Source organism: Paroedura picta, chromosome 3, assembly GCF_049243985.1.
Source record: "Paroedura picta isolate Pp20150507F chromosome 3, Ppicta_v3.0, whole genome shotgun sequence".
Classification (NCBI taxonomy): Eukaryota; Metazoa; Chordata; class Lepidosauria; order Squamata; family Gekkonidae; genus Paroedura; species Paroedura picta.
In genome coordinates this window covers 173,759,067-173,893,715 of record NC_135371.1, presented here as the reverse complement: position 1 = coordinate 173,893,715, position 134,649 = coordinate 173,759,067, and the positions used below count along the sequence as shown (strand labels likewise).

The window sequence follows — 134,649 nt, the reverse complement described above, 5'->3', positions numbered from 1 at the left end:
TTGGGCCTCTTCCCCTCTGGGGTGGCCCTGCGGGTACACATGCCCCAAGAGGGGGGCTGGCGCAAGGCAGCAGCAGCATAGGTTCTTTGCTAACCTGCCCTGGCCTTTCTCCAAGGGACGGCACACACACACACACACACACGGGGCAACAGCCACAAGAGGAAGTTGGGAGATTCTCCCCTTGGGAAATGGACACACACAAATTCTGCATGGGGTTGGACTAGATGACCCTGGAGGTCCCTTCCAAGTCTGATTCTATGAAATGGAAGGACAGCCACAACAGGGCATCAGGAGTCACTTTGCAAGATGGGGCCGTTCTCCTTTGGGGAACCCTGCGCACACACACAAATTTGATGACAACCACAACAGTGTACCTGTTTATTCTATGATTGCTAGCTTGGTGTCGTGGTTAGGAGTGCGGACTTCTAATCTGGCAAGCCAGGTTTGATTCCCCGCTCCCCCACATGCAGCAAGCTGGGTGACCTTGGGCTCACCGCAGCACTGATAAAACTTCTGACCAAGAAGTCATATCCGGGCTCTCTCAACCCAACCTCCCTCACAGTGTGTCTGTTGTGGGGAGAGGAAAGGGAAGGCGACTGTAAGCCCCTTTGAGACTCCTTCGGGTAGAGAAAAGTGGCATCTAAGAACCAATTCTTCTTCAGTAATCTTAGGGCTCTCTCAGCCTCCCCTCCCTCACAGGGTGTCTGTGGTGGGGAGAGGAAAGGGAAGGCGATTGGAAGCCGCTTTGAGACTCCTTCGGGTAGAGAAAAGCGGCACATAAGAATCAACTCTTCTTCTTCTTCAGTAATCTCAGGGCTCTCTCAGCCTCCCCTCCCTCACAGGGTGTCTGTTGAGGGGAGAGGAAAGGGAAGGCAACTGTAATATATATTTATATACCACCACTCTCAAATGTCTTGCAGCGGTTTACAAAAATCCATAAATACAATCCTATTAAAAAACCATTAAAACATAATATCAGGATGGCAGATAATAAATATATAACCCACTCCCCTCAGGGCTCTCTTGGCCTCCCCTCTCTCACAGGGAGAGGAAAGGAAAGGCGAATGGAAGCCACCTTTGAGACTCCTTGTGGTAGTGAAAAGCAGCATATAAGGACCAACTCTTCTTCAGTAATCTCAGGGCTCTCTCAGCCTCCCCTCCCTTGTGGGGTGCCTGTTGTGGGGAGAGGAGTGGGAAGGGTGAATCAGACACTTGGCTCATCAAAGTCAGTGTTGTCAACTTGGGCTAGCAGCTGTTCTCCAGGGTGAGAGGCAGCAGTCTTTCCCATCCCCTCCTGCCTGGTCCTTCTAACTGGGGATGCCACTGGGGATTGAACCTGGGAGCTTCTGCCTGCCAAGCAGAAGCTCTGCCACTGAGCCAGGGTCTCAGGCCAAGGTCTTTCCCATCCCCTCCTGCCTGGTCCTTCTAACTGGAGATGCTGCTGGGGATTGAACCTGGGACCTTCTGCCTGCCAAGCAGAGGCTCTGCCTCTGAGCCAGGGTCTCAGGCCAAGGTCTTTCCCATCCCCTCCTGCCCGGTCCTTCTAACTGGAGATGCCGGGGATTGAACCTGGGACCTTCTGCCTGCCCAGCAGAGGCTCTGCCACTGAGCCAGGGTCTCAGGCTAAGGTCTTTCCCATCCCCTCTACCTGGTCCTTTTAACTGGAGATGCTGGGGATTGAACCTGGGGCCTTCTGCAGGCCATGCAGAGGCTCTGCCACTGAGCCACAGCTCCTATGTGGTTCACGATGAAGTGGCCTTTAGCCACAGTGATCCATGTGACAGTCACCTCTAGACTAGATTTCTGTAACTTGCTCTATGCAGGCCTGCCCGGAAACTACAGCTGGTCCAAAATGCAGCGTCTAGGATCCTCACAACAGCACTGTGGAGGTCTCACATCCGGCCCATTCTCCTCCAAATACAGTGGCTTCCAGTTGAATTCTGGATCAGGCTAAAGGTTCTGGTAATTACCTTCAAGGCCATACACGTTCAGGGCCCAGTGACCCTGAGGGACCGCCTTTATGCTTATGCCTCTCAAAGAGCTCTACGCTCTGCTACCACCAACTGGCTAATGATCCCTGGCCCTAAAGAAGCCTGCCTGGCCTCAACCAGGGCCAGAGTTTTCTCTGTCCTGGCCCCCACCTGAGGGAATGAGCTCGCATAAGAGCCAAAGCCCCTGACAGAGCTAAAACAGTTCTGCAGGGTCTGCATTTGATTGGGACCAGGCGTAACCAGCAACATCTGCAGGGCCCCTACCCCCTGCCCCTCCCAGAAATCCATCAATGCGTTCTACCCATGGACCTGTTTGCATTATAGTTACCATTGTTACAATTATCAGTGTTAATAGTTTAATGTTATGGTTATCTATATGTTATGGATTGTTTCTTGTATTATTTATACGCTTTATGTAAACCGCCATGAGCCTCCAGGGAGGGCGGCAAATAGGTGGTAGGTAGGTAGGTAGGTAGGTAGGTAGGTAGGTAGGTAGGTAGGAAAGAAAGAAAGAAAGAAAGAAAGAAAGAAAGAAAGAAAGAAAGAAAGAAAGAAAGAAAGAAAGAAAGAAAGAAAGAAAGAAAGAAAGAAAGAAAGAAAGAAAGAAAGAAAGAAAGAAAGATTGTTGGTTTTATTTTGGACCAACCTGAAATCTATCCATTTTCAAATTATCTGAATCTGGCCTCCAAAGAAGAGGACATTTCAAGGGCAGGAAAATATCCTCTGGAAAGTTTGTGCTGTCCAGGTAACGTTGCCCAGGTTGGCTGCCAGTAAACAGAATTAATTTCTAGTTTTTTTAAATATAAAGTTGACCACACTTTGCCTGTGTCCTCTGCCTTTTAAGGGACCCGAGTGTTGTCTCTACTGTCAGGCGTTTAATTTACCACTGTTTTTTTTCCTTTATATTCGCAAAGGAAGCTGACGTTGTTCTCACATTCTTTGTCTTGCCATAAGGACAGGATACCAGAAAGTACTTTGTCCAGTATTCTCATAGAATCATAGAGTTGGAAGGGGCCATACAGGCCATCTAGTCCAACCCCCTGCTCAATGCAGGATCATAGAATCATAGAATCATAGAGTTGGAAGGGCCCATACAGGCCATCTAGTCCAACCCCCTGCTCAACGCAGGATCATAGAATCATAGAATCATAGAGTTGGAAGGGGCCATACAGGCCATCTAGTCCAACCCCCTGCTCAATGCAGGATCATAGAATCATAGAATCATAGAGTTGGAAGGGGCCATACAGGCCATCTAGTCCAACCCCCTGCTCAATGCAGGATCATAGAATCATAGAATCATAGAGTTGGAAGGGCCCATACAGGCCATCTAGTCCAACCCCCTGCTCAACGCAGGATCAGCCCTAAGCATCCTAAAGCTTCCTAAAGCTCCTATTCTTTAGCATATCCTAAAACTGCAAGACTCAACAGACAGGCACAGACAAAAGGCCTCAACATCCTTAAACTTATTGTTCTTCTCCCCCATTTTTTTTAAACATCAAGTCTGACAAAATAACCTTGGAGAACTTGACTGTTTGCATCCTGTGTTGATCTATAAAAGGTATGAGAAGAAGAAAAAAAAACAGGACGGACGGACCTCAACCTGAAAATCAAGCCAGGAACCAACTAAAACATGAACAACCACTCATAACACAGTGTGCATAATTTTAGGATTGGAAACCACATACAAAAGTACCCTTACAAGCTCAAATCTTAGTATGCCATTTTAACCACTGAAGAAGGCCTTCGGGGTCAAAACGCACTGGGTCCTTTCGATATTATACATGTGTAACAATTACTGTGATTCTCTGGAAAATGGATGTGCAATTTCATCTTGTCACTGTACTCTGTGATTTGAGTTTTCAGTGGCACCTTTGCATGTCGTTTTTCAACCTAAGATTCTGTGCGCCGTGTAATAAATAGTCGTAATATGTTGTGGTTGCTAAGTCTTTGGGGTTTTTTGGCTAAATAAAAGGCATGACATGTATTTTATTTTTGGAATTTCTTTTGACCAACATTCTCACCTGGCACCATGACACATGCGTAGATGTTTTGTTCCCGAAATGTGGTCATGTCAGTGTGTTGCAGCAACCGTAAGCCGGTGACTTACGGTGACCCTAGAAGTTGGAAGGGACCTCCAGGGTCATCAAGTCCAACCCACTGCACAGTGTAGGAGCACAACTACTATCTGGTGCTTTCAAAAGCTGGTGTCGGGTGGCTCCTTAAAGTTTAAGAAAAGGACCACACCAAGTCCAACAAAGAAGAAGAAAATTGGTACTTGTAGCGAAATGCGTCAGGGTTCCACACATATTAAAGATTCGGCCCCTACATGCACCAGTTGGATTCCCCCCACCCCCCAAAAAAAAATGTTTCCTATTTTCTTCTTTTAAGAGAAGACAGTTTTTATTTCCGCAGAAAGATAGTTTCAGAGGGCAGCTGTGTTCGTCTGTAGTCAGAATAGTCCGATTTGAGCCCAGGAGAACCATAAAGACCAACAAGGTTTTCAGAATAGATTCAGGTGGGTAGCCGTGTTGGTCTGAAGTAGCTTAACAAAATCAAGAGTCCAGTAGCACCTTTAAGACCAACAAAGATTTATTCAAGGTGGGAGCTTTCGTTTCTGAGGAAGATGGCCTGCATTTGAAAGCTCACGCCTTGAATAAAGATTTGTTGGTCTTAAAGGTGCTCGTGGGCTCTGATTTTGTTAAGGTTTTGAGGGTATACAACGAAAGGAATTAATACCCTGTAAAATCTTATTGCCTCTCTACGATGCAGTCGGACTCAGAACCATTCCAGCATAAGTGTTCATAGATGCAAATCCGCTTTGTTCACCCTTTGTGGTGTTTGATGTAATGGTGCTGATTCACCCCCCATAGCACCATCCTTGCCTTTGAAGAGACTTCTCTCTTAATGGTGCCACACGGGTACCAAATGCTCCCAAAGCAAGCAGACGAGACCCGTTTCTAAGGATCTTCCAGGGTCTTCTAGGGTCTTCCAGCATGATCGCCACAGCAGCTAGGGCTCTCCGATGCTTGCAGGGCAATTTCACTTTCTCAGGCGGGACTTTCGGTGAGAGAAAGAGAAAAACAACAGAGGCAGTGAAAGTCTCGTGGGCTCAAGGGAGAGTTGCTTACCACAGATATTTATTATCACCCGGGTGGGAGTGCCTTCGGTAACAGTAAATGAGAAATGGCCCTCAGAAGAAAGAGAGATGCCAACGGATGTCCCCTTGCTCCTTCCCTCCCCAAAGTCGTCCCCACCTTTTTCGGAGGGTGACAGTGCCCTACGTCTAGGGCGTGGCTCTGAGGATGACGCAGGTGGCCACACCGATAAAATGAGGGGGGCTCAGGTGTGGTCGCTCAGAATGCTTCTTCGGGCTACGACACTTACCAAGGGATCGGACCAGCTGTGGGGGACCGTGTCAGCAAGATGAGGCCACCCAAACATACTGAGGTGAGGGGGCAGGAGGGTCTCACGCTCACCCATGAATCGGGAGCCAAGGGAAATGGGTGGGTGGGTGGGTAAGGAAAGGAGGAAGCAGTTCATTGTTCTGTTCTTAAGGCTACCATGACGGTTGTCCCTTGGACTGGGCCTTTCTGGACTGTCACAGATGTTTTGTGGTGCCAGGTTCGATTCTGCGCTCCCCCACATGCAGCCAGCTGGGTGACCTTGGGCTCGCCACGGCACTGATAAAACTGTTCTGACCGGGCAGTGATATCTGGGCTCTCTCGGCCTCACCCACCCCACAGGGTGTCTGTTGTGGGGAGAGGAAAGGGAAGGCGACTGTAAGCCGCTTTGAGCCTCCTTCGGGTAGGGAAAAGCGGCATATAAGAACCAGCTCTTCTTATTCTTCTTCATCTGGACTTGGGCATGCCAAAGGATTAAAGTTTAGGGTCTGTGTGTGTGTTCACGCAGAGCGATGGACCCAAATGTTAAGGGATAAGCTATGCAGAACCCACAAAGGTTCTAACAAAGGGTCAGAGGCTCCCTAGGATATGTGCGTTCACACATGCGGCTTTCATGCATGTCAGACATCTGGACACGGACCCTCGCGTTCATTGGATGGACCTTTCGGAAAAGGTTTCGCAGCTGCATGCAGGGGGCTGTTTGCGTTGCAATTAATCGCGTTTAATCTGGCCAGACCAAAGTGGCTTACCTCAGTGGGTGGTTTACTGGTTGAGACTGAGGGCACACTTTCTCCAGTTCGAGGTGGTTAACAAAAACGGCGAATGAAAACAACAACAAAGCTAATCTAAGTTTCAGCCGGCTTCTTAATAACGAAGCGTGTTTGTTTTATCTAAAATATATATTGCTTGACTGCTGATCTGCCATAGTCGTGTATAAAAACGACCATAACCGTTGAAAACACCCAAACCGGCAAGAACAGATTATCAAGAAGTCAGCCTAGCAAGTTGGTTTCCAAAATTTGGAAACAATGTTGATTTATTTCACTTTAAGTCTTTCTCACCCCTCCCCCAGACTGGCCAGGGAGTCTTTTTTTGGGGGGGAGGGGGCATCATCTGGGCATGGAATTGGGGTAACAGGGTGGGCAGGTAGTTGTGAATTTCCTGCATCTTGGAGGGGGTTATAATATATATAATATAAATATAATATTTATATACTGGCCACTGGCTCTGGTCACTCTAGGCCAGGGGTAGTCAAACTGCGGCCCTCCAGATATCCATGGACTACAATTCCCATGAGCCCCTGCCAGCGAATGCTGGCAGGGGCTCATGGGAATTGTAGTCCACGGACATCTGGAGGGCCACAGTTTGACTACCCCTGCTCTAGGCCCTGGGGATAACTTTGGAAATTTGAAGGCCTTCCCATTTTGCCTTTCCATGTGGAGACACCAGTCTCTACATTCGTCAGGAGAGCCAGTGTGAGGCAGTGGTTGTATGCCAGGCTAGGATTCGGGTGACCCAGGTGCGAATCCCAGCTCCGCCATGGAAAACCTTGGATCGATCGAAGACGCTCAGCCTAACCTACCTCACAGGGATGTTGTCGTGACGATAAAACAGAGGAGAGGAGTGAGGTGAGCCGCTTTGGGGTCCAGATTGGGGAGAAAAAGAAGGGTATAAATTTATTTACCAAAAATTTTAAATAATAAATTGTTTCCAGCATTTATACTCGGCTTTTCTGTCATCACGGACCATCGAGGCCAGCTCCTAAGAGATCTGGGAGGGAAATCTTGGTTAACCAGATACTATTGATGGCAAAGAATTGATTCCACAGATAAAGAGGGTTACCGGATCAACCTCCCCACCGCACCAGGCCAAGGTTTCATGACTCCTAACAGCTCTCGTAAATTTGGGGCAACCTACTCATGACACACAACTGCATGCAATAAATCCGCTAGGTTTTGTGGGTGTGTTTTTTAGCAAAAAAACCCCTGCACAATCCATACAATGTCCGCCTGTTGCTAATTTGAGCAGACAAACGTGGAGGAAGAAAGAGGGACGGTGTTTTGTGCTATCCCTGTCGGAGGTTTTTCTGCTGAAAATTGCCTTCCCCATACTGCTTTCCCCTCTTCAGTTGCATAATTAACTTTGTAAATATATATCCGGGGGAGGAAAAAGAAAAACACGGAGAGCCGTGTGGGGAGAGAGTGGGAGAAGAGCTGTCAAGGATCTCCACCAACCCCCTATTCTTCGGTTTGCGACTGCAGACTTCCAAGGTTGTGTGTCATTAAAAAAAAATTGTTTTTAAATAAAAAGAGACACTCCCATGTAGCATACAATTTGCCCCTAGCCCTGTGGACTATCAAACCTACAGTTCTCCATTTTATATTCTTTCTAAGCGTGTTCTGTTCTGAACTTTTCTGTTCTGAGAAATTCCTCATTGTGGAATCGTTTGTGAATGTAGAGAAATTTGGGCTGGTCATACTGCGCACACAAGAGGCAATGTGTGGTTTTTCCCTCACTGTCTCCACCGGTTGCAATTTTGGAGGTATTTTTCCAGGCTTAAAAAATATAATCGATAGTATATGCATCACAATAGTATTATACTAGTTTAGCAATATAGCTACCATCATTTTTATATAAATATTTTTTATGTTTTAAAAACAAGATAGCAGTATATATAAGGGGCTCAAAGAAAGAAGGAGGGGCTACTTAGCAAATCATCTATATCAAAAATAATTATCATAAACTCTTTCTTCATTATTGTCCTCAAAACATTCTATACAAAATAAAGTATTTCTTACTTCAGGTATTTTAAATTTAACATTTCAATTTATAATTTCACAACCAATGTTATTTACAGCTATAGTATTAAGTTCATTATTTATTTTATGTAGCCATTCATTTAATGTATAGACCGCCCCACACTGTGACTACATTTCTACATTTTCCCTATTTATTCTTTTCTAAAAATTTGCCATAATCTCCAATATACACAGTTTAAAAAAAAATAATCTATTGTTTTTCTCACATTGCAAATAAGAATATTCTAGTTCAAGACCTATTTTTCTTATGCCCTTGTATTCAAAACTTGTTTTCATTCTATTTCTGAAATATAGCACATTCATATGCGTCACAATGCATACCATAATATTTTTAAGATGGTAAAAGGGCACAAACGAGGAAAGAAAATGGTGCCGGAAAGGGGCAGGGAGATTTGGAAATCCATACTGCTCGGTTCACTCGGTGGGCAAACCTGCGTTGATTCTGACGTTTCTGGAAAGATTTACGCAAAATATGTTTACTAAATGTCAGCGCAAGCCAGCGGAAACCACAGAGTGATGCAAGCAGCATATATTGATTATAATATTGTCATGTGGATACTCTGTAAACTATGTTGGGAACTAGGGCAGAGCAAATATTTTATGCAGAATCTGCCTAGAATCATAGAATCATAGAGTTGGAAGGAACCTCATGGGTCATCTAGTCAACCCCCCTGCACTATGACACTCACAACCCTTAAGCCACCCCCTTGAGCCTTCACAGAATCAGCCTCTCCGTCAGATGGCTATCCAGCCTCCGTTTTAAAATTTCCAAAGATGGAGAACCCACCACCTCCCGAGGAAGCCTCTTCCACTGAGGAACCACTCTGACTGTCAGGGACTTCTTCCGGATGTTTAGATGGAATTTCTTTTGCATTCATTTCATCCCATTGGTTCTGGTCCCATTGGTTCTGGCTTGTTTTTGTTGTTTTTAGGTGTGAAGTCGTGTCTGACCCATTGCGACCCCATGGACAATGATCCTCCGGGCTTAGCTGTTGACTTTATGGCATATTTTTAATGTTTATAGTACAAGTCTATGAGATTTATAGCACATTTTTTTTATGAGATAGCACTTTCTTTAATTTTCCTTACTGATCAGGCAATGTGCAACAGTATCACACCATCTTATATATATATAAGATATATATATATATATATACACACATACACACACACACACACACAGAGGTGTGTGTATATATCTGGGGCCCACCTGGGCCTATTCTGTACACAAAAGATAATGCACTTTCAATGAACTTTAGAAGTAGATTTTCCTGTTCTGCACTGAAAAATCCAGCTGCCAAAGCACATTGAACGTGCATTATCCAGTGTGTGCAGAATGGGCCCAGTAGGGATGACAGGGCTGATTCTGGGGATCTCCCAGCATTACATCTCATCTCCGGACTAAATAGATGGCTTCCCCTGGAGAAAATGGCTGCTTTAGAGAGTGGACTCCATAACATTATACTCCACTGAGGTCCCACCACCCCAAATCCCACCCAATCCCGGCCCCACCCCCAAAGTCTCTAGGTATTTCCCACCAAGAGCTGTCCACATGTATATCTTCAGAGGTGTGCTGATCAGAGTCCACTTGCTCCTCCCCCTCTCACACCCTTGGGTGGATGGAAAATGCAGCCTGAATCGTTGTGACCCAGAGATTCCAAAGCTTGTCGCACATGCACCTATGGTGCTGGGAAGTGCAGCCAAGCCATTGCTGGTTTATGAAAACCCTTCATGTTTTCTCAGCAAGAGACGTTCAGAGGTGGTTGGTCCTTGCCTGCCTCTGCGTAGCAACCCTGGGACTTCCTTGGTGGCCTCCCCTCCAAATATATACCAGGGCCAAGTCTGCCTAGTTGCTGAGAGCTGATGAGAACAGCCAAACCTGGGCTGTCCCAGTCAGGGCAAGAGACTGCAGAGGTTTCATGTTGCCTGCCTCTACGTGACAACCATGGACTTCCTTGGTGGACTCTTATTCTTCAGTAATCTCAAGGCTCTCTCAGCCTCCCCTCCCTCACAGGGTGTCTGTTGTGGGGAGAGGAAAGGGAAGGCGACTGTAAGCCGCTTTGAGCCTCCTTCGGGTAGAGAAAAGCGGCATCTAAGAACCAACTCTTCTTCTTCTTCAGTAATCTCAGGGCTCTCTCATCCTCACCTCCCTCACAGGGTGTCTGTTGTGGGGAGAGGAAAGGGAAGGTGACTGTAAGCCACTTTGAGACTCCTTCAGGTAGAGAAAAGCGGCATATAAGAACCAACTCTTCTTCTTCTTTGGTGGCCTCCAATCTATACTAACCTGGGCTGACCCTGCTTAGCTTCTGAAGTATGACCAGTATGGACTAGCCTGGACCATCAGGGCACTCTTTCTGGTCTATTGACATTTTGGTACACTCCCCAGCTTTCTGTGTTTGCAGCTCTTAGTACGAATGTGTCTCCCAAATGGATGAATGTTTCACGCGTCTGATGAAGGGCGCTCTAACTCGCAAAAAGCTTATCCAGGAATACATATTTGTCTCAGTGGATCCCTGTTTTATTACCCTTTTCATGTCTCACTTCTAAATTCTCCTGGGCCCCTGGAGACTCACTTGAGAAATTAACTTTACGTTACTTGCCCTCTGCCTGACATAAAATGTGAGAAGCCAACATCAAGTTAATGCTGAACAAATTTATATTGTGCTGTTTGTGTTTAGCATTTATCAATAAATACAGCCGGGCTGAACAACAACACATTTTATGGAGGCAAAACTCCAGTGAACCATGGAGCCTTCAGGAAATTCTTCTTGCCATCCATGTACAACTCATGTTTGAGCAGAGTTGCCAACTCCAGCTTGGCAAATTTCTGGAGATTTGGGGGTGGAGCCCGGGGAGAGTGGGGTTTGGTGAGGGGTGACCTCAGGGCCATAGCATCTACCCTCCAAAGGGAACAGACCTTTGTCATCAGGGGATTTGTTGAAATATGTCTATGCTCACATAATTTTGAAGAGGAACCTCTAACAAATCTATACAAGGGAATTTCAAAGGGAGATGAGGAGGACACAGATTGCTGAATTACAAATGATAATGAGGCCCAAGACCATGCATCCTCCTGGACTGAATTGAGAACTAGGTTTCCTGTCTCATGACCAATGCTGGTTTCTCCATACCTACTACCTACTCCATACCTACTACCACTCTGATGCCTGACCATTTATTTATTGTATGGTATTTGTGTTATCTGCCCAGGAGTTTCAAAGAATGTCTGCCAGCCGGGCAGGAGATGTTTGGAGGTGGTTTGCCATTGCTGGCATCATGGCCCTGGTATTCCTTGGAGGTTGCCCTTTCAAGGGCTAACCAGGGCTGAGCCTGCGTAGCTTGTAAGATCTAACAGGATCAGGCTTGCCTGGGCTACAGGTCGGGTTACCCCTCTGAATATCATACCTAATTGAATCAGACTGGATTCCTTAATCTGTTATTGTCATTTGCTTGCGATTGTCATTCAGCATCTGAAATCACTCCAAGGTAAAAGGAAAGCTGGACTCACATTCTAGCTACATCTGACAAAATGAGCTGTGACTCCCAAAAGGTCCTCCCTTGCCACAAATTTTGTTCATCTTTAAGGTGCAAGAACCTAAAAATAAGTTGATCAGATTTCAACAATGGTAAAGCAGAACACCATTGACTGGGGGGCGGGGGGTTCTTGATTAAAATTTGGTCTATATGGAGCAACAAAAATTTTCATAGAACGCAAAAATAGTACTGTAATATATATTTTAAAATTTCAACATAGATACAATTTGCTAGGCGCCCCCAGATGTCCCTCCAAAAGTGGGACAATCTGGTCACCTTACCTAAAAAGGTCAATGCAAGGGAAATGGATTTAAGACTATACAGGGTAGAACACAATTTTAAAAAATATAGTACCAGTATTTATTAATCAAGTTGAAAACCCAAAGCTTTTAGCATAGCCTCAATAAAATCAATAGATACTAACATCTCCAATTGGCCAGACGTGATTGATTATGAGACAATTACTGGACAGTGAAAGTGCTTTTCCTGGCCTGTTTTTGAAATATCAGGGTCCTCAAATAGTTTTTATCTGGCTTTCTGGTCCACAGAATTGGCTAAAAGTTCATCATGTCCTGAATATATCCTTTTATGTAAAGGAGCCAACTGGCTATAACAATTATTATATTTATTGTATATTTTACGTTTGCTGGTTTTATTTGATGCCTGACCATCGATAAAGGCAGTAACGCTGAAGCGTATCTGGTCAGTGGAGGCATTAGTATGCCTGTAAGCATCTGATTGAGACTTGATTTGATTGAGACTATGCTAAATCCCGTGGGTTTTCAATTTGATTAATAAATTACCGCCATTTTGGGATTATGTAATATTAAGATGTTTTATTGGATTGCTGTTCTTATGAACTCTGATTTTATTGTTTTATTGTAAATGTTGTAAACCACCATGAGCCAGAATTTCTGGGAATGGAGGTATATAAATTAAAGTATAAATAAATAAACAAACAAACAAACAAACAAATAAATAAATGCTAAATTCTTATTTTTTAATTGTGTCCCGCCCTGTTAGGCTTGAATTCATTTCCCTTGTGTTTACCTTTTTAGGTTCTTAACTGTTGTTTTGGGAGTCTTTTGTTTTGGGAATCTCCTGGCTCTCCCCAAAAGGAACAGAAGCAAGGTGGGGAACAGTCGTAGAAAATCTTGGCAAATAAGGACGCAACATTCCAAAGGAATCAATTTTCTTCCTGTCCTTCTTCATCATCCAGCAGATATTTTCTGGGCAATAAAAAAAGCCGCCAGGAAGAAAATGGCTTCGTTTGAAACGGGGTGCAGATACCGTGGACTGCCAAATGACAAATCTGTAATTTCTAGATCTAACCAAGCCTGAACTCTCTCTAGAAACTAAATTTCACTAAAGCTGAGTCTATTGTACTTTGGTTACGTTATGAGAAGACCAGAGTCACTAGGAAAAGAAATCAGGCCAGGAAAAGTGAAAGGTAGCAGGAAAGGAAGAAGGCCCACCAGGAGACGCAAGGATTCGATCCATAAACCCACATATCTCAGCCTGCAAGACCTGGGCAAGTTTGTTAAGCATATAATGTTTTGAAGGCCATTCATTCATAGAATTGCCACAGGCCAGATGTGACTTGACAGCATTTAAAGCACACAGAAAGTATTTGCACTGTGGCCAAACATGGTCATTTTATGTATTGCATTTTATTTATTGCTGCAGGGTAATCTCTGCTCTGATGGGCCTTGTGGACGAGGCATATGCCGGAGTAATGGGGCATCCGGAAGAGGCCAAGTCATCCAACTTTGGTTATCCGAGTACTCGGAAAACAATCCTCTTCCTGAAACAGAAAATCTCCTTACCGGTAAGAGACAGCAGCCATGTTGCTTCCGTTGACCTTCCTTCACGGCTACTTTCATTTTGAGCTCAAGATTGTCCAGGGAGAGTGGGGAATAGCCCACTCTTCTTATTGGGTTTTAAAACAGCTTGAAACCAGTCGCCAGAACTTTTCAGAACCAAGAGGAATGCGCTGAAGAAGTGCGTGCCCTCATGATGCCCAGAATTAAACTGGATTCAAACAATGCTCTGTGCAGTCATGTCTTCAGGAGCAGGGCCAAGGGGTGGTAGAAAAGCAGGCCACATCTTCGTGCATGATTTCAGCAAACGTTTGATCGAGGCGGTGATGAACGGTTTCGTTTTCGAACTGAGAGGCAGCTTGGGGAGGGGGTGGGTGGATGTTGGCTGCCAAGGCATTTGGTGCTAAAGTTGCTGTCTCTTGAAAGGAAGAATAATGTGGCATGGCCCCTGGAAACAGAACCGTCTTGATCTAGAGACAGAGCCCAAGGAATCAGCCTGTGTTCAAAGTTAATGGACAGAGGTGGAGCTTGGTGGCTTGGAGCAGGGATGGGGAACATCCAGGTGAACTCAGCGCACCTAAAGCAGGGTCCCCAACAAAGTCCCGCTGGGTACCACTCAGCCAGGATCTCAGGTCAAGGTCTTTCCTATCACCTCCTGCCTGGTTCTTTCAACTGGAGATGCTGCTGGGGATGGAACCTGGGACCTTCTGAGTTCCAATCAGATATTCTGCCACTGAGCCAGGGTCTCAGGCCAAGGTCTTTCCCATCCCCTCCTGCCTGGTCCTTTTGACTGGTGATGCCGGGGATTGAACCTGGGGCCTTCTGCCTGCCAAGCAGAGGCTCTGCCACTGAGCCAGGGTCCCAGGCCAAGGTCTTTCCCATACCCTCCTGCCTGGTCCTTTTAGCTGGAGATGCCGCTGGGGATTGAACCTGGGACCTTTTGCAGGCCAAGCAGAGGCTGGAGATGAACTGGAATTCCAGGGGATCCCCAGGCCCCACCTGGAGATTGGCATCCCTAGGCCATATGCTGGAATCAGCAAGTTTCATTTTGAACCCTTGGTAATGCCTTACAGGACTGGCATGGGTATTTTCCCCCCTAGTATCTACTTAGTTAAAAAGAACATATCTCCTCTCTGTTTTTAAGGAAAAGCAGACCACAGAGGCTGTTGCTGGATTAATTAATACAAAGAAGAAGCTCTAGGAATTGCTGGACTATTCCTGCCTCAATTCTTGTTAGGAGGCTGATGGTATTTGGCCTTCCTTTTAACTGGAGAACTGCTGGTGCTCGGAAATGAAGCCAGTGGATCAAGACTCACCGTCTTTTGAAAAGCAATAAGGCTGAATTTCCTGACTGACTCCCTCAAACAAGTGATCACTATGACAAATCTCATTTTCGGGGCTCTCTAATATTTCAGCTGTGGTCATTGCTACTAACTAGGATTATTCTTAACCTTCCAACCCCAAAAGAGGACATTTTAATCATTAAAAAGAAAAAACCAGAGGAAAAACACCCCAAAAGATGCCATCTAGCAACCATAGTGGATCCCTTTTAGAACCCTTTTGAGGGGCAGATTAATTAAAATTAGACTGTGAGGTATTCTCTCGACAACAACGTTCCCCCATCGTGATTAAAAATAGCGATTAAAATTATTCAAATTGTGAGGTGTGCTTACAATATTATTTCCCGATAACGGTTGCAAATGGCTCAGACAGTGAGGTATTCTCTTTGCAGGAAACTTTCCCTCATAGGGATGAAAAATCATTCAGTTTGTGAGCTATTTCGTTGGCAACAATGTTTCCCCAAAGTGATTTAAAAAATAATGATTAAAATTATTCACATTGTGAGGTGTGTTTGGAATATTATTTCCCCATAACCGCCCAGAGCTGTAGGGAAGGACGGTATAAAAATCTAAACAAACAAATAAATAAAGATTGCAAATGGCTCAGATTGTCAGGTATTCTCTTTGCAAGAACCTTTCTCTCACAGGGATTACAAATTATTTGGATTGTGAGGTATTTCGTTGTCAACAATGTTTCTCCAAAGCGATTAAAAATAATTATTAAAAATTATTCAGATTGTGAGGTGTGTTTACGATATTATTTCCCCATAACCGCCCAGAGCCGTAGGGAAGGGCGATATAAAAACCCAAATAAATAAATAAATAACAACTGCAAATGGATCAGTTTGTGAGGCATTCTGTTTGCAAGAACCTTTCTCTCACAGAAATTAAAAATTATTCAGTTTGTGAGGTATTTCATTGGCAACAATGTTTCCCCAAAATGATTGCAAAATAATGATTAAAAATTATTCAGGTTGTGAGGTGTGTTTACAATATTATTTCCCCATATCATCCAGAGCCGTAGGGAAGGGCGATATAAAAAACCAAATAAATAAATAAATAAATAAATAAATAAATAAATAAATAAATAAATAAATAAATAAATAAATAAATAAATAAATAAATAAATAAATATTGCAAATGGATTGGTTTGTGAGGCATTCTCTTTGCAAGAACCTTTCTCTCACAGGGATTAAAAATTATTCAGTTTGTGAGGTATTCCATTGGCAACAATCTTTCCGTCTTGAAAAAATAATGATTAAAAATTATTCAAATTGTGAGGTGTGTTTACAATATTATTTCCCCCGTAATGATTACGAATTACTCAGTGTGGCAATTCTTTTTCTCTCAGGGATGAAACATTACTCAGCTTGTGAGGCATTCTGTGGGCAACAATGTTTTCCCCATAGCGATTAAAAAATTATTCAAACGGCGAGGTCTTTGGACAATAATATTTCTCCATAATGGTGAAAAATTATTCCAATTGTTCTTTTCTTCACCATCCCCTTCCCTCGCAGGGATTAAAAATGATTCCAGTTGGGAGCTATTCTCTTGCCTCATAATTGCCTGTCGATGGCGTAAATCCTAAAAAACATGCACCACCCCAGATATCTACATTTCTGCAGTTCAACATCAAAATCTCAGTTCCGTGGTATACCCTTTTTTTGTTCTCACAAAAGAGGAAAATCGTGTGATTTTTGTGCAAAAGGGCAAACTGAATTTTTGGGGGTTTAAATTTCATATTTTCCATTTAGTCAGAAAGGGGAGAGAGAGAGAGAGAGAAAAAACCCTTGCGGGTAAGCAAAATAGATGGCGCGGTAGCTTCCTACCGCTATATAAACACTGCCTTGTTTTTGAGGATTCGTCACTTTTTATCCATCGGTTGACCTCCTCTGATCTCAAAAGCCCCCAGGCGGTAAGTTCAGGTTACCAGATGTCCTCTTCTTGGAGGACATGTCCTTGTATTTTTTGGTGTCTGTCCTATTTGGCGTTCTTTAAAAAAAAAAAAACTGATGAAAATCTCCTCTTTTGAGGTTGGAAGCTTAATCTTAGCTCGTAACAATGGTCACCATTTAGTAAGAGGAGCTTTGAAAATGAGATTTATTGCAGTGATAGCTTATTTGATTCAACATAACTGTTTTTTGACTTGGAAAGGGGTGAAAAGCCATAAGCGGAGCAAAGAATGCTGATTCTTGTTCAAAATATCGGCCAACGTTCAAGTGTCAAGGTTATAAGGCAATGAGGTAGGAGTCTGGGTGGTTGCTAGATCTTGAGCATGAGTGAATACATGTCCAAATTTTGTCCGTTGTTCCTTAACGTTAATCGAGAGTCACCCATTTGGCCTACAGGTGCTGTGTCTCATAACTTCAGGTAATACATTCCAGTTGTCCAACCATGTTGTACAAACATGACTCTTGAGCTGCCATAAATACAAAAATTTCATGGGCTACAACCCACCTTCCCAAAATGCAGTTAGAAGCGGGCACTGGTTCATGAAAGCTTATTTTGGAATAAAATCGGGTTAGGTCTTTAAAGCACCACAAGAACGCTGTTGATTAACTTGAAAAGTTCGGATTCTCTGCAGAGGCCCACCTCTCTTCCTCCATCGCCGGAGTGACTTTGAATAGAGACCGCTGTTGAGATCTGTAATTTATTTTTTTCTGGGCGACGGGTTTTGATATTTGTGCTTTTGTTTCCCCTTGACTGTTTACGCACTGGGATCTTCACTGCCCCAGCTCCCGTGCAGGAGCACAAATTGGGGGCAGATGATGCGCATGGGGCCAAATGCTCTCCATGTGGGTGCAGGAAGAGGTGGGGCAACCTGCTATGACTAAAACTCCAGCTTGCAGCCCAGCATGAAACCTCCAGTGCGTAAATGGTCCTTGTGGCACATTTTACAATTAAACTGGTTCACGTTTTCATGATTAGCACCACACGCTAACGCATAGAAGGTTTTTAAACTATGGCTATGTATTTCCTACATAGCTGGTGGAAATCTAATTTGTAATTCTGGTGCGGTTGCTTACTCTTTCCTTTTAATGAATCTCTGAATATTGTGGAACTAGACATTCGTGGAACCCTGGGAAATACATGGATTGGTGGCATATAAATGTGAAATTGTGGGCTTTCCAGGTGGAAGAGAATGGACAGCTACCAGAATGCCTAAAACTTTTCAATACCTGATTATGATTAAGAAATGTGTTTATTATTCCCCTGATAGTTGTAGGAAAGCACACAGTTGTAAAATTCAGAATAAGCAAAATATGTCCTGGAACTTTAGAAGCGATTTGGTTTACTGTGGTTCTCCCTTTGCTTAAACTCTGAGAGACACACAAGGAATAATAGATTTTGAGGACAGCCCTGCTAATCGGCAGAAAAACAGCTAGATTCGAGCAGCGCCTTAAAGACCTAAGTTTTTCAGGGTTATAAACGTTGTCTCTCAGAAGTTTCTACCCTAAAATCTTGTTGGTTCTCTGGGTATTCCAGACAAGAAATCATGTTTTGGTTTCTACGAATTAACCAACCACTCTTGAATAAATCAAACACAGACTACCTAATATAAGGCTGTTTTAGGACAATACTAAAATTCGTGTTCCTCTATCAAATAAAACAGAGGGAAGAAAGCCACTAAAAAAGAGAATGTTTGTTTGCTTCCACATAGAACTGTCGCAATTTAGTGGCCATTGCACAGTATTTAGCCATCTTCTTTACGGTGACATTCCCTTCCCATAAGAGAAGCTTATTTTGTTTTCTTGCTCAGTAATGGCAAATGCATCCTTGAACAAAGGCGATGTTATCTTAGAGTGGAGTGACGCATGAAGTGAGCATCTAAAGGGCACATGTTCCCAATGACTCCCTACACGGACAAAGCCTCTCGGTTCTTGGAATTTTCTTGAAACGACCCTCCGAGATGTTGTTGCTCTCTAGGGTGTCCCAGACAAATTGTTTTTGGTATCGATTTTATTAGGTTTCAGCTAACACGTAACAGAATGTCAGAGTGATCACCAACTTTCTGGGGCAATTAACATGGAATAATTGTATGAATTGTTAGCTAGAACCGCAATTTGCTTGGAAATGTTGGGGAACATACTTTGTTTAGAACGCATGGCTTTCTCAGGGGTTTAGAAAGCATGGCTAAACCATATATTAGACTTGTTGCGAATTTGTGTCAGTTGGCCTGGAGCACATTGTTCATAACTGGGCGATCTGTAAGTGAACCATCATGTTTTAGTCACCTGGTCTGCCAAAATACTTTCATTGTTCGCGTTCCGTCAACTTGCTATTGACTTATAGCAATCACGGGAACATGGCTTTCAAGACAAAAGATGTTTGGGGTGGTTTGGCTTTGCCTGCCTCTGCAAAGCAACCTGGAATTCCTTGGAGGTCTCCTGACCATGTCTCGCTTTGGAGATCTGAAGACATGGAGCTAGCTGGGCTATCAATGCCAGGGCAGAGACAAATAGCGGTGGTCTTCCATGGCCCGCCTCTGCGTCCAGCTTCATTGGTGGTCTCCCATCAAAGCACAAACCAGGGCCAGCCCTCCTTCCTTCTCTTCTGAGATCTGATCAGCTAGGGCTACTGCGGCTGTTCAAAGTTGCTGTGAAAGCGGAATTTCTAACCCTGCGGAAGCGGTCTCATGTTCAGTACGGGGAAAGAACTCGGTACACCCTACCACCCTTTTCCGGAACGCTGTCAGAAAAATGCGTCAGTGTTCCGAAACTTGTTGCATTGTGTTCCCCTAACTTATGGGAACGTTTGACACGCCTGGAACCACCAAGCCCCACTGATACGAAGAAACAAGGTGACGCTGAAGCTGCCCTTCACCTGGAAAATCCTAGGGGTCTAGTGGGTGCTACTGGGCTCAAATCTAGCTGTTCCACTGCAGACCAGGACCCTCTGAAACCTCTCCCCAAGATTTAGGTTCAAATCTAGTAGCACCTTAGAAACTAACGTTTTTTTTTTTAGTATGAACTTTGAGGAATCAAAGCTCCCTTCATTAAATACCTTGAGAAAGTTTATACCTTGGATATCTTGTTCGATTCTAAGTTGAGACTGGACTGTGGATGCAAACCCTCTTATACCAGTACCCTGACCATCAAGGATGTGCTCACAATATAGACAAGTAAACAGATTTCAAGCACATTTAGCTGTCAGGCCTGCCTTTCCAAGAGACTGTAGTTCCCTCAGGACTCTTAACAGATCTCTAGCCATCTATTTTCCAAGTGTGACCCCACCTGCGGATAGCTAAATCCGCAGATTGGGGCTACGCTTATCCCTAACAGATTCTTCTGCAAATTTAGGGGACCTCCTAGGTTTGCAGACAAATCTGAAATGTTGACGAGAATTATCAGTTCCCCTGCATTGAATAAAACATTGCCTGTGCAAGTGCAGGCAACACACTTATAATGCAGCAACTGGAGAAGGGCCCAGCCCTTGCTACGGTAGCAGGAGTAGCTGTAGCAGCAATAAAACCTAGAAGCTGTTGGTGGGCCTGGCCACAGTGGTGGAGCCCCTCCGGGCTCAGAGCAGCTCCCAGAAACCACTGCCACTGTGGCCGAGCTCCAAGGGAATTGTGCCAGATGGTGATATGGGGAATAGCATTCCCCTCTCCCCCGTAATTATTACAATTCCCACAGAACTGCAGCTCCTAAGGCTCTTTGAGAGAAATCCTGCCTCGCAGACTGGTCTGCAAGTCGATGCACATTGTGGGCACGTTTTTAGTTGTGCCAGGTCCTGTTAGAAAGACCGACCAAAGAAAAGGCAGTGAAACTAGAGAATAAAGTTTAGATCTATGGTATTGTATCTGCAAGCAGCAGAACAAGGCCTGGATTTATTATTCCCTGATTTCCATTGCGTAGACTAAAATCGGAGAGCGGCTGAGATTGGGAATCTGCCACGGCAACTTCCGCTGTATCAGGCATTCAGTAGGATCTCATATTTTCTCGACCAGATTCTACTCATCTTCAGGACCATCTGTGGGGATGCCTAAAAGGAAATTCCTGACGGTGCCCAATCCGGATGGATACTCCGTTTTTCCCAAATACACGCAATCTCATTCAATTTCAGTGCTGATTCCCTGTTTCCCCAAACCTTGTTGAACCTGTAGTTGTGTTTGAGATGTTGAGGTCAGGGAGTGTGCACCTGGGGTTGCGAGCTCTGGGTTAAGAAGTACCTGGAGAGTTTGGGGATGGAGTGGGGAGTGGGTGGGATACAGGGCGGGGAGGAATAGAATGCTTCATAGAATGCTATGCAGTCCACCCTCTAAAACTGCTTTTTTCTCCAGGGAAAATGACCTGTTATTCTGGGGGATTCCCAGCTCCCACCTAGAGGCTGGCATTCTTATGTGCACCCCATCCCAAATGGCTGTAGATCCCCGGGGTGCCCAAATGTTTTGAGCATGGGGGCGCTTTTAGAACTCTGAGGTAGCACAATGGGCACTGCCACAAAATGGCTGCCCAAGGAGGTGGAACTAGCCTCAAAATGGCTGCCACAGGAGGTGGAACTAGCCTCAAAATGGCTGCCATAGGAGGTGGAACTAGCCTCAAAATGGCTGCCGCAGGAGGTGGAACTAGCCTCAAAATGGCTGCCACAGGAGGTGGAACTAGCCTCAAAATGGCTGCCACAGGAGGTGGAACTAGCCTCAAAATGGCTGCCATAGGAGGTGGAACTAGCCTCAAAATGCCTGCCGCAGGAGGTGGAACTAGCCTCAAAATGGCTGCCACAGGAGGTGGAACTAGCCTCAAAATGGCTGCCATAGGAGGTGGAACTAGCCTCAAAATGGCTGCCGCAGGAGGTGGAACTAGCCTCAAAATGGCTACCACAGCTTACCTTCAGTCACCCAGCAAAGATCCTTTAGCTGAGGTAGCAGCTACGGTCTCTCAACTCTCCAGTGGCCATTCAGAAATCTTGCTGGGCAGAAGCCCCACCTGGCTCCACCCACACTGAGGCCCCAGGTGTAACCCCTGGTGATTAAAGTATGTCAAATAAGATAGCACATTTGAGTTACTGAAAACTTAACATTACAACCTACCCCTTCAGCAGGCCTTAAAAGTTTTCATGCTCTTTTTTAAAAGACGTATTTAGATCCATACCAATCTGCAGGTGTACAGCTTATTAGAAAAAGTGAGCAGTGACTCCCAAAGGCTCCTTCCCTGCCATAGCTTTTGATAGTCTTTAAGGTGCTTCCGGACTCTGGCTCTCTGGTCCCTGAAGAAGGGAGCAGTGACCCCTGAAGGCCCTTCCTCCGCTACAAATGTTGGTCTTTAAGGTGCTACATGACTCTCGCCCTCGATTAGACGTGAAGAACATGCTGCACAGTGGGGAAGTACTTCCAAAACACTTTTTGTCAACCACAGGAGAAGCGTTTGTAATCTGCCCCCATCCAGAAAGTGATCAGTAAAATTTATGGTAAACAAGGGAGTACACAACAACCTTGTGAGGTACGGAGGTACAGAAGCACTGATGAATCGAAAAGAGGGGGGCCACCTTTTCATAACCAAGTGCCCTTTGATGGTATAGCCTGAAAGAAGGGTGGAATATTTCCACTGACCACACACATACGGATGAGCATATTTCTTGTTCATTATCGCCCCTGGTTCCGCCAGCTCCTCAAATTAATGGAAAGGAGAACAACAGAATTGTGATTTGTCGCATATGTGGCATTCTGAATAGAAAAATAAGTACAAAACAGTAATGAAACAGGCAGAGGCCTTGCTTTGATAAGATGGCTTTGTCCATAAGTAAATCAAAATAAACTTTTCTTTTATAGTCAGAGATATTAGTCCTTGCCTGCCATCTAGTGGGCAATTGTAGAAGAAACAGGAAGTGAGGGACTGAATAGTTAGAGATGCCAACAAACGTTTTGGTGGGGTTTTCAATTCCAAGTTTGGAAATTCCTGGAGATTTTTTTTTGGGGGGGGGGGTCGGTTTGAGCCCGGGGAAGAGGGGGTCTTGAGGGGGATCTTGGCAAAGTGTAATGTCACAATCCACCCTTCAATGTAGCCATTTCCTCCAAGTGAATTTATGGATGCCAACTTCCAGGTTGGACCTGGGTATGCACTAGAATTACAACTCATCTCCAGATGGCAGACATAAGTTCTTTTGGAGAAAATGGATTCCCCAGGATCCAACCTGAAATCTCTAGGGATTTCCCAACCTGCAGTTGGTAACCTGGGCTATAAGCAAGACATGCTTATGCAGCAACAGCTGGTGTCAAACCACTAAAAAAAAAAAAAGGACATAGCAGTCCTCACCTCTTTGTGGGTTGTGGTCTGTCGGTCAGTCCGTCCATCCACTTACCTTACCTGTTTTCTGTGTATCTGACAAAGTGTGCATGCACACAAAAGCTTATAGCCAAAATTTTATTTATGCTTTATTTATTTATGCTGTGATTTATACCCCGCCACTCTCAATAATGTCACCTTGTGGGGGCTTACAATATAAAATTACACTTTGTTGTCCTTAAAGGTTGCCCCTGGAATTAATGTATCTTGGATCTAAACAAAAATAGAGTCCAAGAACACCTTGAAGACCAACAAAAGATTTATTTAAGGCGGGAACTTTCGAGTGCCTGCACTCTGTGCAGACACTCGAAAGCTCCCACCTTGAACAAATCTTTGTTAGTCTTCAAGGTGCTCTTGGGCTCTATTTTTGTTGTGCTACTTTGGACCAACATGGCGACCCACTTGAACCTCTCTCATATCTATCTCTCATCTCTCCATCATATCTCTCTATTTATCTATCTTTATCATCAGCATAATCAATCAGCAATCAATCATCTATCAATCTATCATCATCAGCCTTCTCAACCAACATTGTGTGAGCGAGTGAGCACTGGGGTAGTTGCTGTAGTTTGCAGAAAATATAGACATTGAGCCTGCTGTGGACTATAATTCCCAGCAGGCCTTGCAGGAAAAAGAAACCCCCCCACCCTCTTCTCTTCCTCTTTGCACGGATCTACTTCTCGGGGGAGGAGACAGAAGGGCCAATGGACCAGATTGCCTACAACTCCCAGAAAGCTGTGCGGATTGCTCAGCTTAACCCCGTCCTCTTTGGCTGTTTTTCAACCTAAAGTCCTGCTGGGCGCGGTGGAGGCTCTCCAGTGGGATCCAGGCGTGGGCTTTTGGAGCCAGACGCTGCCCGACTCCTTCGCAGGAAATGGCCCTTTGTCCCGTTTTCTCTGCAAAAGCCAAAGATGCCTTTGTTTTGCAAAGAGAAAGAAAAGTAGTCATGAGTTCGAGTCCAGCCACCCTTCCCGTCTCTGGTCCAGCACGCGAAAGGAGCCTTAGTCTGTCTTTCTTCCGTCCTCCCACCCTCCCCCATTTTATCCTCACAACAGCCCTGCAAGCGAGACTGCAGCTGGCCCATGATTATGCCACCCAGCAAGCTTCCATGGCTCAAGTGGGGATTCGAACCCAGGACTCGGATGCTACTCTGATCCTCTTAACCACTGAACACACAGACTCAGACACCCCACATCACAGGCTTATCCATGCTGCTGAATCCAGAAAAATATCCAGCACGGAAGCTGCAGGAGAGCCGCACTTTTAACAGTGCATACGGTTGCCAGCCTCCAGGTGCAGCCTGGAGATATCAGGGAATTACAACGGATTTTTAGGCAACCCTGTTGAGCTCCCTCCCTCCCTTCCTCAGGCTCAGATTCCCACGAATTCCCTAACCTGGAGTTGGCAATCGTATGCACTGTTAAAAGTGCAACTCTAATGGATCACGATGTGGTTTAAGCCCAGAATGGAATTGTGACTTGAGACGGGTTCCTTATACTATTAACGTAAATATGTAATTCTTTATTTGCTTTATTTACACTCTGAGAGAATCGTGAAGGGTGGTGTCCTCTAATCTGGAGAACCGGGTTTGATTCCCCACTCCTTCACATACAGCCAGACGGGTGACCTTGGGCCAGTCACAGTCCTGTTAGAGCTGTTCTCTCAGAGCTCTCTCTGCCTCACAGGGTGTCTGGTGTGGGGAGAAGAAAGGAAAGGTGTTTGTAAGCTGCTTTGGACTCTTTCGGGTGATGAAAAGTGGGGTATCAACCCCCCCCCCCAGCTCTACCTTTTAACCAGCTTGTGCACCATTTCTGTGTTAATTACTCGGCCAGCAGGGGTCTCAGTTGCTCCCAGCATCCCACAATTAAGGATACATCTGCCCATCGATCTCCAGATCTGACATATTTATTTCCTTCACTCTCTTTCCCCCCTGGAATTAAACCCAAACAAATGGGAACCATATAAACTAAGTTTGTTATTCCTATTTACTCCTTGAATCTGTTAAGCATCCTCCCTATACTGTTCACCCTCTATCTATCTGCATAGACCGCTAATTTCCATTTCAGCATATCTGAAGAAGTCTGTGTGAACACGAAAACTTATACCTTGAATAAAACGTTGTTGGACTTGGGCGGGGCGGGGGAATAAGTTCACAGGTTCACCTGGCCTTTGGGGATGACGCCGTTGCAGAAACCATGCAGGTCCGTGAACCTGGCCATGTTTTTATTCCAGACGTCCCCAGTTCCCAATGCCTGGCGCCAAGCCGTCCCCCTCGGTCACACCCAAGAACTTCTTGCAGTTCAGCCCGAAAGGAGGCACACAGAACCGTCCGACAGTGGTGATCCATGCTGCGCCAGCCAAGCAAGCAGTAAGGAAATGCTTCTTGACGTACAGAGGGATTCAGTTGTGGGGTTTGCTGCCAGAGGAATATGCAGCTTGAAAAGGGGATTAGACAGATTCCTGGAGGACCAGTCTATCAGTGGCTACTAGCCACGGCGTCTAAAGGGAACCTCCATGTTCAGAGGCAGTAGCCCACTGAGGTCCCAAACCCTGATCTCCCCTGGCTCCACCCCCAAATTTTCAACCTGGAGTTGACAACCATAGACTCTACCATGGGCATCCTTCCTCTAGTCCAGGGGTAGTCAAACTGCGGCCCTCCAGATGTCCATGGACTACAATTCCCAGGAGCCCCTGCCAGCTGGCAGGGGCTCCTGGGAATTGTAGTCCATGGACATCTGGAGGGCCGCAGTTTGACTACCCCTGCTCTAGTCTGTCACTCATGTTTATGTCCCATAATTTCTCAATGAGGCTGAGGTAGGGTAGTCAGCTCTCGGTTGGGAAGTACCTGGAAGTTTTGGGGGGTGGAGCCTAAGGAGTTTGGAAAAGGGAGGGACCTCCATGAATACAATGCCCTAACATCCCCCCTCCCAAGCAGCCATTCCCCCCCAGGAGAACGATCTCTGTTGCCTGGAGATGAGTTGGAATCCCAGGAGATCTCCAGGCACCTCCTGGAGGCTGGCAACCCTAAGATCAGACCTGGGTGTGCCATCCTCTCATTTTAACTCCGCAACAACCTTGTGAGGTAGGGTAGCCCAAGAGTTAATCAAACTTCCCACCCATTCAGTATAGGGGCCATATCACTGCATGTTATTAGTGCCTTGTCCCTCCGGACCACCCAGCGTCCCTTTAATTTTGGCCCCTTAATCTCTCACCCCTCCCCTAACAACACATCTCACCAATTTCTTTGGATTCTCAGGTTCTTAAAGGGCTAGGCCAAGCTGCCTCTTGGGAGCTTCCAAAGAAACCAGAGGCCCAGCCTCTTGTTTGCAAAACGACCCCGTTGTCTTCTGCTCCTCTGCAGGTCCACCCACGGCTGTCGCCGAGCCCACCCAGGGCCACACCGACGAGCTCCCGGGAGAAATCAGACGAGGCAGTGCTGATCCAACAGGTCTTACCAGGACCCCCGACTACTCCGAGAGTCAAGGCAAGTACATGAACCCATATGAGGGGCCGAGAGACTTGCTAGGTCTCCTGCAGTGGCAGAGAAGAAGAAGAAGAAGAGTTGGTTCTTATATGCCGCTTTTCTCTACCCGAAGGAGGCTCAAAGCGGCTTCCAATCACCTTCCCTTTCCTCTCCCCACAACAGACACCCTGTGAGGGAGGGCAGGCTGAGAGAGCCCTGAGATTACTGAAGAATTGGTTCTTATATGCCGCTTTTCCCTACCCGAAGGAGGCTCAAAGCGGCTTACAGTCGCCTTCCCATTCCTCACCAAAAGGGATCTACGGAGGGGGAAATGGGTGGAGACCATGGGTGTGAATGTCATGATGTCACTTCCTGCTCAGATTTCAGACGGGAGGTCACCGTGGCCACAGTGCCTTAGGAATTTCCCATTAGGAGGAATCCACCACAGAGCTCTGAGAGATTAGTAGGATGTTGTGGTCACTGGGTCGCCCCTTCTAGGCATTCAACAGGAAGTGACAACATGAGGTTTGTCATGCACTTCCTCCCCAGGCTGTGCCCTTGAAATGACCCCAGGGATTGCCAGTGGAGATCTGGCCTGTACCAAGTTACATTTCCTGGTTCCACGGGAAAGTTGGATGCTGATGGGGGTCGGAGAAATGACTTGGGATGCAATTCCAAGGCCCTCCTTTGGCTCCCCTTTCTGTGGCTAGACAGGTTGCAGCCTTCTTAGTGGTGACACTAAAACTTCCAAGGCACATTCATCTGTTAGGAAGGTGGGATCACTGAAGGAATGCCTAATCAACCCAAAAAGCTGCTACCTTCTGGCAGAAGACGACAACAAAACAGGGCAGGTGAATCTCCTGGGGGAGAACGTTCCAGAGCTTTGGCACCATAACCAAAAAGACCCTTTTCCATGGGTTGTCACACACCTAATCTCAGAAACTAGGGGCACTCAAAGCAGGCCCTTTGAAGGTTTATGAAAGGAGGCCGGTGGAGGCCATACAGATTTCTTGCTTTTCTTTAACACCGCATCTCAGGTCTCCCTGACAGACAGCAGTCGACTATCACCTCTCCTCGTCCCCTTCCATGGGGCATTCCGACTACCAGATGTCGAGGCGACTGGCACAGGCCTCTGCCACCGTAAGTAGAGAGTGGAGTGTCCCCAGTTTTATCCTTTGGGACTTTTCACGTTCTCATTTTCCTTGTTTGCTCAAGGGGGTGTGTGTCTGTGTTTCTGTCCTGGGGTGTTTTCCTCCCCCTAGTGGTCGATTCGATTCTACATTGCAGCATGTCCGACATAAAAACCAGCAGTTTAAACCGGAAGGGATCTATGCCAGACAGCAGCTCTGTTTGCCTGAAATGAAGTGAAGCTGAAACAGAGATTTCTGGGTTGAAATACCAGGTGAAGGAAATCCACAGGGATCCCTGACAAGTAGTTCCCTACCTGGTTCTCTGTCTTGTCTCTCTCAGTTCCAGGGGCGAACGCCGAGAGATGGGACTGGAGTCACGAGGCTGCTCTCCAGGCGCCCCACTCCCACGAGAGATCGCCAGGGAAGAAATTACCCACTGGCTCCATGTCCTGCGTCCCCTCCTTTCTCGGTAGAAGGTAAATTGATCTTGTCTACTGACACCTTGGCTGAAAACATAGTTTCTCGCACCGCCCGCAACCCTGTTGGATGTCTTACGAAATTAAATTGCAAGTAAAAGAAGAAGAGCTGGTATTTCATACTCTGCCTTTTACTTCTTGAAGGAATCTCAAAGCAGCTTACAATCGCCTATACTTCCTCTCCCCACAACAGATACCTTGTGAGGTAGTTTGGGCTGAGAGAGCCCTGAGAGAACTGCTGTGTGAGAACAGCTCTGAGAGAACTTTGACTGGCCCAAGGTCACCCAGCTGGCCACAGGTGGAGGAGGAGTGGGAGAATCAAACCCAGCCCCCCAGCTTAGAGGCTGCCGCTCTTAGCCACAGCACCAAGCTGGCCCTCAAAACTCTATACCAGCTCTCAGAGTTCAGCAGCTCTCCCTAAGCTTTCACCCAAGCCTGTTTTCCTGCTGCTTCCTCTTTAGTCTAAGGTAGGGGTCTCCTTGCTTTTTGAGCCTGTGGGCACATTTGGAATTTTGAGAAGGCTGCAGGACTTTTCGGTCCTGGTCCCTACCTGGTGGAATGAGCTCCCGGAGGAGCTGTGGGCCCTAAGGGAGCTGACGGCATTCTGCAGGGCCTGCAGCATGGAGCTCTTCCGCCAGGTCTATGGTTGAGGCAGGTGTGCTAAGGAAGAGCTATATAACCCCCCTCAGGATTCAAGATACAGCTATGCGGATGGCGGCCATGGGTTTCCATCTGCCCCCTTTTCCTTCCTTCCTCCTGGAGATTTTATCGGGGGGGGGGGGGGGATGCATTTGAGCTGGTGTAGCTGTTTTTCCACCATATGCATTTCATTTTTATTTCTTTTGATTGTAAATTATATCTCTGGTTTTAAGGGGAGGTTTAATTGGGCTTTTTATACAGACTTTGTAACCCGCCATGAGCCATTGGGTGTGGCGAGTAAGAACTTGAATAAATAATAATAAAAAGCAAAATGGCTTCTGCAGGAGGCGGAGCCAGCCACAAAATGGCAACCCCCTCCTAATTTCAGCCCCACAGTGAATGATTTTGTGCTGTGGGGGCAGCTGCTGCCAAAGCAACATTTGAAAAAACCCGTGCAGCCATTCAAATCTCCGAGATTCAAACAGAAGCCCTGCTGGGCAAAAATGCCACCTGGCCACACCTGCTTCTTAAAAACACTTGGTGCGTCAATCCATCTCTGCGTGAGTTTGCTCTTTGCCTCTGTCGCTGAGCCTGTCTCTAAAAATAGAGGGCCTGGGTTTTATTAGGAGCTCTCCAAGGGAGGACGGAGACTAGGGCCTGCGGCGGTAGACGGATGGGGGCTTGCTGGGTTTTCTGCCCCCACCGTAGTTGACGGAGAAAGGCTCATGGACTGAATCAGGCCTCTTGTGTTCCCCAGGGTGCCATGCCGGGAGCTCGCCATGTGCCGTCTTGAGCAGCGGATGCAGGAAGAACTGGTGTACCGCTTGGAAGAGCAGGTAAAGATGAGGCAGCGGCCGTTGGGGACAGCTGCAGAGCTGACCCGCTCTACCCAGGTCGAGCCCCGCATGGGGAATTGGATGCAGGCCGAGCAGCTATCTGGAAGAGGTGTGCTGGTTTGCTTCCACTGTGGCATCAGGTATAAGCAGGGCAGCATTGCTAAGACCTGAGTCTTCCCCAGAGATCAACAGGCTGAAGGCTAAGGGGCATGTGATGCAGTGGAATGTGCTCCCCAAATGTGCAGGGGGTTGGACTAGATGACCCTGGAGGTCCCTTCCAACTCTATGATTTTACAGTTTTCTCTCTTACCTCTCCAGCTGGCTCAAGAGCAGCGCAGACTGTATGTTATGCGGGTGGAACAGGCCCACAAGCCCCTCACGCAGCACCCCTACGCCCCAGAAGCCATCCTGTCGGGTCAGAGCAACAGGACGAGAAGCGAGGCTCCCACCCAGGGCCACGTCTCCCACAGGCATGGAGCCCTCGCCTGCACCGGTGAGTGGGAAAGACTGCGGCAGGGCATGGAGGCCTGAGGCCTGTTTGCCTCCCTGGCCTAGGAAACAGGTCTCCCCCAGAGGTCCCCAGCCTTCTGGAACGTGCCTGAAAAGCTAACACATTTCCCTGGATGATCAGTCAAAATACTGGACAGTTCAGGTCAATACCAGGCACTTGGCAGCCTTACACAGATGGAAAGCCCGTGGGGTATAACAGTTTAGGGGGTTGGGCCTGGGAGGGGCCACGGATCAATGTCAGAGCTCTGCTTGGCAGGCAGGAGGTCCCAGGTTCAATCCCTGGCATCTCCAGTGAGAAGGACCAGGCAGGAGGGGAGAGGAAAGACCTTGGCCTGAGACCCTGGCTCAGTGGCAGAGCCTCTGCTTGGCAGGCAGAAAGTCCCAGGTTCAATCCCCGGCATCTCCAGTTAGAAGGAGGCAGGAGGGGATGGGGAAGACCTTGGCCTGAGACCCTGGCTCAGTGGCAGAGCCTCTGCTTGGCGGGCAGAAGGTCCCAGGTTCAATCCCCGGCATCTCCAGTGAGAAGGACCAGGCAGGAGGGGAGAGGAAAGACCTTGGCCTGAGACCCTGGCTCAGTGGCAGAGCCTCTGCTTGGCAGGCAGAAAGTCCCAGGTTCAATCCCCGGCATCTCCAGTTAGAAGGAGGCAGGAGGGGATGGGGAAGACCTTGGCCTGAGACCCTGGCTCAGTGGCAGAGCCTCTGCTTGGCGGGCAGAAGGTCCCAGGTTCAATCCCCGGCATCTCCAGTTAGAAGGAGGCAGGAGGGGATGGGGAAGACCTTGGCCTGAGACCCTGGCTCAGTGTCAGAGCCTCTGCTTGGCAGGCAGAAGGTCCCAGGTTCAATCCCCGGCATCTCCAGTGAAAAGGACCAGGCAGGAGGGAATGGGAAAGACCTAGGCCTGAGACCCTGGCTCAGTGGCAGAGCCTCTGCTTGGCAGGCAGGAGGTCCCAGGTTCAATCCCCGGCATCTCCAGTTAGAAGGACCAGGCAGGAGGGGATGGGAAAGACCTTGGCCTGAGACCCTGGCTCAGTGGCAGAGCCTCTGCTTGGCAGGCAGAAGGTCCCAGGTTAAATCCCTGGCATCTCCAGTGAAAAGGACCAGGCAGGAGGGGATGGGAAAGACCTTGGCCTGAGACCCTGGCTCAGTGGCAGCTTGGCAGGCAGGAGGTCCCAGGTTCAATCCCCGGCATCTCCTGTGAAAAGGACCAGGCAAGAGGGGATGGGAAAGACCTCAGCCTGAGACCCTGGCTCAGTGGCAGAGCCCCTGCTTGGCAGGCAGAAGGTCGCAGGTTCAATCCCCGGCATCTCCATTGACATTTCTCTGCCCTATTTTCTTGGCTACAGAGAGAAACTCAGGTGTAGAATGGGACCGGTTCAGCATGACCCGTCCACCATATACATATGCGACCCTCATTAGTTGGGTAAGTTACAGGAAAAGAGTGCATGGAGGCATTTGTGCTGGGAGTATATCCTGCCATGGTGGCTGAGGGGAACCCTCAGAGGCACTAATCCTCTGAGTCCCAGAACCAAGAGGCAACATCAGGGGAAAGCCTCGGACTCTATGCCGTTATTGGTTGTCCAGAGGGACTGGTTGGCCTCTGTGTGAGACAGGACTAGATGAACCCACCCTGGCCTGACCCAGCAGGGCTCTCCTGAGGGTCTTCTCAGGAGAAGGCCTCAGCCTCTCTGCCCTGTGGCTGGCCCTCCAGAGGAACTGGCTGGCCCCTGGGTGAGACGGGAGGTAGGACTGGAGGGACCCTCCCTGGCCTGACCCAGCAGGGCTCTTCTGAGGGTCTTCTCAGGGGAAGGCCTCGGCCTCTCTGCCCTGTGTCTGGCCCTGCAGAGGGACTGGCTGGCCCCTGGGTGAGACGGGAGGCTGGGCTGGAGGGACCCTCCCTGGCCTGACCCAGCAGGGCTCTTCTGAGGGTCTTCTCAGGGGAAGGCCTCGGCCTCTCTGCCCTGTGGCTGGCCCTGCAGAGGGACTGGCTGGCCCCTGGGTGAGACGGGAGGCTGGGCTGGAGGGACCCTCCCTGGCCTGACCCAGCAGGGCTCTTCTGAGGGTCTTCTCAGGGGAAGGCCTCGGCCTCTCTGCCCTGTGGCTGGCCCTGCAGAGGGACTGGCTGGCCCCTGGGTGAGACGGGAGGCTGGGCTGGAGGGACCCTCCCTGGCCTGACCCAGCAGGGCTCTTCTGAGGGTCTTCTCAGGGGAAGGCCTCGGCCTCTCTGCCCTGTGGCTGGCCCTGCAGAGGAACTGGCTGGCCCCTGGGTGAGACGGGAGGCTGGACTGGAGGGACCCTCCCTGGCCTGACCCAGCAGGGCTCTCCTGAGGGTCTTCTCAGGGGAAGGCCTCAGCCTCTCTTCCCTCTGGCTGGCCCTGCAGAGGGACTGGCTGGCCCCTGGGTGAGACGGGAGGCTGGACTGGAGGGACCCTCCCTGGCCTGACCCAGCAGGGCTCTCCTGATGTTCCTATGAAGGCCTCGGCCTCTCTGTCCTGTTTTTGGCCATCCGGAGGAACTGGCTGGCCACTGTGAGGCAGGATGCCGGATTAGGTGGACCCTTGATCTGATCCAGAAGGAATCTTCCAATGTTCTGATACCTCTCATTTACAGGCCATACTAGGATCGCCTAAGAAACAGCTGAGCTTGAGTGAGATTTATCGCTGGTTCAGCAGGAACTTCAGCTACTACAGCTGTAACGTGCCAACCTGGAAGGTAAGGAGATCTCCACTTTGGTCTATGCCAAGAAGTTAGGGTCAGAGGAGGCAGCAAAGCAGACAGAAGAGCAGGATCTGAGATCAAGGGGAAACGAAAACTGTAGGAGAGAGAAAGAAACAAGGAAGAGGCGAGGAGACACCTTGGCTGCTTTAAAGGTCCCATTTTTGGTGGCCAAACCCCCCCAAAAATTTTGACTCTAAAACAAACCCTCAACATATTTCCACAGCAAGACGTGGTTGGCCGTTGCCTGCCTCTGCGTGGAAACCCTAGAGTTATTGAATGGTCTCCCATCCAAATGCTAAGCAAGGATGACCCTTCTTAGCTTCTGAGATCTAATGAGGTCCGGCTAGCCTGCCCTATCCCAGTCAAAGCAGAGACGAACAGATGGGGTTTGCCATTGCCTACCTCTGCGTAGCAACCCCAGTCTTCCCTGCAAGCACAAACTAGGGTCTAGCCTGCTTAGCTTCCGAGACCCAACTAGATCAGCCCAGGTTTCTAGCCCGGGACTCCGTGCCCCCCAGTTTATTTATTCCTAGAACTGCAGAACAGAACAAAACAAGCAATCTGTCGAACGAGATGCTGGGGAGCCACGCCTCCTGGACAAATGGGTGGAGAACAGGAAGCAAGATTCAGCCAACTGCAGAGAGGCCTTCTAGCCAAGTGGTTGCAAGGCCAGCATGCACGGCTCCCTCGGTGTCTTTCTCTCCCCCCACAGAACGCCATCCGACACAACCTCAGCCTGCACAAATGCTTTGTGCGCGTGGAGAACGTGAAGGGTGCCGTGTGGACCGTGGACGAGGTGGAGTACCGGAAGAAACGGAGCCAGCAGCGCTCCAGTTACCCACACCTGCTCCTGGGCAGAGAGGAAGCAGAAAGGGCTTTGGTGCCATGGGAGGGAAGAGGCCAAGCAGGAGCGGAAAGGAATGGCCACTGGCACCCGGAGCCCTCCCTGTTCCCTCCGGGGCTCTTGAACTGCAGGGGCTGATTCTGCCTTGGCCCAGGGGAAAAGGGCTCTGCGCCTCCCCCAAACCCTTATTGGCTTTCCCCTTGTACACACACCACACCACGGGCATCTGACTCTCCCTTGACAACTAGGAAGGAGCCCTGGAAAAGGGGTCGGGTTTGGACATGGGGAAAGAAGGGCTTCAAAGGCTAACCTTGTTGGTGGAGATTCAGGCCCAGTAACACCTTAGAAACAAACTGGATTTTTCTTTTGGGGGTGTGTTTGTGAGATTTCAAGGAAGGGCACATCGACTCTTGAAAGCCTATGCTTGCAAATTCTTGTGGGTCTCTCCGGTGCCGCTGGATTCGAATCTAAGCAAAAACGAAGCAGGTTTATTCTCCTGTTGTGCAGTTTTGCATTTATGTTCCCCCTGGGTCCTTCCTACAGTTGCGCCCACTTCCTGGCATTGTGAAGTAACAAACCAGAGTCAGACCTTAGTCTGGTAGCACCGCAGAGATTTGGGGGGCAGAAGTTCTTTTTGAGAGCCGAAGCTCGCTCTGTTAGATAACCATGAGGCTGAACATCCATTCGTCCTTGTATCCAGGCCAAAAGGTTCTTACAAGGATTATATATGAAGCTAAGGATCTTCATTCTCATCTGTACCTGACAAAGGGCACTTAGACTCTCAAAAACCCCGGAAATCTTGTTGGTTTTACCTTGACCTAGAATCATAGAATCATGGGAGTTAGAAGGGACCTCCTGGGTCATCTAGTCCAACCCCTCACTCTATGCAAGACACTCACAACCCTCTCGCTCATCCATTGTCACCTGCCAGCCCTTGAACCTTCACGGAATCAGCCTCTCCAGCCTCTTTTTAAAAATCTCCAAAGATGGAGAACCCACCACCTCCCAAGGAAGCCTGTTCCACTGAGGAACCACTCTAACTGTCAGGAACTTCTTCCGGATGTTTAGACAGAATTTCTTTTGAATTCATTTCATCTTTCAAATTAATTTCACCTGAATCAAGGAGGAAAACACTTGAGAACAGTCACGCGGTCCAGTGAATCAGCCCAAGTAATTCTGCAAAAGGGGGCGTTTATTGTTTTGGAAGGGGGTGCTAAAGAGGCGTTGGCGTCAACCGATCAGGGGCGAAACCAATCCCGGGTTTTCTTAACGTACAATCTACGGCAGAAGGATGTCCTGGCGGGTCCATTCCCCCCACAAAACGTGCTGGGCTTTGAGGCCATTGCGTGAAGCTGGCAGAGGCCAGAAAGGGAAATTCTCGCTTGCTCCCCAGGCCACGGCAGGTTAAGAGGCACCGCAGAATCCGGACGGCAAAAGCCCCCCTGGCGAAAGGGCTGGGTGCGGGACGGAGCTCTTCAGGTCTCCCGGCTCCGGCTCACCAGCGCCGCGTTCTCCTGCTTCAGAGCCCGGTAGTCTCCCAGGATCCTTTCCAAGTTGCTCAGCGTCTTCTTGCTGGTTTCGCTCTCGATCTGGAAAGGAAGGAGGGCCAATGAGAAGGCAGACAGGGGTGTTTTGTTGTTGCTTACGCTCTACATCCTGAAGATGAAACTCAAATCCTGAAGATGAAACTGAAATACTTTGGCCACCTCCTGAGAAGGAAGGACTCCCTGGAGAAGAGCCTGATGCTGGGAGCGATCGAGGGCAAAAGAAGAAGGGGACGACAGAGAATGAGGTGGCTGGATGGAGTCACTGAAGCAGTCGGGGCAAACTTAAATGGACTCCGGGGAATGGTGGAGGACAGGAAGGCCTGGAGGATCATTGTCCGGGGGGTCGCGATGGGTTGGACACGACTTCGCACCTAACAAGAACAACAACAACGCTCTGCAAGGAGGCAGACAGGAGAGCTGCATTCCTCCTCCGGCTCCTTTTCTTGGAGGGGTTATTGTCCGCTATGGATTTTTTAATTGTTTTTAATTGTTGGAGTCTGTTGTGTATATTGACATGTCCGGTATGGTTTTGATGGGGTTTTAATTTCGGATGAATCTGTAACCTGCCACGAGTGGCAGGCAATAAGTCCAATAATAACAATAAATAATAATAATAAAAGAGAACTATACAAATGTAACGTTATTTTTTTCTTCCTAGCATAGTTTTCACTGGATTATTTCCTGCTGAACATAATGTACATTTTTACTTTTTGAAATATCGTGGTAAGAGCGGGGCTTTTTTTTGTACTAATGTGAAACTGGCCCAAGTCTGAGCCTATGCTGGACATAATGCTGTGATGATTTGTGTGTTTCTTTATATTCTCCCGCCTGTTGCTTCTTGGAGATCCCGGCATTTCTGCATTTCTTTCTTCTCTGCTATGAAGAGGCCAACATAGTCCAGAAACAAATGGTGGGCAGACAGCATCAAAGAATACTACCAACACGGTTCTTGGCAACAAACTGGTGCGTAAAATACAATACCAAAGACAGAGCTTAAAGCCTAAATCGTGGGTCCCCAACTTTTTTGAGCCCATGGGCATCTTTGGAAGCCCAGCAAAGTGCGATGGATGCAAGAACAGCCACAAAATGGCTACCACAGGAGGCAGAGAGTGCCACAAATGGCTACCGCAGGAGGCAGAGAGCACCTCAAAATGGCTACCGCAGAGGCAGAGAGTGCTACAGAATGGCTACTATAGGAGGCAGAGAGCACCTGAAAATGTCTACTGCAGGAGGCAGAGAGCGCCACAAAATGGCTACCGCAGAGGCAGAGAGTGCTACAGAATGGTTACTATAGGAGGCAGAGAGCACCGCAAAATGGCTACCACAGGAGACAGAGAGCGCCTCAAAATGGCTACCGCAGAGGCAGAGTGCCACAGAATGGCTACTATAGGAGGCAAAGAGCGCCACAAAATGGCTACCACAGAGGCAGAGAGCACCTGAAAATGGCTACCGCAGGAGGCAGAGATTGCCACAAAATGGCTACTGCAGAGGCAGAGAGTACTACAGAATGGCTACTATAGGAGGCAGAGAGCGCCACAAAATGGCTACCGCAGAGGCAGAGAGTGCTACAGAATGGCTACTATAGGAGGCAGAGAGCACCTGAAAATGTCTACTGCAGGAGGCAGAGAGCGCCACAAAATGGCTACCGCAGAGGCAGAGAGTGCTACAGAATGGTTACTATAGGAGGCAGAGAGCACCGCAAAATGGCTACCACAGGAGACAGAGAGCGCCTCAAAATGGCTACCGCAGAGGCAGAGTGCCACAGAATGGCTACTATAGGACGCAGAGAGCGCCACAAAATGGCTACCACAGAGGCAGAGAGCACCTCAAAATGGCTACCGCAGGAGGCAGAGAGCGCCACAAATGTCTACCGCAGAGGCAGAGAGTGCCACAGAATGGCTACTATAGGAGGCAAAGAGCGCCACAAAATGGCTACCACAGAGGCAGAGAGCACCTGAAAATGGCTACCGCAGGAGGCAGAGATTGCCACAAAATGGCTACTGCAGAGGCAGAGAGTACTACAGAATGGCTACTATAGGAGGCAGAGAGCGCCACAAAATGGCTACCGCAGAGGCAGAGAGTGCTACAGAATGGCTACTATAGGAGGCAGAGAGCACCTGAAAATGTCTACTGCAGGAGGCAGAGAGCGCCACAAAATGGCTACCGCAGAGGCAGAGAGTGCTACAGAATGGTTACTATAGGAGGCAGAGAGCACCGCAAAATGGCTACCACAGGAGACAGAGAGCGCCTCAAAATGGCTACCGCAGAGGCAGAGTGCCACAGAATGGCTACTATAGGAGGCAGAGAGCGCCACAAAATGGCTACCACAGAGGCAGAGAGCACCTCAAAATGGCTACCGCAGGAGGCAGAGAGCGCCACAAATGTCTACCGCAGAGGCAGAGAGTGCCACAGAATGGCTACTATAGGAGGCAAAGAGCGCCACAAAATGGCTACCACAGAGGCAGAGAGCACCTGAAAATGGCTACCGCAGGAGGCAGAGATTGCCACAAAATGGCTACTGCAGAGGCAGAGAGTACTACAGAATGGCTACTATAGGAGGCAGAGAGCGCCTCAAAATGGCTACCGCAGAGGCAGAGTGCCACAGAATGGCTACTATAGGAGGCAGAGAGCGCCACAAAATGGCTACCACAGAGGCAGAGAGCACCTCAAAATGGCTACCGCAGGAGGCAGAGAGCGCCACAAATGTCTACCGCAGAGGCAGAGAGTGCTACAGAATGGCTACTATAGGAGGCAGAGAGCACCTCAAAATGGCTACCGCAGGAGGCAGGGAGCACCACAAAACGGCTACCGCAGAGGCAGAGAGTGCTACAGAATGGCTACTATAGGAGGCAGAGAGCACCTCAAAATGGCTACCGCAGGAGGCAGGGAGCACCACAAAATGGCTGCTGCAGCTTACTGTCATGTCTTCCCTTACTACATGCCATGTATTCAGCTAAAGAGCAGACCAAAGTCCTGGGCGCCTCTGGGCTCAATTCTTGTTTTCCAGTTCTTCCCTTTCTCCTCGCTTGGGTCTCAGCACACAGCATGGTCTGTACCTAGGAGACAGAAGGTGCCCTTCCTGATGTTCTCCCTTATTCTTCATGTTATGGCTCCAGTGAGTATTTGGCCACCTTTTGGTCCCGAGGTGCAGAAATGTAGATTTTGCTTTGTTCCGACCATTGAAGATAAAAGCCCTTCCGCCTGTCCTGGGAAGAGCAAAGGGCGGGAAATCGATGCATTGGAGGGGGCAGGGGGGAGTCTATACGTGGCCTCAGACTGGCCAAGCCAGTAGCTCTTAGCAATAATATCTTTCAAGGTGCTCCTGATGTCCCCTCTCCGACACAATAAACAGCTCGGAATCCTTTTCTATGAAGAACGTCTCAGCTGTTTTGTCTCCTAGGAGAGTGTCGCCTTGGTTCGTGACACTTACCTTCAATCACGCAACAAAACAGTTTCTAAAAACAGGCACAGCCAATCAAACCTCCGATGGCCAATCAGAAAGCTTGCTGAACAAAAGCCCTACCTATTTTCTAAAAACGCTTGGTGGGCACCAGAAAAGGTGTTGGAAGGAAAGCTAGAGATCTTGTTGGTCTTTAAGGCGGTACTGGGATGAATCCTGCTGTCTCCCCGAATTTATTTTTTCCATTTGACCAGGGCAAATCACTACAGATTGCTCATTGGCAGGAAATGCTGCTGACCAAGAAGCGGCCAAGCTCATGAATGCATATGTCCATGCACACACGAGAACATGAGAAGAACCCTACAGGATGAGGCCAGTGGTTTCTCTTGGCCAGGGGTGGACAGATTGTGGCTCTCCAGGTGTGCATGGACTACAATTCCCATGAGCCCCTGCCAGCTGGACACCTGGAGGGCCACAGTTTGACTGGCACAAGCTGGCACTGGCACATGCTGGCATGAGCTCATAGGAATCGTAGTCCATGGACATCTGAAGAGCCACAATTTGACTACCCCTGCTCTAGTCTAACATGCTGTCTCACACAGGAGCCAGCCAGTTCCTGTGGAGCAGTGGTTCCCATCCTTTTTGAGGCTGGGGACCGGCAGGGCAACTGCCTGCCCGCGCATGCCGTGCACGCGCGCTCGCGCATTGCGCATGCGTGGCTGGGCCTCGCATGCGCACACGCGCAATACGCTGCCGAAATAGCGCATAGTGGCACTTTCGTGCATGCGTGCATGATTTCGGCCACGCACGGTGCATGCATGGCCCGGCCACGCATGCACAATGCGCAGACGCGGCCCTGATTCCCTCTACCCCCCCTTCCCGCAGTAAGAAGCTTCCCGGGCCGCAAGCTTGCGGCCCGGCGCCAAGGCCTCCGCGGCCCGCGGTTTGGGGACCACTGCTGTGGAGGACCCACAACAAAGCAGAGAGGCTGAGGCCTTCATAAGAACAGCAGAAGAGCCCTGCTGGGTCAGACCAGTGAAGGTCTAGTCCAGTCTCCCGTCTCACACAGAGACCAACCAGTTCCTCCACAGGGCAGAAAGACCGAGGCTTTCATAAGAAGAGCCCTGCTGGATCAGACCAAAAGTACATCAACTTTTTGCATGCAGCCTCACAGAGACTAACTTTATAAAGTTAACCCCCTCTCCTAAAAAAAAAGATGCTGCATGGGCTCACCTGCTCCTCCAGGTCCCGGATCTCCCGCAAGATGGTGCCTGTGTCTTCAATTGTTTGGATGAGCTGGCTGCAGCTCTGGGGGAAAAGGAGACATTGTCACCCTGCACTGTCACATCACTGTCTCTAGAACGTTCTGCCAACCCCCAAGTGAGAAAGCCGAGAGGCCAAAGCCCAAAATGAAGTGTCCTTTAATCGGGGTTGCTAGCAGAAGTTACACCTGCGTATTGAGTGGTTTTCACAATGCCAGAACGCAATCCGGTTTAAGTCACGTTTTCAAAGACAATTTTTCTTCAGTGGCAGGAATTTTTCAATGAATTTTCAAAACTTGACCTTTTCCTTCCAAACATTATTTGGGGGAGAATCACAGAGGAGGTTTCAGTGAACACTCATCCCCGGATAACATTTGGAAGAAGTGTCTCTGTCCGTTCTTTCTGCTCTGGCTTCTTGGCTTTCCCCCTTTCCTGGCAGATCGTTCCAGTTTGTTGCAACCAGCAGTTGAGGCCTGGCTAATTCCAACTCTTCAGGGGATAGAAAAAGGCTGGTTTGGAGGATGGATTCTAAGGGAGCTTGCCTCCCCTCCCCAAGCCTCGCCCTCCTGCCCCAGAGGGACGGACCAGAACCAATGGGATGAAATTAATTCAAAAGAAATTCCGTCTCAACATCCGGAAGAAGTCCCTGACAGTCAGAGCGGTTCCTCAGTGGAACAGGCTTCCTCGGCAGGTGGTGGGTTCTCCATCTTTGGAGATGTTTAAACAGAGGCTGGAGAGCCATCTGACGGAGAGGCTGATTCTGTGAAGGCTTAAGGGGGTGGCAGGTGACAGTGGATGAGCGAGAGGGTTGTGGGTGTCCTGCATAGTGCAGGGGGCTGGACTAGAGGACCCAGGAGGTCCCTTCCCTGTTATTCTGTGATTCTATTCTATTCCTCACCAATCTCCAGGAATTTCCCAATCCAGAGTTGGCAACTGATTTCTCACCTCATGTAAGGCTGCCAGGTACTTATATGCTTTCCTCACGGCCTCGTCTCGCTTGGCGTCCTGTGGAGGGAAACGTGGAAAGAACGGGTGGGAAATTCAGCAGGCCCCAGCAGGCCTGCTCTCCCATCCACCCCCCGCTGCCAACTCCAGAGCCCCACCTTAAAAACCAGCTCATCGGTGACGGCGAACGTCCGGTCCAGCTTCCCAGTCAGGCTGTTGATCTCCTTTTGGAGTTCCTTCGTGTCAGACAGGATCTTGAGAGGGCAGAGGAGAGAGAGGGGAATTCAAAACTACGCAAACTGGGAACACCAGGAAAGCCCTTTGTTGCACGGAGCATCAATCAATCAATCAATCAATCAATCAATCAATCAATCAATCAATCAATCAACCAATCAATCAATCAATCAATCAATCAATCATTTTACAGTAATTTAGACCAAAATTCCAGATGCACTACTATACAATTGCAGTTTATAAAAAGGGAAGGTAATACATAAAAAACGGTTAAAAATGCATCAGTAGTAAACCTTAGTAAGTTTTAAACCATAAAAGTCAACATTTAAGAAGCGTTAATACCGATGACTATATTACTAAAACTAAAACAAAATGAGACATGAAAGCAGTAAGACTATTAAAACTGTTAAAATATAAAACAAAAAACAATACCATAAATAAAAAAACCAATAAAGCCTACTAACCAAAAAACATAAGAGATTCTGTGGACCTGTCAGCCAAGTTATAATGGGTATACATCAGTGACCCAATCTTTCCAAGTTCTGAAAGCTCCAGCCTTTGACTCCCGCCCACCCCACGCTCTGGGGCTGCCAAGTGACAGACACATTCTGCATGACGGCTTGAGTGCTGGCCTGGAAAGACGGCCCCCTCCTCCCCAAATGGGGGTCCCGCTCACCTTGGTGATCTCCTCTTTCTGCTTCCGGATGTTGCTGACGATCTCCAGAATGCGCTGGGTGTAGGCAGAGCGAGAGACGTCCTTGGGGAGGGACGCCAACTCCAGCATCTGCAGGCAAGGAGGGCGAACGGGAGCGGAGAAGGCAGCTAGCCAAGGGCCCCAGGGCTCTAGGCACCCCCAAGTTATTCCCCGTGGGGCAGGCGGCTCTCTGCAGAGGAAGCTAGAAGCCACGGGGCCCTCGGTCCACACCTTCATCTAATCCAGGGGTAGTCAAACTGCGGCCCTCCAGATGTCCATGGACTACAATGCCCATGAGCCCCTGCCTGCTGGCAGGGGCTCATGGGAATTGTAGTCCATGGACATCTGGAGGGCCGCAGTTTGACTACCCCTGCTCTAATCTCTGAATTAATCCTTTGAGGATTAAAAAAAAGAGTCTGTGTAACTTGCTCAGCCCTTAAGGAAGGACGGACATCCTTCCCAGAGATCTGGGTTCTCAGTGGAATGAAAACTGTGCAAAAAGAGATCCCCCCCCCTCGCCCTACCCTGTCACTGTTCAGTGCATGTACATATGAGCACCTGCCCCGAGAAACTAGCCTAGCCATCTTCCACCTGGTTTTGGAGTTCTTCTCAGGGTCCTGGGCTCCCTTGCAGGAGGCTGGCTGCTTGCGCAACAAGCCAGGCTAAAAAAGGCCTACGCTAAGAGTGAATCAATTATGGTGAAGGGACCTTGTCTTGTATATATGGGAGACAGGTTTCTAGAACATTCGACCACTCAGAATTTTTTTTTCTTGTATGCATTAGTCCGGTGGTTCTCAACCTACCTGATGGCGTGGCTCCCTTTGGGTCACCAGGCCACTGCGGTGGTGACGGCGGCCTCAGCGACCCAAAGGGGGTCGTAGGGTTGTGTGCTCCGGCGTTCTGGCAATCATGGAAGCCCGAGGAGGCCAGCTTTGCAGGGGGGGCGCCGCTGGCGTGCCAGCCAGCCAGCACGCGCACGCAGGCACAGAGTGCTGGCAGCTGGCACCGCCCCCCCTACACTGCCCTGGCTGCCTTGGGCTTCCGTGATTGCCAAAGCGTCCGCGCACAACTCTCACGCCATTAAGAAGGCAGAAGCGCGGCAGTGGCAACCCGTGGGGAAAAGGTCAATCGCCCCCTCTAGGGGTCACGACCCCCAGGTTGAGAACCGTTGCATTAGTCCAAGCGCATACAACGGAACGGATAACGCGATTTCTTTTCCTTTCCCTTGATGAAAGTCAGACTTCCTAGCAATTCACGACGGCAGAAAGTGTATTCCGTCACTTCAGGCACCAGGGTCCCCCGTAAAGCCTTTGGGCTCCCCTTCTCACATTTTCCGGCCCTCCCCCTCGAGAACGGCCGCACTGACCAGCTGCTTGTAAAGGTCATCTTTGCGCCTGGCCTCGTCCATGGCCGATCGGATCCGCTCGTGCAGTTCACGGATCTCCGAGAGCCGTCGCGATGATTCCAACTGCAGGGAGAAACGGGGTGGGGTGGGGGGGTGGGTGTCACCGCTGCTCGGCCCCCTGCCCCGAGGAGGACACCCCCCCCGCCTGTGCTTCCCCCCACCTCACCTCCTTGGAGTCGTGCAGGGCCTTGAGGTCCCGAAACTCCTGGATGAGCGGCACTCGGTGCTTCTCCCACTGGGCGGCCAGTTGGATGATCCGCTGTGCGCTACTCTCCACCACCACCTAGGGGAGGCAAGCGGGATTTTTGGGCTGCGCAACTCTGCTCTGGCCTCTAGGGGTGCTGTGCCCGGTTCTCTCTGGAGTGGCGCTACAGCATTTCTCAACCTCTTGACGCCGTATTGAATGGACCGCTTGAAGGAGCCAAACACGCGTGGACAGAACACGCCTGACCCTCCAGCAACAGGAACACGTAAGACAAGGAAAATGAGAATACGGAAAAGCCCACTGTCGGGACCTTCGACATCTGCCTCTTTCTGGACACATTCACCACCTTGCCCATCTCCTCCTATCCCTCCCATGCACAAAAGCTAGATATGGCTTTCACAAAGCGGTCCATGCCCCCATCCTCACATATGAAGGAGACCAAGAGCTGGGGTTTGTACCCTGCTTTTCACTACCCGAAGGAGCCCCAAAGCGGCTTACAAACCCCCTTCCCTTCCTCTCCCGTGAGATAGCTGGGGTAGAGAGGGCTGTGAGAGAACTGTTCCATGAGAGGAGCTCCAAGAGAATTGTGATTGGCCCAAGGTCATGAGCTGGCTGCATGTGGAAGGGGAGCGGGAAATCAAATCCAATTCTCCAGATTAGACGCCGTTGCTCTTTAACCACCATGCTGGCTCTCCCTGCTCCTCCAATAATAAACAAAAAGGCTACACAGAATCCAGCGGTAGAAATAAAAGAAGAAGAAGAAGAGTTGGTTCTTATATGCACGTAGGGGAGAGAAGACAGCGTTAGAAGTCAGAAAAGAAAACATGAAGCTCAGCATAACGTCTGCAGTTTGGTCCCCGGAAATTTGCCCCAAAAGGAGTAGAAGGAAGAAGAAGAAGAGTTGGTTCTTATATGCCACTCTTCTCTACCCGAAGGAGGCTCAACATGGCTTACATTCGGCTTCCCTTTCCTCTCCCCACAACAGACACCCTGTGAGGGAGGGGAGGCTGAGAGAGCCCTGAGATTACTGAAGAAGAAGAGTTGGTTCTTATATGCCACCTTTCTCTAGCTGAAGGAGTCTCAATGCATTTTATAATCGCCTTCCCTTTCCTCTCCCCACACCAGACACCCTGCGAGGGAGGGGAGGCTGGGAGAGCCCTGATATTCCTGCTTGGTCAGAACAGCTCCATCAGTGCCCTGGTGAGCCCAAGGTCACCCAGCTGGCTGCATGTGGGGGAGCGGGGAATCAAAACCGGCTTGCCAGGTTAGAAGTCTGTATTCCTAACTGCTACACCAAGCTGGTTTCATTGGGGCTGCCACTGAAAAGACCCTTAAGAACATATGAGAAGCCCTGTTGGATCAGGTCAATGACCCATCCAGTCCAACACTCTGCATCACACAGCGGTCAAAACCCAGGGGCCATCAGGGGCTCCACCAAGCCCAAGGTCTCCCAGCTGGCTGCATGTGGGGGAGTGCGGAATCAAACCTGTCTCACCAGATTAGAAGTCTGCACTCCTAACCACTACACCAAGATTGCCCAGATTGTGTCTTTTTCTATTTCTCCCTTCACACACACCCAGCTTCTTCTCACCTAGATTCTCAACCATTTCCCCCTCCCGAGCCATCCCGTGCCACCCCCACCGTGTACCTGTAGCTTGGCCATGTTGTTTTCCGCATCCGGCAGCAGCTCCACGGTCCGGCCCTTCACGCGCAGGGTCTGCTCCAGTTCCGTCGCACCCAGCTGCTGTTGCCGCACCTCTCCCTCCACCTGTGAGCAGCCAGAGACTCCCTCAGGGCACATCCAGAGGCACCCTGGTTCATTCACAGGGCACTATCAGGAAACCCCAGGGGGCCACCCATCGGTTGGGTGCGAGAAAATTACAAGAAAGATAAACAAGCATCTTCGTGCTCCACTTGCCTCTCCCCCAGCTTGTTCTGGCTGCAGGAAATAAACCCCTCCCCAGCCTTGTGCTCCATCAATGCCGGCTGCAGCTTCACCCGACAGCCACCCCCCATAAAGCGGGAAGGAGACCAAAACTTGGGAGAATGCAAATGCAAGAAGGGCAACGTGTTTCAAATATGGAAAAAGGAAGGCTGTAGATACGGGTTCAAAATCAACCAGTATTCGGCAAGATTTACAGTGGGAAAAAATGGAAGCGCCGACTATACCCGGATGTGCTGCTCCCGCCCTCACCTGTGTGAGAGTCAGTCCCAGGGTGGCCATCTGACCCTCCAGCTCCTCGATCTGCCCTATAAGGTGGCCCAGTTCACTTTCCAAAGCCTTCACTTCAGCCGCTTGCCTTTCCTGTAATTCCTGGAGGGTTTTTTGGGGGGTGGGGAAGGGGGAGCGGGAAAGAAAGAGGCGGAAAACACAGAACGGAAGAATCAGGTGATGTGCTGAGGGACCACCATCCAAAGATCTGGAAACGGCCCCTTTTGAAATTCCCCACCAAATGTGCATTTGCATCATGGAAAGTGATGGTGTGCGATGAAGACACGTTTCCCGGATAAAAGGCCAGAGTTGAGCAGCACTGAGAGGCAGCGTGGTGTGGTGGTAAGAACAGTGGCCTCTAATCTGGAGAGACAGGTTTGATTCCCCATTTCTCCCCCACGTGCAGCCAGCTGGGTGACCTTGGGCCAGTCACAGTTCTCTCAGAGTTCTCTCAGCTCCACCTACCTCACAGGGTGTGAGGAGAGAAAGGGCAGGCGACTTTAAGCTGCTTTGAGACTCCTTTGGGTAGAGAAAAGCAGGCTACAAAAACACCTGCTCCTCTTCTTAATTCGAAATCCAGGGGATTGCTGGGGTTGTTTTCGTCACAAGCTTTAAAAGGAAGTTCGGGACTCAACAGACTGTGCGAGAGGTCAGAGACCAAAGCTGCAGGGGGTGAATCATTACCTTTCTATCTAGCAGGGATGGAGCGAAGCCAGCTACCTTCGGCTTGGAAACAGCACCCTGCTTTCTGGCAGCCGCAATTCAAGCTGCTGGTTGTATTTATTATTATATTATTATTGCAAAACTGGGTACCCATAGGTTGGGTGCGAGAAAATTACAAAACATAGATTTGACTATAGATAGATATCTTCCTTCCAAAGTACACTAAATCCCTCCTTTCAAAATCACAGTAGTGATTCTCATAGAATCCTAGAGTTGGAAGGGGCCATACAGGCCATCTAGTCCAACCCCCTGCTCAACGCAGGATCAGCCCTAAGCATCCTAAAGCATCCAATAAAAGTGTGTATCCAGCCTTTGCTTGAAGACTGCCAGTGAGGGGGAGTTCACCACCTCCTTAGGCAGCCTATTCCACTGCTGAACTACACAAAGGGATTCCAAACGGAGATTAGAGACTGCTGCATCGCAACTGATAATGAAAGGTCAAGGCCATGCGTCCTCCTGGACTTAATCGAGACATCGGTTTCCTGTCTCATGACCAATGTGGATTTCTCCATGCTTGCAACTGTCTACTGACAACCTGCACTGGTTGTCAGTAGAATTCTGGATGAAGTTCAATGGAGCTAACCTCTCCCAGTATTGACCCCAAAGAGCTCTGCAAATACCAACCTGTTGGCGATTCCGGGCCCCAGGGAAGTGCAACTGGCCTCGATCTTTTTAAGCTAAATGTGGAAACTGAGATATTTGGGAAGACTCAGAGGTTAATCTGGAGCACTTCTGAGCATCATATGCGTGTGCCATGTAAACGCATGCATGGTTATTTGTTGCTAAAAGAGGCAGAATGATGTCAAACAAGGGGACATACACTGATTTGAGGACTTGGAGACAGTCGCTCACCTGTTCAGAGGTTCGGGAGATTGGCAGCGTCTGTATTTGGGTTGTCGGCCCCACCTCCTGCCGGGAAACCAGAGAGTCAGGGTGGATCCATTTGATATTTTGCACCTTTCTAAGTGCCCCCAAGGAATTTCCACAAACTTGGTGTTTGAACTGGGGATGGCTGAGCAGCCCAAACAACTCAGACTGAAAATAATTTCATTGGACAGCTGTGTTGGCCTGGGTCTCAGGTCAAGGTCTTTCCCATCCCCTCCTGCCTGGTCCTTTTAACTGGAGATGCCGGGGATTGAACCTGGGACCTTCTGCCTGCCAAGCAGAGGCTCTGCCACTGAGCCAGGGTCTCAGGTCAAGGTCTTTCCCATCCCCTCCTGCCTGGTCCTTCTATAACTGGAGATGCCGGGGATTGAACCTGGGACCTTCTGCCTGCCAAGCAGAGGCTCTGCCACTGAGCCAGGGTCTCAGGTCAAGGTCTTTCCCATCCCCTCCTGCCTGGTCCTTCTAACTGGAGATGCCGGGGATTGAACCTGGGACCTTCTGCCTGCCAAGCAGAGGGTCTGCCACTGAGCCAGGGTCTCAGGTCAAGGTCTTTCCCATCCCCTCCTGCCTGGTCCTTCTAACTGGAGATGCCGGGGATTGAACCTGGGACCTTCTGCCTGCCAAGCAGAGGGTCTGCCACTGAGCCAGGGTCTCAGGTCAAGGTCTTTCCCATCCCCTCCTGCCTGGTCCTTCTATAACTGGAGATGCCGGGGATTGAACCTGGGACCTTCTGCCTGCCAAGCAGAGGCTCTGCCACTGAGCCAGGGTCTCAGGTCAAGGTCTTTCCCATCCCCTCCTGCCTGGTCCTTCTAACTGGAGATGCCGGGGATTGAACCTGGGACCTTCTGCCTGCCAAGCAGAGGGTCTGCCACTGAGCCAGGGTCTCAGGTCAAGGTCTTTCCCATCCCCTCCTGCCTGGTCCTTCTAACTGGAGATGCCGGGGATTGAACCTGGGACCTTCTGCCTGCCAAGCAGAGGCTCTGCCACTGAGCCACATTTTGCCTAGACGAAGGATCTTTTCTGGCAATTCCCCTTCAATGGAAGAGCTGTACCCAACTCCCCTTAGACCAAAGCTCTCTGCCCGCCCTGAGTAGCTTCTCACCTGCTTGTAGGCCAAGCGTTGCGTGTGGGTGAAGCGAGAGCCTTTGGCCAGGGTTCCCGTGTGCTCTTGGCCAGCACCGAAAGTCCCCAGGAGCTGAGTCAGGTCCCGGGATGTTCCCCCCTGTGGGGCAGGCCCCGCCTGGGGACACGCTTGCCGTAACTGGTCCAAGAGGCGACGCTGCATCCGCTGGTGCTTCCCTTGGCGGTATTCCTGGAGAGGGAAGGAAAGTCCATTCAAAGCATCTCCCTCTTTTGAGAGGCAGAGACCCGTTCCCCTGGAGGAAACAGCTGCTTGTAAGGGCAAAACAAACAGCAAAACAAATGAAGGCGAATTAATGTTTCCATGGCCGTCACTTCACCCTCCACTGTGCGGGGCTAACAGGACTCCCATCCGCCGCTAGTGCCCACCTCAGGAGTCATGCGGGATCCGAGGCCTTGGCTCTTCCACTCGTTCTCCCAGTCCTGGGCTGCACTCAGGTCGGCCAGGTTGTGCTCCAACAGGGACGGCGCGAGAGTGGCAGGGCGGGGCAGCTGGGCCGATACCGGGGGCAGGAACTCAACAAAGTAGTCTTTCCTTTCTGAAGAGAGAAGAGGAGGGCCAGGCTGGTGAGATCCACCTAGTCTGGGGAGCCAGCTCTGTCCCCTGCATTCCTGGCCGTCCCTGGGGGCTTTCAGACAGATCTGGGGTAGCAGAGTTTTACTCCGCCTCAGCCTGGCGTAAGCTGGCAAGCCGGGTTTGATTCCGCGCTCCCCCACATGCAGCCAGCTAGGTGACCTTGGGTTCGCCACAGCTCGGACAAAACTGTTCTGACCGAGCAGGAATCTCAGGGCTCTCTCAGCCTCACCCACCTCACAGGGTGTCTGTTATGGGGAGAGGAAAGGGAAGGCGACTGTAAGCCCCTTTTAGACTCCTTCAGGTAGAGAAAAGCGGCATATAAGAAGCAACTCTTCTTCTTCAGTGGAGTAAAACAGCTATTTTCTCCAGGGGAACTGAGCTCTGTCAACCTGGAGATCGGATGTAATCTAAACAAACTGATGTGGAAGGAAGAGGCCGAAGGTGACACCAGAGGCTGGGTGGGCTCCTGAAACGACCTCAAGGCAGAATGCTACCTTTGTTCTCAGAGCCGAACGAGGCATGGTGGCATCCTCATGGCTGCTCTACCACTGCAGTGTTAGAAAAGAGCCAGGGTCCAGGAGCGCCTGAAAGACTAACAAAATTTATGGTGGGGGGGGGGAGGTTTCGGGAGTCACTGCTCACTTTTCCAGACAGCAGCGACTCCTGACAGGTCCTCCCCTGCCACAAATTGTGTTCATATTTCAGGTGCTTCTGGCTCTTTGGCACCTGAATAAGTGAGCAGTGACTCCCGAAAGTTTCTCCCCTGTCTTCCAATTTGGTAAGTCCTTCAGGTGCTACTTGCATTTTTGCTCTTTTCTACTGCGATCGACAGACTAACATGGAGGCCCATCTCGAGCGAGCTCCATGGACTTCAGCCCGGTGTTCCGTTTTCCTTCCTGAGCCTGTTCCAGAGCTGAACAGCCATGAGGCAGGCAGGCATTTTGGCGCAGGAGAGGGCGGTGGGGTGGGAGAGAAGAACACCTCAGTCTGCTGCCCTCTCAGATCTCTCTCTGCTCTGGTTCAGCCTCACTTGGAGTCCTGTGTTCAGTTTTGGGCACCCCAGTTGAAGAGGGATGGAGACCAACTGGAGCGTGTCCAGAGGAAGGCAACAAAGAGGGTGAGGGGTTTGGAGACCAAGACGTAGGAGGAAAGGCTGGGGGAGCTTGGTCTGTTTAGCCTGGAGAGGAGACGACTGAGAGGAGATCTGAGAACCATCTTCAAGTATTTAAAAGGCTGCCATGTAGAGGATGGAGCAGAGTTGTTCTCTCTTGCCCCAGAGGGACAGACCAGAACGAATGGGATGAAATTAATGCAAAAGAAATTCCGTCTCAACCTCTGGAAGAAGTTCCTGAAAGTCAGAGCGATTTCTCAGTGGAACAGGCTTCCTCGGGAGGTGGTGGGTTCTCCACCTTTGGAGATTTTTAAACAGAGGCTGGAGAGCCATCTGACGGAGAGGCTGATTCTGTGAAGGCTTAAGGGGGTGGCAGGTGACAGTGGGTAAGCAAGAGGGTTGTGAGTGTCCTGCATAGTGCAGGGGGTTGGACTAGATGACCCAGGGGTCCCTTCCAACTCTAGGATTCTGTGATTCTATGATTCCTCTCTGCGCTGCTTCGGGCTTCAGTGACCGCCGAGGTGGCCAAACCTAGTTGGAGCACACACACCTACTCACCGTCTTACAAGATACTCAGAAACATGACAGCATTTTAGAGGCTTCTCAGAATCCCCGGTTCTTGTTTTCTATGGAGCAGAACTCACCTTGGGGCACCTTCCCAGTGGACGGTCCCGACTCCTGAGGCAGGACCAAATGCCGAGCTTGGAATTGCTTCAGGAGGCACACACCCTATCAAGGAAGGAGAGAAATGAGACCGAGCAAGCCTTCTGACAGTTGGGAAAAACCTGGGTAGAGGAACGACGAGAAGAGAGTTTCTAGAAGGATTGAAGAGTGGGATGCAGGGTGCATCGATCGTTAAAATATCATCATTTTTATTGTGGTTCGCAGCTTGTGAGCAAATGAGCCAAGGACAGGGGGAAATTAATCTCTCCCTCCTCTTTTACCATCGAGACACCGCTGTCTTCTGGCCATCCTACAGGGTTGTCCAGGCAACAGACTAACAGAGGAGGGCTTGGGAGGGTGGTGAGAAGGGGAGGGGTCCTAGGTGGGCAAGTCCACAGCTCTGCTTCCCAACCATAATCTGCATGATCATGCCCCTCCTGGGATTTATCAAAGCCTGAAGAACGCTTCAGGGGCTTCTCAATGGTGAAAAAGTTGAGAAAGGCTGCTGTACAACCATGAGGACTAGAAACCTAAAAACAAAAAGCTCCGATTCTCTGAAACCAAAAAACGCAGCAGTCGAACCTGCTAACAGTGGCCAGGACAAAGACAGGTAGGGTCACTGCCCCCATGAGAGAAGTGGGGAGGATACCGACCTGTAACATCTGCAGGCGGGGGGTGCGGCAGGTGGGGGGCACCCAAGGGATAGCCAGTTGCTCCTTGACGGTAGCAGCGATTGCTCTGTGAAGCGTCGTTGACTTGCCTGCAGGGACACAGGGTTGGAGCAGTTGGCATCACTTCGCACTCAGTCCCCGAGGCCCCGATCCAAGACTTGTTCCCTCCCCCCCAGGTTCCTCCATACCCACAGGCTGGCTGGCATCCTCCGAAGCATCTCGCGGGAGTTTCTCCACGAGGAACAGGAGAAGGCGCCGAATTTCGGGCTCGCTACTGTATAAGAAGGTCTGGTAGCCGATTTCCCCTTGGTACCCCAAGTCCTGGAGGATGGGAAAGGTGAGCCAAGAAGGGGGAGGGGGGTAGATACAGAAAGGCTTGGAACGAGGGTCCTCCACAGCTGGTATCCCCCCTCCCCCAAAAAAAGATTCCACGCAGGCTAGGGTGAACTTTTTTCTGATATGCTATGTTTCTTTAAAATGTTTAGATCATGCCTTTCTAGCCAAAAGGCATCTTACACTGAAGGTGCCAGCAACAAATTATTTTAAAAATCAGCCGTAAAAGCTGTCCCCAACATCGGTCAGAAATTGGACCAGGACAACACAGGAGATTACTGCAGGAAAGGCCGAGGATCACCAAAGCGCTTATAGACTGCAAGGGCTAAGCAGGTTTCCTACCAACTATGGCACCACAGCAAGTAGCCAGCATCACCCCAGGGCTCATGCCGCCGTTTGTTTATTTTATATTTTTAGACTGCCATTCTGGGAAGCTGTCTCAGGGTGGGGTACAGAATTATACAAACTACAAAGTTAAAACAGATGAAATTGAGGCTTAAAATTAATTTGAATAAATAACAGCCAAGCTCCTGTAGCAAGGATACAGGGTGGCTGTCCTCAACATGCCTCCTGCAGCCGCTGTTTTGTAGTTGGCTCCACCTCCCGCGGCTGCCATTTCATAATCGGCTCCACCTCCCACGGCCACCATTTCATAGTTGGCTCCACCTCCCATGGTGGCCATTTTGTGACTGTGTCAGAATTCCAGGGTGCCCACAGGCTCAGAAAAGGCTGGGGCCCCTGGCTATAGGAGGCTTTGCTCGGATCCAGTTGGCGCAGGGCAGGCCTTGGAGGCCCCTCACAGACTACCTCGCAGGGGCAGGAGTTTCCAGAGGCAAAAAGCCTTTTCCCAGCGAAGGCGTTCAGACGGTACTTACCTGAAAGGCCTGCGCCAGGCTCATGCCGATCCGGAAGCGCGCAGACATCCCGGGGGGCAGGATGTGGCTCAAGCCGGCCCCCACGGAAGGGTTAATGACCCGGAGGCATCGCACAACAGCCTCGACGATCAGCTCGGTGGTGAATTCTCGGATGCTCTCCACTTCGTCCGGGATGTCCCTGGGTGAGGGAGTTGGGAGGGAAGAGGGTGATAGGCATTAGACACCCCCCTGCAGACAAACCAACACGCTGTTTGCTGTAGCTTGTTATTTCTGATAGGCCCTTGTAACCGGTAAACATCATGATGCAGTGTACTAACCCATGAACCAGTCTCTACTAACATATGTGGTTTTGTAACTTTTTATTATTTATTAATTGATCCTTTAATTTATACCCAGCCGATCACGACAATGTCGCCTCGCGGCAGCTTATAAAACACGATCGCAAAGTCCCCATAAAACCCCTTAAAACAGTAAAATCCCCAAAAATACGATATCAGTACCAAACGATCAATAGTATGCATAATATCCAGATGGCGGTGTAACCGTAATGGGCCCAAAAACCCTACCCAGTTGCTCCAGCATGGCCGAGGGCATGGCCTCACGGGTATAACCCCAATACTAACCCGTAGGGCAACATAGGGCAGGGACCCACAGCTTCCATTTCATTGAGCCTGAGGAAGTGAGCGAGCACACCAAAGCTTAAATCTTGAATAAAACTTCATTGGTTTTTTAGTGCCACGGAACGCACATTTTGTTCCGTGTTACCAAACCGCAGCAGAGGCATGGCAAAGGGGGAACCTGTCGCTCCAAGGGGCAGAGATCACCACCTTCAAATTTGGGGGCGGCACAGTGGAGGAACAGAATTCACCCAAGGGAGCAGCCTGCTGCTGTAGTGTGTGTGTGTGTGTGTGTGTGTGTGTGTGTGTGTGTGTGTGTACTGCCAGTCTCTCTCAGTCTATCTAGGCTACCTCGCAGGAAGAAGGTGGGCCGACCCCTGGGATTCCCAACCGGAAAGATGAATAGGAGCTGAGAAGACAATCCAGCCCCCCCCACACATACCACTTCAGAGCTTTCATGGACCCCTCCATGAAAGCTCTGAAGTGGTATGTGTGGGGGGGGCTGGATTGTCTTCTCAGCTCCTATTCTTCTTTCCGGCCTACATCAGGCAGAGCCTGCATAGTAGTAGTAAAGGAGGGGGCAAAAGGAGGGCTAAGGGTGCGGGGAGTGATGTCACTTCCGGGAGCGTGGCAGGGAGATGTGGCCTGCTGACATCACTTCCGGGGCTCCTTGACGTCTAGAAAATCGTTTTAGGGGCTCCTCCTTGGTCAAAAGGTTGAAAAAGATGATGATCCTGCACAGATGATCCCGAGGCCCGAGCTCTCTCCTGGCCACAACAACCATCCAAAAACAAGAACTATAAAAATAGGGGAAGAATCAGTAATTCCTCAGTCTGTTCAATGAAATACATGTAGATATTCTCAGAGGGTAATGGCTACCTCGGCCGGCAGGACAACAGAGATTCCCATCAAGGAGCACTGTGGAGACCAACAAGGTCTTTGTGGTATAAACCTGAAAGTCCAAAGCCAGGGGTAGTCAAACTGCGGCCCTCCAGATGTCCACGGACTACAATTCCCAGGAGCCCCTGCCAGCATTTGCTGGCAGGGGCTCCTGGGAATTGTAGTCCATGGACATCTGGAGGGCCGCAGTTTGACTACCCCTGGTCCAAGCTGCCGGAAAGGATACCCCTCAACATCTGTATCTAACAAAGGGAGCTCACACACTTGGAAAGTCAAAACACCAAAACGTTGTGGGCTCCCACCCATCGACTTTCTTCCACCAGCTGCGTTTGTGCAGCGCGTTCTCCGACCCACTGATACGGGCCCTGCAGCAGGAGGCCACCTGTTTCCCACCCGCCGGTTGAGATGACACCTTCACACACACAAACATACGCAACACACAACATCGGGATGGCCTTACGTCCCCGAGAGGCGGAGGGAATGGATGAGGATTCTGTCCACCTCCTCCATGACGCCGTGACATCGAGGGAAGATGTGAATTCCTACAACAGAGAGGCGGGGAAGAGATAAACAGGGCCGTGGGTTCAAGTGACGTAGAGGCCAAGTCCTGCACCTCAGAAGCCCCCTTGGATGTGAACATTGATGTTGTAATTCTCCCTCACGCCCACTCCGCCGACAGTAGCTGACCCTCAGTGGGGTCCAAGGCCACAGAGACCCCCTCCCAAGCAGCCCTTTTCTCCAGGGGAACTGAGCTCTGCAGTCTGGAGAGGACATGGAATTCCAGGGGATCCCCAGGCCCCACCTGGAGGCTGGCATCCCTAACCATCAGAGAAGCCCTGTTGCATCATGCCAATGGCCCATGCAGTCCAACCCTCTGTCTCATACAGTGGCCATCAGGAGGTCCCCCAGCAGGGCCAGAACTCAGAAGCCCTCCCACTGTTGCCCCCCAAGCACCAAGAAGACAGAGCATCACTGCCCAAGGCAATCTGTTCCATCTGTACATTGTGACCCATAGCAACTGAAATTTATCCAAATGAATTAAATCATTCAAGACATATGCCGTTTCAAAAAAGGACCAGGCTCTGAGAAGCCAACACGAGGGACATGAAGCCCTCCCCTTTTTCTCTGTAAGCAACTTATGGGTACACTGAGCCTGAGCAGAGAGGAGCCAAACTGGCTCTCCAGATGTGTACAGACTACAATTCCCATGAGCCTCTGCCAGCAGCTACTGGCAGAGGCTCATGGGAATTGTAGTCCGTACACATCTGGAGAGCCGTAGTTTGGTTACCCTTGCATTTGTCTGTTATGGTCCACAGCCATTAGCAGAATCCTCTTTTCAAAAGTCATGTTTACCTCTGGATCTTGCGGTAGTGAATTCCACAAGCTAGCTTAGGATAGCGTCAGTCCTGACTCTACTGCCTATCAACTGTGTTGGACTCTCTCAAGTTCTAAAATTATGCGGGGGGGGGGGGATTGTGTGTGTGCCAATCTCCTGGTGGCAGCTGGAGAGCTCCCAGAATTAGAACTCTAGACAACAGGGATCAGTTTCCCCAGAGAAAACAGCAGCTCCCAAAGGTGGACACCATGGCATTATGCCCCACAGAGATCTCTTTGTCGGCTCCACCCCCAAATCTCTCGGTTGCCAGGCTCCAGGTGGGACCTGATGAGCCACTGAGATTACGTCTCATCTCCAGACATGGGGGATCAGTTCCCAAGGAGAAAGCAGCAGCTTCGGAGGGGGAGTTCTGGGGCGTTGTACCCCATGGAGGTCTCCTCCTTAAACGTCTTACGAGCCTCCAGGAATTTCCCATAGTTGGGTCATTTCTCTACTGGTCATCTACTGATTTCTGTCTCCAGCATGGTGTAGTGCAGGGGTAGTCAAACTGCGGCCCTCCAGATGTCCATGGACTACAATTCCCAGGAGCCCCTGCCAGTGTTCGCAGTTTGACTACCCCTGGTGTAGTGGTTAAGAGTGGCGGCTTCTAATCTGGTGAGCCAGGTTTGATTCCCTGCTCCTCCATGTGCAGCCAGCTGGGTGACCTTGGGCCAGTCACAATCCTAATAGTGCTGTTCTCACAGAGCAGTCCTGGCAGAGCTTTCAGCCTCTCCTCCCTCACAGGGTGTCTGTTGCAGGGAGAGGAAGGGAAGGCAACTGTAAGCCACTTTGAAAAACCAACTCTTCTTCTAATTTTTTGCCAGTCACCGAGGGCCCAGCTGGAGAATGGTGTGTGTGGGGGGACAATACAAATACAACCTCTAATTTTTGTTTGGCCAGTCACTTAGGGGCCAGCTAGAGAACGGCAAGAGGAAAGCCATTTAAATTAAATTAAATCCATAAGCAAGGAAACAAGCAGTAGTCCGCAAACCTTCCAAAGATGGGCGCGACACCTCTGCATATATGAGAAAAAGCGATCTGTAGAAGCACCAGGTTTTTGACAACTGCATTGTGGGTGGGCCACCCTTGCAAGGGGGCACCAGCCAAAACACCCACCCACCCCTTTGCAACGGAGCGACGTGATCCAGGGCAGTCCTGGCGTTGCAAAAGCTTGCTGCGAATGCCCAGCCCTGCAGCGAACTAGGCAGGGAAGAGGAAGAGAAGCCACCCAGCAACGGGGTATGCATTGCACAACTGTAGGTAGCCATAAGAACCAGGGAGGGAGGAAGGAAGGGCGTTTGCAATTCCTTTGCAAGGAAGGAGAAATTTTAATTTAAACAAACAACAGAAATTAATGCAAAAGCTGCCTGAGGTCGCGAGGACCTGACCGGAGAAAAGGAGCCACCGGTACTCACCTTTCCCCCTAAGCTGTGCAGGGCCAGGCTGTCAATCACGAGACCCGCCCGCAGAGCACGACGGGAAACGTAGTTCAGCGCACGCCACCCCCCTTCGCCCTGGATAACGGGACGGGCAGTCACGCCGCGACGTCGGCCGGACGCAAAGCATGCTGGGGATTGCAGTCGTCACCTCACGCTCCTGGAAGGAGGGAGCTGAGTGAGTTGGGGCGCAAAGCATCCTGGGGAGGGTAGTATTTCCCGCGCGCTCGGGAAAGGAGGGCGGAGGAGGAGAGGCGGGAGGCGCGTAATGTGGCGCGACGGTCTCCTAGCAACGCAAACGCCCTCGGATGTGAGGCCTAAATGCGGCCTAGGCGGATGAGGCGCGCATTTTCTGGCTTAGGGGAGAAAATAAAACCACCGCCAGGCCTTTTAATTAAAATCTCCCCAGGGTGCCTGGCGGGAAAGGAAAGGGTTTTCCCGCCAATGCAAGACGAGGAACCTCTTCCCAAATCGCCTCGTGGCCCAGAAGGTGCCAACTCCAGGTGGGACCTGGAGGTCTGGCACGAACCCTGGTTTCCACAAGGGGTTGCCAACCTCCAGGTGGTAAAACAAACAAATACACATATGCACACACACCCCAGGTAAGCAATTGCCAAAATGCAAGGAAACACTTGTGTAAAAGGCTACCAATAATGTCCTCAGTGTTATTCGCCACGGGAATAAGAATGCAGACGCTCAAAGGCCGGTAAGTTGTTTCTCGTGAAGGCTGGCTGGAATGACTTCCGGCTTTTGTTCGTTTTCAGAATGGCCAAGAACCCTAAAACAGTACAAAGCAGTAGAGCATAAGACATAAGTATGCAAATGATATAAATATATCAACATAACCTTGAATTGGTGAACTCACTGAATAAAGTGTGTCTGATTAAGCCTCTTACGGCCTTTTCTGGAACCTTCTACAGTCTCTTGCTCTAAAAATATAACAATGGAAATAAACAATATATGTACACTGCCCTGAGATGACACAGTATAATGAATGAATGAATGAATGAATGAATGAATGAATGAATGAATGAATGCCTTTGATGTTATTCGTTCAGTCGTGTCCGAAACTTGGCAATTCTATAGGAAAGTTTTGGCCATACGTTTCTGTCTCTGACTGCTTCTTTTAGTTGGTTCATGGTCATCCCTGTATTAGCTTTGATCGTGTGGAGCCAGCGGAATGAATGCCTTTAAGGAAAAGTAATTTCGACACTTTGAAAACTGGGTCCTCAGAGGAAGGTATATTTTACCAAGTAAAACTTTCTCTTATGTAAGCATGCTTTTTGAATGTTAATATGCTCTGTAATGTTATGGCGCTTTGTCTTTTGTACAGAATTATTTTTAGAAGATATATTGTGTGTTTAATTTCATTGTTATATTTTTAGACTACAAGACCATTGAAGGTCCCAGAAAAAGCCTTAAGAGGCTTATTGGGACGCCTGATGAGGTTGTGTTTCTTCTGACAGAATAAGAAACCGTATTCGGTGAGCACACCAATTCAGGGTTATGTTGATATATATATTTATATAACTTGTATACTTATGTCTTGGTCATAGTTGATAGAAAGGTGGATTTCAAAGTAGAACTCGCTGAGGTCCCTCTCCTACCTAAACATCCTTTTCCAACTCCACCCCCCCCCCATCTCCAGGCATAGCCCAACCCTGAATTGGCAACCCAGTCTCCAGACCACAGAGATTGGGTTTCCAGGTTTCCCCACTGGCCACTGGCCAGATGGGGCTAGGGGGTTAGGAACCTCCTGAAGATCTGGGAGCGAAGCTTGGGTGATGGACCAGAGTGAAACTAAAATCTATTTCAGCTTAGAGACGTGTTAAGTTGCCAGTAAAAATATATATAATGAACAAGCAGGCAAAGAGTAGCACACAAACATAAAAATGCATCAGTTAGTATGTCAAAAGGGCACAGTATCTGCTTCACGCTAGCCGAGACTAAAGCTTGAATCCAGTGGCTCCTTTATGACCCACAAAGTTTTAATCAAGTTATAAGCCTTCATGTGCCTGCACATGTCATTTGTTGAAGAGTGAATGCATGCGAAAGCTTGTTTAATAAAACTTTGTTAGTCTTAAAGGTGCCACTGGACTTGATTTTTGTTTTGCTGCTTCACTTGTAAGCTAGCCAAGACTATAACTATCATGAATAAGAATCTACAGCTTGTAGACTCTATCATGCACACAGGCAAAATAAGGTGAACCAAACTGTGGAAGCAGGCCAATCTTGCCCAGTAACCAGTGATGTCTCTTATAACTATAGTGTGATGAATGATGTCCCATACTTGAAATACCAACAGGTGGAGACTGTGTAACCAAAAGATGATATGTGCATGTTTCAGAAAGTGATAAGAGTTGATTCCATATTTCCTTGGGTGGATCCCTCTGGCTATTTGGCAGAGGGTCACTTGCAACAAATAAAAGTTTTCCTTTGCTTGGAAGGAATCTCTCCGTTGTGTCTTGGCTGGAGTAGGACACACCACATAAATGGCCCATTTGTGCAACATGGGGAAGACAGGTAAAATGCCCCAGTGTCCACCTTCCAGAGCAGCCCTTTCCTCTTGGTGAACTGATCTTTTTAGTTTGGGGAGGAGCTGGAATGCCAGGGGGCTGGCATCCTTGAACCTCAGCGGGATCTATTTTCTTTAGGCATTTTATATGGCAGCAGTCACATTTCGGATCATTTTTTCCAAACAAGAATCCCAAATCTCAATTGTTATGTAGTCATTAGGGTAGATGTACAATCATGTTTTTCTCAATCAGATGGCAATAGTTAGGACATGGAGATTCCCTGGATTTGCAGCTCATCTCCAGGCCACAAAAATCACTTTCTTGGACCCCACTGAGGATCAGGGATGCCAGCCTCCAGGTGGGGCCTGGGGATCCCCCGGAATTCCAGCTCCTCTCCACACTGCAGAGATCAGTTCTCCTGGAGGAAAGGACTGCTTGGGAGGGGGGACTCTGTGGCCTTGGACCCCACTGAAGTCTCCACCCTCCTTAGACTCCATCCCCAAATCCCAGGAGTTCTGCATCCTGGATCTGGTAACCTTACTCCCTCTTCCGCCACTGGTGGCCCGGGGGGGGGGGGGACTGGAACCCGAGTTGGCAAATCAACATGGGTGATGTGGTTCCATCCTGAAATGCATCGGAAGAAGCAATCAAATATGCAAGGGAATGAGGGAAGAGATCGAGCCAGGGTAGTGGCAGGGTTGATCCTACTAGCAGGCCATGGGGAGAGTGTGCTGAGGTTCCATCCAGCTATCCTTGGCTAGCAATGGGTTGGCAACGCCAGGTTGGTAAATTTGGGAGTGGAGCCCGGGGAGGGCAGGGAATGAGAAGGGGAGACCTCAGTGGAGCACAATGCCAAAAACCCACCCTTCAAAGCAACCATTTTTCCTCCAGGGGAACTCATCTCCGTCATCTTGAGATCAGTTGTAACTGTGGAAGAAGAGTGCCCACCTAGAGATGGTCAACCCTGCTTCCACCCTTCTCTAAGTGATATTCATGGCCTTTTCCTAAATGTGAGTAATTTAAGGGGGGAAAGGATTTTTTTTGAGCTTGAAGTGTAATAATTATATGTACATTTGCATCTGTAATTGCAAATTAGTCTACCCAATTCGTGTGGAATTTTTGTCCTTTCCCCATCTTTTGCCTCCTTTGGTGAGGGTTCTCGTCCTCTTTCTTGTCCTTCCTAGACGGCCTCCCCCAGCCTCTGTGTCCCCCGTTGCACTCAAACCATTGACCACACTGCCCTTTCCTGGGCCTGGCCGGCCTGGCCGGCTGGGATGTCCCCAGCGCTTCACATTCAGTGACCTAACCAGCTGTGAGCTCCCGCCTCCCTGCCTCCCTGCGCTGCCCTTTAAAGTAGGCAATCTGCCTTAATCCTCAACCGAGTGAGGGAACGAAGCAGGGAAAGCGGCGGAGAGAGAGAGGGAGCGTCAAACGGACACAGATTCCTCGCGGAGGGACCCCCGGGGTGGAAGCGACAGTGCAGCAGAGCGGGACAGGAAAGGGGGCTGGCAGGGCTCCCGGCCTCTGCCCTTCCATGAGAGCCCTTGGGATTCATTTGACCCTACCTCCAGGTCACGGGAGAGAAGCCGGCAGCATGAGGGGTCCCCCTTGCGAGGTGGCAAAAGACTTGGGCTGAAGGAGCGCTTAGTGCCTTCCGGAGATTCACGCCACCCTCCTGCAACTGTCCTGCGACATGGAGTGCAATGGAAGACGTGAGTGACCCCACGTTCATGCGCACGGGCGCACCGGCAGGGGCAAACCGTTGGGAGATGAAAGCTTTGGGAAATCTTCGGGGCTCGTTCAGGGGAAAGCGGGGGAATTAGAACATTGCAAGCCAGGGGCACTGAGGCAAGTCCAGTGGTGGAGGGTGTGAGTTGGGGAGAAGTGATAACAGAGTGCAGCTATTCAGAGATCGGCGGACAAAACTGAGCATGATGGGCTCTTAAGAGGCAGCCATGGAATGTCGGGTTGCCAGCCTCCAGGTGGGACCTGGGGGTCTCCAGGAATTACAGCACACCTCCAGGCAATAGAGATCAGTTCCCCTGGAGAAAAGGGATGCTTGGGAAGGGGGACTGCGGTATCGTACCCCACTGAGGTCCCTGTTCTCCCGAGGCTTGAACCCCCTAATTTCCAGGAGTTTCTCAACCTGGATCTGACAACCCTACCCTGCTGGTGGCCAGAGGAACCTGGCAACCTCTAATGGGATGCCATTGAGTCTGTCTCTGAAAATATGTTGGGAGACAGGACAGGAGGGTTTGGGACACATTAGAATTGGAATGGGAACCAGTCCTAGATAGACAGGTATGAATTTGCTGCTAAAGGCAATCTGGGTGCATTTGGGGGCTTCCTGCAAAGGGGCCTGGGTCAGCTGTAAAGGGCTGAGCCTGCACTAGCCGTGTAAGTGGGGCTTAACTTTGGCCTAAGTTCACAAAGAACTCAGCCTGGTCTCCGTCTTGTGACAATCTCTCTCTCTCTCCAGAAAACACTCTGTCCTATTTTTACGCTAACCAGCTTCTGTCTCGTTCGGGGCCCAGCCAGTGGCGTTTTAGGAGCGTTATTTGCCGTCAAGTCACTTGCGACTTATGGCAGCTCTGCAGATCAGTGACCTCCAAGTTAACAGCCTTGCTTGGGTCTTGCAGCTTGATGGCCGGGGTCTCCTGGATTCCCTCCGTCTCTATTGAGCTTTCCTCTTTTCCTGCTGCCTTCCACTTTTCTTGTCAGCATTGTCATGTCCAGTGAGTCTTGTCTCTTCACAACGTGACCCAAAAGCAGAGTTTTCGGGGAGGGCAACCTCTGTCGCCCCTGTTCCGGACTGAGAAATGGAAGCATCAGCTAGTGGCTAAACCGGACTTTTCGTTCCCTGCCCCATAGCGGCCGGCAGTCCCGAGACACCGCCCCGCTCAGCAGCCGAGGCTTTTGTGGAGGCGACGGGCCAGGCCCTGGCGTGGACGCTCACCAACGGGGGCACGGATACGCTGGGCTCGACAGGCAGCGGCGGGCAGAGGAAGCGTCTCCAGCACAACAAACACAAGACCCAGGGCACCAACGTGGTCCACCGTTCTCCACGAGCCCTCTTCTGCCTCCGGTTGAACAACCCCATTCGCCAGGCTGCCATCAGCATCGTGGAGTGGAAGCACCCTTGCCTTTGACCAATTGGGAGAGGGCTAGCCGGGGGTGGGGAGGGCAGTTTTCCACCTTCGTCAACTTGGGCGGGGGGGGGGGGGAGAGGGAGAAGGAGAATCCAACATGGTTCCTTAACGGTGCCTCCCAGGCCCTTTGACATTCTCATTCTCATGACCATCTTTGCTAACTGCGTGGCCTTAGGGGTCTATATCCCTTTCCCAGAAGACGACTCCAACGTTGCCAACCACAACTTGGTAAGTGCCTTCCTGAAAGCTGTGGAAGGGTCGAGCGGGGAAGGGGGTCGAGCGCCATGGTGGAATGTTATTCTTTGAACGCATGATAGTCCCAAGCTCAGCTGCTGGCATCTCCAGTTCAAAAGACCTTGGACAACAGAGGAAGGAGAAAATAGCAGCCTGAGGTCTTGGAGGCCTGCTCCAGTCAAACTAGATCAGCGAGAACTCAGGGCCAGCGATGCTCAGTGACTTGGGAGCCACATATGGCTCTTTGACAGGTCACCAGTGGCTCTTTTGACCACTGTTCCTCAACGTGACACCTGCCTCAGGTTTCAGTGTTTAGAGAGGCATGTGGTTAGCAGTTGGTTCTCTGAGGAGCAGGCCTCACGTCAGGGATGGAAATAAACAGCTAACAGTAGTTGCAAATATGAGAGTGCTGGGGACTAGACGACTTGGCGATCTGACTCGGAAAAAGACTCTCAACATGGCCCCATTGGTGGATACTCAAATCTGGAGATTGGGGCTACGGCCAGACAAGGCAGGTCTGAGAAATGCTCGAGGTTTGCAGAAGAATCTGAAACACGCACACATGCATATGCACGTGTGAGCTAAAAGCACCTATAAAGAAACGAATGCCCTCCTTGCTAGGCCTTCACAGCAGTACTTCCTGCCTTCAGTCCTTGGTTTCTGTCACTGAAAGTCAGGGTGGGCGGGCAGAGCCCTTTCCAGGGTTCGTTAGTCCTTTAGAGAAGGACCGATAGTCCCATGGGAGGAATGGGAAGGCGACTGTAAGCCGCTTTGAGCCTCCTTCGGGCAGGGAAAAGCAGCATATAAGAACCAACTTTTCTTCTTCTTCAGTAATCTCAGGGCTCTCTCAGCCTCCCCTCCCTCAAAGGATGTCTGTTGTGGGGAGAGGAAAGGGAAGGCGACTGTAAGCCGCTTGGTGACTCCTTCAGGTAGAGAAAAGCAGCATATAAGAACCAACTCTTCTTCTTCTAATCTCAAGGCTCTCTCAGCCTTCTCTCCCTTGCAGGGTGTCTGTGGTGGGGAGAGGAATGGGAAGGCGATTGGAAGCCGCTTTGAGCCTCCTTTGGGCAGGGAAAAGCGGCATATAAGAACCAACTCTTCTTCTTCTTCTTCTTCATGACCCCACAAAACATGGCTGCAATCCACTGCATTCCATTTCCTTTCCGAAAAACCCAGGAGCCCTGTCTCACAGCCACTGCTACTTCTAGGCTGGCGGGTTCTCTGCTCCAGCCTCCTTCTCACTTAGGGATTCCATCTTCACCTCTTGATTTCTGCCAAAAGAAACGCGTTAATGCTAATTAAATCTATTATCTCTTAATAACCAGTAAGCCGCCACCTGACTGGGGACGGATGAGGCAACCGTCCCCCATCCCCAGCAAGCCCGTTTGCCTCCGGTGACTCAAAGTAGGGTCTTGCGAACGGTTCCCCTCCAGATCTGGAAGTCATCGGCTGATTGCGGGTGGGGTCAGAGCTATATTTTGATCTCAGCTTCCCAGGAGTAAATCCAGAATAATCCCTTGACTCAAACTGGACGTTGGCCAGTTTTGGATCCCTGCTCTCCCTTCCAGGGTAAAACCAGACACACTTGACCCCAGAGAGGTCAGGGACAGACCTGGATCTCGTGTCTCTCTTGTGCTTACTCTTAGCATCCAGCGCAAACTTTGAAACGTGCAGAGTTCATACACTGCACAAACCTTGGTGTGTGTGTGTGTGTGTGGGGGGGGAGAGTTGTGTTTAATGCCTTATACAGGATTTATGGGGGGGTTTATTCAAAGCATAGGAGATGGGGGTGGTCCAGGATTTCTGGGTGGGGTGGTTATTCGCAGCATAGGAGGTGGTGTGGCCAGGGAAATTCCTGTAAATGTGGTGGCAAGGTTTGGGGGAGGGGAGGAACCTCAGAGGGGTGTAATACCTTAGTGTCCTCCCTCCAAAGCAGCCATTTTCACCAGGAGAACTGATCTGTGTTGTGTGAAGATCAGGTGTAATCCCAGGAGATCCCCAGGCCCCACCAGGAGGTGAGAAAAACCTGAGGAGAGAATAGGCAGGCTTAGAAGGAAGGAAAAGGGAAATCAATTCACTGATTTTAGCCGTCTTAGAAGGATGTAAACCTGTTTTAGGATTGTGCTTTTCCCAGCTCTTCAAAGAGTATGGACGCTCTGCCACTGAGGATGCCTGAGTTTTGCATGCAGAGTCTATAAGTCTTTCCTTATCTCTCTCTCTCTGTGTATGTGTACCTATCAGTACACGCCATTGCGCATGTACGCACACTTGTTTCCCAGCATGCTTATGTGTGCGTCGCTATGCAAGCGGCTGGGGTGCGTGTCCGTGTTCGACTCCCAGCTGTTTGCCCTGTTGGCGTTTCTGGTTGCGTGTCGCTCCTGTTTTGTATGCCGGCTCCATAAGCGGCTCATGCCGGTTTTGAATGGAGAGGGTGCTAATCCAGAGAAATCCTGGCCTGTTCCCTTTCTAGGGAGTTTCTAGACACTGTCTCCGTAGTTTCAGAGGTAGCCGTGTTGGTCCTCAGTCAAACCGTTAGATTTGAGTCACCTTAGACATCAACAAGATTTCCAGGCTGCATGCTTTCGAGAGTTGAAGCTTTCTCTGTCAGCCTGACAAAGGCATTTTGACTCTCAAAAGTTTATCCTCCGAAATTCTTGCTGGTTCTTAAGGTGCGCCGGGGCTGAATTTGCACAGAGCTTTTATTCCAGTCCCAGGTCGATCTACACTGAATGCAATTTCCATTTTGATTTTGGGCGATTTAAATTTTCCCTCTGCAACAAGCATGCTTGATCTGTAGTGACCCTAGCTTTATCCTGCAATATCCTGGAGTGGATATAACCCTTAGTATTTGAAAAATTGGCATGAGGGAAGTGTGCAGCTCTCTGCTTGTCCCGAGCTAACTTGTTGCCTCGAGCATGCAGTGCTGTAGAAAAGCCCTGATTGGCCAGGCCGTCAGTTCAAAGGCTTCCTCATTCCCAGACTGTCAGGTTTCCCTTAAAGGGGAAGCCCTAACTTTTCTCGGCAGAAGCTCCAGAAGCCCTAACTTCTCTTGGAAGGGATTTGCCTCTGGGATTTATTCCCCCTCCTCTGCTGTCTCCAATCCCCCCCCCCATTCAAGAAAAGAAAGAAAGAGGCTCCTGCTGCGCTTGGCTCCCCCCATTCTGAGCTTCCCCAATCAAGCGCAAAACACTTTCAATGGGCAGAGGGGGGGATAGAGGAAGATCCGAGTTTAAATCAATCTGAACTCAGCAAGATCCACAATGGAATAAACAAAATAAGTGCAGATTCAGCCCTGGACTTGGATATAGCTCTGTCTCCTTAGTGATTCGTTTTCCAGAATGGGACGTGTTGACCTTTCGTATGAAGACCTTTGGAATTGCTTCGATTCTGGAGCACTGATGACAAGTTATGGATTCAAATCCAGAGCAAAGGGGAGTGCTACCCAGGGGAGAAAAAAGCAAAATCCTGGGGACATCTGCCCTTCTTCCTTCCGGCTCTGCAGGAGCAAGTGGAGTACGTCTTCCTCATCATATTCACGGTGGAGACTTTCCTCAAGATCCTCGCCTACGGGCTGGTCATGCACCCCAGTGCCTACATCCGCAATGGCTGGAACCTTCTTGACTTTGTCATCGTCGTTGTGGGGTGAGTTTTTAATGTTGCACAAGTAGTGGGTATAAATCCCTTGGAAAGCTTACTTGTTTTTTACTTATATTTTCCCAGGGTGAAGCTGGGGTGTGGGGGGGGGGGGCAAAAGGGATGGATAAGGACAGGAGTCCCCAAAACTTTTTGAGATGTAGGTACCTCACTGGCAGTCTTCAAGCAAAGGTTGGAGACACACTTTTCTTGGATGCTTTAGGATGCTTAGGGCTGATCCTGCGTTGAGCAGGGGGTTGGACTAGGTGGCCTGTATGGCCCCTTCCCACTCTATGATTCTGTGATTCTATGAACAGGGGGTTGGCCTGTGTGGCCCCTTCCCACTCTATGATTCTATGATTCTACCTTTGGAATCCTAAAGGTAGCAGAGGCATCCACAAACTGGCTGTTCTAGGAGTGGAATTAGGCACAAAGTGGCTTCCGCAGGTTACTTTCAGTGATGGTACTTGTGCTGTGGTAGCAGCTGCTGCCAAAGGAACGTCTCTTAAAATCGGCACAGCCAATCAAGTCTCCAGTGGCCAATAGAAAACCATGCTGGGTGAAAGCCCCACCTTGCCAGCTCTAAAGTGCTGATCCAGCAGGGCAGCTTGGCCCAGAATGAAACCTCCATGTTCAGAAAGAATGCATCTTTCGATACCAGCTGCTGAAATCATCCTGCCCCCCACCTGGTGGAACGAGCTCCCAGAGGAGATCAGTTCCACAAGGCCTGCAAAAGGGAGCTCTTCCACCAGGTATTCGGTTGAGGCTGACCTGAACTGCTGCTTCCCAAGGGACCTCCCCCTGAGCCTCCCTCCTATGGCACCCACCATAATTCCGCCCAGCCCACTGGGCTATCAGTAGAAGTTAATTGAATGTTTCCCACATTTTTCTACTATTCCGCGTTGCTTATTGTTTCACTTCATTCATTGTTGTTAAACTATGTTATATGTATGGTTTCTGTTCTGTTTTTATGTGAACTGCCCCGAGCCTTCGGGGAGGGTGGCATATAAATAGAATGAATGAATGAATGAATGAATGAATGAATGAATGAATGAATGAAAACAACAGCGAGAAGACCATCAACTGAACATTCTTACCAGATGTGCAAGAACTGCTGGAGTCACCTGGTTCGCCGCTGTTAGAAACAGGATTGCCAGACGAGATGTCCCGTTGGTATCTTACAGTCTTCCAAAACCTGTCCAACGCTTTGAGGGGAGGGAGAAGGGCCATGGGCCTGGGACCCAGGTCGCTTCGGCTTGTCCCTGGGTGGGTACCACACTTCTTGGGAGGACCGACGGCATCCTCTGATTTCCCCGCAGGCTGTTCAGCGTGATCTTGGAGCAATTTTCCCACAAGCCTGGGGACGCCCATCATATGAGCGGGAAGCCTGGTGGATTTGATGTCAAGGCTCTGAGGGCCTTCCGTGTGCTGCGACCCCTGCGCCTTGTCTCCGGCGTCCCCAGTAAGTTCCCTTCTCTCTTCAAAAAGAGGAGTCTGGGGAGAGACCTGAGCAGAGTCCAAGGCCACAGAGACCCCCTCCCAAGCAGCCCTTTTCTCCAGGGGAACTGATCTCTGCAGTCTGGAGAGGAGCTGGAATTCCAGGGGATCCCCAGGCCCCACCTGGAGGCTGGCATCCCTGACCCTGAGTGGGGTCCAGGGCCACAGAGTCCCCCCTCCCAAGCAGCCCTTTCCTCTAGGGGAATCGACCTCTGACACCTGGAGATCAAATGGATTAATGGTTATTTTGCACGCCCGCTTGGAGGTTGCTGATTCTATCATACACACTGGCTTTCTTTGAGAGAAGGACTAGATAGCAGAGCTGCTATCTAGCAGAGAGCCAGCTTGGTATGGTGGGTAAGAGCATCAGCTTCTGATCTGGTGAGCTGGGTTTGATTCCCCACTCCTCCTCCACATGCATCCATGTGATGTTCTCGCAGAGCAGTAATATCAGGGCTCTCTCAGCCTTACCTCCTTCACAGGGAGTCTGTGAGCATAAGGGAAGGTGGTTGTAATCCTCTTTATGACTCTTTCTGGTAGAGAAAAGTGGTGTATAAAACCCATCTTGGTATAGTGGTTGAAGCCAGCTTGGTGTAGTGGTTAGGAGTGCGGACTTCTAATCTGGCTAGCTGGGTTTGAATTTGAGCTCCCCCACATGCAGCCAGCTGGGTGACCTTGGGCTAGCCACAGCACTGAGAAAACTGCTCTCACCAAGCAGGAATATCAGGGCTCTCTCATCCTCACCTACCTCACAGGGTGTCTGTTGTGGGGAGAGGAAAGGGAAGGCGACTGTAAGCCGCTTTGAGACTCCTTTGGGTAGAGAAAAGCAACATATAAGAACCAGCTCTTCTTCTTCATCATCTCTTCTTTTGAACTGTGTTTTTTCAAAGCCAAGAGGATGATGGCTTTGATGAATATTCCAAAGTTTTGTGTTCCGATGTCACAAGATTTAATTCTTATGCTTTTGCAAAGGGCAGCCTTGAGTAACCATGTCCGGGACAGTGGGCCGTCTCTTCTATTTTACACGGGATCAGAATGAGCTCATGGTGAAGCAGGGTACATTAATAGGATCTGAGCAGGCCGTGACTAACCAGGGAAGAGATTGTGGGGTCAGGGCAGATAGCTCAGTGGAAATGTCAACTCTCGGATGGTGGTGGCAATGTGTGTGTGTGTTTTTTAAGGCACATTCCATTCTAGACAGCTAGAGAAAATCAGGCGGTATCATAAAGCCATCCTACCAATCTATGACGCAGTTGTAATTTTGGACACTGTGTCTGTTTGGGTCCCCATCTCAAAAAGCATCACGTAGAGTCGAAAAATGCGACCAAAGGCAATCAAAGGATTAAAGTTCATTCCTTGTGAGTAAAGGTTAACATTTTGGGCTTCGTAGCCTAGGAATAAAACATCTAAGAGGACACCATAGAGATTTGTCCTCCACCATCCGGGAGTTCAGGGAGAATATAACATCACATGCAGATAAAAATATCCTAGTACCCTCAGAAGGAACTTCAGAAGGCCAACTTGCCGAATTGTGATATAACGTTCTTATTGCGGGTTGATTCTGCATTTACTTTGTTTATTCCGTTGTGGATCATGCTGAATTTAGATTGATTTGAACTTGGGTCTTCCTCTACCCCCCAATTGAAACAAAAAGTGTTCTGCTCTCGATTGGGGAAGCTCAGAATGGGGGGGGGGGGAGCCAAGCACAGCAAGATCCTCTTTCTTTTCCTGAACGAGGCGGAGGTGGGGGGAGAGGATTGTAAACAGCAGAGGAGGGGGAAAAAACCAAGAGGCAAATCTGCTGAGAGAAGTTAGGGCGTCTGAAGCGCAGTCACTTTAAGACACGCTTTGCAACCGAGAACCAGGAAGTCTTTGAACTGACGCCCTGGCCAATCAGGGAAGACTGCTTTGCTATGAGGCACAGAGCAGGAAGTTAATTCACAAAAAGCAGAAATCTGCACACTTCCTGATGCTGGTTTTTCAAATATGGAGTTTTATATCCACTTCTGGATATCGCAGGGGAAACGTAGGATCACTCCGGATCAATCATGCTTGTTGCACTAGGAAAATTTAAAGCGCCCAAAATCAAAGTGGAAATTGAATTAAGTGCAGACGGCAGGGATCCATTCAAACTGGGACTGGGTAAAAAGCCCCATGCAGACAACACCAGGGACTGTTTTCTCAAATGCGCGTCATCCCTTTCTAGGTTGACATACCTTTGCAGAGCCGTCACAGCACTGCGCACAACCCAGCTGGGTTAAAAGCTCTACAGAAGCCCATTGCGTGACCTAAAATATCACAGTGCTTGGCACTCAGCTTTGTGGCATAGTGTGTTCTGCTGTATGGCACCTTGCCTGCCTAAAGCTGCATTGCATCATATAGAGCACAGACCACGCAGCATTAGTGTCACATCACGATTTATGCCGGCTTCCAATAGATGGCAGTCCAGAATTGATTTCTGTTATAGATGCTCCTGCCCATGAGTTAAGATCACAGGGAGAGGTTCTCCTGAGTGCCCCATCTATCAGAGAATCCTGTCTGGTGGGCATAAGACACAGGGCCTTTTTGGTGGCTACCCCGTGATTATGGAGCAACTGCCTGGCCCCCTTGCTCTCGCTCTTTAGGAGGCCGTTGAAGATGATTTTATATAGCAGCGGTCGGCAAGCTTCCGCTTGCCGCGGACCGCTGCGGAGTAGTGGGCGGAGAGGGCGGCCTGGGGGCCCGTGCACGTGCGGCAGCCCCAGCGCAAACGCGCATGTGTGGACTGCCGCGCACGCGCGTTTGCGCCCGGCAGGGGCGCAAACGCTCGTGCGCGGCAGTCCGCGCATGCGCGTTTGTGCCGCCGCCATGCCGGCGGCTGCGGCTTCCCCTCCCGGCCCCTCTGGGCCGCAAGCAAATCGGCTGCTAAAGCGGCCGATTAGCTTGCGGCTCGGCAAGCTTCTCTTCCCTCCCCTCACAGCGGCCTGGCGAGCTTCTCGTGTCGGGGGGGGAAGGAAGAAGGAGCCGCAGCCTGGCGCCGAGGCCTTCGCGGCCCGGCACCGGGCCGCAGCCCGCGGGTTGGAGACCACTGTTATATAGGACTGTGTTTGGTAACGTTTACTACTGGCCCTGCGTTGTGATTTGGAATTTTGTGGTTTATTTTGTCTCGTGTTTTATTCTGTGTGATTTATTTCCATTGTATATCACCTGCAGCTTCATGAAGAAGAAAGGCAGCTAATAAATGTGTTTGAGACCCTAATCCACCATTGGGTTGTCTATAGCAGGGGTAGTCAACCTGTGGTCCTCCAGAGAGAAAGGCAGGGGCATAATTGAAGTGAACCCATAAATAAAACCCAGAGCCAACTGAGGCGGCATCCCATGTTGAGTCCTTGCTCTCCTCCCTTCCCTTCCCCCCAGGCCTACACATTGTCTTGAACTCCATCATGAAAGCCATGGTGCCCCTCTTGCACATCGCGCTGCTGGTCCTCTTCGTCATCATAATCTACGCCATCATCGGCCTGGAGCTATTCATCGGGCGCATGCATAAGACCTGCTTCATCATTGGCTCAGGTAGGGTGGCTGGAGGGAGAGACGGAGCGGTCTTGTGGCTGCTTGTGTCCCGAAGGAATGGACTTTGGGTTGTGGGGCTGCCACACATCTGCCGTGTGTAGATGTGCTGTTGGGTACTGCTCCTTTCCATGGTGTGAGCCTAAACATCCAGGCCTCCTTAACAATCAGGAATCTCCGCAGTCAATGCGGATTTTGTTTGTTTATTTAAATCCTTTATTCTGCTTCTGTCTCGCACGGCCGGGCTCATAGCAACTTAACAAAACAAAAAGTGATAAGCCACAGCACCACAATAAAAGAGGAGCAGGAAGGGGAAGACGGAAGGGGGCTGAGCCGGTCGAAGGATTCAGGCCTTGGTGGAATATTCTCATCCGAGAAGCAGGTGTGATGATGTCACAGACCTGCCCCCACCCCCAATCTGTGAGGACAGATTATTGGCCTCACTTCTCTCGTTGTGAGTGGAGGCGTCTGCTTTTATAAAATCCTCTAGCAATGTGCAAAAATGCCTGAATAGGTGATATAAAACTAGAAGCCTCACTGATACACAGACATACGAAGCTGCTTTAGCGTTAATCGGATCATTGGACCATCGAAATCAGACCGGCAGTGGTTCTCTGGAATCTCAGGCAGTGGTCTTTGTCACCTACCTGGGCCTTTCAACTGGAGACGGCAGGGATTGAACCTGGGGCCCTTTGCATGCCGCTCTGCCGCTGAGCCACAGCCCTTACATACAAAGCTGCCATATACTGAATCAGGCCCTTGGTCCATCAGTACCGTCTTCTCAGACTGGCAGCAGCTCTCCAGGATCTCTGGCTGAGATCTTTGACATCACCTCTTTCTAGATCCTTAGGCAGGGCATGCCAGGGATTGAACCTGGGACCTTCTGCATACAAAGCAGGTATCACAGAGAAAAGCCATTTTTACACTTTTTAGAATGTCCCACCCCACTGGACAGACAGTAATGAAAGCTGGCCTTGCTACCTAGATTGGCCTAGCAGAATTCTCTTTCTTTCTTTCTTTCTTTCTTTCTTTCTTTCTTTCTTTCTTTCTTTCTTTCTTTCTTTCTTTCTTTCTTTCTTTCTTTCTTTCTTTCTTTCTTTCTTTCTTTCTTTCTTTCTTTCTTTCTTTCTTTCTTTCTTTCTTTCTTTCTCTGTCTGTCTGTCTGTCTGTCTGTCTGTCTGTCTGTCTTTCTCTTTCTCTCTTTCTCTCTTTCTCTCTTTCTCTTTCTCTTTCTCTTTCTCTTTCTCTTTCTCTCTCTCTCTCTCTCTCTCTCTCTCTCTCTCTCTCTCTCTCTCCCTCCCTCCCTCCCTCCCTCTCTTTCTGTCTTTCTGTCTCCCCCTTTCCCCCTTTGTTTCTACGTCGCTTTTATTCTAAAGCAGTTTACGAAACCTTGCCCCTCTTCTTCTGCGTCTTTTATACTCTCGCAGAACTGGAAGCCGAGGAAGACCCTTCCCCTTGCGCCTTCTCCGGGCACGGCCGGGAATGCACAGTGAACAACAGCGAGTGCCGCGGGAAGTGGGAAGGGCCCAACGGGGGCATCACCAACTTCGACAACTTCTTCTTCGCCATGCTGACCGTCTTCCAGTGCATCACCATGGAAGGCTGGACTGACGTGCTCTATTGGGTGAGCTGGCATCCCCTCTGCGTTGTGGGGATGAGGGAGAAGCACTGCTGGTATGTCCCCAAAGCAACCCCTCCCTGACCCCTTCCCTCTCGCCGCCCCAGATGCAGGACGCCATGGGTCACGAGCTGCCGTGGATTTACTTTGTCAGCCTCGTCATCTTCGGCTCCTTCTTTGTGCTCAACCTGGTCTTGGGTGTGCTGAGCGGGTAAGTTAGATTCCGGCTGCCCATAGGCCTGTGAATAGAGTTGCTAGCGTCCAGGTGGGATCGTAAAGCCTGAACAAAAGCTAACTATACGATACAGATGGGCTGTCTAATCCATGTCAAATGATTATTCTTGTCTGTGTTTCCATTTTTTAAAATTTATTGCAGCCTTCATAACAACCGCTTTCGAATGTGCTTTCATCAGTACCAAAGAGACCCCAAAAGGTCGGAAGTAGACTTCAAAAAGCAATCCTCAAAAGGGATGTCAGTAGAAACACCTACAAAGCCACTTGTAACACCTTCCATGAATCTGTTCCCCAGGGGGACCCTGCTTCCAATAAGGCCAAAACATAGGAAGAAACAAGCAGGGTCCGCCCCGGGGAGCAGACCCATTAAAAGTTGTGGTTGTTATCTGGTTGTTATCCGGATGACGCTTTGGATACATTTGAAAAAAGAACAAAAGCAAAAACTTCGGCCCTCCGGATGTCCATGGACTACAATTCCCAGGAGCCCCTGTCAGCATTCGCTCCTGGGAATCGTAGCCCATGGACATCTGAAGGGCCGCAGTTTGACTACCCCTGACCTGATTAGATTGCCCCTCTTTATTGTTCTCTATTTAGCCTTTGTTCAGGGATTTGGGGGTTTTATTGTACCTGGACTGAACAAGCGGCTTGAGTTTTTTGTAGCCTCCAGGAGGGGCCTGGGGAGCTCCTGGAATTACAGCTGATCGCCAGGGTATCAGCACCCTCTGGAGAAACAGCTTGTTTTGGAGTGGGGGGAACTCCATGGCATCGTACCCTGCTGACCTCCCTCCCCAAACCCTGTTCTCTCCAGGCCCCACCTCCCTGGATCTCCAGGTATTTCCCAACCCAGAGTTGGCAACCCCAGAGGAAATCCTCCATGAAGGAAAGATTCAAAAGGCCATCCTGAAATCCAGGCCTAGAGAGGCCACTGCAGCAGAAAACCCAATGAAATGAGGGGACATCATGATGTCTGCTTCGAAGAGTGAAATTGGTGGCATCATTCCCTATTAGGGTTGCCAACTCTGGCCTGTGAAATTCCTGGAGATTTGGGAGCAGCGTCTATAGAAGGGGGAAGCAAGGAAGGGATTTCATATGGAATCTGTGGGGTACTGCAGAATTTGCACTCTCAAGCTATTGGCTTCACCCGGGGAATTGGACTCTGCGCTCCAAAGATCAGTTGTAATTCCAAGAGATCTCCAGGTCCCACCTGGAGCTTGGCAACCATGCGCTCTGATGAGGTCCTTGCCCCCACCCCCAGGTTCCAACCCCCCAGCTCCGCCCCAAATCCCCAAGAATTTCCAATTCCGGTACCAGCCACTCCGGTGTAAATAAACTTGCGTTTCGGTGGTTGTGTAAGATTAGGGTTGTCAGCCCCGGGCTAGGAAATACCTGGAGATTTTGGGGGTGGGGCTTTGGTGAGGGGAGGGATCATGCCATAGACCCCACCTTCCAAAGCAGCCATTTTTCTTCCCAGAGGACCTGATCCCTGTCGCTTAGAAATCACTTGTAACCTCAGGAGTTCTCCATCCACCACCTGGAGGCCGGCAACCCTATGCCCAAACCTGACCCGGGACCTTGCGTTTTATAATCCAATGATCCATCCCAACATTTCAGCCTCCCCTTTCGGCTCTGTCTGTGCCCAGAGCTCTCTAGCTGTGCCCGACACAGACGGCCGACTGCGTCAAAGGCTGTCTTCCCAGCAGGAGGGCCTCGCATCTGAGGAGATTTCCGGGCCCTCTGCCGAGCAGTCGTGTGCAGGGCTAATCCGATCCCCTCCCTTCCCCGCAGAGAATTCTCCAAGGAGCGAGAGAAGGCCAAAGCCCGGGGCGACTTCCAAAAGCTACGGGAGAAGCAGCAAATGGAGGAGGACCTGAAGGGCTACCTGGACTGGATCACCCAGGCCGAAGACATCGAGCCCGACGAGGAAGGCGACGAGATGGACGACAAGCACACCCGTAAGGGCCCCTGCCGGCGCCCTTCCGTAGGACCCCACCCATCCCCAACTCCGTTCTGCCCCACAACCGTGCTCTGCCGTGGCAGGGGGACGTTAGAGACAGCAGCTCCCATCTGGGTCTCGCGGCAGATCCAGGCGAAGGGATTAGAGAGGAATCAATCCCAGCTGCGGCAGGACAAGATTAGCAGGAACCGCGAGGAAATCGCCAGCTCACGAAAGGTTCCCACTAAGCACGCGGGGCTCACATCTGAGTTGAGGCAGGCAGAAGAAGCCCAGCCCTTGGACGTGTGTGTGTGTGGGGGGGGCTGTTAGTTTGGGGTCAGGAACGGTGTTGGGGGGCCATGGTCCCTCTTGTGCCTTTTGCTCGCCATTTCCGTTCTTGCTTTTCCTCTCCCTTCCCCTCTCCGGCCTTCTGGTGACGGGAAGAGACACGGAGGTTGCGTTCTTCCCTCTGGCCGTGCCCAAAGCCAGCCAGTTAGTGGCGTCTTTGGACTTACGCCTGCCCTTCCCCACAGCTATCGTTCGTGCCAGGAGAAACCGGCACAGAGTTCCAAGGGGCCACCTCTGGCGCTGAGATAATTAGACTTGTTAGCCACTCGGGGGTCACTGAGTCATTGGCGATACTTGCTCAGGCAGCCATGCGTCAAGTGCAGCGGGCCTTCCCTGCTTAAGCCATGAGTCTGTTTTCGAGGGTCAGTGTGATGCAGGGGTTAAGAGTGGCAAAGCTTATTTGCAGGAGCAGGAGAAGAGTTGTTTTTTGCACCCTACTTTTCTCTACCTGATGGAGTCTCAGCGCTCCCCTTCCCTTTCTCTCCCCACGACAGCCAGCCTGTGAGGGAGGTGGGGCCAAGAGAGTTCTGAGAGAACTGGGTCACCCTACTGGCTGCATGTGCAGGAGGAGTAGGGAATTGGTTCTCCAGATTAGAGTCCACAACTGTATACCACTATAGCACACTGGCTCTTGGCAGGGTTGATTCCTCGGTCCTCCTCCACATGAAGCTTCCCAGGTGACCTTGCGCCCTCCACAATTTGTGACTCCTTAAGGTAGAGAAAAGCAGGGTAGAAAAAGTTCTTCTTCCCTCCCTGCTCCGCTCATTTATTTCATTTATACCACACACAAAACACCCTGCATCTTCTCTCCTCCATTTCACCCTCACAACAACGTGAGGCGAGTTAATCTGACAGCATGTGACCAGCCAAAAGTCACCCAGCAACCTTCCATGGTGAACTTGGGATTTGAACCTGGGCCTCCCTGGCCCTAGCCCCAGCCCTAACCACTGCACCACATCAGCCGTCCAATTTCAAACAAATTCCGGGAATCTCAGTCCTTAACCCACGGTTTCCAACATGGCGTCTTCTGACACCTTTCCCAGGTGTCCACCTTTTTAAGAAGTGGCCAGGATAAGGTAGGCTAGCAAGGCTTCTGATAGGCTGTGCAGATTTAAAAAACAGTAATTTGGAAGCTGCTGCTACCACAAGCACAAGGATCTTCACTGTTGGATTGACGGTAAGCCATGGCAGCTATTTTGTGACAGGCTCCGCCTCCAGCAGCAGCCATTTTGTGGCTGCACCCACTATGCTGTATCCTAATTCCAATGTCTGTTTTCCAGTTGCTGTTTTATTTTTTATTAATATCTATTATGCTGTACTGTCGGCAAGAGGGCATAATTTGCCGTCTTAAGTTTTTATCATTACGCTGTGATTCGCCATGAGCCAGCTGGTCTGGGAGTGGCGGTATAAAAATCCAATAATTAATAAATAAAGTGCCCACAGGCTTGAAAAGCTGGTAGAGCCCTTCTCCATCTCAGTAATAAAGACAGATTTGGGAATACCCAACATGGAGGCAAGCCAACAGGGACTTTTCCCTCAGGATTCAACCCTTCCCCTTTTCTCTGGCATCTTTGTCATGTAACTCATACCAGTTTTATTTTTTTTTTCTCCATCCATTTTCACTTGCCCGTGTTCTTTTCCTCCTTCCGGCCCTCCCTTCTATTCATCCTTTCCACCCCGGGACCTCCCTTATGCAAGGCGCGTCTGTGGCAGACCTGACGGGGAAGAAGAGAGGCAAGAAATGGTTCAAACACAACCACCACAGCATCGACCTTCACAGTAATTTCCTCGTTTTCCTCTTTTCTCGTTTCCTCGTTTCTGTCCTCTTGGAGGTCTAGGCAGCAAAAGAGAGTCCACGTTTCCGTTCCATGCCCACCTGTGCACTCAGAATCCCCGGGGATCTAACTGAACTCGCAAACGTAGCCTCTTGTTCTCGATTCTAGTTTGTTTTGGAACCACCGTCGTGTGTAGACAGGAAAAGGGTCGTTTTCAAGCTGGCGATGCAAAAACTTTATTCAAACAATGCAAACTGTTATAAGCAGAACGAGTTCCTAGGTACGGCAGCCTCGTTTTCGTTTTCACTTCATCAGTGGACTTATCAATATTAAAAGTCACTTAGGATGGTTACCTTGTTGGACCTTTGATATTAGTAGGCCCAAGATATATGTCTTAAAATATAAGATCGCTTGCTATAGACTAACTTTATTAGTGTCCTTGTAAAAAACAATTTAAAGAAATACTACACTATATCGATAAGTTCACTGATGAAGTGAAAACGAAAATGAGGCTGTTGTACCTAGGAACTCGTTCTGCTTATAACAGTTTATATTGTTTGAATAATGTTTTTGCCATCACCAGCTTGAAAACTACCTTTTTCTTGTCTACACATCTTCAGCTGACGTGTTGTCTCTGCTTCTGCTTATGACCATTGTATAGTTAATCTCTTGACCAGCGGAAATTTTAGCCTTTTGGCTTAGGTCCCGCTTGCTGCATATAACCTTCCTCCAAATAACAGGATCAGCCAATGGTCCACCTAGGTCTCTAATGTGATGCCCATGGGCACCAGGAAGCCCACCGACACCTTCCCTGGCACCCACCAAGCATTACTATTGGCCCATCAGGATCAGTATTGTCGACTCAGGCTGGCAGCTGCTCTTCAGGGTTCCAGGCAGAGGCCTTTCCCATCACCTCCTGCTAAGGTAAAGGTAAAGGTATCCCCTGTGCAAGCACCGAGTCATGTCTGACCCTTGGGGTGACGCCCTCTAGCGTTTTCATGGCAGACTCAATACGGGGTGGTTTGCCAGTGCCTTCCCCAGTCATTACCCTTTACCCCCCAGCAAGCTGGGTCCTCATTTTACCGACCTCGGAAGGATGGAAGGCTGAGTCAACCTTGAGCCGGCTGCTGGGATCGAACTCCCAGCCTTATGGGCAAAGCTTTCAGACGGCTGCCTCACCACTCTGCGCCACAAGAGGCTCATGGGAGGTCCTGCTAGGTCCTTTCTAATTGGCGATGCTAGGAACTGAACCTGGGATTGTAGAAGTCTGGAACCCACCATATTAGGGGCCATATTACATATCAGGGCCCATATTAACAATAAGATAGACATAGCAGTACAGACCACCATCTTGACTCAAGTGGTTACAGTGGATGAGCGAGAGGGTTGGGAGGGTCCCGCACAGGGCAGGGGGTTGGACTAGATGACCCAGGAGGTCCCTTTCAACTCTAGGATTCGATGATTATACATGTACGCTTGTGGACTCTTTTGTACGGGACGACTGTACTACCCGCACAGAAAAGCCCTCTTGCAACTTCAGTTTTGTATAGTTTCTGGAGTGCCAAGAAAGGGGGATTTCCGCTGACCTCCTTAAGCCGGCTGTTCCATAAGGCAGGAGCCACAACGTAGGAAGGATATGTACATACGGTTGTCCCGTTTGCCCAGTTGCAGTTTGGCACCTGCAGAATTCCTCATCCTTTTGTCCATCCGTGATCAAACTCCTAGAATCCTAGCGTGGGAAGGGGAAGGGGCCACGCAGGCCATCTACTAGTGTGCTGTCTGACTACCGTCTGCCAGGCGAAAGAAAAACGCAACAACTCGTGTTTCTCTCCCCAGCCAGTCTTGCTGCCAGCGAAACCGCATCTGTGAATACAGAGAACGTCGGGGACGAAGACCACCATCCTAACCACTGCTGCGATGTTTGCTTGTGAGTTTGCCTGACCGAAGCGACGAAGACACAGGAAGAGAAAGTGGGACAGTGCTGATATTGCCCACGAGTCGGGGTTCATGAGGCTGACTCCTGAACTCTTTCCGCACACATAGGATAATGCACTTTCAATGTGCTTTGGCAGTTGGATTTTCCTGTGCGGAACAGGAAAATCTGCTTCTAAAGTGCAATGAAAGTGCATTATCTGTTGTGTGCAGAATAGGCCCTGTAATGAGGCAACGAGAAATATATCCTTTCAACTCCTTTTTGGGTTGCCAGATACATGTAAGAAAATACTGGACGCACCAACACTTGATGCTACCTTCTTCCAGCGTGTTGTTGGTGCCAGGCGGAGCACCCCACCTAAACTCAAAGCAGCTGCCGCCAGCTTCACCCTTGGAATTGGCACTGCCCCCTCTAAGCCCAAAGGCGTGCTTTATGCTGTTTAGGCTTGGTAAGGTGGTCGGTTGATCCAGTTTGCCCTGGGCAAAGGGTCGTGGTGGAGGGCCTGCTAACGAGGGCCTCTTGGCCTGCTAGGCTGGGCCTGCTAATGAGGGCCTCTTGGCCTGCTAGGCTGGGCCTGCTAATGAGGGCCTCTTGGCCTGCTAGGCTGGGCCTGCTAATGAGGGCCTTTTGGTCTGCTAGGCTGGGCCTGCTAATGAGGGCCTCTTGGCCTGCTAGGCTGGGCCTGCTAATGAGGGCCTCTTGGCCTGCTAGGCTGGGCCTGCTAATGAGGGCCGCCTGGCCTGCTGACTGCCTGCTAAGGAGCTCTGTCCCGGACCTGCTAACGAGCTGGCCAGCCCCCGCCCACCCCACTTGATCTGGCTGCAAGCTGCGGCCCAAAGCCCCCTTAAGCTGCCTGGCCGGCATCCAGTGAAGGGGACCGTTTCAAGGCCCGTTCTTAGGGATGGGCTTTGTAGCTAGTATATATATATATATCTCTCTTCCAAAAACAAAAGGGAGTTAAAATGGGATCCAGATTAAATATGTGTGTGTGAATAAATAAATAAAATAATTTCATAGTATTTTATTACTAGAAGATGACAATGTAAATAAATAGATTGGAAGAAACAGGTACCATAAAGAAGCAATACCAAGAGGTTTTTGAAAGAATTTGTTTTCTGCCTCCACGCCATTTTCTTTCCTTTTTTTCACTTGCAGATTGTGGGAAAAGGCGTCCCACTTCTGCTGCTCACTTCAGACCACTCAGCAACCCATCTGAATTTCACCACTCTCCAGATCACAGAGATCTGTTTCCCTTGGGAAAATGGTGGCTTTCAGAGTTGGACTCTAAGGCATTGTAGGCACACCAAGCTCCCTCCCCTCCCCTCCCCTCCCCACACCCTGCCCTCCCCCAATTTCCATCCCGGAAATCTCAGGAGTTTCCCAATTGAGAGTGGGCAACCCAAGCTCCAGGGGGGATGTTTCTGCCTCTGAAGGTGAGAAACGATCAGCAGGTGGCTCTAGATGATAAAGATTTCACAATCGTATTATCTAAGGGAAACTGGGATGATTTTTCTCAGCCAGCACCGTACATTTTCCATTTACCGCAGCTGCAGCAATCGCAATATGCTGGGTCGTGCGAGGTAATCACATCAGGCAATTTGAACCCTGTAGGCTTCACTCTTCTCACTTCTTCCTCTCCTGTTGGTGTTCTTTTCGGGCAGTGAGATCAGCTTTCTAATCGTGCGAAGTCAGAGGGTTTGTCTCGAAAGCCAGCCTGGTGTCTTGGTTTAGGAGCAGAAGCTTCTAATCTGGAGAAGTGGGTTTGATTCCCCACTCCTCCTCATAAAGCCAGGCTCACCTACCTCGCGCGGTGTGGGGAGGGGAAGGGCAGGTGACTGGAAGTCACTTTGAGACTCCTTCTGGTAGAGAAAAGTGGGATACAACTCAGCAGCATCTCCAGTTAGAAGGACCAGGCAGGAGGGGATGGCAAAGACCTTGGCCTGAGACCCTGGCTCAGTGGCAGAGCCTCTGCTTGGCAGGCAGAAGGTCCCAGGATCAATCCCCATCATCTCCAGTTAAAAGGACCTGGCAGGAGGGGATGGGAAAGACCTTGACCTAAGACCCTGGCTCAGTGGCAGAGCCTCTGCTTGGCAGGCAGAAGGTCCCAGGTTCAATCCCCAGCATCTCCAGTTAGAAGGACCAGGCAGGAGGGGATGGGAAAGACCTTGGCCTGAGACCCTGGCTCAGTGGCAGAGCCTCTGCTTGGCAGGCAGAAGGTCCCAGGTTCAATCCCCAGCATCTCCAGTTAGAAGGACCAGGCAGGAGGGGATGGGAAAGACCTTGGCCTGAGACCCTGGCTCAGTGGCAGAGCCTCTGCTTGGCAGGCAGAAGGTCCCAGGTTCAATCCCCAGCATCTCCAGTTAGAAGGACCAGGCAGGAGGGGATGGGGAAGACCTTGGCCTGAGACCCTGGAGAGCCATTGCCTGTCTGAGTAGACAATACTGACTTTGATACAGCATAAAATAACTCCCTGTATAAAGATAAGAACCCTCTTCCAAGTTTGACAGCATATCTGTAAAGTGCGATATGCGGTCAATTGTCGACAGCGTTCCTTGTGAACGGCAGTCCCTGCACCACAGATAAGAGCGCTCAGCTTTCCAAGAGGGTGAGCGATCTCCGCAGTTGATGGCTTTGCATTGATCTCTCTCTTTTTCCACGTCTGCTCTTCCTCAGGGGCAAGTTCTGGAAGACGAAATCTGGGTGAGTCGTACGTCCTCCTTCCCATCTCCTAACAACCTGGCCAGGGCCAGCTGAGCGTCCTGGCGTTTTATCCACGGCTTCTCTTTCCCCGCTGCAGCCGTCGCCTGCGACGCCTGAACCGCCTTTTCCGGAAGAAGTGCCGCCTGGCCGTCAAATCCGTCACTTTCTACTGGATGGTCCTGCTCTTGGTCTTTCTCAACACCCTGACCATCGCCTCGGAGCATTACAACCAGCCCGACTGGCTCACGGAGATCCAAGGTGGGGGAGGCGGCTACAGTGTTGTTGTTGTTGTTGTTATTGATGATAATAACGATAACCATTATATTGTTGTAGGGCAGCCTTTCTCATCTTCATTACCCTTGAAGCCCCTGAAACATCCTTCAGGCTTCGAGAAACCCCAGAAGTAGCGCCATCGTGCAGAATAGGGCTGGGAAGCAGAGCTGTGGACACGCCCACCGGAGGCCCCTCCCCTTCCCACCCCCTCCAGGCCCAGCATTGGCCATTTTGGGAAGGGGAGGCAGGTCGACATGATCGTATATGGTCATTTCACCCAACAAATGTTTAGCAGATTTCAAAAATATATGACAATTAATTAACTCGCACCGATTTCAGATCCGATCATGGTCATCTTTAAATGTTTTCTCTGAGCCTTCGGGAGTGCCAGACGCCATTTCTTGGCTGAATGAGCATCCCAGGCCAAACGACCACGTCTGGTTCCTGGTTCTGGGGAGGAGGCTGGTAGGAGAATTCCTCGGCCCCCTGCCCCCTCCTTTTAAAAAATATTTCCCCCTTTTTAAAAATGCACCACAGCTACATAATAATACAGTCCCAGCCTGTAATAACACTCATTAATTGAAGTATCAGCATTCACAAAGTGCCATGCAGCTGCTGATTCTTATAATAAGGTTATCTCCATGAACTGCTTTAAATCACTTCAAGTAATTAATTACCCCTTGGGAACACTCATCGCTCGATCATCTTTACTCTCCAAATTGCTTACCACCCTACCACTTCAACTGCATTTCTTTCCTGAATGCAGCATCGCTCTGACATACAATATGCTTGATCTCTTCTGTATGTTTTTTTGGTTTTGCCTTGGTTCTGGCCCACTACTGCTTCGGTTTATCCCCTGATTTCCATGTGCATTTGGGGACCTTCAGATTTCACTTTGTCATTAATTCATTAATTCATTAATTCATTAATTCATTAATTCATTAATTCATTCATTCATTCATTCATTCATTCATTCATTCATTCATACTTTTATACCGCCTTTCCGTACAGCTCTGGGTGGTTTACATAAAACATTTTAGAACATTTACATAGAACAATGTCAGTATCAATATAACAATAACAATAACTTACCAACTCGAACAACATTTCAACAACAACAACTCTGACACTCCCTTGGTAGGTTCGATCTCTCAGTCTGAGGGGGGGGGGGCTGTATATGTTTTCCTCCTCTCGAGGTTCTTCTGACTCCTTGAAGACCGCTTTTGCCTCTGTATCAGCCTTTCTCAAGCTTTTTTACTGTTGAGAAACCCCTGAAACGTTCTTCAGGCTTTGAGAAACCTCAGAAGTGGTGCAAAGATGCGCAAAACGGTTGAGAAGCATAGCTGTGTCCATGCCCTGTGGGGCCCCTCCCCTTCCCGAGCCCTCCAGGCATATCAAGCCTGCTCTGTATTTTTCTGGGAGCTTTTTCCCAGTGCATAATGTCCCGATTGGTTCTCTATGTCTCACCCACCTCCAGGACACTTTTCAGTTTTACTGGTGAACTGTTCTCATTGTGAAACCATTGCCTTTTCCCCCTCTCCTGCGTGATTTATTTCTCCTATGGCAGGATTACGCACAGGAAGCATGTAACAATATGAAATACGTGGCCAAGTAGGCACAGCGGTTCTGCAGACCGATTGGGAAGCCCCCCTATATACAAATCTCAGAATTTTCACTCTACTCCATTGCAGCTGGGGAAAGTGCAAAGAGCTCCGTCACATCTCCCTGGAAAGCACGACTCTCCCATTCCTATGATAGATGGGATGTAGTTTGCCAGACTGCACTGCAATTGCATTCAGGACCTGCTGTTTTGCCTCATTTAAACAGCACGTCTGCACAATGGCCACAGCCTGTTTGTATTCTATGAACTGGATCTTGCATTAGAGGACTAACATGATCCATGGTTCTCCTTATAGAGACACTGGCAGAGGCTGGCCCAAGGCCGCCTGCAGGGCAACTTACTCCACCGTCTTCCCTACGCCAGGGGTAGTCAACCTGTGGTCCTCCAGATGTCCATGGACTACAATTCCCATGAGCCCCTGCCAGCATTTTGCTGGCAGGGGCTCATGGGAATTGTAGTCCATGGACATCTTGGAGGACCACAGGTTGACTTACCCCTGCCTACACCTTTCCCCCCCCCCCAGATTATGCCAACAAGGTGCTTCTTTCGCTGTTCACCTTGGAGATGCTACTGAAGATGTACAGCCTGGGCCTGCAGGCCTACTTTGTCAGCTTCTTCAACCGGTTCGACTGCTTCGTGGTGTGCGGCGGGATCCTGGAGACCGTCTTGGTCGAGTTCCAAATCATGCAGCCCCTCGGGATCTCCGTGCTCCGTTGTGTCCGCCTCCTGCGGATCTTCAAGGTTACCAGGTCGGTGGCGTTTGTAGGCTGGTTCCGGCTGGGGGCGGGGCGCTTGAGATTGTCATTGGTTGATGTTAAACGCGAGTCTCGTGGCTGGCTCCAGATGCTGTAAATGTTACGTGATTGGAAGTTGTTTATTTGCTGGGTTTATACCCAGTTATTCATCCAAATTGATAAGGCTGCCTGGTCTTTTGAGGATCGGACATGTGGGCTGATTCTGCACTTACTTTGTTTATTTCGTTGTGGATACTGCTGAATCCAGATCGATTTTAACTCAGGTCTTCCTCTATCCCCCCCCCCATTGAAACAGAAAAGTGTTCTGCATGTGATTTGGGAAGTTCAGAAGGGGGGAGCCAATCGTAGAAGGAGCCTCTTTCTTTTCTTGAAGGGGCGGGGGGGGGAGGATTGGAGACAGCAGAGGAGGGGGAATAAATCCAAGAGGCAAATCTCTGCAGAGAGAAGTTAGGGCTTCTGGAGCTTCTGCCGAGAGAAGTTAGAGCTTCCCCTTTAAGGGAAACCTTACAGCCTGGGCATGAGGAAGCCTTTGAATTGATGGCCAGTCCAATCAGGGCTTTTCCACAGCGTTGGAGGCTCAAGGCAGCAAGTTAGCTTGGGACAAGCAGAGAGCTGTACCTTTATTCATGCTGATTTTTCAAATATCGAGGGTTATATCTATTCTAGGATGTCACGGGGGAAAGGTAGGGTCACTCCAGATCAATCCTGCTTGTTGCAGAGGGAACATTTAAATTGGCTAAAATCAAAATGGAAATCCCATAAAAGCTTTTTGCAGACCCAGCCCAAGAATCCAGGAATGGAATCTGGGGCACTTCCCGGTGGAAACGCTGCTGGAATCTAGAAGCACTTGGTGATTTCATAGAAAGAGATCTCAATCCTTCCCTTCTGTCAGTTTCTCCTTCTCAGACGTTCAACCCCCAATGCTTGCAGAGAATTCAAAAAAGATCCTAAAACGGGTCAAGCAGCCTCCCTCCCCCAACAAGAGACTGCAGGCCCCTTTGGAATTCTGACATCGTGCAGTGGGTGTAGTCACAACATGGCTGCCCCAAAATGGCGGCTGCAGGAGGAGGCTGACTCGGCAGCCCTAATTAGGGACTGGAGATAGATCTGAATTACCACTGATCTCTGGACTGCAGTTCCCCTGGAGGAAATGGCTGCTTTGTGGGGTGGGCCCCCTGCATTATACCCTGCTGAGGTCCTTCTTCTCCCCAGAGAGTAGCCAGACTCCACTGGGCTGTCACCGGGGGAGGCACAGCACTCTCTGGGAGCCTTCCCCATGGACTTATATGAACCCAGAACGGTGTCTGGTAGGATTGAGTGCTTTGGCGCGCTTCAGCAGACATTCCAGCTCGAAGTGGCTAGTGCCACGGGCGGAAGGAGTGCCGCCGGAGGCGCCGTGTGACTTGGCGCCTGCATGCAGGCGTGGAGCTCTGCGCCTGCGTGCATGTGCCTACTGGCGCGTCGCCACCAGTGCCACCCCTCCCCCTGCACTGTGGTGCTAGCAGCTTTGGGGTGGAATGGCCACCGAAGCAGAAGTAATATTGGGGGTGATGCTCTGGCTTTCGGGGAAACTATGGTAAAAAAATCAGTTTTGCCCCAAACCCAGAGCATCAAACTCCAGCATGCTGATGTTACTTCTGGGAGACGTCAGCATATTGGGACGCTCTTCTTGATCTCAGTAAGTGCAGGGGGTCCAGGAGGGTATGAGGATCACCATGAATGCAGCTGTGTTCAGGGGGATTTCCCCCCCAAACAGCAAACATAACAACAGAGTGGGTGTTTCCCGGGTCCCAGCAACAGTCTGGCATCCCTACTCCCCCCTGCCTCAGCTCCACCCCCCAAATCTCTTATCGATGGCAGCCTTCCAGTGAGACCACCTGCACCATGTCCCTCCACCCACCCACCCATCCATCTGTATCCCGTTCCCCTTCCAGGCACTGGGCCTCGCTGAGCAACCTGGTGGCCTCCTTGCTGAACTCCATGAAGTCCATCGCCTCGCTGCTTCTCTTGCTCTTCCTCTTCATCATCATCTTCTCCTTGCTGGGCATGCAGCTCTTTGGGGGCAAGTTCAACTTCGACGAGACCCAGACCAAGCGCAGCACTTTCGACACGTTCCCCCAGGCCCTCCTCACCGTCTTCCAGGTACGAGCGCAAGCAAGGTGGGAGGTGACCTGGTGGCGGCTGGGGGGTCAGGAGCAGCATCCCCTCTGAGCTGGGCAAGCGAGCAGGGTCGGCCGTACTTCCGGGACCTGACAGGACTAGGCTAGCCCGGGCTGGACAGCACAAGGCATGTACATGAATCGTGGTCATCAAATTGAACTCTGGCGAACCAGGTTTGATTCTCCGCTCCTCCACAGGCAGCCAGCTGGGTGACCTTGGGCTCACCACAGCATTGAGAAAACTGTTCTGACTGAGAAGGAATCTCAGGGCTCTCTCAGCCTCACCCACCTCACAGGGGGTCTGTTGTGGGGAGAGGAAAGGGGAGGCAATTGGAAGCCACTTTGAGACTCCTTCGGGGAGAGAAAAGTGGCATATAAGAACCAACTCTTCTTCTTCTTCAGTAATATCAGGGCTCTCTCAGCCTCCCCTCCCTCACAGGGGGTCTGTTGTGGGGAGAGGAAAGGGGAGGCAATTGGAAAAGTGGCATATAAGAACCAACTCTTCTTCTTCTTCAGTAATCTCAGAGCTCTCTCAGCCTCACCCACCTCACAGGGTGTCTGTTGTGGGGAGAGGAAAGGGAAGGCGATTGTAAGCTGCTTTGTGACACCTTCAGGTAGAAAAAAGCGGCATATAAGAACCAACACTTCTTCTTCTACACGCAGGAGGATGTGTGGCTGATACACCCTGGAATTCCTTTTTTGTGTTCTCAGGGGGTGGCTTTCTTGAGACCGCATAATAAAGCCACCTTCTTTTCACTGGAATATTGCAAGCTGCTCTGCTCTAGAAGCGCTTGTGGAACAACTGTTGCTTTATTGTCCCTTTGCCCTTGCCGTAGATCCTAACAGGAGAAGACTGGAATGCGGTGATGTACGATGGCATCATGGCCTACGGCGGCCCCTATTTCCCAGGCATGCTGGTCTGCATCTACTTCATCATCCTCTTCATTTGCGGAAACTGTATCCTTTGAAGGCTGGCCCGACAGGACGGCTTGTGCTGCCGGCCAGAATCCCACAACAATATGGACAATGTTGGTCCCAAAATGTGTTTATGTTGCTGACACAGAGGTCAGGTGCTTCGTGCTATTAGGATATGTTCTGCTCTGGCTATATTTTGTACTTCTTAAAGAATGCAAATGTCCAACTTAACCCACTCTGCTGGTGCCTCTGTTTGCCTGCACTTTTGTTGGCATTAATGCAAATGTGGGATTAGCTGCCAGAGGGTGATGTGACAGCCACAGGCCCAGGCAGTTTTAAAAGGGATTAGACAGTTTCATGGAGGTTTAGTTGCAGTGCCTACTAGCCATGGTGAGTAAAGAAAACCTTCGCGCTCAGAGCCCTCTGAATCCCAGTGCAAGGAGACAACTTTAGAGGAGGTCCTCGGCCTCTCTGCCCTGTTGTTGGTTGTCCAAAGGAACTGGCTGGCCCCTGTGTGAGATAGGAGGCTGGAGTAGATGGATCCTTGGTCTGATCCAGCAGGGCTCTTCCAACATTCTTATGTTCTTAAATTCTTGGGTGTGGTCACACTGGGCAATCAGTCACAATACTTTCAGTCTATATTGTGTGGCACGCATGCACAGATATACTGTATACCACATGGGGAGGGGCCAGGGCTCAGTGGTAGAGCACCTGTAGGCATGCAGAAGGAACCCGGTTCAATCCCCAACATCTCCAGTTAAAAGGCCCAAGCTTGGCATGCAGAAGGTCCCGGTTTCAATCCCTGGCATCTCCAGTTAAAAGGACCAGGCAGGAGGGGATGGGAATGACCTTGACCTGAGACCCTGGCTCAGTGGCAGAGCCTCTGCTTGGCAGGCAGAAGGTCCCAGGTTCAATCCTCGGCATCTCCAGTTAGAAGGACCAGGCAGGAGGGGATGGGAAAGACCTTGGCCTGAGACCCTGGCTCAGTGGCAGAGCCTCTGCTTGGCAGAGAGAAGGTCCCAGGTTCAATCCCTGGCATCTCCAGTGGAAAGGACCAGGCAGGAGGGGATAGGGAAGACGTTGGCCTGAGACTCTGGCTCAGTGGCAGAGCCTCTGCTTGGCAGGCAGAAGGTCCCAGGTTCAATCCCTGGCATCTCCAGTGGAAAGGACCAGGCAGGAGGGGATAGGGAAGACGTTGGCCTGAGACTCTGGCTCAGTGGCAGAGTCTCTGCTTGGCAGGCAGAAGGTCCCAGGTTTAGTCCCCAGCATCTTCAGCAGAAGGACCAGGCAGGAGGTGATGAGAAAGACCTTGACCTAAGACAAGCAGTGGCAGAGCCTCTGCTTGGCCTGCAGAAAGTTCCAGATTCCATCTCCAGGTAAAAGTACCAGGTAATAGATGATGGAAAAGACCTGAGACCATGGAGAGCTGCTTCCAGCCTGAGCGGACAGTACTGACGCTGTTGACTGATGATCTTATTCATTATGAGACCATTTCTTGTCTTCTTGTGTTCATGTGTTCACTTCCGTTGTAGTGCTTGGAAAATTGACTCCCTGCAGATGAGGCATTTTGTGCCCCCATGATCAGTATCCCGCCTGGCTCTGTCCTGAGGAAGTGTGGTCTCTTTCCATGTACATGACTTTTCCTTGAGCTCTCGCTCCCAGATATCCTCCTCAACGTCTTCTTGGCCATTGCTGTGGACAACCTTGCAGACGGGGACAACATAAATACCTCAAAGAAGAAGTAAGAGCAGCTCCTAACCGGAGAACTGATATGGGGAATCGTGGATCGCAGGTTGGCTGGGTGGAGAAAGGGAACCAAGACCCCCAAGAAGATGTTGGGACCTTACAGAAGTTGAGCATTTGGACTCTTATGGTTGATCTGTAGCTTTTTAGAGGCAAGTGGGAGGATGGGGATCTACTGCCTGGATCTAATACTAGAGGGTTCAAGGGATCCTTTTGAGCCCCTGTCACACCGCAGTGTTCCCAGGCCGTTAATGATCCCTGACCCTAAAAAAGCCTGCCTAGCCTTAACCAGGGCCAGAACCTTCTCGGTCCTGGCCCCCACCTGGTGGAAGGAACTCCCGGAGGAGAGCAGGGCCCTGACGGAGCTAAAACAGTTCTGCAGGGCCTGTAAAAGAGAGCTCTTCCACCAGGCATTTGGTGGAGACCGAGCAACCAGCAACATCTACAGGGTCCCTGCTCCCTCCCTCCTGGAGGTCCACCTATGCGTTCTGCTCTGGACTTGTTTGCATCGTTATATTCTGTTACCTCTGTTATAGGTTAATGTTATTTATGTTGTATGAAAATCGTTATGAAAACTAAGATCTACGTACTGTTTCTACGTTTTATGTGAACTGCCCTGAGCCTCAGGGGAGGGCGGTATATGAATATAAATAAAATAATAAAAAATAAAAACACAGGTTCCAGGAATATGAGCTACCCTAAGAATTTCATCCATCCTCCCAGGGCTCAACCTTCCCTCATGTCTTTCTGTGTGCACTTAAGATTTATTTATTTATTATATTTCTATACCGCCCTCCCATGAGGCTCAGGGCGGTTTACATAAAATGTGAAGGTACACATTGAATGATGATTAAGATCGCTTTAAAAATATTTTCTTTGCCATTGCAGCCGCAGGGGTTGTTTCATGAAGGAGGAGAAGGGGGCAGAGAGATCAAGTTCATTTGTTTATCGGATCTTATTAGTCGCCACTCACCCAAGGGGTCTTGTGGCGACCTTGAAACCGTTAAGGGAAAAGCAACGGAAAGGAAAATGACAGCCCTTTCCTTCCCTTTTGTTCTCTCTCTGGGGATTCACATCCCCTGTAGCTGCTTCTAGTCCTTTGGGGGCAAATTCCGAGAGACCAAACTGCAGATAGATTCAAATGGGTCGCCGTGTTGGTCTGAAGTAGCACAATAAAATCAGAGTCCAGGAGCACCTTTGAGACCAACAAAGATATATTCAAGGCGGGAGCTTTCGAGTGCTTGCACTCGAAAGCTCCCGCCTTGAATAAATCTTTGTTGGTCTCAAAGGTGCTACTGGACTCTGATTTTATCAAACTGCGGATGTTATACTGAGGCTCATGTTTTCTTTCCTGCCTTCTGACCCTGTCTTCTCTCCCAAACGCGCCTGTGATCCAGAAAGGCCCCAACAGAGGGGGAGGAGAGTGGTGAAAAAGATGAGAAGATCGTAAAGGTGAGGATGGGATCCCTGCATGATGGTTCTGATCAGACTGCTGCCGGAGAGACAACTGACGCTTCCCAGCACCCCAAATGTACAAGTACACGTGCGTAGGTGAAGCGGCATCCAGCAGCTCTGACTCAGGGTGGCCCGATGAATGAATGGCCTTTTGTTGACAGCTTTGCTCAGGTCTTGCCAACCGAAAGCCGTGGCTTGCTATATCGTCAGTCCTTCTCACGGGGAGCCATCTTGGCGTAGTGTAGCCGTTCTCCACTTTTATACTGTAGAGAAGCCCCTGAGCTCTTTGTCACGCTCCGAGAACCCCTAGAAGGGGTGCGATCGTGCAGAATATGGTTGGGAAGCAGAGCTGTGGACATGCCTACCCAGGACTCCTCCCCTTCCCACTCCCTCCAGGCCCATCATTGGCCATTGCAGGGGGTCAACATGACCTTATATGGTCATATCACATGATAGATGTTTAAGAAATTAAAAAATACATATTAAAATCTGTTAACTCCTCAGCCTCCGTGTCCTGTTGTTGGCCCTCCTGAGGAATTGGTTGGCACTTATGTGAGATGGAAGGCTGGACTGGATGGGCCCTCCTTGGTCTGACCCAGCAGGGCTCTTCTGATGTCCTTATGAAGGCTTTGGCCTCTCTGCCCTGTGGTTGGACCTCCAGGGGAACTGGTTGGCCCCTGGGGGAGACGGGAGGCTGGACTGGAGGGATCCTCCCTGGCCTGACCCAGCAGGGCTCTTCTGAGGGTCTTCTCAGGGGAAGGCCTCGGCCTCTCTGCCCTGTGGCTGGCCCTGCAGAGGAACTGGCTGGCCCCTGGGTGAGACGGGAGGCTGGACTGGAGGGACCCTCCCTGGCCTGTCCCAGCAGGGCTGTCCTGAGGGTCTTCTCAGGGGAAGGCCTCGGCCTCTCTGCCCTGTGGCTGGCCCTGCAGAGGAACTGGCTGGCCCCTGGGTGAGACGGGAGGCTGGACTGGAGGAACCCTCCCTGGGCTGACCCAGCAGGGCTCTTCTGAGGGTCTTCTCAGGGGAAGGCTTCGGTCTCTCTGCCCTTTGGCTGGCCCTGCAGAGGAACTGGCTGGCCCCTGTGTGAGATGGGAGGCTGGACTGGAGGGACCTTCCCTGGCCTGACCCAGCAGGGCTCTTCTGAGGGTCTTCTCAGGGGAAGGCCTCGGCCTCTTTGCCCTGTGGCTGGCCCTGCAGAGGAACTGGGTGAGATGGGAGGCTGGACTGGAGGGACCCTCCTTGGTCTGACCCAGCAGGGCTCTTCTGAGGGTCTTCTCAGCGGAAGGCCTCGGCCTCTCTGCCCTGTGGCTGGCCCTGCAGAGGAATTGGCTGGCCCCTGGGTGAGACGGGAGGCTGGACTGGAGGGACCCTCCCTGGCCTGACCCAGCAGAGCATAAGGTTCTTCTGAAGGCCTCGGCCTCTCTGCCTTGTTGTTGGCCTTCCAGAGGAGTTGGTTGGCCACAGGGTGAGGCAGGATGTTGGAATAGATGGACCCTCCCTGGTCTGACCCAGCTCTTCTGAGGTTCTTACAGGTCTTTCACCTGAGTCCCCCTATGTGGTAGACAGTCTAGAAGTTGAGGAAGGGAGTCCCCTCTCTCTTTAGGAATCCCTCTATTGGTGGTTCCCAAAATCTTTTTTTTTTCCAGGTGGACTGTGATGAGGAAGAGGAGGGCGGAACAGAAGGAGGTGAGGAGAGATTTTTTTTAAAAAATCATTGTTATACTTTATTTTAATGCAGTAGTTCTTTTTTAAAGTTGCTTTCAAAAGGGCCTGCAAAAGGGAGCTCCTCCACCAGGCATTTGCTTGAGGCCGACCAGCCCCAAAACACCCACTGCCCCCCGCAGACACCCCCTCCCACGACCGAAGAATCTGACCAACCCAAAGCTGTGTCAATGTTCCTGTTCCTGTTTCAATATTGTCCTGGTTGACATGTTACGTTATGATTTTCATATTTGTTATATTTGTTGCAATGGTCTATGTAATTAGCCCATGATGTTAGATGTAAACCGCTCAGAGCCATATGGAAGGGCAGTATAAACATCTAAACAAATAAAATCAATTGGAAAATTCGTGACTGAACCTTTAAAGCAACAAGGTGGGTAGCCACGTTAGCCTGTCTGTAGCAGCAGAAAAAAGCCAGAGTCCAGGAGCAACTTAGAGATGACCACAATCTGTGACAGGGGAGGAGCTTTTGTGAGTCACTGCTCACTTCTTCAGGCAATAGAAAAGAGCAAGAATTCAGTCACACTTTAAAGACTTACGAAATTTGTGGCTGGGGAGCCACTGCTGAAGGAGCCTTTGAGATGCCATTGCTCTTTTCTACTCCTTTAAGCAACAAACACATTTCCTAGAACTTTTTTTTATAGTACTCGCTAGTACTGGGTACCAGTACTTCTGGAAGGGGGGAGGAAACTCCCCCAAGCCCTGATCCTTGCGCACTGGTCCAGTTGGCCATGCTGTCAGGGGGCTTATGGTAATTATAGTCCATGGACATCTGGAGCCCCACAATTTAGCAACCCCTGCTCTAAGGCGTCCCAGCTCTCCAGGCACCCCCCCCCACACACACACCTTTTCTTCTTGGATCTTCTTGTTCAACATCAGTAGCCAATCTGTAGGCTAGGTAGGAGGTGGATGGGGTGAGATGGATGGGGTGGGAGGGGGTTTCGGTTGGTTTTGTAATTGTAGAATGTTTTAAAACCGCCCGAAGCCCATTCACAGAGAAGGGCAGTCTATAAATCTAATAATTATAGCAATAAGCTCTGTGTGTGTGTGTGTGTGTGTGTGTGTGTGTGTGTGTGTGTGTGTGTAATTGGCTGCCCATTAACACAAGGAGCCCTGTTCAGCAGTATTCTGGAGCCACGCAGGGTCTTGCCTGCCCATTACCCGTTTTAAGACCACACCGGTTGTATTGTCCGCTCAGTAGGGGAGAAGACCCCGTGGAATTCCAAACTTAAACCCATAACCTGCCCTCCTTACAGGTGAGGAGGAAGAGGAGGAGGAGGAGGAGGAGGAAGAGGAGGAGGAGGAGGAGGACGGAGACCAGGAGAGCTTGGCAGAATCCCACCTGGACAAACCGGAGGATGCCCCCAAGGAGAAAGTATTGCCGATTCCCGATGGAAGCTCTTTCTTCTGTCTCAGCAAGACGAACCCGTGAGCACAAAGGGACTAAATAAGGGGGGAGGGGCTTTCTTGTTCTAGGATGACCCACAGCCTGGATACAAACATGCCAGGGATAGTTTTTTGTTCTGTGTCTGTTGTACAAGCTTCACTCACTGACCACTGTGGCTTACTATGAGATAATACATAAAGTCCCCCCCAGTTTTGTGATTTTGCCCAAGTGGAGATGGCTAGTTTAATTCACTTGGTGCTTGGGCAGCTGAATCAGCCTTTATTTAGGGTGTAACTACACAATATGCCAGAAGCGTGACCCAAGGAAAATGGGACCATTTCTGTTGGCAAAAGGGGGGGGGGGCTGGAAGCTCCTTTCTCCCCCCACCCCTCACAGCAGTGCCAAGCGAATTAGCATTTTTAAACACTAGTTCCCGGGCGTACGGCTGACTGTCCATCCAGTATGGCTCATGTTCGCTGTATTGTGTCATTTGGCCCTTAGGGACTCTTTACCAATCAGACGATGGCTCATTCACTTGTATGGTATCTTGTGGATAGTAAGTCACATTGAGAGCCCATATTGGCAAAAGGGTACAAGCTAGATTTCTTAACCGGGGAATATAGTTTTAAAATAGACAAGCACTTTGACTGTTTGCTGGAAATTAGAAATGAAATTCCCCTTTCTCTGTCTATTCATTAACTAATTCATTAAGGGCTGCTTCAGGAAGTCCTCAGTCATGCAGCTGCACAGGACTTAATCAAAACAGCCAAAGCTACGAAGGTTCCAGTCCCAGGAAGCCCCATAAGACCTTTGCCGCTTCATGCCAGACAGACAGGCATTTCACTTGCATTTTAAGGGGGGGGGGGGAAATACCTCCACAAAGCTGGGGAAATAGCAGGAAATGTTGGGATATAATGAATTGTGGAGCCTCTTGTGGCACAGGGTAGTAAAGCAGCCAACATGCTGTCTGAAGCTCTGACCATGAGGTCAGGAGTTCGATCCCAGCAGCCGGCTCAAGGTTGACTCAGCCTTCCATCCTTCCGAGGTCGGTAAAATGAGTACCCAGCTTGCTTGCTGGGGGGTAAACGCTAATGACTGGGGAAGGCACTGGCAAACCACCCCATATTGAGTCTGCCATGAAAACGCTGAAGGGCGTCACCCCAAGGGTCAGACGTGACTTGGTGCTTGCACAGGGGATACCTTTATCTTTACCTTTATAATGGACTGACAGAGGGAAGGTGGACTAGTGGAGTCGCATCTTGTCAGATCTCGGAACCTAAGCAGGGCCGGTACTTGGATGGGAGACCATTGATGTAGGTTCTGCAGAGGAAGGCAATGGGAAACCACTTCTGCCTCGAAACTTCCTTGCTGGGTTGCCATGATTCGGTTGTGATCTGACAGTATTTATGTCCAAAGTGGATCAACAACGGGATCAACAATGGTTTAAGCTCCTTCCACTTGGATATTTTTTACCTGCATTCAAAGCAAAGAACAGGGGAATGTCCCTCCAAAAAGAATTTGGAACTTTACACTTTAATCTGGAAGAAGAAAACAAGCCTGTTTTTTTTATTCTGGCCAGAAGAGGAATCTTAGGAGTGCCTTCAGAAGATCAACCATATGTGCAGAATAACAGTGTGCCTTGATTGGGTTGCACTTACCTGTAGCTGTTGTTCATTGAGTGGTCTTCTGTGCAGGCACACAACCCTCCCTCCTTCCCCACTGTGAGCTGCTGATGATAGATTGGCTTACCTGTTCTGGCGGCGGGAAGGAGAACTGAGGGGAGAGTGCTAACCTTTCCACATCACATGACTTTGGGCGGGAAAGTCACTCTCTGTGAGGGGGTTGAGCATTTTGGGGAGCTTCTGGAAAGTTGTTTTAAGCTTGCTGGCTGTGGCAGGCCTAAGAAGCTGCAGATCCCATGTGGGATTGCACGGTAGCCACAACAATGAAAGGACCGTTTCACAGCTGTGAAAAGTCCTGGGTGTGAACACCGTAGTGCCTGTCTTTCTGCAGAGACGCATTTTCATAGCCCAATCTGAAACTAGCCCTGGATGACCTGTAAAAACGGACTAAGAAGCGAGTGTGGAAGTGAAATCTCAGAGTGGGCGGCCAACATCGAGGGAGTGGATTGTTTTCTATCAGCTTTTGTGGCTAGTTGTATCCCCAAAGACCATGAGACGCCACACTCAGAAAACAGGCAGAGTGAGGCTCTTCCCCCGACCCACCTGTGCTCCGCCAGTAGAGTCCACCTCCTCCCTCTCCGGGATGGACCCCTTGATCAGTCGGGCACCGCTTCTTACCCACCCAGCTCTGCCCCTAGCCTCAGGAGGGGGGGTGACTTTCTCCTGAGGCCTAGAGCTCTCCCAAGCGGCTGCCTTCCTTTCCCCCTCCAGGCTTCGTGTCCAGTGCCACAGGCTGATCCACCACCACATCTTCACGAACCTCATCCTCGTCTTCATCATCCTCAGCAGCATCTCCCTGGCGGCAGAGGACCCCATCCGGGCGCACTCTTTCCGCAATAACGTAAGCCACACAACGCGGGCGTAATAAAACCAGAGTCCAGGAGCACCTTTAAGACCAACAAAGATTTATTGGTGCTCCTGGACTCTGATTTTATTGTGCTACTTCAGACCCACACGGCTACGCGTTTGAAATAATGCGGTCGTGTAACGGGAGTGAAAAAGGAGGGGAGAGGAAGAAAGAGAATCACCAACATTTCGCTCTTCCAGTTTCTGTTCTTCCTCTCTCTCACCTTTTTCTCCCTCTCTTTCTGGTGTTTTTTTAATTCTCTTTTCCCTTTTCTTGCTCTTTGCTCAGATTCTGGGCTACTTTGACTACGCTTTCACCGCTATCTTCACCGTTGAGATCCTGCTCAAGGTATGCTTAGGTCGAGAGCAGAGAGGAGATAAAAGGGGGAGAGGGGCTGGTTCCATCGATTGGGAAGATGGAGAATCTGTCCCAGAGGCCAGAGCGACAAGGCGGCCTCAGGAGCTGGTTGCTACCAAGGGCCAGTGCCCTCCTCACTCCGTTGCTGCCAAAGTTGGGGGAAAGAGGTGGGCAACTGCAGAATGAACCCCAGATAATGCTCTCTGTGTGGGTCGGGGTCGTTTCCAATTTGAAAGACGGATTGAAATTCGGCATCGAGAAGCGCCTGCTGTTGCAGCCTGTTGTGCAAACAAGGGGAACGCGCACAGTCTCATCTGCAGCTTGCATATTTCCCAAGGGGATCTTAGTGTCTCAACCCAGGGGCTTAGCAGGTCTCTGTCCCCAGATGACGGCTTATGGTGCCTTCCTACACAAGGGCTCGTTCTGCCGGAACTGGTTCAATCTCCTCGATCTGCTTGTCGTCAGCGTCTCGCTCATCTCTTTCGGCATCCAGTAAGTCTGCGAGGGGGTCTGAACGGGATCCCTGGGAGCAAAAGGGGATGGAATGGACCACCTTAGCCTCACTCGTGGGGGGAGACATTGTTGAGTTATGTTCTGGGATGTATCAAACGGAGTATCGTGTCCAGATCGCAGGAGGTGATGGTACCGCTTTACTCTGCTCTGGTTCGGCCTCCCTTGGAGTCCTGTGTTCAGTTTTGGGCACCCCAGTCGAAGAGGGATGCAGACAAACTGGAGCATCTCCAGAGGAGGGCAACAAAGAGGGTGAGGGGTTTGGAGACCAAGATGTAGGAGAAAAGATTGGGGGAGCTTGGTCTGTTTAGCCTGGAGAGGAGACGACTGAGAGGGGATCTGATCACCATCTTCAAGTATTTAAAAGGCTACCATATGGAGGATGGAGCAGAGTTGTTCTCTCTTGCCCCGGAGGGACAGACCAGAACCAATGGGATGAAATTAATGTAAAAGAAATTCCATCTAAACCTCCGGAAGAAGTTCCTGACAGTCAGAGCGGTTCCTCAGTGGAACAGGCTTCCTCGGGAGGTGGTGGGTTCTCCCTCTTTGGAGATTTTAAAGCAGAGGCTGGAGAGCCATCTGACGGAGAGACTGATTCTGTGAAGGCTCAAGGGGTGGCAGGTGACAGTGGAAGAGTGATAGGGTTTTGAGTGTCCTGCACAGTGCAGGGGGTTGGACTAAATGACCCAGGAGGTCCCTTCCAACTCTAGGTTTCTATGTGAGACGTATGTCATATAAGAAGGAATGGACTATCTTCGCCCCACTCAAGCAGGGAAAGGGCATTGCAGGGTTGTGAGACTTGCATACCAGTTGAAAAATAAGAATCATGACCTATTCTAGAGCCCAGCAGCCCTCACATTTCCTTCCCTCCCCTTCCTCCATCCCCAGCTCCAGTGCCATTTCCGTAGTGAAGATCCTGCGAGTGCTCCGGGTGCTCCGTCCCCTCCGCGCCATCAACCGGGCAAAAGGCCTCAAGGTGAGGGTCCGGGCAGCAGACCTCCCTGCATAGCCTCTGGAACTCCATCTCAGTTACTTTGCTACTGCCTGACCTCTACTGGCCTGGGAGGTTGGCCGGCTGGCCACTCCCAGGAGAACTTGTCTCCCTGTTCTCGTTAGTACTTTCCCGAGTTCTTATCTAATCTTTGCTTTTCTCTGCTACTGGGTGTAGGATATGACCTAGCCCTGCTTAGTATTTAGGACTATTAGGGGAACATCTTTGCTGCTGGCTGCCTCATGCCCTATTTCCCCTCCCCCTTCTTTCCCCGCAGCACGTGGTGCAGTGCGTGTTCGTCGCCATCCGCACCATTGGGAACATCATGATAGTTACCACCCTCTTGCAGTTCATGTTTGCGTGCATCGGAGTCCAGCTGTTCAAGGTAAGGGATGGATGTCTCTGCCTCTGGGGGGCCATGCAGATGTACGGGCAGTGGAGCTACCCGATTGCCTCCTCCCCATGGTGGCTCAGTCTTTACTGCAGGACAAAAGTGCATCCTAATGTGGCAGAGAACAAAAGTCTACGGCAGTGGTTCTCAGCCTTCCTAACGCCACGACCCCCTTTGGGTTGCCGAGGTTGCCGCTGCCACAGCAGGAAGGAAGGAAGGAAGGAAGGAAGGAAGGAAGGAAGGAAGGAAGGAAGGAAGGAAGGAAGGAAGGAAGGAAGGAAGGAAGGAAGGAAGGAAGGAAGGAAATTGGAGTGGAATAGGAAGGAAGGAAGGAAGGAAGGAAGGAAGGAAGGAAGGAAGGAAGGAAGGAAGGAAGGAAGGAAGGAAGGAAATTGGAGTGGAATAGGAAGGAAGGAAGGAAGGAAGGAAGGAAGGAAGGAAGGAAGGAAGGAAGGAAGGAAGGAAATTGGAGTGGAATAGGAAGGAAGGAAAGGAAGGAAGGAAGGAAGGAAGGAAGGAAGGAAGGAAGGAAGGAAGGAAGGAAGGAAATTGGAGTGGAATAGGAAGGAAAGGAAGGAAGGAAGGAAGGAAGGAAGGAAGGAAGGAAGGAAGGAAGGAAGGAAGGAAGGAAGGAAGGAAGGAACCGCCACAGCCACCCGAGTGCAAGGCTTGGAGGTGGACACGGGCCATATGCAGGCGGGTAGCCATCGGAGAGGCCTCACATTGTGGGTCCCCCTCTCTCCCAGGCCCTCCTCCCTACTTCCCCATGGAGGTGGCCCCCCACCCACAGTGCCTAGGCTGGGGCTTGCCTCCCCTTCCCTCCCAGCTCCCACCCACCGGTACCAGCAGCCTCAGCGACCCCTGGGAAAAGGGTCGATCAACCTCCCTAGGGGTCGCGACCCCCAGGTTGAGAACTGCTGGTCTATGGTAATGTGTTGTAATGAATATAGGTATCTCCCCAATGACTATTGTTAAGTCAGGGATCCCCAACAGGGTGCCCAAGGGTAACTTTGGGCCTGCCAACATCTTTCCTGGTGTACATCAGAAGTGACGTAGATACATCATGATGCTGGGGGGGCAGGGGGGGCGGCAACGCTCAGACTCCTGGGCAAAAGGTTTGCCCATAAACCAGAGCATCATCCCTGACATCCCCAAGGTGCCTACATCCCTTCCAGGTCACATAGGCGTGTCACATTCATTTCCGGCTTCTTCCTTCCCTGCTCTCGGTACGTTCACCCCATCACTTGCCGGCTAGTCTGATGGGCTAGAAGGGCCAAAGGATGCTGCTCAGGCAGGGCTGGTGTATGATGTGTCTCCCAAACTCATGGATGGCAAGAGCATCTCCAGAGCAGAAAACCACCCAGTCTGATCGCTGCCAGCCTCTGATCCAAGATCTCCTCTTATCTATGTTCCTTCACAGGGCAAATTCTACAGCTGCACGGATGAGGCCAAACACACACCAGAGGAGTGCAAGTAGGTATCAATCAGGCCCCTGGGGCATTGTGACAGCAGGGTTTGATTCCCTGCTCCCACACGTGCAACCAGTTGGGTGACCTTGTGCTCATCACAGTCCTGATAGAGCTGTTCTGACCGAGCAGGAATATCAGGGCTCTCTCACCCTCCCCTCCCTCTCAGAGTGTCTGTTGTGGGGAGAGGAAGGGAAGCTGCTTTGGGACTCCTTTAGGCAATGAAAAGCAGGGTATAAAACCAAATTTTCTTCTTCCTCCTGGACTCCCATCTACCTATTCTACTGTGGACCAACACAGCTACCCTTTGAAAAACAGTTTATCTTCTGTATATTCTCCCTCTCCTGCTGCATCCCCCCTTCCCCAATTCCAGGGGCACATTCATCGTGTACAAGGACGGAGATGTGACTCACCCAATGGTGCGGGAACGCCTCTGGCTGAATAGTGAATTCAATTTCGACAACGTCCCTGCAGGCATGATGGCTCTCTTCACTGTCTCAACTTTTGAGGGCTGGCCAGCGTGAGTCTGTCTGTCTGTCTATCCATCCACCCATCTATCCATCCATCCAGATTTTTATACTGCCCTTCCCTACCATTGTGGGCGGTTTACATAGAACGTTGTACATAATTCTACAGGGGCCCCTGTGTGTGTGTGTGTGTGTGTGTAGGCTTGTTGCATGTCTGTAACACCCTTTCAGAGAAACCCTTTCCTGCTTTGTACCCATCAGCTCCGTGTTCCTGGCATCCCTCATCTTGTTGATAAAGGGGGCAGCTCTTATTTTGCCACCCTCAGCATATCTTTGTGCCACCTTGGTGTGGTGGTTAAGAGCGGCAGCTTCTAATCTGACAAGCCAGGTTTGATTCCCCACTTCTCCTCCACATGAACTCCACATTGAGCTAGTTACAGTCCTGTTAGAACGGTCCTCATGGAGCAGTCTCCAGTCAGAGTTGGCTGCAGCTTTTAGAGGGCCTTCAGGAAACATAAAATCATAGAATCATAGAATCATGGAATAATAGAGTTGGAAGTGACCTCCTGGGTCATCTAGTCCAACCCCCTGCACTGTGCAGGACCCTGTTAGGGTTGTGAGTGTCCTGCATAGTGCAGGGGGTTGGACTAGATGACCCAGGAGGTCCCTTGTAATCCTATCGCTCATCCACTGTCACCTGCCACCCCCTTGAACCTTTCATGAATCAGCCTCTCCGTCAGATGGCTCTCCAGCCTCTGTTTAAAAATCTCCAAAGATGGAGAACCCACCACCTCCCGAGGAAGCCTGTTCCACTGAGAAACATGTCTGCCTTTTCCAAGTGGAGACATGGTGTCAAGTACCTCTTCCCCCTGGTTTCCATGCCTTCCTACCCAGGTGGATTTTCAGCCTGCCTTCCCTCCTGGTTCTGTTCCTCCTGCTTCCTGAGACTGCTGTTGTTATCTTTCTAGTGGAATGCCAAACGGCCTAGCTGGGCTGTTAGCCCCTGGCTGAATGTGCAACTGTGAGAACAACCACTTTGCGCCCAAACTTCATGGGAAAAGGTGTGTGTGTGTGTGGCCTGGCTCTATCTGTCTCTGGAAAAACCCAGAGGGTGTGTTCAACAATGCAGGTTCTGTCATGGCCACTTCGATACTCCTTTAAGCCTTCTATTAAGGCTCATTTACTCATCTCAAGAGGAGCCTGCTGGTAGGGTCGCCAACCTCCAGGTGGGGCCTGGAGGTCTGCTATTACAAATGACCAAGATCACCTGCCCTGGAGAAAATGATGTCTTTTGGACTATATGACAAGGTGGACTATATGACATTATGGTCTGCTGAGGTCCCTCCCCTTCCCAAACCACTCCCTCCCCTGGCTCCACCCTCTGAAATCTCCAGATGTTTCCCAGCACAGCTGGTCACCCTAGCAGCCGGCTATACACATTCCGCACCCATCGGCCTCTAGCACCTCTCGTTGCCTCTGCAAACTTTCTCTTCCCCGCCTCCTCCCGTACAGGCTGCTGTACAGAGCCATTGACGCGAACGACGAGAACAAAGGCCCCATCTACAACTACCGGGTGGAGATCTCCATCTTCTTCATCGTCTACATCATCATCATCGCCTTCTTCATGATGAACATCTTTGTGGGCTTCGTCATCATCACTTTTCGAGCCCAAGGGGAGCAAGAGTACAAGAACTGTGAGCTCGATAAGAACCAGGTACCCGTTCCCCCCCACACACACACACACACTTGGGTGACCAGCCATCTATTGGGGATGGTAAGTCACGACGGACTTACAGAAACCTACTGACTTACGGGGACCTCATAGGGTCTTCAAGCAAGAGATGTTCGTTGGTGGTTTGCCATGGCTTGCCTCCACGTCAAGACTCTGGCATTCCTTGGAGGTCTCCCATCCAAATACTAGGCAAACCATAGAATCATAGAGTTGGAAGCGACCTCCAGGGTAATCTAGTCCCACCCTCCGCAGAATTCAGGAAATTCACAACGACCTGCCCACCTACAGTGACCTCAATTCCATGCCCAGATGATGTTCCGCCCTCCCCTCCAAAAATAAGAAAATCTCTGGCCAGTCTGGCCTGAAAGAAATTCACCTCTGATCCCAAAGTGGCGATTGGGCATGCAAGAAAGAGCCACAAGAGCCAAGCACTGACACAGTCCCTTCTGCCCACCCACTCACAGTCTGCCTAAGTTCACAGAATCAGCCTCTCCGTCAGATGGCTCTCCAGCCTCTGTTTAAAAATCTCCAAAGATGGAGAACCCACCACCTCCCAAGGAAGCCTGTTCCACTGAAAAACTCCTCTAACTCTTAGGAACCTTTTCTGGATACTAAGACCCTGTTTAGCTTCTGAGGTCCGACAAAGTCGGGCTAGCCTGAACTCTCTAGGCAAAGGTTCTATTGGGGGATAGGTATGTGTTAATATAGCAGAATTGCCCAGCCATTCAGCTTTTCTGTTTTCTCAATTTCCTCACTTCTGAATTCCTGTTTCTTCAGAGGAAGTGCGGTTCTTTTCCACACATATGCCCTACCTGGTTGTTGATTCAGTATTACATGGCATTATTATACCCGTTTCTTTCCAGCTTAAAAACCTACAGTGCAAACCTGCAGGTATTTATGCTGGAAATAAGCTGGCATAATATCAAAGCAGCCACTAGAGGGAGCATAACGCATGTAGAACAGAAAACAGGACCCCAGAGAGCTCCTGAAATTACAGCGGATCTCCAGGGCCATTTCGCACGGCTTCAAAATAGCACAATGGTTGCTAATTGGAAACGCTACTAATTTGCCATAACCCACGACGTCGTAGACAATCTGCAACAATCCTGAAACCGACCCGCCAAAAGCGCTTCGTTGTGGCGCTTTCAGGGGAATCCAGAAAAGTGGATTCACCCTCCGGATAGCGATACACTCCTGCAACCAATCTGCAACACTAGCGCTAAAGACCTGTGCGTTACCATTGTTGCTGGTTCTTCAAAGTCCCTCCCCCTGGCTCTCTCCTCCAAACTTCCGGCGAAGCGATCGCCATTTTTTTTTCTCGGAGCGAGCGGGGATAAACGCACCGGCGAGCCTCTTTCTGTTTAGAGGCTTCCCTGGCTTCAGTCCTTCACCTTTAGTCACTAAGCACAAACCACTTAAAAGCCCGTTTGCTGAAATAAAGTCCCTTTATTTTTTACACATAAATTCAGCCGAAAATCGAGCCCGTGAGAAGGGGGGGGGAATTTTTTTTTATCACTCGAGGCAGCGTGCAAACGATCATACAATCAAACGACAGCTCACATTAGGCAGCTGGATGGGTCTCTCCGTAGCAACGAATCTACCTAGATTCGTTGCTATGGGTCTGTTTTTTTTTAAAAAACCTTTCTTAAAGGGAAAGCGGCTGTTTGGGAGCATGCTAACGGCTGCCCATTGGCTGCTTGACGGCCAGGGGCGGGACGAGCTTGGCAATAGCGCTTCCTTTCTAGCGATTTCTGCCGAGACCGGAAGCCTGTGGGAAACGCTAAAAAACGCAACTGATTCCACTACAAAGCCAGGTGTGCAAAACGACGAATTCCACTATTTTAAATGGCGATTTTTCATTCAGTGACCAATTTGCAACAAAGATCCCCGTGCGAAATGGCCCCCAGAATGTAGAGAACAGTTCCTCTGGAGAATATAACTACTTTTTTTGGGGGGGGGGACTCTGTGGCATCAGACCCTGCCTAGGTTCCTCCCTCCCTCCCTCCCTTCTCATTTAGTTGCTGGGCTGGATTCCCTCTCCCCTTCTCATTTTGAAAGAATTTAGAAAGGAAGCTTTCCATAACAATTTGGAAGATTTTAGCATAAGGGGCTTGTTCGTGCCCTGCCAGCTCAGTCTCTTTCCTCCTCCTCCTGCCCACAGCGCCAGTGCGTGGAATATGCCCTGAAGGCCCAGCCGTTGCGGCGCTACATCCCCAAGAACAAATACCAGTACAAGGTCTGGTACATGGTCAACTCCACGGGCTTCGAGTACATCATGTTCGTGCTTATCCTGCTCAACACTATTGCGCTAGCCGTACAGGTGAGAGAGGGCAGTCCTTGGAAGCAAGGCTGGTGTTATGGTTGCCAGACTCCAGCTGGTGGCTGGAGATTCCCTGGGATTACAACTGATTTCCAGGTAGCTAGGATCAGGGCCCCTGGAGGAAAAGGACACTTTAGAAGCCACTTCCCTAACCCCACCCTCCTCAGGCTCCACCCCCAAAACCTCTGGGCATTTCCCAAGCCCGAGCTGGGAACCTTAGTTGGTGTTTGTGCATGCAAGGGGAGGCTGGCGACGGAGGCCATTCAGGTCCAAACTGGGCACAACAGAGACTATTACAAGCCTGGCCCATTCATAGAATCATAGAATCATAGAGTTGGAAGGGGTCATAAAGGCCATGTAGTCCAACCCCCTGCTCAACACAGGAGCAGCCCTAAGCATCCTAAAGCATCCAAGGAAAGTGTGTATCCAACCTTTGCTTGAAGACTGCCAGGGAGGGGGAGCTCACCACCTCCTTAGGCAGCCTATTCCACTGCTGAACTACTCTGACTGTGAAAAACTTTTTCCTGATGTCTAGCCTATATCGTTGTACTTGTAGTTTAATTTGAACTTTGTAGTTCATGCACAGATTGTGTCTGTGTGTGTATTTTCTTCATTTCTACCCTGCCTTCTCCGCAGCGAAGACCCAAAAGCGGCTTACTCCATTCTCCTTTTCTCCGTTTCAGCCTCACAACCACTCTGTGAGAATCATAGAATCATAGAATCATAGAATCATAGAGTTGGAAGGGGCCATACAGGCCATCTAGTCCAACCCCCTGCTCAACACAGGATTAGCCCAGAGCATCCTAAAGCAGAAGATCAGGCTAAGAGAGTGACAAGCTCAAGGTCACCCTTTGAGCTGCCATGGCAGAACAAGGATACGAACCCGAATCTCCCAGACCCTAGTCTGACACTTGAACCACAAGGAGTGTCACAACAGAATCAGAGTCCAGAAGCACCTTTAAGAACAACAAAGACACCAGGCAGGTGCTACTGGACTCTGATGCTGTTGTGATACTTCAGACCAACACGGCTGCCCGCTTGAATCTCACAAGGAGTGTGTAGGTGTCATTTTCCCACACTAATATCCTTCTCCAAGTCAACACCAGCATTTGGGGCACGTTTAAATCCCGCCTTTGCTTGTGGTTCAGTGCAGTTTTACAAGAATGAATTGGCTCATATCCCCGCCTCCTTTTTTTCCAGCACCACGAACAGTCGATGCCCTTCAACTATGTCATGGACCTGCTCAACATGGTCTTCACAGGCCTCTTCACCGTTGAGATGGTGCTGAAGATCATCGCCTTCAAGCCCAAGGTTTGAGGATGGAGAGTTTTGATGAAGGGGTGATTGGGGGAGGGGGCTGCTTCCCTTCCCTGCTTCCCCCAAACAATAGAGAGCCAGTTTGGTGTCGTGGTTAGGAGTGTGGACTTCTAATCTGGCATGCCGGGTTCGATTCTGCACTCCCCCACATGCAGCCAGCTGGGTGACCTTAGGTTAGTCACAGCACTGATAAAACTGTTCTCACTGGGCAGTGATATCAGCGCTCTCTCAGCCTCACCCACCCCACAGGGTGTCTGCTGTGGGGAGAGGAAAGGGAAGGCGACTGTAAACTGCTTTGAGACTCCTTCGGGTAGAGAAAAGCGGCATATAAGAACCAACTTCTTCTTCTTCTTCTTCTTCTTCTTCTTCTTCTTCTTCTTCTTCTTCTTCTTCTTCTTCTTCTTCTTCTTCTTCTTCTTCTTCTTCTTCTATTGGGTTAAATATTATATATGCTTCCCAGCGTAGCTCAACACGCCCACTCTGGCCTGCAAGCCCTGTTCCACCTTGCCCTCCAAGGTTTTCTCATGTCCTGGAGAGGCTTTTTAAACTCACTGACACCACCTGACTCTTGTGAGGAATTGCCCTCTGGGAGAGTCAGGACTCCCAGCTTCCCTTCCACGTTCTGAGGCCTTGCCTCTGTGTCTCTCGCTGCCCAGCACCTGGTCACCATGGGGAACATTTACTGCTTTGTATGCTCCTGAAGGATGAGTCCTGCCTTCCTCCTGGCATTCCTTTTAAAATAGCATGTCCAAGACAGTGGAGGTCTATGTGGTACAGAGAACCAGTACCAGCATCAAAAGTTATAAATTTATTAAAGAGAAAATGTTCGCAAGCATACTTTTAGCACAGCACCAGATTGAGCAAGAGACTCTCTATACATGCCCTATCAGATGTCAAAATATAGGACAGACTTCTTACTTTAGGATATTAGAGATAGAGATCCATTATCTTAGAGTTTCCATTGCCTCGTAGCTTCCTCTGGCTGTCTAGGCCCGTACATGGTAACTGCCTCCTCCTCCAGACCTCAGTTAAGAGCTCTGTCTGTTCTGATGGACTCAGCATCAAAGAGCCCTTCCTCCTTTCTTTCTTCAATTTTATCACCTCTCTTTCCCCCACCCACTTGCCAGGTCAGGCCAGTCAAAGAAGCTTTTCCAGGAAGAGACTTCCTGAATTATCTCTAGTCTCCAGTTCCTCCAAATCTCTGTTCTCTGCTTGGGGAGGAGGCTAGGGAGAGTGGACCATCCTATTCTTTTTAGCTGGACCTATTAGCATTTCTTAAAAGGTAGTTGAAGTGACTCCCTCCTCCCAGCCTGTTCTCTGTCCAGAAAGAAAAACTTTTAAAACCTCCTGGCTTTACTCATGACCTCTACCCCAGAAATGCCTTTCTTCACATCTGGTTAAGGAAGAAGTGCTGTTCAAACCAATTACAAAGATGATCAGATTCCAGTGGTAAGGAGAGAAAGAAATTTTACGCACAAAAATAGAAGCATGTCTTGCATGACGTATTAATGTAGGGACACTGAACTCGTTGTGAACAGGTTAGCTTCAAAACCAGGTTAACTTTCTACAGCTCCAAGCCCAGATAAGAGAGAAGAAGAATCTATGATTCTATGAGTCCATGAAGAAGAAGAGAGGATATAAGATGAAACACAGAAGGCAAGCAAGGGCCAAGGAGGCTAAACACCTAACCAATGAGAGGCAACTGTTGAGCACGTCCTGCTGGGAGACTTCTCTGTGTGTGAAGGATGTATCTAAGGCTAGCTTTGGCTGGCCTTCCCAGGAATGCAGGCAATACCTGGCCCCAATGAGGACATTTCTGTTGGTCTCTTGCAGCACTACTTTGCCGACGCATGGAACACTTTCGATGCGCTCATCGTGGTGGGGAGCGTTGTGGATATCGCCGTCACAGAAGTCAATGTGAGTGATCCCTTGGTCTCTTCTTGGCTGTTGTTACCTAGGTTGCATTCAAATAGCTAGATTCGAGTCCTGTGGCAACTTTGTTATCAACAAGATTTTTGAGATATGAGTTTTTGAGAGTCAAAGCACCTGAAAGAGCACTGATTACCAAATGCTCATACACTGACTATCTTGCTGGCTCTAGCTGTTCTACTGTAAACCATCACAGCTGCCCTCTGATCAGACATGGAGCATTTCTGCAGTAAAGTTTTGGAAAGGGTTCAAAAATGCCGGGTTTCATTGTGTATGTCATGGATGTCCTTTCCTCAAGTGTACATTTGATTTTTCTTCATACAGGCATTGGTTCAAATAAGTAGCCGTGTTGGTCTGAAGTAGCACAATAAAATCAGAGTCCAGGAGCACCTTTAAGACCAACAAAGATTTATTCAAGGCGTGAGCTTTCGAGTGCAAGCATGCCTTGAATCAATCTTTGTTGGTCTTAAAGGTGCTACTGGACTCTGATTTTATTATACAGGCATAATCTCATGTTATGTTTGGAGATGTGAAGGGTTTTTTCGGGGGGTGGGATTTGGAAACAAAGTCACCCCCGTAAAAAAGAAAATATTTGGGGGAAGCATTGGGGGTGGTGGTGGGAAAACCTGTGAAATATTTTATGTTTTAGAATGAGTAAAATGCTTCTGGAGGCAAGTTTTTTTCACACTGAGAATGCATCGAGTGAAAAGAAATCTGAGGGTTTTTGCAGGTTTTCCCATGAAGAAATTGGGGGATGGAGTATTGGGAAAAAAAACTTATGAAATACTTTGTCTTTTTGAGAAGAAAAAATACCTTTGTCTTACAAAGCATTTCACTCATTTCATATGTACAGCATGAAAAAGTCTGTGGATTTCCTCAATTTTTCCAAAAATCTGGGAAATTTTAGAGGGTACTTTTCAAAGATCTTTTATACTGTAAACAAATACAGCAAGAACTTTGGGGAGGTTAAATATAAAGCCCGTCAACAATTAATGTGGTTGAATGTGCTTAGTAATAGCACATAGAGTTCAATATTTTGTTGTTACGTGATTTGTTTAATATCCAAATATCCTGGAAGTCCGGCCTATGTAACTTTGTGAGGGAATCTTGGTTCAAATAGCATACTTCTGTTTGCTTCCTCCAGAATTTGTTTTCTGCCTTCACCTGTTATTTTTTCCCTACATCTCAGATGGCAAAAATTAAAGATACATGTGCCATGGTAGCAGGGGGTTGAAACAGTTTGCAACTGTTATTCAAGTAGTTGATATACTGGGAATGTTTCTTATAGAAAATAGATGATATTTCTACTTTTACATTCAATACATTTGCCAAATACTTCAATTTTATATGCTAAGTAATAAGTCACGCAGTCAATGTTGTTCAATCAGTCTAAGAAGTTTAGGTTTGATAGGAAATTGTTAAATATATTTCCATTTTTCTGAATATTTCTGGGGGTTTGGGGGGAAAGTGTCCCCCTCCCCCCCTCCCAAGTCTTTGAAATGTCTGGAAATTTTACATACATTTTACATACATATATGAACATGTGATTTACATACATATATGAACATGTGATTTAAACCCCATATTTTCCTAGAAACTGGTCCTCAGTTTCATTTGTAAAGTAAATGGACATCATCTGGTGGACCCCCTGAAGTCCCTTCTGGTGGACCTCCTGATGGCCTCTGGGTTTTGGCCACTTTGTGACACAAAGTGTTGGACTGGGTGGGCCATTGGTCTGATCCAAAATGACTTCTTTTACATTCTTATGTCTGGGGCAGCGATGCTTTATATTGTTGGTGCTTGGGGGCAAGAATGGGAGGGCTTCTGGAGTTCTGGCCCTGGTGGTAGACTTCCTGAATGTCCCCTGAAAACTGTGTGATGCAGAGTGTTGGACTGGATGGGCCCTCAGCCTGATCCAATGTGGATTCTCCTACGTTCTTTATTACACACAGATGTGCAGAAATACGAGCGGAATATCTCTGCACATCCCATGTTAGCTACGGTATGTGAACAGGGTTGGCGTAACTCCAGTATACTTCCGCTACCAAGACGACTAGAAATACAGTTTGAAAGGAAGAAATTGAAATGTGGTCCCAGCTTCCATTTTCTGCTCCAAATGTTGAACATCAGTGAGGCATGAGATGAAACCAGCCTGCTTCATGTAAACATCTTTGGGGTTCCTTTCTCCATTGTCCAGCTTCACAGTTGCCTCTTCTGTTTGTCTCTGTCGATGCCTCCATTCTGTTTCCTCTCTCACTCGTCTGTTTTCTGGCACTCCACTGCTTCCCATTGGATGTCATGACGCATGGTTTCACCTTGACCATCTTCACTCATCGACACCATTCCCTTCTTCTAATTGCGCTAGAACGGAGGACATGTTGGAGAGGTATTGCTGGTGTATTTAATTCCAGAGACATTTGAGCGTGGGCTATGGGAGGCCGGCTAGCATCTTTCTCAGCCACAGGTGTGGATAGTTTTAAAATGGGTTAGACAGATTCAGGGGGGAGAGGCCTGAGTGCTGCTAGCCATGGAGACATTCGGAGGCAGTCAGCATCTGAATACTAGCCCCAGGAGGCAACATCAGAGGAACGCCTCAGACTCCACACTCTCCTGTTGGACCTCCAGAGGAACAGGTTGGCCTCTGTGTGAGATGGGATGCTGGACTAGATGGACCACTGGTCTGACCCAGCAGGGCTGTTCTGATGTCCTTGGGGTGCTGGACTAGATGGACCACTGGTCTGATCCAGCAGGGCTCTTCTTAGGGGCCACTACTGTTCACTTGCTGGCTCTCTCTCTATCCATTTCAGAGCCATGTCTGGACAGTATTGTGCTAAAGAACACCCAAATCTGATCCTGGTTTGGCCAGGAAGCAGTTGAAACCAAGCACAGATCTTCACAAACCTTGCTTTAGCGGTAACTGCCACGCCAGCCTGAGACTCTTCATTGCGCGCCTTAAGGGAAGCTGGGGCAGCCATTTTGTGGCTGGCTCCACCTCCTGTGGAAGCCATTTTGCAGAAGCCATTTTGCAGGAGCCACTGTATCAGAATTCCAAAGGTGCCCGTGGGCTTGAAAAGGCTGAGGGCATAAGAATGTGGCACGATTGCAAGGGGGCATACGTGCAAAGATGACTTGCATTTTGAAGATGGAATGCGCACCTGCTGGTGCCATCAGAAGATCATTGCTGCACCTTGAACTCTGGACCTTCCTTCCCTCCCCCTTGCTTCTGCATCAATCGCTGCCGTTCCTGTCATATTCTCCTGCCATGTGCATCTCTCCCTCGGCCTCAACTTGTGTTTTGCTGCATATGGAGTGGGGGGGTGGGAAGGAGAGGAACATAGTTGCCTAGCAACTGCCTAGCACTTCTCCTGCTAACCTAGGACCAATAAAACGCCTGTGTCAGGACCGAAATAGGCAGCTGTGCTAGGATTGCCAGGTCTCCTGTAGCTTCCAACTGAGGATGGGGTGGGGGAGGGTGTTTAAGGGTGCAAGATCCAAGTTGGAAAACTTATGGAGATTGCGGGATGGAGCCTGTGGAGGACAGGGGACTCAGTGGGGGACAGTGTGATAGAGTCGCCCTCCCAAGCAGCCCTTTTCTCCAGGGGAACTGATCTCTGCAGTCTGGAGAGGAGCTCTGATTATGGGGGATCCCCAGGCCTCACCTGGAGGCTGGCATCCCTGACCCTCAGTGGGGTCCAAGGCCACAGAGTCCCCCCTCCCAAGCAGCCCTTTCTCCAGGGGATCTGATCTCTGCAGTCTGGAGAGGAGCTGGAATTCCAGGGGATCCCCAGGGCCCACCTGGAGGCTGGCATCCCTGACCCTCAGTGGGGTCCAAGGCCACAGAGTCCCCCCTCCCAAGCAGCCCTTTCTCCAGGGGATCTGATCTCTGCAGTCTGGAGAGGAGCTGGAATTCCAGGGGATCCCCAGGCCCCACCTGGAGGCTGGCATCGCTGACCCTCAGTGGGGTCCAAGGCCACAGAGTCCCCCCTCCCAAGCAGCCCTTTCTCCAGGGGATCTGATCTCTGCAGTCTGGAGAGGAGCTGGAATTCCAGGGGATCACCAGGCCCCACCTGGAGGCTGGCACCCCTGACCCTCAGTGGGGTCCAAGGCCACAGAGTCCCCCCTCCCAAGCAGCCCTTTCTCCAGGGGATCTGATCTCTGCAGTCTGGAGAGGAGCTGGAATTCTGGGGATCCCCAGGCCCCACCTGGAGGCTGGCATCCCTGACCCTCAGTGGGGTCCAAGGCCACAGAGTCCCCCCTCCCAAGCAGCCCTTTCTCCAGGGGATCTGATCTCTGCAGTCTGGAGAGGAGCTGGAATTCCAGGGGATCCCCAGGCCCCACCTGGAGGCTGGCATCCCTGACCCTCAGGGGGGCCCAAGGCCACAGAGTCCCCCCTCCCAAGCAGCCCTTTCCTCCAGGGGAACTGATCTCTGCAGTCTGGACAGGAGCTGGAATTCCAAGGGATCCCCAGGCCCCACCTGGAGGCTGGCAACCCTGACCCTCAGTGGGGTCCAAGGCCACAGAGTCCCCCCTCCCAAGCAGCCCTTTCTCCAGGGGATCTGATCTCTGCAGTCTGGAGAGGAGCTGGAATTCTGGGGATCCCCAGGCCCCACCTGGAGGCTGGCATCCCTGACCCTCAGTGGGGTCCAAGGCCACAGAGTCCCCCCTCCCAAGCAGCCCTTTCTCCAGGGGATCTGATCTCTGCAGTCTGGAGAGGAGCTGGAATTCCAGGGGATCCCCAGGCCCCACCTGGAGGCTGGCATCCCTGACCCTCAGGGGGGCCCAAGGCCACAGAGTCCCCCCTCCCAAGCAGCCCTTTCCTCCAGGGGAACTGATCTCTGCAGTCTGGACAGGAGCTGGAATTCCAAGGGATCTCCAGGTCCCACCTGGAGGCTGGCATCCCTAAGCTGCGTAGTAGCCATGCCCAACAATGGCCAACCACCTCTGCTCATCTCTGGCCTTGACTACCTCATGAGGGGTCACCATAAGTCAGGCAGTCCTGATGCACATGTGCAGATTTAGCGTCTGTGCCTGTATCTGTGTGTGGAGTTTTTGGATCGTCAACGTTCTGAGCCGGGTTCTCTCTCTGCAGAGTTCCGAGGATAGCTCCCGCATCTCCATCACCTTCTTCCGCCTCTTCCGTGTCATGCGCTTGGTGAAGCTGCTCAGCAAAGGGGAGGGGATCCGCACCCTGCTCTGGACCTTTATCAAATCCTTCCAGGTGAGCAGCTTTCCCCGGAGGCAGCGTGACCTTTGCCACCCTTGTGGATGTGTCACTCTTGATCTCGGCATCAGCAGACCCTGAGGCGGGGTGGCGGCTGAGCTACAGTTTGGCCACCCTGCTCTAGGGGGAGCTGTTCCCACCCAATGACTCCAATGCACTCCGTGTCTGCTTTGCCTCCAGGCCCTGCCATACGTTGCTCTGCTGATCGCCATGATCTTTTTCATCTACGCTGTCATCGGCATGCAGGTGAGTAGGGACCAGAAGCAAACAGAAGCACCCATATCTCCAAGTAAGTTATGTGATTTTCGGCATTGAGGTTGCTAGAAGAGCGCACCATGATTGTGCTGGGCCCCGGGATGCCAACCTCCAGGTGGGGCCTGGGGATCCCCTGGAATTATAGCTCCTCTCCAGGGAAGAGTGATCAGTTCCCCTGGAGGAAAGGGCTGCTTTGGAAGGGGGACCCCATAACATTATACTCCACTGAGGTCCCTCCCTGTCCCAAATCCCACCTACTCCCAGCTCCACCCCCAAAGTCTCCAGGTATTTTCCAGTCCAGAGCTGGCAACCCTAGCCCACAGGCTCAGAAAGGTTGAGGGAAACCCCTCGTCTCTGCTGTGCAAATTAAAACAAGATATCTGTGAGAAGTCTGAACATCTCGTCATGGGCTCACCCTGCTAGGGACCCAAAACACCATCTTGCTATGTGTGTGTGTTTGTTTGTTTGTTTGTTTATTTGTATACCACCCTCCCCTGAGGCTCAGAGTGGTTTACAATACAATTCAGATAACAGTACAGCTTTTCACATTAACAATAACATTAAACTAACAGAGGTAACAGAGTATAACGATGCAAACAGGTCCAAAGTAGAACGCATGGGTGGATTTCTGGGGGAGGGAGGGGACAGGGGCCCTGCAGATCTTGCTGGTCTCAACTAAATGCCTGGTGGAAGAGCTCCCTTTTGCAGGCCCTGCGGAACTAGCAGCACCAAGAGTTTTTTTCCCCCCTTTCAGGGGTTCAAGCAAGAGAAGACAGCTGTATTCCTGTTTCCTTAAGAAACGTTTCCCACCTGTGATCCGTCGGTTACCTTTGTGACCGAAACCGAATAATGGATTTCCTTGTCTTGCAGACCTTTGGGAAAGTGGCCTTGCAGGACAGCACGCCAATCAACCGCAACAATAACTTCCAGACCTTTCCGCAGGCTGTGTTGCTGCTATTCAGGTATCTCTCCTCCTCCTTCTCTTTGAGCTCTTCTTTCCCTTTTCACTCTCTCTGGCAGAGGACAAGCACTCCCGCAAGGACCGTCTTAGTGGCAGTCCCGAGGAATGTGTAAATGGAACAGGGGGAAAAAAAGAGATGCTTTCTTAGATTCTGCTGACCCAAAAGGCAGTGTTTAAGGGCTTTGTCCTATAATAAACGACTCAAAGTCAATTCCTGTGAAGCGTTCCAGAACGACACGTTTTCCTTGCTTCTCGCTCAGTTCAGCCCCAGCGTACAGGAGAAGGGAAAGCAAGAGAGAAGTTGTGAGGCCAGGGGAAAGAGAGGACCTACCAAAAGACACAGAGGAAGAAGCTGAAGGATCTTCCTTGTGGTTTTCTGTTTGCTGCCTGTCTCATAATGACTGTCACAGGGTTGATCAGCATAGGGCGAGCAGTCGCATCTTCTGAACTAAAATGATTATTGTTAGGATGTGTTTATGGTGGGTACCCAACACGGTACCTGTGGTGCCCGGCCTCCTGTCTGCGCCTTTCCTAACACCCAGCAAGTGGGTGGGGCAAGGCAGGGCTTTTGCCCAATGAGTCTTCTGATTGGCCATTGAAGATTGGCTTAGTTATTAGGGTTGCCAGCCCCCAGGTGGGACTTGGGGATCCTCTGGAATTATAGCTCATCTCTAGAGTCCAGACTGCAGAGATCAATTCCCCTGGAGAAAAGGGCTGCTTTGGAGGGGGACTGTGGCCTTGGACCCCACTGAAGGTCAGGGATGCCAGCCTCCAGGTGGGGCCTGGGGATCCCCTGGAATTCCAGCTCCTCTCCAGACTACAGAGCTCAGTTCCCCTGGAGAAAAGGGCTGCTTGGGAAGGGGGGACTCTGTGGCCTTGGACCCCACTGGGGGTCAGGGATGCCAGCCTCCAGGGGGGGCCTGGGGATCCCCTGGAATTCCAGCTTCTCTCCAGGCTGCAGAGATCAGTTCCCCTGGAGAAAAGGGCTGCTTGGGAGGGGGACTCTGTGGCCTTGGACCCCACTGAGGGTCAGGGATTCCAGCCTCCAGGTGGGGCCTGGGGATCCCCTGGAATTCCAGTTCATATCCACATAGCTCAATTCCCATCATTCTCCCACCTCTCCAGGTGTGCCACTGGGGAAGCATGGCAAGAGATCATGCTGGCCAGCTTGCCCGGCAAACGCTGCGACCCAGAGTCCGATTACGAACCTGGAGAAGAGTTCACCTGCGGCAGCAACTTTGCCATTGTTTATTTTATCAGCTTCTTCATGCTTTGTGCCTTCCTGGTGAGTCCCCTTTTTCCCTCCGCCCAGCAGTTTGGCTCCCTGACTTGGGCTCTGCTCTCTTCTGCGGAGTCCACCATGGGCATTACACAGGACAGGCATGCTTTGGGGCAGGGATCCTCTTGTCTTCTTGTGAGGTGGTCAAAGTACAGTACTCATTTTAGCTTCTCAGAAAGGTTCAGGCTTGTTCGGATCTGGAACCCATTTGTTTTCCATTTTGGCTGTCTGCGGTATCTATAAAATTCTCCTCCAACGCTGTGTTGCAAAGGAATCTATTTTCTTCCTGTCAGCTTTCTAACTAGACACTTATACATGGCTGTTGTGGACAGCTAGAGTGCATTTCTTGATTTGTGGACAGCTAGCGTGCATTTCTTCATTTTACGTTTTCTATAATTACCCAACTTACGGGTGAGAAAGTTGGACAGTGAAGACGGCTGGCAGGAAGAAAGTTGATTCCTTTGAAATGTGGTGTTGGAGTAGAGTTTTAAGAATACCATGGAGTGCCAAAAGTTCTAGATAAAATCACACCCGAACTCCCCCTGGAAACTAAAATGACCAAACTGAGGTTATCCTACTTTGGTCACATTGTGAGTACACAATAAAAAGGTAAAGGTATCCCCTGTGCAAGCACCGGTTCATGTCTGACCCTTGGGGTGACGCCCTCTAGCGTTTTCATGGCAGACTCAATACGGGGTGGTTTGCCAGTGCCTTCCCCAGTCATGACCGTTTACCCCCCAGCAAGTAAGCTGTGTACTCATTTTACCGACCTCGGAAGGATGGAAGGCTGAGTCAACCTTGAGCCGGCTGCTGGGATCGAACTCCCAGCCTCATGGGCAGAGCTTCAGACAGCACAGCACGTTGGCTGCCTCACCACTCTGTGCCACAAGAGACTCTGAGTACACAGTAGTCACTAGCAAAGTCCTAGGAAAAGCTGAAGGCAGCAGGAAAACAGGAAGACCCGACAGGAGACAGACTGACTCAATCAAGGGAACCACGCCCCGCCTCCATTTGCAAGACATTAATCCATAGAGATTCCATAGATCGGAAGCTACTTGACAGCACTTAACTCTCAGGCAGCACAAACAGGACTTCCTGCATTCTTTTGATCCAGCTATTTTTCCCCCATAAAGGATGAGGCTCCATGAAACACATTTGCCAAAAGGGGCCTTAAAAACTTACCAGAAACAAAGCGAAACTGTTTGGTCTTTGACAATGCCGTTAGTCTGCAACTAAGCCAGTTTGGTGTAGTGCTTAGGAGTGTGGACTTCTAATCGATTCTGCGCTCCCCCACATACAGCCAGCTGGGTGACCTTGGGCTCACCACGGCGCTGAGAAAACTGTTCTGACCGAGCAGGAATATCAGAGCTCTCTCAGCCTCACCCACCCCACAGGGTGTCTGTTGTGGGGAGAGGAAAGGGAAGGTGACTGTAAGCCGCTTTGAGACTCCTTCGGGTAGGGAAAAGCGGCATATAAGAACCAACTCTTCTTCTTCTTCAGTAATCTCAGGGCTCTCTCAGCCTCCCCTCTCTCACAGGGTGTCTGTTGTGGGGAGAGGAAGGGAAGGTGATTGGAAGCCGCTTTGAGACTCCTTTGGGGAGAGAAAAGCGGCATCTAAGAACCAACTCTTCTTCTTCTTCAGTAATCTCAGGGCTCTCTCAGCCTCCCCTCCCTCACAGGGTGTCTGTTGTGGGGAGAGGAAAGGGAAGGGGATTGGAAGCCGCTTTGAGACTCCTTTGGGTAGAGAAAAGCGGCATCTAAGAACCAACTTCTTCTTCTTCTAATTTTTCTTCTAATTTTTCTTCTAATTTTTCTTCTAATTTTTCTTCTAATTTTTCTTCTAATTTTTCTTCTAATTTTTCTTCTAATTCTAATTCTAATTCTAATTCTAATTCAACTTCTGCTTTCCCTGCCAGCCCTGGTGGCCTATTTGGGAGCACCCACTGACCTCGGACCTGGGCTGATTCTGCACTTACTTCGTTTTCTCCGTTGTGGGTCCTGCTGAATTCAGATCTATTTGAACTCGGGTCTTCCTCTATCCCCCCCTCCCCCAATTGAAACAGAAAGTGTTCTGCACTTGATTGGGGAAGCTCAGAATGGGTAGGGGAGCCAAATGCAGCAGGAGTCTCTTTCTTCTCTTGAGCAGGGTGGGGAGAGGATTGGAGACAGCCGAGGGGAGGGAAATAACAAGAGGCAAATCTCTGCTGAGAGAAGTTAGGGCTTCTGGAGCTCAGCCTCTTTAAGGGAAGCCTTGTAAACGGGAACCAGGAAGTCTTTGACTTGGCCAATCAGGGAAGACTGTGTTCCTCTGAGGCACGGAGCATTGAGTTAATTCGAAAAAAAGCAAAAATCTGCACATGTACCCATGGTGGTTTTTGAAATATCAAGGCTTATATCCACTCCAGGGTATCGCGGGGGGAAGGTAGGGTCACCACGGATCAATCATGCATGTTGCAGAGGGAAAATTTAAAACGCCCGAAATCAAAATAGAAATCGCATTCAGTGTAGACTGCAGGGATTAAGTCGATCTGGGAGTGGGTCAAAAGCCCTGTGCAGACGACCCCCGGCTCAGTCGCTCTCATGCACCTCTTCTAGATCATTAACCTTTTTGTGGCCGTCATCATGGACAATTTCGACTACCTAACCCGAGACTGGTCCATCCTGGGGCCTCACCATCTCGATGAGTTCAAGAGGATCTGGTCAGAGTATGACCCGGCTGCCAAGTAAGAGACTGTGCTGCTTTTCGCTGGAACCCTAGCCCCTCCTAATAAATGCCAGAGCAAACCCCCCCCAAATCAAAACACCTGTGAAACACCTCAGAAGACAAGCAGAGTCTACCCTGGTTAGTATTTGGATGGCAGACCAGCAAGGATGTCCAGGGTACCAATGCAGAGGCAAAACAGTGTCTCACCACCTTTGAGCATCTCTTGTCTTAGAATCATAGAATCATAGAATCCTAGAGTGGGAAGGGGCCATACAGGCCATCTAGTCCAACCCCCTGTTCAACGCAGGATCTTGAAAGCCTTTTGGCAAACAGGGTTGCCATTTGTTAGCAGCCGGATATTTTTCATGGCCATTGAGCACATTATGCAGAGGCAAATCCGCCATTGAGTCATGCTGAAGCTCCTCTACTAGTTCAGCCTGTGCCTCAGACCCCTTCGTGGCCTCATGACCCATCTACAAGAGGGGCGGCGGGGGGGATCCAACCTGAACATCAAGCCAGGAATCTGAAGGTTGACCAAACAAAAAGGTAAAATGTAACACAGTGCACATAATTGGAGGATTAAAAAACGACAATCAAAGATGGGTTCTCCATCTTTGGAGATTTTTAAACAGAGGCTGGAGAGCCATCTGACAGAGAGGCTGATTCTGTGAATGCTCAAGGGCGTGGCAGGTGACAGTGGATGAGGGAAAGGGTTGGGAATGTCCTGCATAGTGCAGGGGGTTGGACTAGACGACCCAGGAGGTCCCTTCCAACTCTATGATTCTAGGATTCTATGATACCATTAAAAACTCAAATCCAGGTATACAGCAACAGGATAGAGTCACGTGTATAATTCCAAAGAATCACAATAATGCTTATACCTGCATGATAACCAAAAGACCCAATGTGTTTAGACTCTCCGGGCCTTCTTCAGTGGTCCAAAATTTATTTTGGACCACTGAAGGACCCTCAGGATCAAAATGTGTTGGGTCTTTTGGTTATTATGCAGGTGTAACCATTACTGTAATTCTTTGGAATTATACACGTGACTCTATCCTGTTACGATTTTGTACATGTGACGCTAGCCTGTTGCATTTGAGTTTGAGGCACATTACCTGCAAGAAAGTTCGGACCCACTTTTGATTCCCTACCCCCACCATTTTAAACCTTTTACAGTCTTAATACTTACCACTGAAGAGCTCAATTGTTCTTTGGTTAGTCACCTCCTGACCAACTGATTCTACTGGATTTGGATGTACTGAGGAAACTCTTGCAGTGCTCTAGACAATGCCGTTACAATCCCGGTTTGTACCACTTGTTGTCCCAGCAGCGGGAAGGACCAGCTGATCTGTGCCACTTGAAATGCCTTCATTTTGTTTCTTCAGGGGTCGTATCAAGCACCTGGATGTGGTGGCCCTGCTGCGCCGGATACAGCCACCCTTGGGTTTCGGGAAGCTCTGCCCCCACCGCGTGGCCTGCAAGGTAATCCTCTGCCTATACGGCTGTGACTCCTGGATGCCCTCTTGCAGCCTGAATAGCCCTGGTTATCCTAGGCCTTGTTAGAGCTTGTAAGCCAAACAGGGTAAGCCATGGTCATAACTTGGATGGGAGGCCTCTAAGGAAGTTCAGGGTAGATATGCAGAGGCAGGGAACAGTGAACTAACTCTGAACATCTCTAGCTTTGATTAAGATGGATCAGACTAGCCTGATGTCATCAGATATCGGAAGCTAAGCAGGGTCAGCCCTGGTCAGTATTTCGGTGGCAGTCCACCGAGGAAGATAAGGGTTGCTACGCAGAGGCAGAGAATGGCAAACTACCTCTGAACTTCTCTAGCTTTGATCAAGATGGGCCAGATTAGCCTGATGTCATCAGAACTCATAAGCTAAGCAGGGTCAGCCCCGGTCAGTATTTGGGTGGGAAATCTCCGAGGAAGATAAGGGTTGCTGTCAACCTGCTGAGGAAGCAACAACGAGGAGAATGCCTGGGGTGGGCTGGGACTCTTGGATTCAGTCCGTTGTCTTTGCAGAGGCTGGTGGCCATGAACATGCCACTGAACACAGATGGGACTGTCACCTTCAACGCCACCCTCTTTGCTTTGGTACGGACGTCCCTCAAGATCAAGACGGAAGGTGAGCTGCAAGAAGGTGCTGAAGGCATTTCCTGGGGCAAACTGCCACAACCACCCCTCCGCCCTGTCCCTTCCTTGGAACGAGACCGCTTAAGTTGGTGACACACCAGGAAATCGAGGCAATCCCCTTGCTCCCCAGCCTCTACCCTTTCTAGGCTCCAACCCCAGATCTCCAAAGATTTCAGAGTTGCCTAAAGTTGGCAACTCTGCAGGTGAGAGGCGAACTGGCGTTGCTTTCTGCTGAGCTTTTGCAGAATTCCAAGAGGAGCGGGGACGGAATGGGAGGCGGCCACGAACAGCGGCTATCAAACCAAGCCAAAATCTGTGCTTCGCAATGAAGTTTTGCCAGAAATGGGATCAATATCTGAGCAGAACCTTCTTATTTCCCCCCTGAAACAACCTTCGTCTTGCTCCCTAGGTGGTCTAAATCAAGGGGGCCCCAGCTGTGGCTCTCCAGGTGTCAGTGGGCTACAATAACCATGAGCTCCTGTCGGCACCTGACAGGGGCTCATGGTAATTGTAGTCCAGGGACATCTGGAGAGCCACAGATGCCCCCCCCCCCCTTGTATAGAGCCTTCACTCCTTCCTGCTTTATTATCCTGAATCATTCCCCTTTGACCTGGATCCTCACCCCTCCCCTTCAACTTCCCTTTCTGCTCCCTACTGCGGCCCTCTGGAAGCGGCTCTTGAGGAGGCCTCATTCTTTGTCCTTCTGCCATGTCTCCTGCAGGAGAACTGGAGGTGGCCAATAAGGAGCTCCGCTCTGTCATCAAAAAGATCTGGAAGCGGACCAAGCCCAAGCTGCTGAACGAGGTGATACCCCCGCCGGAAGGTCAGTGCCTCTTGGTCCTAGGAGTTGGGCTCCATCCCCTTCCAGGACACAGAAACAGAACCCAGATATCTGGGCTCCAGGAGGCACTTGAAGGCAGTTTCATCTGGGGCTGACTTTGATTGCTTTAGTTTATCTGTCGTACGTCCTAATTGAGTTTCTAAAATTGCAGTCTTTTGTGTGGTTTTTATCATTGCTGTTTTATCTATGTTGAAAAATGGTGGTCCTTGTTCCACGCTTGCTCCACGACTAATGGAATAAGCTCACACAATTCCTCCCAGTCACCCGTTTCCGTCTCCCTTGGCAGAGGAGGAGGTCACCGTTGGGAGGTTCTACGCCACGTTCCTGATCCAGGATTATTTCCGGAAGTTCCGGAAGCGGAAGGAGAGGGGGCTGCTGGGACCGGACGGGCCCCCAAGCAACTCTTCTGCTCTGCAGGTGCATTTCCCACCCCACACCCCAGGGAAAGCGGTGGGCAAGACTGGGCTTGCTGACCATGTCCTTACTGCCTCCTTCTCCCACGCAGGCTGGGCTGAAAAGTTTGCAAGACCTGGGGCCTGAAATCCGCCGGGCGATGTCCTGCGACCTGGAAGAGGAAGAAGAAGAGGAAGCAGAGGAGACAGTGTGCGAAGAGGAGACCGTGACCTACAAGGTGAATCTTCATCTTGGTTCTCAGGACCAGAAATCTGTTCAATGCTGAGTCAAGCTCTTGTATCTTGAGCCAGCTTGGTGTCGTGGTGGGGAACACGGACATCTAATCTGGCGAGCTGAGTTTGATTCCCTGCTCCTCCACATGCAGCGATGAGGTTGTCATAGAACCAGGATGCCGGGGCTAGCATGTACCCATCCTGAGAGCCCGCTTGGTATAGTGGTGGAGCCTCTGCTTGGCATGCAGAAGGTCCCGGGTTCAATTCCCAGCACCTTCCATTAAAAGGACCAGCCAGCTGGCAGGGGCTCCTGGGAAGTGTAGTCCATGGACATCTGGAGGGCCACAGTTTGACTACCCCTGATTTAGGCATTTTGGGCAGGGCCATTTCACCTGATAAGCTGAAGATCAGAAATACACGCTTTAAAGAACACACACACACACAAAGACTTGAACACATTTGTGCCATTTTGATTTCGATTTCCGACTTCTTGTTGCTCACGAGAAATCTACGGTGTTCTTTTATTTTCGAGCCAGGCGAATGCCGACTTATTGATATTTTTATTTGTCCCTCAAACTCGCTTCTCGGGCAACGCAGAGCTGCATGCCAATCGGAACGGGTGCTGCTTGCCAGTTCCCTCGCTGCCTCTTCATCCCTGCTGGTCCCCATGCTCGAAACGGAGAAGGCTGCTAGGGAGCTGCTGAGGGAGCAGATGCGGTGGCCATATGTTCCCTCGTGTTGTCGAAGCTCAGAGACTGTGAGGCTGGGTGTGAGATACGGGGGAAGGGGGGGATTGATCCGATGTTCCCGAATGTGCTTCAAGCTTCATATTACTCCAATTCTGTGGCAGCTGCACTAGCCACCGGTTACTCTCCGGATCCGGTTCAAGGTGCTGGCATTAACCTTTGAAGCTCTTAAAGATCCAGGACCCTCATACTTACGGGACCACCTCTCCTGTTACGACACCCTGTGCTCCCTTCTGTCATCGTCTAGTGTGCCCGGCCCCAGGAGGGCTTGGTTAGCCTACACCAAGGGAAAGGCCATCTCAGTTGTGACCCTTACCCTATGGAAGGCACTCTTGGATGACATCCGGACCCTGCGGGATTTGTTTAGTTTCTTCTGAGTACGCAAAGCCAAATTGTTTTGGTTGCCCTTTGGGGGATAATCTCATGTCTGGGGTGTTTTAACTGGGGTATGGTGATAGCCACATATCTTAATATTTTGATGGTAATATTAGTTATTTGTTTTTATGTTGTTTTTCTCCTTATTGGTTTTAATGTTGTAAGTCATAAGGCACTTTGTGGAGAGCCAGTTTGGTGTAGTGGTTAGGAGTGCAGACTTCTAATCTGGTGAGCCAGGTTTGATTCCCCACTCCCCCACATGCAGCCAGCTGGGTGACCTTGGGCTCGCTACAGCCCAGAGAAAGCTGTTCTGACCGAGCAGGAATATCAGGGCTCTCTCAGCCTCACCCACCCCACAGGGGGTCTGTTGTGGGGAGAGGAAGGAAGGCAAATGTAAGCCACTTTGGGTAGAGAAAAGTGGCATATAAGAACCAACTCTTCTTCTTCTTCAGTAATCTCAGGGCTCTCTCAGCCTCTCTCCCTCACAGGGTGTCTGTTGTGGGGAGAGGAAAGGGAAGGCGATTGGAAGCCGCTTTGAGACTCCTTCGGGTAGAGAAAAGCGGCATATAAGAACCTACTCTTCTTCTCTTCCTACAGAGCTCTGAAGCACTGTACAGCAGTGCTCCCGAGCGGGACCCCCAGGCCTCAGCTGCCGCCATGTCACCGGAGCCGGAGAACAAGGCTTTGGTGAACGGCCTCGCAGGCTCTCGCAACGCCTCCAGCGCCAGCCTTTCCCACATGGCCAACGGGCCGACCCCTGAGGAAGAAAGCATCAGCGGCAACGACGAACCTGCAGAGCTGCCAGCCCTCCCCACCCGGCGCCGGATGAGCAGGTCCTGGAGTTGGGGAGGGAAGGATGTCGGGGCCGGCGGGGTTGTTGGGTGGTGAGACTGGAAGCCGGGATCCCAGGGGTGCTCATGGCCATGTGGGTCTCTCCAGACATGGCTCCGAGGGCAGCTGCAACCCGTCAACGGTGCCAGAAGAAGCCACACATTCGGAGGATTATGGAGAGGACACCTCAGCCGAGCAAGGGTACTACAGTCGAGAGGAGGACTCCGAGAGCTTGGCCTCCCATGACAGGTAAGAACTCGGCCCTCTGACACACTGTCCCACGCATGTTCAGTAATGTGCTTTCAGTGCACTTTGGAAACGGATTTTCCTGTTTCGCACTGCAAAAGCACATTGGAAGTGCATGATCCAGTGTGTGCGGAATGAGCCACGGTGACCACGCATAGAGTAGATCGGTAAATGCGGTTGGCGTTTCCCTGAGCATGCAAGAAAGGGCCAAAAGAGCCAAACTCAAGCACAGTCCCTTTTGCCCACCCACTCTCAATCTGCCTAAGTTCGCAGAATCCCTCAAGAACAGGAGCCACTACCTATCTCAGCCGGCGGTAAAGTGCTGGAGAGTATATGGTGTATACTAATACCAGCTGTATTAGATGTATCTTTTATATGCATTCGACACTTACATGCTCTGGGTGACGCCGATGGCCACTTCAGGGCCAGGAAGGCATTTTTCCTCCCAGCCAGTTGGTCCAAGAGATCTTTGAGGTTTTCTGCCTTCCTCCGGTGCACAGAGCAGAGGGGACTGGCAGAGGGGGGTGGGAGGGTTCTTTTTGAATTCCAGCATTGTGCAGGGCATTAGACAGTAGCTCCCTGACTGTGCTTAGCTCCCAAGATCTGACAAGAGCAGGCCAAACTGCCTCTTCCCTTATAATCCCTCAAGAGCCTTACAGTCTTCAGGTCAAGATCTGCTGAGAGAGGTGAAATTAGCTTCATCCAGGGGCAGGGCCTTTTCTGTCCTGGCCCCAGCCCGGTGGAACGAGCTCCCGGGAGAGATCAGGGCCCTGCGGAACCTTAATCAGTTTTGCAGGGCCTGTAAGACGGAGCTTTTCCGCCAGGCTTGTGGTCGAGGCCCACAGTAACATCCACCAAAACAGCCGGCTTGCTGCTAGGAGAAGAAGTCAGATCGGCTTCCTGCTAGAGCACTCCCCTGTCTGGAAATTTTAGAGGGGGTCATTTAAATCGGTGCGAGCTTAAATGGACTCCGGGGAATGGGAGAGGACAGGAAGTCCTGGAGGATTATTGTCCACGGGGTCGCGATGGGTAGGACACGACTTCGCAACTAGCAACAACAAATTTTATATACTGTACCCATTTTAAATTTTTTAAATTGTATGTTGATTTTACTGTTCTTACCCACCCTGAGCGTTTCGGAAGGGCGGGCTAAAAATAAAAAATATATATTATTATATCCCATACCATTCCACATAGAATCATAGAATCATCGAATCAAATTTGGAAGGAACCTCATGGGTCATCTAGTCCAACCCCCTAATATGCAAGTTACCACCATTTTTGGGGGACTGTCATTCGCTGACCTGCACAGCGGTGTCTCTCTTCCATGCAGGCAGCCCAGCCTGAACAACCCTCGACCCCACAACCGTCGCTGGGACAACGGTTACGGCGGATCGTTGCCCCTCCCCTCCCGGCACGCCAACAGCGGACTCGCCAAAGGACTCCCGGAGAGCAGGCAAACCAAGCGCAGGCGCCTCTTGCCCGCCACGCCGACAGGTCGGAACAGCAGGGGTCCTGATTAGCTGGGCAAGGAGGAAGGGGCTACTGGGGAGCGGCAGGTGAAAGCAGCAGAGCGAGCGGGAAGGCTTCCCTGGATTGGACCCCTTCACGCCGTTGGTGGCTGAGGGGGTTGTGTGTTGGGAAGAAGCATTCCTGCCACACACTCAAAAGGCCCTCTGTGAATGCACAGTGGGTGGCAGTGTCATGTCATTGGGATGCAGTTTGCCAGTGCCTGCCTCCCCATCACGGCCCTGGTTTTCCTCGGAGGTCTCCCATCCAAGTCCTAACGCAGGCCGATCCAATCTTTGCTCTTCAAGGTCTTTGCTCTTCAAGGTCATTGAAGAGCAATGTGACGCAGTCAAGATCTGTGTGCCAGGGCGATCCTGGTTGGGGCGGTGGGTGACAGTTGAAAGTGCCGTCAAGGCACAGTTCGCTTAAAGTGGCCACGTAGAGATTTCAAGGCGAGAGACAAAGAGCAGCCGTTTGCCCTTACTTGCTTCTGCGTAGCCACCCTGGACTTCCTTAATGGCCCTCCTATCCCAGTACTAACTACGGCTGACCCTGCTCAGCTGCTCAGATTGAAGGTTGCGGACTCAGCTGCTCAGGTGTGGGGGTGGGCTGTGTAGGATCTTCTTCCTGCCTCTCTTCCCCCTCACCTTCTCCCCCTCCTTTCCCCCAAAGATCTGACATGATGGGGCTAGCCTGGGCCGTCCAGGTCAAGGCAAGAGACAAACAGAGGCCTGCCTCTGCGTAGCAACCCTGAGCTCCTCTGGTGGCCTCCCAGTCACGTACTCACCAGAGCCAACCCTGCTTGGTTCCCAAGACCTGGCAGGATCAGGCTAGCCTGGGCCATCCAGGTCAAGGCAAGGGGCAAACAGAGGTGGACAGCCATGGCCTGCCTCTGCAGAGCAACCCTGGACTTCTTCGATGGCCCTCCCATCCCAGCACTAACTACGGCCGACCCTGCTCAGCTGCTGAGACTGAAGGGTGCGGACTCAGCTGTTCAGGTGTGGGGGTGGGTGGGCTGTGTAGGATCTTCTTCCCGCCCCTCTTCCCCCTCACCTTCTCCCCCTCCTTCCCCCCAAAGCGGAAGGCGCAGCGCGTCCTAAATATCCCGTGCCGCTCTCACTCTCCCGCGATTGTGCTGAGCTCTCGCTGCATCCTCACCTGCGGAACAGATGGCTGCTGGTGGGCTGGGGCGGGAGGAGGGTAAATTTAGAAGCAGGATCCCAAGTTCAGAACATTTAAGGAACACTGGATGGGAAGGCGGGGGGGGGGATGGGAATGGCAAAGGGAAGATGGCGGGGAGGGGTTCAGCCAAACGGAGAGCGCTGCTCGCCCGCCCGCCCACGGCCCCGGCCTCTCACCGCTCCTCTCCGGCTTCCCTCCCCTGCCCCGACAGGCCGCAAACCGACCTTCAGCATTCAGTGCCTGCAGCGCCAAGGCAGCTGTGACGACATCCCCATCCCGGGCACCTATCACCAGAACGCGCCCCCCTGCAGAGCACGCACACAGGTAACGCGGACGCGGCTGAGAGAAAGCCAACTCCACCTTTGCCGGCGGGTCTGCCTTGAATTCTGGAAAGGGGACCGTCAACCCCCCCATCTGGAAACTGTGCTCTGTGTCCCAGATTGGCAGAGGCCAGCTGTGCGTCCCCAGCATTGTGGGGAATGCACGCTGCCCATGCTCAGAAGCACTGTTCTTTTACCGTTGCGCATGGCTTAGAGTCAAAGTCAGCCACTGGAATCAGATTCAGAGCCCGGACTGTGATGTGTCGTGACACATCCGTTCATCTCAGCAGGCCGGCTGAGCACTTAACAGCACATTTTTGCAGCTGTCCCTTCCCAGACAAACACCTCCCCTCGTGTAAGCTGACTCTGCAGTACAGTGTGTTTCCTCGCTGCCGTGAAAGGGACGTAGAGTGTCCGTTGGCTGTTTTGTGGCCGTACCTCAGCTCAGCCGTGCCCTCACCTGCTAGGCTGGCTGGACTAGGCAGCTGCCTGCCCTTTGCAGCTCTGGGAACAAACACAATTGTCAGAGCCCCCAGACTGTCCTGTGGCAGTTCCAAAGGCATTGTGTAAGCAAATCATAGAATCATAGAGTTGGAGGGGACCTTTTGGGTCATCTAGTCCAACCCCCTGCACTATGCAAGACAGTCACAACCCTCTCGCTCATCTACTGTCACCTGCCACCCCCTTGAACCTTCACAGAATCAAGCTCTCTCAGAATGAAGCTGGCTTATATTGTGCCAAGCTATCGAGCCTAAAATGCTGTAATTTGATCAGCTAAATCCAAGTTCAAGAGCAACTTAGAGACCAACAAGATTTTCTGGGTATAACGTTTCAAGAGTCATCGCTCCCTTCGTCAGATGCTGGAGATCTGACTCCTAAAAACTTACACCCAAAAAATCTAGCTGGTTCCTAAAGTGCTACGGGACTCATATCTAGGTGTTCTGCTGTAGATCCACACGGCTACCATGCAGGAGTTAGTGAGCCATGCCTCTTTCTGTAGAAGCGTCAGCCCTGGAGATAGCATGACAGTCAATTCCAAACCGTGAGCAATTACAAACTTCGGAGGTTTTCCTCGGTTAGAAGATGGTTTCAGGAAGGTTGCCGTGCAGTAGCACAATATCCCAGTCCAGTGACACCTTAAAGATCAATGCAATTCCCAATGAGACCGCTGAGATTTTTCAGGGTGTAAAGTTTCAAGAGTCAGTGCTCACTTCATCAGATACTGGAGAGTTCTCAAAACACATATACCTCATAACTCTCATCCGTCTCTAAGGTACAAACGGACTTGTATGTAGCTTTTCTACTGCAGAGCGACATGGCTACTCTCCACAATGCCCTTCTCGGGCTGGTGCCTCTGGCTTCTGAGATCAGATGTCGCTTGATTTCATGGCATCATCTTGTCACCTAACCCCTTCTGGCTCAGGGTCTTCGATGGGGAGAAAGCCTGCAGGGTTGCAAATGCATGCCCCTGCTGCTGAGGCCATCCTGCCAGACCGCTCTTCACCCACTCTTTGTCCCCCATGCCAGGGCTACAGCGGCTACGATTCGTGGCACACCAGCAGCCACTCCTCCACGGCTTCCTCCAAGTCGTGGGCGACGCCCCCCAAGCGAAGCCGGCTGCTCTACGCCCCACTGATCCTGGTGGAGGAGGACAGCTCGCCAAGCCGCGACTGGGAGCAGAACAGCAGCAGCCTGCCCCCCATGTCGAGGGCCAGCTGGTACACGGAGGAGCAGGAGCTGCCCTGCCGCCCTTACGGCCATCTCCACGTGCCCGGCCCGCTCAAGCATGGCTACAGCGACAAACGGGGCAGCGCGGACAGCCTGGTGGAGGCGGTGAGTGGAACCCAGCAATGGCTAGGCCCACAGCCTCGACTGAGACCGGGCTGTGCCCCTCTGCCAGGGGGGAGGAGTGAATTGGGGGCCAGGAATCTGCATTCCCTCCACCCAACCTTCTTGTATTGATGGGCACCACGGGGCCCATCAGCACTTTTCCTAGTGCCACCCAAGCAGGCCCGCGGCCACGGTGGTGCAAAAGGGAGCCGGGCCCCATCAATCGTTTGCCATGCCCTTCCAATTAGCACTGGAGTGGGTGCAAAGATCCGTCCCCAACGTAGATTCTCTGTGTGCAACAAAAGAAGGCACTGAGGTAAAAAGGTGGTGAATCCTGTTTGTTCTTAGATGCCACTTTTCTTTACCCGAAGGAGGCTCAAAGCAGCTTACAGTCACCTTCCCTTTCCTCTCCTCACAACAGACATCCTGTGAGGTGGGTGAGGCTAAGAGAGCTCTAATATTACTGAAGAAGAAGAAGAGTTGGTTCTTATATGCCGCTTTTCTCGACCCAAAGGAGTCTCAAAGCGGCTTCCATTCGCCTTCCCTTTCCTCTCCCCACGACAGACACCCTGTGAGGTGGGTGTGGTTGAGAGAGCCCTGAGATTCCTGCTCGGTCAGAACAGCTTTATCAGTGCCATGGGGAGTCCAAGGTCACCCAGCTGGCTGCATGTGGGGGGGGGGGGAGCAAGGAATCAAACCCGGCATGCCAGATTAGAAGTCCCCACTCCTAACCACGACACCAAGCTGGCTCTTGGATTCTCTATGCAGTTGAATGTGGATTCTCTGTGCAATTGACTAGAACAGAATTAGCAGTGAGCAGGGCTGGAGAGTCCTCCTGTCTTAAAAAAAAGCCTGTGTGGGGGGTGCCTGTGTGTAAAATGTTGAACAAAAGTCTGAAAAATAAATAACAATGGCTGATCACCCACACATTCGTCCCCCCCCCAAAAAAAATTAAAATTAAATTTTCTGGCTATGGTCCTGCCACCAAGGCATGCACAATGGAAAGCCAGGGGACCCCCCCCCCCGCAGGAGAAATTTGCCACTGCCAATGCCTCATGGCTTCTGTCTCTGTTTTGCCGTGGCTGGGGATTGAGGCTCTGGGCCACGGAGCTGCCTTGGAGGCCAGTGGCCGTCTCCACCGATCATCTCTGGCTGAGTCCCCTCTTTCTTTTCCCGCCAGGTGCTCATCTCCGAAGGCCTGGGCCTCTATGCCCGGGACCCAAAGTTCGTGGCCTTCGCCAAGCGGGAGATTGCCGACGCTTGCCACATGACCATCGACGAGATGGAGAGCGCCGCCACGGACCTCTTGAGCCGCAAGCGCCCCAGCGGCGAAAGCGGCACCCGCAGCAGCGGCCACGTCCTGTACAGCAGCGACGGGGAGCACAGCGGGGTTGGGAGCCTCGGCCCCGTTTACAGTGACGAAGAGCCCTACCGTTCCCGCGAGGAAGAGGACTTGGCCGATGAGATGGCCTGTGTCACCTCTTATTGACCTCGACGTGCCCCTCTGGTGGGGCACAGAGGGACCATTGTGGTGGAGGGACACCGAGAAACTCTGGAGCCTTGGGGCCCAAAAGACTACAGCTCAGTGGCAGAGCCTCTGTTTGGCAGGCAGGAGGTCCCAGGTTCAATCCCCAGCATCTCCAGTTAAAAGGACCAGGCAGGAGGGGATGGGAAGGACCTTGGCCTGAGACCCTGGCTCAGTGGCAGAGCCTCTGTTTGGCAGGCAGAAGGTCCCAGGTTCAATCCCTGACATCTGCAGTTAGAAGGACCAGCCAGGAGGGGATGGGAAAGGCCTGAGACCCTGGCTCAATGGCAGAGCCTCTTCTTGGCAGGCAGGAGGTCCCAGGTTCAATCCCCAGCAGCATCTCCAGTGAAAAGGACCAGGCAAGTGGCTGATGTGAAAGACCTTTCTCTGCCTGAGACCCTAGAGAGCTGCTGCCAGCCCAAGCAGACAATACTGACCTTGACGGACCAAGGGTCTAATTCGGGCTAAGGCAGCTTCTCATGTGAGAACCAAAAGCTGCTGTCCTGTCCATCGATACGGAAAGAGCCATTGGAAACACTCAGGTTCCGGCAAACTGCCCTTCGCTGCTCTGTCCGTAGACATTGACTCTTCCCCGGCAGACCATCAAAGGATAAGCAGCCCCAGATCGTGGGCTTGGAAACGGCATGTTGCCAAGGAGATGGGAGGACGTCTTTTCTATCAGAAACAATAAATGCTGTTTGAAAGATGGGGGTGCCCTTGGCGGTGGTCTTTTTGCGGAATGCCTTGAGAAGGGAGGTCCAGTTAATCCCTAAGGCTCTCTAAGTCAGTTTGTATGTGGATACCTGGGCCCTAGGAATGGAATTCCCTTCTTTCTTAGCCAAGCCGTCCTCTAAGTTTCAAGTAATTTGGTGGGGGAAAGTGCCACCATGTCACATCCAGCTTACAACAACCCTGTATGGCAGGCTTTCTCAACCAGAATTTTGTGAAACCCTGGATTTTTTTGACAGCCCTGGAAAGGTTTCCCGAATGGGGGGGGGGAGCTAATTGATGTGTTAGTATATTTTAAATAATTTGTTAGACATTTATCGGGTGATATGTCCATATATAGTCCTGTCGACCTGCCCCCCCCAGATGGCCAATGATGGGCCTGGAGGCGGGGAAGGGGCGGGGCCTTGGGTGGGCGTGTCCACAGCGATGCTTCCCAACCGTATTCTGCAGATTTGCGCCACTTCTGGGGTTTCTTGAAGCCCGGAGAATGTTTCGGGGGTTTCTCAATGATGAAAAAGTAGGTAGGGCTTACAAGGGAAGAGACAAGCAGAGGTGGCTGGCCATTGCCTGCCTCTGTGGAGAAACCCTGGTCTTTTCTGGTGCCTCCTGTCCAAATGCTAGCCAGGGCTAACCCAGCTTCTGATGTCTGATGAGATGAGGCCAGCCAGGGTCCTTCAGACCTGGTCAAGAGGTGAAGAGGGGAGGTTTGCCTCTGCGTAGCAACCCTGGACTTCCTTGGTAGCTCTCCCATTCAAATGCTAACCAGGGCCAACCCTGGTTAGCATCAGAGATTTGATGTGAAGGGACTAGCCGGGTCTATCCAGGTCAGGTCAGGAACAAGAGGATGGTCAGCTCTTGTCTGCCTTTGCATGGCCACCCTGGACCTCGGTGTTGGTCTCCCATCCAAATCCAACCCGAGCAAACCTTGCTTAGCTTCGGAGAGCTATCAAGACTGGGCTAGCCTTGGACACCCAAATCAGGGTCTGGTTTAGTTTAGGTTTCATAGTGCCTTGTTTCAGTTAAATATTAGTAATCTTTTTGTCAGAGTACAATGCAAAGTTTATCTTTGCCTACAGAAATTGCTCCGTGTGAGACATGTGGAGCACGGCTTGTTTGGAGCAGGATTGGCTGGTGTCGTGTGACGACAGCATCATCCTTGCGGTCAAAAGGGCCGATTGGACACCTAGGTTTAAACTGCACGGAGCTTTTATTCCAACCCCAGATCGATTCAGTCCCTGCTCTCTACACAGAATTCGATTTCAGTTTGGATTTTGGGCGATTTTAATTTTCCTTCTGCAGCAAGAAGGATTGATCCGGAGTGACCCTACCTTTATTGTGCCATATCTGAGACTGCTGTTAATCCTGAATAAAGAAAGCTCCGTGGTAGAGAACCTCTGATAGGCTACACCTGGTCATGTGACACGCTAGCCTTAAAGGAGAAGCCCCTAACTTCACTCAACTTCTGTCGGTCCTGGATTTTTTCCTCTGCCTTTTTCGACCCTCTCCCCCTCCCCTCCAAGAAAAGAAAGAGGCTCCCTGCTTGGCTACTCCCCCCCCCCATTCAAGAAAAGAAAGAAAGAGGCTTCAAGAAAAGAAAGAGCCCCCCCCCACCTTCTGAGCCTCCCTAACCACGTGCAGAAGACTTTCCTGTTTCAATGGGGGGGGGGGGGAAAGAGGAAGACCCGAGTTCAAAGCGATCTGAATTCAACAGGATTGACAATGGAATAAAGAAAGTAAGTGTAGACTCTGCCCTAGATATTTGCACACAGAGAGAGCCATCTTGGTTTAGCGGTTCAGAAGCAGCAGCTGCTAATCTGGAGAACCGGGTTTGATTCTCCCATTCCACTCCTCCTCCACATGCAGCCAGCTGGGCAACCTTGGGCCAATCCCAGTTCTCTCAGAGCTCTCTCGGCCCCACTTCTCTCACAGGCTGTGTGTTGTGGAGAGAGGAAGGGAAGGCGATTGTGAACTGCTTGGAGAACATTTTGGGTAGTCAAAAGCGGGGTACAAAAAACTCAGTTCTTCTATATATATTTGCAGTGTGCACCTCTGTAAATCTGCTCTGAAAACCCCATGAGGGCTCGACACAAGCCGGATGTTATTTGACCACACCTCCCACCCAGTTTTCCCTGCTGAGGCTGGGCAACCCCAAATCCCACCCACTTCTGGCTCCACACCCAAAGGTATTTTCCAACCCAGCACCGGCAACCCTACCAGGCAGCCCAACCTCTGACTGGTTTCCATGCGGTGACCCTCCACGTCCCCCATGGGCCAGCAGAAAAGGCCTTGACCGGTCTTGAGTAGTTGGAGCTCACCCCTCTTTCGGGTCACACTGCACACTGTCCTCGTTTCCCCCGGCTGACCTGGATTCACCGGATCGCAGACGGCGGTAAGTCTCTTCCCTCGTTCCAAGGCCCGTCAGCCGTGTCAGTCAACGACTGATTTCTGCCGCAGAGTGTCAGATCGGTGCAGTGCTTTGGTGGGCGAAGAAACACAGCATGGCTACCTGGAGTGACCTTTGTGGGAGATGAGGATAATCCGGGGCCTGGGGGCCAAGCCCTTTAAGGAAAGGCTGAGGGACTTGGGAACGTTCAGCCAGGAGAAGAGGAGGTTGAGGGGAAAGGTGGTCACTCTGAGAAGGGCAGGGAGCGGTTCCTGTTGGCTGCAGAGGATAGGACCCGAAGTCATGGATTTAAACTATGTGGAGAATGGTACCAGCTAGATGTCGGGGAAACAATGTTTACAGCCTGAGAATTTCAGCAGTTCAGAGCCCCTTGGATGTTCTTCTAAGGGAAGGCCTCAGCCTTTATGCCCTGTTGGTCCTCCAGAGGAACCGGCTGGCCCCTGTGTGAAGCAAGATGCTGAACTAGATGGACCCCTGGTCTGATCCAGCAGGGCTCTTCTGATGTTCTTAGGAAGGCCTCGGCCTCTCTGCCCTGTTCTTGGTCTTCCAGAAGAACTGGTTGGCCATTGTGTGAGACAGGAGGCTAGACTAGATGGACCCTCAGTGATCTGAACCTCTTCTTCTTCTGAGGTTCTTATCAGGGAAGGCCTCAGCCTCTGTGCCCTGTTGTTGCCCATCCCGGGAAACTGGTTGATCCCTGTATGAGACAGGAGGCTGGACTGGATGGATCCCTGGCCTGACCCAGCAGGGCTCTTAAAGCTC

At 50.5% G+C, this 134,649-nt stretch overlaps 3 protein-coding genes across 4 annotated transcripts; 2 read left to right on the top strand and 1 right to left on the bottom strand.

Moving 5' to 3' along the window:
• Positions 1-13,454: 13,454 nt before the first annotated feature.
• Positions 13,455-34,116, top strand: FOXP3 (forkhead box P3). 2 transcript variants are annotated; one of them, XM_077329727.1, is made up of 10 exons: positions 13,455-13,573; positions 25,420-25,555; positions 26,549-26,671; positions 27,688-27,790; positions 28,121-28,256; positions 29,653-29,731; positions 30,050-30,224; positions 31,585-31,661; positions 32,849-32,950; positions 33,669-34,116. In XM_077329727.1, exons 2-10 carry the CDS (start codon positions 25,436-25,438, stop codon positions 33,936-33,938), a joined length of 1,185 nt encoding a protein of 394 aa, XP_077185842.1. In that variant the 5' UTR covers positions 13,455-13,573; positions 25,420-25,435; the 3' UTR covers positions 33,939-34,116. The 2 variants fall into 2 exon arrangements, with proteins under 2 accessions (XP_077185842.1, XP_077185841.1); XM_077329726.1 differs by lacking the exon at positions 13,455-13,573 and adding an exon at positions 16,740-16,820.
• Positions 34,117-34,974: 858 nt separating this feature from the next.
• On the bottom strand, positions 34,975-57,124 carry CCDC22 (CCC complex scaffolding subunit CCDC22). Its single transcript, XM_077329725.1, has 18 exons — positions 56,990-57,124; positions 54,660-54,741; positions 52,683-52,860; positions 51,663-51,795; positions 51,457-51,563; positions 50,785-50,869; positions 48,822-48,991; positions 48,415-48,624; positions 47,280-47,336; positions 45,687-45,806; positions 45,141-45,260; positions 43,454-43,570; positions 43,249-43,350; positions 41,865-41,972; positions 41,113-41,208; positions 40,955-41,014; positions 39,981-40,055; positions 34,975-35,389 (listed from the first exon to the last, which is right to left on the bottom strand). The coding sequence occupies exons 2-18, from the start codon at positions 54,707-54,709 to the stop codon at positions 35,276-35,278; spliced, it is 1,902 nt and encodes a 633-aa protein (XP_077185840.1). The 5' UTR covers positions 54,710-54,741; positions 56,990-57,124; the 3' UTR covers positions 34,975-35,275.
• Positions 57,125-60,930: 3,806 nt separating this feature from the next.
• On the top strand, positions 60,931-131,442 carry CACNA1F (calcium voltage-gated channel subunit alpha1 F). The gene is made up of 48 exons (XM_077329724.1): positions 60,931-61,238; positions 62,398-62,659; positions 62,798-62,903; positions 66,412-66,551; positions 67,862-68,004; positions 71,436-71,588; positions 73,013-73,209; positions 73,311-73,414; positions 75,223-75,389; positions 77,417-77,497; positions 79,330-79,420; positions 82,100-82,126; positions 82,224-82,384; positions 84,544-84,769; positions 86,710-86,917; positions 87,771-87,891; positions 89,512-89,590; positions 90,990-91,044; positions 92,694-92,733; positions 94,026-94,197; positions 96,550-96,679; positions 96,974-97,033; positions 97,428-97,534; positions 98,441-98,528; positions 98,821-98,928; positions 100,355-100,407; positions 100,774-100,920; positions 102,380-102,581; positions 104,761-104,919; positions 106,120-106,230; positions 108,070-108,153; positions 110,531-110,551; positions 113,255-113,383; positions 113,567-113,632; positions 114,512-114,603; positions 115,728-115,887; positions 118,477-118,604; positions 119,971-120,067; positions 120,613-120,715; positions 121,445-121,546; positions 121,851-121,981; positions 122,070-122,195; positions 123,909-124,144; positions 124,251-124,391; positions 125,722-125,885; positions 127,291-127,403; positions 128,927-129,232; positions 130,410-131,442. The coding sequence occupies exons 1-48, from the start codon at positions 61,220-61,222 to the stop codon at positions 130,716-130,718; spliced, it is 6,225 nt and encodes a 2,074-aa protein (XP_077185839.1). The 5' UTR covers positions 60,931-61,219; the 3' UTR covers positions 130,719-131,442.
• Positions 131,443-134,649: the final 3,207 nt, after the last annotated feature.

Coding starts and splice junctions, on each gene's coding strand:
- CCDC22 (XM_077329725.1), bottom strand. CDS start 54,709: ATGGAGGAGGTGGACAGAATCCTCATCCATTCCCTCCGCCTCTCGGGG. Junction 52,861..54,659: donor TCCCTCCGCCTCTCGGGGAC/GTAAGGCCATCC, acceptor TCCCTCACCCAG/GGACATCCCGGACGAAGTGG. Junction 50,870..51,456: donor CCCGCCTGCAGATGTTACAG/GTCGGTATCCTC, acceptor CTTCCTTGATAG/GGTGTGTGCCTCCTGAAGCA.
- FOXP3 (XM_077329727.1), top strand. CDS start 25,436: ATGCCTGGCGCCAAGCCGTCCCCCTCGGTCACACCCAAGAACTTCTTG. Junction 25,556..26,548: donor CTGCGCCAGCCAAGCAAGCA/GTAAGGAAATGC, acceptor GCTCCTCTGCAG/GTCCACCCACGGCTGTCGCC. Junction 31,662..32,848: donor ATGCGACCCTCATTAGTTGG/GTAAGTTACAGG, acceptor TCTCATTTACAG/GCCATACTAGGATCGCCTAA.
- CACNA1F (XM_077329724.1), top strand. Junction 104,920..106,119: donor CTATTGCGCTAGCCGTACAG/GTGAGAGAGGGC, acceptor CTTTTTTTCCAG/CACCACGAACAGTCGATGCC. Junction 118,605..119,970: donor GAGTATGACCCGGCTGCCAA/GTAAGAGACTGT, acceptor TTGTTTCTTCAG/GGGTCGTATCAAGCACCTGG.